The sequence below is a fragment of the Blennius ocellaris genome (assembly GCF_963422515.1).
Source record: "Blennius ocellaris genome assembly, chromosome: 3".
NCBI classification, from domain to species: domain Eukaryota; kingdom Metazoa; phylum Chordata; class Actinopteri; order Blenniiformes; family Blenniidae; genus Blennius; species Blennius ocellaris.
This window is the reverse complement of record NC_137652.1, coordinates 5,445,576-5,589,754: the sequence shown is the minus strand read 5'-3', so window position 1 is coordinate 5,589,754 and position 144,179 is coordinate 5,445,576. Positions and strand designations below refer to the sequence as shown.

Sequence of the window (144,179 nt, the reverse complement as noted above, 5' to 3'; positions counted from 1 at the left end):
TGTGTTTTTAAGCAACTAAGAAAAATATATTGGTTCCAAAACAACCTGCGGTGTATTTATTTTACAAAAGCAGGGCTGCAACCACTAAAGTATATTAAAGTCAAATTATGAACATGACTTAATAATAGGCTACAGTGTCATCAGTTTTATCCGACTTTCTATTTGATTTATTCAATAGAAAGTAATGTTGTGCGACTTAATTCTCCCAAATTTTTACTGACACGTAACAGTTCTGCTGCTAAAGAAAAACGTGCCCATTTGTAAAGTAACAGTCACCTCTGATCCAACATCGACATACACTTATTTACAAAAACAAGTCTGCACAAACACTGCCATTAATTTGTGTTGTGTTGTGTTGTGTTGTACTGTGGTGTTGTGTTGTACTGTGGTGTTGTGTTGTGTTGTGTTGTGTTGTGTTGTGTTGTGTTGTGTTGTGTTGTGTTGTGTTGTGCTGTGTTGTGTTGTGTTCTTCATATGGCAATTGTTATGTGCTGCATTATTTTTGCAAAGTAATATAAACTCCTATTCAGTTTGTGTTTCCTGGTTTTATTGCATCATCAAAAGGCTCAACCATTTGATGAATTGAGAGATCCTTTTCTGAGCTCTACGTTGTGCTTTGTTGCCTTGCCACGGTGGTGGGGCCAACATGATGACATGTCAACTTGAGGAGTGAATGGGGGTGGGGTGGGTGTTGAAGCGTTCAATCACAATCAACTCATAAAATCTCGATCGACGGCCCTGCTATGAACTGATAACTTTGGACTGTTTGACTTCAATAGACATGTGAAAGCTGAAGTATTGAGACGACACACGGCAGGACAGTCGTGAGATTAAAAACTGTGGGTCGTCACTTGCATCGTATAATTTGCTGGAAAATGCACAGACGTGTATGAACCACAAAGTGAACGGAAAACTTCACTCAAGACACCAACTGAGTTTAGCAACTAGAGAAAGAAGACTGGAGGTGTTGCAAAATGCATTTTCTTCTGATATGAGGAGCATGTTTGATACTATATGTTTCAGACTACACACACACACACACACACACACACACACACACACACACACACACACACACACACACACACACACACACACACACACACACACACTGTGAGGCCTGCAGCCCCTTGAGAAAGACCAATGGGGAGCAAGGAAAGGGGCTTTGTTGGTGGAGGGCAAGAGAAGGAGGGTCAAACAGGCTTCGGATGCATGAAGGAGCCTCAAGCGTCACATTTGGCTCCAATCAAATCAGTGATGTTTTTGGCTACAATATATAAAACAGATGGACTGAAATCGGGAGGAGTAGGACTCTTTTGTAGGGAAGCTGTTTGGAGTAGAGAAGTGGCCTTCTTTTAACTTAAGCTTTGCAGCTTTATTCTTTAATTCTCTCCCATTATTTAGACTGTACTGGGTTGTTGTTTTTTGGTGGGGGGTTTTATGTTTGGCTGCAATTTGTTCAACTCCTGCATTGATTATGTTCCAACTTCTGTGTCTTCTGTAGCTTGTGTGGCCTCCTGTTAACATTAACGTTTCTCAACCCTCTGACCTGCCCGTAACGTGAGCCCAAATAGATTCAAGCGCAGACTCGGTGTGAATGTCACATCAGGAGGAGTGTCTCTGGACATGCTAAGTCGTCTCACACCCTCAAGTGACCTCTCACCTCTTAGGAAAGCAGCAGGGGGACACTGGGTGCTCGAGGGGGTGTTGAGGAGGTTGTTTTAACCACAAGGTGAAAACTCGAGGGCAGGTGCTCACCACGGGGGCCTCTTCCAGCAGTATAAAAGGCCGCGTTCCCCCGTGATGGATGGGTCAATCTGAGATGCCAGGCCTCTTTGGGGCAGAGTCCACAGCAGGGGAGGCACCATCTGGGAAAAGAATGTCAAGGCTGGCCCGACGGTGGAGATTTACGCCTGAACCTCAGGTTCAAATGGTCGCGTCTGACACCGCGGAGACGAGGTGGCAACGGCAGCTTTCCTCCCTCCTCGTCCAAAAGGACTCCGACCATTTTTGTCTCTGGGGACATCAGGAGTGCGAAGGGGATCGAACAATGTGCGGGTCAAGTTTTTCCAACCTGACCGCCCTCTTTTTGTCCTTCGACGTCAGAAAGAAATACTTTAAATCTTACAGGTAGCAAAAAAAAAAAAACCCAAACCAAAACAAAAAAAGACATAAGCATCAGCCGTCCTGATGTTGTCCATCGTGTGCTTGTGTTGCTCAGCAGTGTGCAGAAATTAAAGACAGAAAAAAAAACTGAAAAAGCAACAACATTTTAATACCCAAGGCTAGTTTTATGATTGAGCACATCTCCCACAAGGATTTATGAGAATGATGTCAGTCTAATTGTATGACGTGTACAATGATACTTCTTTCACCTTATACTACAATAAGGGATAGAGTAACTCATACCTGGTTCAAATGTGCTTCAAGTAATCAGTAAAGTCACCAGTGTTCCATGTGCTGAAGAAGAAAGAGAAAGAAAAAAAGACCAAAAAAAAGTATTTCGTAATTAAATAAAAAAGAAAATAGGGTTGAAAGTGAAATCACATGGAAGCGAGGAACTGTAATGTCTGTCCAAAACTGTGAATATTTATTCGAAAAAAATATGGAAAAAGTTAAAATGAATTAATTAAATGTGGACTTCAAGGTGCACAAAACACTAGGTGGCATTGTGGGAAGAAATTGGATAAAGAAAGTGCCTTTCAGTTTTCTTTGTTAATATAATTTGTTTTGTTTTGGGGATTTTTCTGGACTTTTTAGAAGTGGAGAGGTGCTGAAATCAATTATGGCCACAGACACAGCCCTGGGAGACAGGAGCGTGCGTGCGTGCGTGCGTGCGTGCGTGCGTGCGTGCGTGCGTGCGACAGGAGAAAGCACAATGTACCATGTGGAGCTGATTTCATCCCCTGCTCGCTCCGTGGATAATCTGGAGAGTGTAGAAACATAATGCGTCTGTGCGTTTACTTAGAGTAGCAGCGTATACCAAGGAATGGGACTCCATCTGTGCTTTCTGATGTGTACACAACATAAATATATACAAAGACACATACACTGCAGCCCTTATATGGGAAATATATACGGAGGAACAGAAACAAAACTTGCACATAAACATGTTTTATACAACACAAGATCAGAGGCTTTACATGGAAAACAGTCATCCTTCTGATGTGACTGATTAAATTCCACTGAAAAAAATCTTTTTTTTTTTTCTTTTTACTGGTCTGTAAGCTTTTAAAACAATTTAACAAATTTATTTGTGTCAGGTTGTTGTTTTCCCGTTTGTTTTTGTGATACTAACTAAGTTTAAATTCACAATCAAATAATAAATAAATGCAACTTCAGCAATATGCCATCCTACGGTGAAATACACTAACATGTCTCGAAACCAAGTCCTTTGTCTTTTTGCATTCATTTTCATGTTCACCCTCACAATCACTGCAGATCACTCACCTCTCGGTCCAGCTCTCAGTATTGTGCTATGCCCACTCAAAAACACCAGTATTACTGAAATATTCCAGTAAATATTACCCAAAAAATCATACAATCTTATGTAAAACTGTGCCGGGAGCAACTGCTGAACACGGCCTGTGCTGACATTTAGGATTTCCTACATGCCAAAACGCAGCTAAAACTGTTGGTTTTATAAAGATATTCTAAGCTGTATAATGGAGTAAATTGACAACTTGGTGACCACGGCCAAGATCAGAAGCCACAGTGTCATCCAGAGGCTGCTGAAATACAAGACTATTATCATTACAATACAATGCAGCTGTTTGTTTTAATGTGTCCTGTGAGCGATTGGATATCTCATACGCTGTTCTCCAAGCAGAGCAACAGAAGCCAAAAAATGGAGCATATAAAACAGTCCCACCATCTTGATGCTGAGCAAGTTTGTCACTTCATGCTTGCCATTTTGGTTGTAATAGCAGCCTTTAAAAAGGCAGACATCATGCATGGAATGGATTAGAATAAATGGTAAATTCAATCTTGTATACACTTGATGTGTCACCCGATCGGGCGTACGTAACCTCTGGCAGTATGAAGCAGAGTCTGAGCATTGTTTTGTTTGGAACGCTCAGACTTTGTATTTTGCCCATCGCCGTAATTTCACCGGGCCTGTCATACCAGGATTCCGAGATTATTTGATTAGGCCGGGCAGTGAAGGAAAAGCATGGCCATGTTTACTTTCCTCCCGCTGCCATGTGGTGCAGTGAAGATAACGATGACGCTCTGGAACATAGAAAAATGTGGGCACAGCGATTACAGCAGAAGCACTTAGGAGGAGGTGGTTTAGAAAAGACGCTTGAGGTTGGAAAAGCCCTTGGCCAGTTCTTAAGTGATGTGTCTCCCCGAAGAGTTCAGGATCACTCTCTGTCTTTTTACTTCGCGTCTCAGCAGGACTCTGCAGGTTTAATGTGCAGAGCCTGAGGCCTGTTCCATCTGCCAACACACACACACACACACACACACACACACACACACACACACACACACACACACACACACACACACACACACACACACACACACACACACACACACACACACACACACACACACACACACACACACACACACACACACACACACACACACACACACACACACACAGTGGTGATGCTCAATTCGGTAGTAACACACACCTCTGGCCGGGTGCTGAGAAGTGATTTTGTCTAACTGCATACTGAGTTTCCTTCTCCGACGTCGCCACAGACAGAGAGTCAGCATGAGCAGTTTTAATGTTACGTCCTTAATGTGAAAACAGGAATGTAACAAAGACATGTTACAGGCTCTTTAGGTCCGCTGAATGTTTGCGGTTAGTATTTATACTTTTTACTTCTATAGTGGGGGGAAAAAAATCAACATACATCAGGAAATACTCTATACTATACTATAAAATAGTACTTCCAATGCCATCCCAGGTAAGCTTGGACAAATAGTCCAGTCCATTGAGGACACAAACAGACAGAAGTCTTACGTTGACATGCTGTGAGCTGGATGACATCATCAGTTAACCAGGAGAAAACGTATACAGATGCAATGCAGGAACAACATGTGGACCTTCGAGTTAATGTCGGCTGACTACACCATCTTTTTGCCACCCTGGATACATCTCTGTGTTTGCTCTTGTGCTTTTAAAAACAGGCTCAAAACCCACTTTTTTAATTTAGCATTTAATTAGTTGACTATTTTGCTTATTCTTTTTTTTCCAATCGTAGTTAATGTTTTAGCTCAATCCTTTGTCTCATTTATTAACTCGTTTTATCGCATTTAATCTTATTTACTTATTTTTATTGGTTGATTATTTTTACTTTTTATATTCTTATCTTTTATTTTCATTTATTGATCCATTTTATTTGCTCCTGTTTATTTTACTCCAGTGTCTCCTTACGGGGGCGCTCTTCATCGGGAGTTGAGTCTGGTCTGCCTGCTGGGGGGGGGGGGGGGGGTCGTCCTGGGGATGGTTCTGGCCTTGGCAGTGGAGCTCAGCCTGTTGTTCACTGACCGTGGTGTAGGCTCCTGACCGGCAGGGTGGAGGCTCCTCACCGGCTGGGTGGGGGCAGTCCCTATGACGGGGCCCCCCCATAGCTATAGGCTGTGGCTCCTCTGGGTGTGGACGGCCCCTTAGGGTGGTGTTTTCTCTCCTGGATCATCAGTGCCTTGCCATTCTTATATCATTCTTATATCAGTTTTTATATTCTGTTAGTTGGGGTTGGTGGGTGTGGATGTGTGTGTGTCTGTATGGGTAGGTGAGTGTGTGCGCGTGTTTCTATTTTATCTTTTTTTTTTGTCTTTTATGTGAAGCACTTTGTGTTGCATGTATGTATGAAAAGTGCTCTATAAATAAAGTGTGATTTGATTTGATTTGATTTGATTTGGTCTAAATTCTAACTAAAGTGAGTAGAAGGTCTTTGTTTGTTTGTTTTATTTTAGCTTTTGCGTGAAGATTCCCTCTTCTTATAAGCAAATATTCAACATTTTGATATCTAGTACATATATTCTTCCCAGGGTTTTAGGATTGTGCACAGCGTTACACAGTTTCAATTGTATACTCCAAAATCACATGTAAATATCTTTGACTTGATAAAGTAGCCTTCATGTGTAATTTTTAACGTGATTGTTTGTTGAGTCACTGTCGGGTGTTTCAACAATCACCAAGAAATAAGACCAATTAGATTTGACCAGAAAGTCCAAAGAAAGACCTTGCATTGTGTAAAAATGACAAGAAATGTATTATATGACTGACGAGCCAGCCTCGTCAAGGGAACAGTACGAAGTGATGAAGTCACTTAGACAAACGTCTTTCGAGACATTTGATTGATTTGATGACATTATATGAACTTTTGTCTGTGAGAGAAAAACTTTGTTGACGCTCTCGAAATCTGCCCATAGTTTCCATTGATATAAATTTGTGTTTTGCACAAGTTTGGTTCATTAGAGCCAGAAATGTTTGAAAGAAGCGATCCCCACTGAGCACTGCTGCATAACAAGAAGAATTCAGCCCTGATGTTAGAAACTTAATTTCCATGTTTGTTTTTGACAACAAACAATGCATTTTTACTTGGATATTATACAACTAACAGGAAAATTAAATTCTTTCAAGTAAGCTTTTAATTACTTACAGATGTAGAGAATCTTTGAGAAAGTAATGAATTCATATTGAGTTGAACACATGTGGAGTGTGCTCATCTTGCTCATCTGTTTTCTGTACTTCCTTTGCAGGAATTCCTCATGTAACACTCTAGTGCTTTGCCTCATGTTGGAAACGGCGTCCAGCAGCGACGAGTCAAATCCTGTTACCCGCTTTAAAGTTTGGACATTGAATGAGTAAGAAGAATTTGTACAGTTTGTTTTGCTCGACAAATGTCAGTTTCTTCCTGCTATACCGCCACACAAAATGTGTCCTTGTTGCAGTGTCACAACTGTGAATGAATGCCAAACCTTTATTTACACTTGAGCCCGTGTCTGGTATTCGAGAGGTCATCGTGGGTCACTTGCTAACCTGCTGCCACCATCGCTAAAATTAAGAGGGGTGGTTTTCCTTTTTTCTTTTTTTTTTCTTTTTTTTTTACTAACCCTCAGATTCCGCGGATGGAGCTTCGTGGGATTATATTTCACAACAAAAACTGCCGAAAGGGGAAATGATCCATGACTTATGCTGGAGTGGTAATTTGTTCATGTAATGGAGCGCTTTCCTTTGTAGGAAGTGAATTAATTTAAAGACTTTGGACCTAATGAGGCAAGAACACTCACAGATTTCAAAATCATTTGTCTTTTGCATCTGGATTTAAAAAAAAACAACAAAAAAAACCAGCATCAAATGCCATCAATCAAAATGCAAACCGAAGCCAAAACAGCATGGCTGTGACTGTAATAAATCCTAATTATTTTGTTTTCCAAACTAAAAATTCGTCACTACCTCACAGTTGTGAAGCCGCACAAAAGTTCAGTTCGTCCCGATGAGCCACTCCAAGCCACCACGTGATTGGTAACATGTTTTTGTTCAGAATTTCTTTGTATTTACCACTTAGAGCGGCACGAGTTTAAGAATGCATGATGTTGTAAGGCCCTTTGTGATTTTTCCCTCAGCTTACATTATTTTGAAAAAGGGGTTCAAAAATGAAAACTTTCATGTGCTACCTGTCGTATTTTGTAAAATTAAACATTACAAGTAGCAAACTCATCGAAATCCTAATTAAGAAGACACATGGAGCTTTTAGATACGACAAATCACATGAGAATATAGGTGCAGTCGTTCAGTTAGTGACGAGGAAAAGTGACTTGTTTTGCCTCGTGAGGAGTGTGTGAAGGTGGCAAGGGTTCAGATTCCGGCGGGCCCTTCTCCATATGAGGGGAAGATGAGGTGTGGGTCATTCGGAAAAGCACCTCTGTGACTGCGGAGCTGCTTGTAGTTTACTCTGAGTTGTAAAATATCCCCGGAAAGCCCTTCACGGTGTGAGTCTTCCAGCTTCAGTATCGGTCAGGGGTCAAAGAGCAAAACCCCACAGAAGGATCCGCTTGTCACTCTGATCCAAAGACATCCTGCGAACATAAAAGCCGGTCAGCGTACTGCTGTGTTTTATGGTACAATGGCACTGTTTTTGGCTCCTGTACCACAGATTTAGAAGGCTTTTCCCACCTATTTTCAACGACTGAGATGTGACTCAGTCGTGAACGGTTTATCGCTGAGAGAGAAACAGTGTCTGCAGTGGCAAAGAATCACAAATGAGCAGCTTGGATCCCATTTATTAATTCAGCTTTGAGGAATACCTGCTTGTAAAACAAAATGTGAAGTCTTCAGTAATTAAATGACATATAAAAGTGCCTATTTGGCAGCTTCTTTTTTCTTTTCTTTTATTTAGAGCGATCACCAGTTTTTTACACCATAAATCCTTCAAGTAGGATTCAAACCAGCGATCCACTCAAGGTCAAAACTTAACGCAACTAACAATTGAATTGTTGTAGGTTTATTGGGTATTAAACGCTATAAGTGGGAGACGACTGAGCTTCTTGATATGAGAAAAGAAATTTCTGTTTACATAAAATATGGAACGGTTATGCATTAAAATGGAAATTTTCAGTATCATACGAAGGTATTCATGCAACCTCTGTCGATGCGTCTACTCTTTCAAACCACGTGCATCTCGAGCATGGATCTGGTTATCCCAAAGTCTGTCTGACCATCCCACAGCTGCTCTGAAGCACCACACTGACTCAATTAGACCCATACAATGGGAACATCAATTACGCCAAGCAGGCATGATCTATATGACACTGGCGCTCTAATGAGATTAATTTCTTTTGAATGGGATAAATTCCTTCCTCAGTGTCAGTGCGGAGAGAGTGTGATTGAAGTTAACAAGCTCATTAGTGCACTTGGAGATGATGTTCAGAGCGGTATGGGCTGGCGCTCAGTTGGCGGGCGAGGGGCCCCCAAAAGATAACAAGATTCTATGCTTTAGAATAAAAAATAACTGGATGAAAAATATCAAGTTTACGTACTTAACATATGTAAATTCCTCTTTTCAATTGAATCGCATGAGTTTGATATGAAAGGTCAAGCTAGATGCAAAGTCTTCTCGAGCGGACAAAGTAGGTCACATCATTTAAGTTAAAGTAACTCTTTACAGATTTACCTGACAACGTCTCACGGCAAATGAATTCGCACAGTTGGCAGAGAAGGCAAATAAGTCTGGTCAAACTCACTTTTTTCATAGTCGCCTGCAGTGAAAAGCAGGTGACATTGGGGCATCGGACACACACACGGTATCTGGCAGAATTATTTAACTCACGTGTCACCTTTGCTTCCTCGCGACGTGTAAGATAAGAGTTTCTTTGAAATATTGTGCTCAGTAGAGACAACATTATATATCATTATACTCCGAAATTTGTGAAGCCGCAGCAGAGGGGCTGAGGAGCCCCATGCGGCTCCAGAGCAATTGGTTGCAGACCCACGTTTTAGGAATCTATAGGGAACTTTGGGGGCGACTGTGGCTCAGATGTTGGAGCGGATCCTCTTTGGCTCACAAGAATCCTTTTTTTTTTTTTTTATCTGTCATTTCGTCAAAGTGAAACCCAAATTGCTCCCAATAGATGGACTTAGTGACTTGTCACCACTGAATTTGATTAACAATGGAAAACACTTTGGGGACAGGAATAGCATTACATACGTGAAATCCATTTGTCAAAGTCAAAATGCCACACAGTGTATGGGGACTGAAGTGTCTTGCAACCAAATCCTTCTCACAGTCACCTACATCACAGCACCACAGGTGTGTATTGGGGCCTTTTGTGGTTTCTCAATTCGTTTGGGCACGTGAGCAGAAAATAAACTTCACATCTGGGATGTGCATCCATTGTCTCCATTGATGACCTTCATCTTGTTGAGGTGGGAAACCTAAATTAAACTCCCTTCAGTGTCGGTCTATTGTGTCAGAGTTGGCGTGTTCCAATGTGTGAAAAAGGCTTCAATAACTATTTCAGCCACAAAAACTATTTCAGCCACAAAAACCAAGGTCAAACCATCAGATTTAAATTGTTCAGTCATGTTCAGACACTGTGGAGATTTAACTTCAACATGCTGGTTGAGAATACCAAGTGATGGCTCAGCATAGTGACTATTGCACCTCAGGTCACTGTAATGGAAAAACATATCACCTCGCGCAACACTGTGGCTCATTCATGTGTTTTTAATTTGAAGTCATACAACAGAATTGCATTCAGTGTCTTCAGTGTCTGGGCGTGCATATAAATGTTGGATCAATTTGTTATCGGGTTATGTCATTCATGATTAGGGAAAGTTATGAAAATAAGTACCAGACGGTTGGTTTGCTCTTATCTGAAGTGTCAGGGCGCTGGAGCCTGACTGCATGAAAATGGTACCATGGGGAACCTGCTAAAATAGAGTCCGGCTTTACATTTTTAGCTTCGATAGTCGTCAAACCCATACAGAAAAAAAAACATCTCTGGACTCCTTGTGCTTTTAATTTTGATAGATTTGAAATGCATGTTTGTCCTTTAAGGGGTCAGTTCACCCAAATTACAAATGGCACTGCGGGCTGTTTTTTCTGGAATCGTCTTCAGAGCATTTTCTCTGTGCTTGCCAAAGTAGGCTTACGTTATTTGCAGCTTTTCTTTTTGTTGTTTGTCTTTATAACTGACCACTGGTGACAGAATAAAACACGATGCACTAACAAAGCAACAGGTACTCTTACAAAACAAAACAACTTTAATGTCAATGCTATGCAAACAGTTTGGAGAATGTAAGTATTGTACATGAAGGGGAATTTCTTAAACATATGTAAACAAAAATTGATTCATCATGACCTTTAATAAAATGCAGTGTCCTCTTTCCTCAGGTGTTCCTCCCTTCATTGGTTTTGTACATTGTTGATTTTCTCATTCTAGAACTCTCAAATGAAAAATAGTTTTTTTCAGATGTGTTTTAGGGTTTAGAAAGTGTCTTTCCTTGACATGTGCAATCTAATTCTGATGACCTCAGAGCAGGCAAAGTCTTGGGCCCCCTGTGATCTCTGACGAGTCCCCAACAGGTTCCAGGACCCGAGGCTGGGGACCATTGCTTCATAACATATGAATATGATCTCAAGAAGTTAACAAGAAGAATTTATTAATTAATTTTTGTCTTGTTTTTTTAAAAGAATTAGTTGTGTGGAGAACAATAACAACCCAACTAGATACAACAACCCTCTCTTGGAAGAAAATCACTTTATTTGACTGAATCTTCATTGGAAAATCCATTTAACATCCAGTTCTGCAGTGCAGCACCTAATCTGTGAAATGCTTTTTTTTAAATATACCAGGTCAAATGTTTAGAGAGGCTTTGTCATGTTTTCATACGGAAAGAAAAACATACATGATTTCTTGCTGAAATATCCTCCCTGTTCAGTCGAGTAAAAAGGGGGAAGTCGTAGACCAATAAACTTTAATGGGATGTTTAAATACGAACAAATAAATTAGAAATACATTCCCAAGTCATATACTATTTATAAATGCTGCTGATTCATGAACACGTCTGAGCTATTGAAGAAATGCTCACTGGAAATGTAAACTTTGATGGTGCAGGAATCTATGTGTTGCACTTTGCAAATGGAGGATTTTAAGGCTGATTGTTGTTCATGTCATTGTGGCTGGAAATACATGTTGCTGGTGGGTTTTCAGCCTCTCAGATGTAACTGAATTCACCTCCATCCACTGTGTTGGCAGCAGGCTTCTCTACATCAGATAGAAGGAAAACCAAAAACATCTGAATATCTACAATCCACAAGGGATAAGTGGGAAAATATGTTTGTGTAATTTGGGTGAACTGACCCCTTTTAGCAAGAAATTCCATGAGTCTTACATTCAGGTTTGGGGCACCCACTCACATCAACTGTTTCAAGGGGGAAAGAGTGAGTTTGAGTCTGAGAAGAACCACACTGCTCTCTGCAGAGCGGCCTGTGGCTCACGGGGGTCTGGGAGCGGACAGGAGCCAGAGCTGCAGTGCCGGAGGAGGCAGATTTGGTTTCACCCCTGGGTGTTCTGAGTGGAGGTCTGCTTCTCACACCAGGGCAAACCATATTTCACCATGTGGTATGAACCTGCAGACCTGCCCAAAGGATTTCGCCACTCCTAATGATGGAAAATTAACGCTCCACTGAACTGAGCTAAATGCCCCTACTGACATTTGCGGAGTATTTACAGCACGGCTCTAAAAAAAAGCAACTTAAGGGATCACTCGGGATATATTTCTGTTGATTTGAGCGTAATGAGGAAAACCTGTCAGACACGTTTTGTTATGATTTCTACGGAGTGCAGGAGACGAAATAGGGAGGAAAACTGTCAGGAAAAACGACTGGTGATAAAATACTGTGAGCCATAATTAGAAATCAAAAATACCTCTCATACCCAGAGGAGCAACAAATGAGGATTTGGGTTTTCCTTTGACTGAGAAGATAAATTTGTCCCGCAGCTTTGCCTGATATGAGGAGTCCCAGTGTGCTGAAGAAGAAGTCTTTACGCACAATGAACAGACTCCTCCCAGACATGCCTGGAAGAAAACCCCGCGTTACAGTAGGAGCTGGCCACTGACAGAGACTCTAACCTCGCGGACGGATGCACAACTAAGGCTGTATACCAGTCTACGTTCACGTTTCGCAACTTTTACGCGCGGAGAAAATGAGAGCCCTTATTTCGACCGCGACAGTGCTGTGGGTGATAACAATCCCATCGCTGGAGGCCATCCACGGACTGTACAACTTTGGCCAGCATGACCTATTCTACAAAAAGAACAACTGCAAGCCGATTCCTGCAAACCTCCTCCTCTGTCATGATATAGAGTACACAGAGATGCGCCTCCCGAACCTGCTCGGACATGAAACCATGAACGAAGTTCTGCAGCAAGCTTCGTCCTGGATCCCGCTGGTTCAGAAGCAGTGTCACCCCGACACAAGAAAGTTCCTCTGCTCTCTTTTCGCTCCCGTTTGTCTGGACGATTTGGATGAGCCGATTCAGCCTTGCAGGTCTCTGTGTGAGAGCGTCAAGCGCGGCTGCGCGCCCATCATGTCCGCGTTTGGCTTTCCGTGGCCAAACATGCTGGACTGCGACCATTTCCCACTCGATAATGACTTGTGCATACCTCCTGCCAGCATCGAGAACGTCGTGCCAGTCACCAGAGAGGGTGAGCTCCCGTTGACATTTCACAAATGCACTTTTACGCACACAGTTGTGCGTAAAAAGGTTCATGCGTAATTATTACTTCCAAATGTTCACGCATACATTTTCTATTTGTTGTAATTCTTTTTGATCTTGTACTACGGTCTCATTTGCTTATGTCCTACTTTGTTGTCCGAGTGGATATTTATATGCTGTGTAATATTTGCCTCATATCTTACTTCTAGTTCCCAGGGTGTGTGATGCTTGCAAGGAAACAGATGAAAATGACAACGAAATTGTTGACAACTTGTGCAAGAATGACTTTGGTAAGTCCGCCCATCTAATACATTAGACGCTCCGGGAGGTCATTAAGGACAGTTCCAAGAGATCTAACATTACACGCTCTTCAATTCAACTGTACTTCTCCAGGCATCATTTATTCCCGTTTCAATACCATCCCGCCCATCGCATGCATATGACCACCAAACCACAAGTAAATGGGCCAACAGCATTTCAGATGTCTTTCATAAGGACACGTCAAAAATGATTATTATTGAACACAGTGCCTTTTTTTCCCCCATTCCTCTTTCTCCCAAACGCTCGCCTGCACGCACACAAGCTCTGAAAATCAAAGTGAAGGAGATCTCTTACGTCAACGGTGACACCAAGATCGTGCCCGAGGCCAAGAGCAAGACCATCTACATGATGAACGGGGTGACGGAGCGCGACCTGAGGAAGACGGTGCTGTGGCTGAAGGACGGGCTGCAGTGCATCTGCGAGGAGATGAACGACATCAACGCCGCGTACCTGGTCATGGGCCAGAAGATGGACGGCCACCTGGTCATCACCTCGCTCAAGCGCTGGCAGAAGGGCCAGCGGGAGTTCAAGAGGATTTCACGCAGCATCCGAAAGATGCAGTGCTAGGAGACTCAAAACTGCGTAAAAGATCCCGTTTGAGTTGAGGCCTTTTCTTTGTTGTCCATTTTCACTTGACACAGACATTGCGATGCTTCTTATGTTCTGGTTTAGGGTTAGCAATGGGATTCTCTTGGCCTCAGAAGACACATACTTTAGTTTCTCTTTTACTGATTTATCATGGAATCCCAGAAAATCGAAAGAAAAAAAAAAACATGTTATATGGGGCACGTACGACTCTAAACACACACACACACACACACACACACACACACAAAACACATTCATTTCCCCGTGATTGTCATTCATGCAGTTTCACCCATTTAATTGCATAAACTGGATGGTCATCGGGTGCCACCTAGCGGCCAGTTCGGTAATAACTTGTGTTCCCCTGGGGAAAGGTCCTGCAGTCGCCTCAGTGCAGATGATTGCATTCAGATGGTGTTTAAGGTGCAGGAGAATAACAAATCACATGGCCAGTGTGAAAAGCTGCACAGCTTTGAGCCCAGGATTAAAAACGGACTTGACTCTAATAATCATTGGCAGATGTGTCCCACTCCTGGAGGTTAAATGAGAGTTCAAGCTTCTGAAGGGGCCAGTTGTCCACAAACGTCCAATATAAAGTATTTAACACAGTAGAAACTGAAGCTTTGACACTTTGGGATCAATCATATGGCCATCGCGACAAAAGATTTTAAGAACTGATTCACTCTGCATTTTGTTTATCCCCACCATTTTCTCAAGCAAAGAAAATGAGAAATAGCTGGCTATATTCTCTTCCTGTTCAAAATTGTATTATTCTTGATAAACGTTTTGTACTTGAGCCACTGCATAATTTTCTACCACCGTATGATGAAAACAAATGTTTTTTTTCTACTCTAGACTTTCAGATTCCATCTAAACACGTGTGTTGATTTGCATCTTCATTCTGGACTGTTTTTGTTTTTGTTTTGTTTTTTAGAAACAATTGAGGAATAGACGTCTGATTGGTTTGGTTGTGAGGTTTTTGATGAGCAGCCACTTGCTGAGTCCAAGCAATCATGTGGTTGTGTGTATGTTTGCAATATAAAGTATTTTAGAAAAGTATTACAGTGTAAATATCAAATACTGTCATTTATTCTTGTATGATGTTTCAGCAATTAAAAGCTGCTAACTACCAGTGTGAAACGACTCAGTTGTTGCTGTGTGTCGTGCGCGTGTACATGAAAGGAAGAAAAAAACAATATAGTTCTGAAACATTGAAACAACCGTTTTTGTTGTTGTTTGCTTTTTTACTGTTGATTCAACATCCAGTGGATAAAAAAGTTAATAAAAAATAAAAAAAACAACCCATAAAACATAAACATCAAGTGCATGTACTTTCTACAATATACCTGTGTTTTCCATCCATTTACTTAATATATATTGTATTAATCAAAGAGTGAAAAATACCTGAGCAAAGCTTGCAAAGTGTTATGAAGTATTTACAAATGTCTGTTGTTCTTTCTCATATAAATGTTTTAAGGTTATGTTTTGTTTTACAATATGGCCCCGAAAAAGCAAGACAGATGTGAAAATAATGTGGGTTGAAAGTAGATCTTTCCTTATTTTACTTTTTTTTTTAATTTGTCTTAATAAAGTCAAATGCACCTTTAATTTAATAATAAAAACAAATAAAATAAACTAATCCTGATCCCAAGTTTGCTTCTCCAAAATAACCATTTGAAATTTGATTTCGCATTATATTGAAGTAGTGCCATCTGAATAGTACATTTCACAGCTTAAACTTCCTGTTTTAGATATGTAGATAATATGTGGATCAAAAATAAGTTAATGCAATCAGTGATTCCAAACAAAAATTTTAATTTTCACAAAGATCTAATATGATTTAATGGATCCAGCTATAAGTCACATAATTGCTTGTTTCTTTGTGTCAGAACCCGGAGTTTGATCTTCAGTGTTATGATCATGTATCACAATCATGTCAGAGACCTTCTATAGCTGAGGAGCTCATATTTGAATGAAATATAATACAAAAAATTGAGGAAAAGTGAACGTTTTGTGACAAAAATCAACAATAAAAGCAATAAGCAACAATAATGTATACTAAGTTGGCGGAGGCACACTTTATATGATCATATTTCTGAATTGAAATGATTGATATTGCATCCTGTGTAAATGTATAAATCAAAACAGAGGCCCTGAAAACCATCTCGCAAGTGATGTGATTAATCCATTGTAAATTGTTGTTGATGGATATCAAAACACAGTGTAATTGAATGCAATACTTTTCTAAATGGTTTCCAAAAAATTCTCAGTTCGACTTTTCAAATTCCTCAGCTGAATTTATCCATCACGTGTTGAAATTTCATCAACCCTGGGTATTATTCAGCCCTGATTACAACCTACAAAGTTATTACACATGTTCATATAATTTAACTACATGGTCATTTTTGATTTGCTTGTTTTTAATTCCTAGTTTAAAATATAGGACCTAGAGACCTCTGGTGGCCATATTGGATAATAACGCCATGCTTCAGGAAATGGTAGTATTTGGCAAGAAAAACAATCCTGGTGTCTTCAGGCATAACTTGAAAAAGATTGATATATGAACTGCTTCACAATGCAAGTTATTGGGAAGTTCAGTGAAGGCATAATTTACTAATTACTCCATTAAAAGCCTGTACAGTCAAGTTGAAGCTCGGAGGTGCAGTATAAAAGTTTCCATGTGAAGTAGAACACTACTGATTGAGAGAGAATAGAAAATGCATGGTATCAATATGGAGATTTGTGTGAAATGCCATCTCCAAGGCGAATGAAAATTGTGTTCGATGCAGCTGAAATTTCAGAGAAGGCAAATTAAACCCCAAATAAAGCAAACAAAAAAAATAGATATCTATATCAATAGGGTACAATTTGGGAAAAATCTTTATTTAAACTCCAGTGAATTTAAACCATCTTTAACAGTATGTACATCATGTTGAAAACAACAACTAAAATATAAGTTTAAAGGTGAATAAAGGAACGATGAACATGATAAGGAGCTGCAATAACAGACGACAAATAAAAAAACAGGTAAACGGGAGAAAGGCAGAACGAGACATTTTCTACCAACACAGCCAATCTGAGCCTGGATACCCATGATGCAGTTTGTCAACATGGTTCCAAAGTTTATAAACAAGAGTCACACTTTGTTCCAACTCCAGTACATATAAACATTAAGAACATGGAACTCATAAACTCTGAAAGATGACAGGAGCTGGAGTGACTTTCTGTTAACAGAAGGTAAAACTTTAATGAAGGGTTGAAGAATATACATTGAGTGGTAATATTTCATGGTAAACATCTTGAAGATCTTTTAAAATAAAATAAAAAAAAAAAAAAAAAAGGCTTCAAACCAGACTATGATAACATTTTAAAGACTTGGCAGAGAGGAAATCCCCGTTGATGGAATACAAACTAAGACTGTGGATTTTAATGTGCAGCGGTGGATCGTTTGCTCTCCAGCAGTTTCTCTACCATGAGCTTGGCGTAGCGAAGCCGGCCGGCCAGCTCCTTGCTGCAGCCGAACTCCTCCAGCAGAGACAGCTTGTAGGTGCGGAACTCTCTCTTCTCGTCGATGTAGGTGACGGCGGCCATCAGTGGGCACAGGATCAGCTTGGTGTGATCCTACCGGGGAGGGGGGGGTAAATAAATAAAGGATTAGTGCCAAATGTATGGGCAGGTGATGAATTACGTCGGGAGGCGATGAAGAGTGTCTCACGTGGAAGAAGTTGACTTGAACGGTGCCGTTGGTGAGGTGCAGGACGATGGCGCTCTTCGTTCTGAACCACAGGGTGAGGTAAGGCAGTCGCGCCAGCTCGTCTCCTTCCCGCCGCGCCACGTTGGCGCCGGCCTTCAGCAGGTGCTCGCTCATGTAGTTACGGAAATATTTCAGCAGTGTTATCTGGACAAGGATCAGAAACACGGTGAGGCGGAAGGAGAGACCGCATGAAAAAAAGTAGAGGTGTGGCACAATTATTCTTTGCTGACATTTTACATAACTTCAATTATTGTGGCACTCTCAGAAAACAAAGAAAAAAAAAATAATCACATGAAAGATTTAATAATGCATTTCTAATCTTCATGATTAAACTCACACTACAAAAAATAAAATTTTCATTTAATAGTGATAAATCTAAAACATGTGCAAGTTTCAGTGTTAAAATTAAAGCATGTGAAAAATAAAAAAACCTGTTCTAATTTTTTTGAGCTGTATTTAAATCCAAGCCAAACGGTTGTGTTAAACACATGGCCCGTGGGTCAGAGATGCACTGCTGTATGGTGTGAAATTAGCATTTAAATATTTGGTTGGACAGTAAATGCAGTTCCTAATTACTCCACTGGGTGTCAGGTGGTCAAGTTATAGTGAACAAACCACAGCACATACAGAAACAACTGGCACGTGGAACAAAAGCTAGAGGTCATCATGGCACCATAGTAAAAGAAAAAGGGCATTTGCACCTATGGTAGCAAGAGTTTGAAGACGATCACAAGAAAAGGCTGCACAAATCCTGTGTTGTACAAAACGATCTCAAGTTTTTCCTCCATATTATAGTCTGAAGTGAAACTGCCGTACGACGGCCGTCAAATTTCATGTTTTGTTAAAGGTGTCTTATCGTGTGCCATTTTATTTCCACGCCTGAATGCGGCGAAAGTGGAGTATGTGTAGAGCTTGACGCTCTGGCTCTCCACTCTCACACACAGCAGGATTCAGCCCTGACCTTTTTGTTGAGGGCGGCGGGGAAAGAGCGCACGCTCAGGTAGGACTCGCTGGCCGCCTTGTCGATGTACTGCAGACTGTCTCCGTCGGCGTACATGATCATGCGCGTGTAGTCGTTGAACAGGACGCCCACGCTGTTGTCACAGAGCTGATAGCCTGGAAAAACATGAGCGAGACTCTTGATCAGCACATTCCTTACCAGGTTGTTTATTTAACAGAACACGGAGAGCGAGTTGGAAGAGAACGGCGGCAGAACTGCTCAAAGTCACAATTCACATTTTACTGCAGCAGACGTTAAATAATACGAGGGTCAGAATTAGGAATACGGAACCCCCACATTGTTATTAGGGTTCTTTTGGGATCTACAGGCCATAGAAAACAAAACTCTTGTGCTGATTCCTGTTAATCTGAACTCTATTAACGCAATAAACAACACACAACTGACTGTCAAGGTTTTGTGAAGGTACATATTTTGGGGGAAAAAGGAAAGATTTTAATCTCATACTAGAAAATTGCTATTTTTCCAGCTACAGTTTTCCAGATGGTAAAAGAGCTACCAATATAATTGGACTATATTGCAGTCACACGTCAAAGTGAAAATTCACTCTCCAGCTTACCCAGTCCGTATTTATCAGAGTAATCCACCCATTTGCTGATCCAGAAAATGGGGATGCATGCAGGATCCTCGGCCTCTTCTGCAAGCGGAAAAAGAGAATTTCTACATAGCACTCACACACAGGTTGGCCAAACACGTTTGTGAGGTTCCCTTGAGAGAACCGGGTGCTCACCTTGACGGACAAATTCCTTATCAGCAGGCTTGGAGGCGATGATGCTGTCAAGCTGCTGCAGCATGTCTTTCAGGTTGCATTCTGACGGGTCGGCATCCCTATGGACCAAAATAAAGAAAAACAAACTGGTTGACAAATGGTTTTGGAAGACATGACGATATCACTGGGTTTAAACAAAAACAAAAAAATTATTCCAAGCTGCATGATCTGCAACGGTCGTGCCTAAGTGTGGCAGACAGACTACAGTCAGACATGCACGGTTTTTGTAAAAGTACATAACTGAAATGGTTAAAAAGAAGATCTCACCTTTGCGCAGGTTCGTCCTTTCCCTCTGCCTTTTCTGTTCCAGCTGAAAAGAGAAAGTCAACAATCTTGTAAACATCAAAATACTCTTAGGCGCTTCTCTCAAAACTCTGCACAACTACAAGAAACTTAAGTGGACGACAGGCTTCTCTGATAGATCATAGTGACTCCGGCTTCATTACCCTTGTTGTTTATAGCTGTGAGTGGGCGTCTCGGGCCGAGCTCGCCAGCTGTGGAAGGGGCGATGGAGAACCGTGGAGGCACAGTGAGACAGGTTGTGGGCAGCCGTGAGGGGATGTAGCCCGACGTGAAAAACTCGTCTTCCAGTAGCTCGGAGATGGTGGGTCTCTGAGCGGGGTCGGCGTGCAGCATCCTCTTGATGAGCGAGGTTGCGTCTGGCCTTATGTGCTGCAACACAGCATATTAGAGGAGTGAGCGATAGACACAAACCACAATTTTCCAAAAAAAACAAACAGTTATTGTCCAGTAAACATACCCAAGGGATGGTGTAGTTGTTTTTCTTGATGCGGTTGTAGGTCTCTTTCAGACAGCTGGTCTCAAACGGAGGCTTTCCTACCAACAGTGTGTACCTAACAGGGTAAAGCGACAGGATGGAGATTGAGCCGACTGTTGAATTGTGTACAGCAGCAGTACTTCCTTGTGTGTTATTGTCTTCAAACTCACAAAATGCACCCCAGTGACCACACATCCACTTCATAGCTGTGGCCCTTCTTACAAAGCACTTCCGGCGCAATGTAGTTGGGTGTCCCACACAGTGTCTTCTTCCGCTCGCCGTCAAACGCAATCTTAGTGGCCAGACCAAAGTCACCTGTGTGAGAAACAAAGGACAGCAATAAGTGAAGTGGCAATGACCTGAACGTTATTGGATTCCTTTTAAATTCCAAGACACTTGTGACCACTGTCCCATTGATTGGTGAGATTTGTGGCCGGTATTAATCATTGGAGTGTCACACACAACGGACTGAAATCGCCTTACCTATCTTGACTTCCATATCGTCATTCAGGAAGATGTTTCCCAGCTTCAGGTCTCTGTGGATGACTCTGTTATTGTGCAAGTATTGGACACCCTTGAGCAAGTGAGACATGTAGTAGCGGGCCTCGGGCTCGGTGACAGCTTTGCGTCGCTTGTGAAGCTCCAGCAGCGACTGAATGGGGAAAATAAAAGGCTTTAATTAGAAGGCATGGCATGGAGAGAATGGCACTAAAACTTTACAGCTCTGACTCCAATAAGTGGTGTTGTTGTGGAGGCTGCAATCCAGCTGAGTCTCAAAAAAATATGCCACATCAGTATTATTAGACAAATACACCAAGATTTAGTCACGCAAACGTGTCGATGGTGTAAAATGGTTATGTTCTGATAATGATCTGGGTCAGTACAGACAACAGAAGAGGCCTGCTGATAACCGTTGGCCACCAGGACTCTTCTCAAAGGACGAAAGGGCAGACATATTGTTGGCTTTTCACTTCACACTCACCCTCCTCCTGCAGAGCTCCAGCACCACAAACACGAAGTCTTCGTTCTCAAAAAACCCGTGGAAGCCCACCACGTTCTGGTGGTCGAGGCTCTTGTGAATGGCGATCTCCGAGGTCATCTTCTCCTTCTGGTGCTGCTTCAGGATCATGGCTTTCGGGACTATTTTACCAGCAAAAATCTGCTTGGTCTCCAAATCTGTGATTTCGTAGCATTTAGCGAAGCCTCCCCTTCCAAGGAAGCGACCCCGGGCGTACCTCTTGTTGTCGCGGGAGTCCACCAGGATGTCGGGGATTTCTTTCAGAGGGACCGATTTTGGATCGGCGTGCGCCGCCGGGTTCGCCGGCCTCGCGATACCAGCACTCATTTTGGGTTCAAGAGCTCTTTGGTGGGGTAAAAACACGTCTGGGGAAAGTCCGGGAGGATCGACGTGACAACAATGACTGCAAAGCGTCCAACTGCTCTTGACCCGACGTTAGTTTAGCCCTCGAAGGTAAGCTGCACCCATACGCGTTTAAAATCGAAAGTACCGTTGGCACACGTTCGGCATACACGTTAAATACGGCAATTGAACGACATATAAACGGTACATTCAACCTGAATGTTTTTAAAAACCTGCGGAAGACGTGAAAAGTGTCGCCAGACGGTCCCTCGTTGACTGCAGCGCAACACCGTCCTGCCTTTTGACAACAGCCTCTGGTACAAGTTTAAAATGCTGCCTCGCTCCGCACGGCGCTCTCTGATTGGCCATGCCTCTGTCTGTACAGCGCTCTCTGATTGGCCCGAGCTTTCTCGGTCCGTAAGACGCTCTCTGATTGGTTCTCCCATTTTGAATTCCAAACGTTGCAGCAAGGCATCAAGGGAAATCAGTGCAAAACCAGCCAATCGCTGAGTGAATTGCAGTTTTTTCTCAGAACAAGGGACGACGGGATATGTAGTGTGAATGGCAACTAAAAACACGTTGAAATACTTGAAAGCTGATGTGTACAGTTTGTACCCAGCTAGGGGCGGATCTAGGGAAGTATTTATGGAGTGGTGAGAAGGGTTCAGGAACTTTTGAGGAGTGGCAATATATGGCAGAATATATATTGAATACAAACAAACAAATCAATGCCGCTCTCGGACTGAATGTGAAAATTAATTACATAAAATTTTATTCACATAGCAATAAATACCACATAATCTTCTCAAGACACCTTTTAAGAGGAAAAGCCAACAATTCCACACGGGCAAGCAGTGGTGGTGAAAAGGAAAAACTCCCTTTTAACAGGAACCAACCTGCAAAACCTTTCTTCTGTTCCAGTTGGGGTTAGGATGTTAGGAGAGAAAAGAGAAGAAACAGTCCACAAGCATCAACTCGATTGCAATATATGCATTTGCTGAATTTTCTGGAGGCCACAAAGGTTCAGTTCCACTGACAGAGATGCTGAGAGGGAGTAACATGCATGTCTCCCAACAATCTTGAGGCCTGAAGCAGCCCTCATGAGCTTTATTAATCAGAAAAGTCTCGAGCCTAACTTTAAAAACTGAAGCCTGTCAGCCTCTCTAAATGAAACTGAGCTTGTTCCACACGAGAGAACCTGAACCTGATAGCTGATCGCTCTACTTCCCAGCCTACTTTTAGAAAACCTAACCTCCAGTAAACCAGTACGCTGACAAGAGTGCTCTGCAGGTGTAACGTGGGGCCAACAAAGTAAAATAATAGGGCATTATAAAAATAACAAATGCAAGTTGTAATGCATGGCTTCATTCCAAGTGTCACTGAGTATGGAAAATTGTCAAGGAGTATCAATGATATGTTAGTAAATCAAAACTACAAACGAGGATTTCAAAGAAATTAAGGAAGTACCCGAAGTAACATCTTTCTTCTTTCTAGTCAAAGTTCCAAAATGTAATAAAATCCAGCCTTAAGTTTTTGAGTATATGTTCTATCATTGTAAAGCTTGAATATTAATGCCAACTTATGTCAATGACCAAAATGATTCCACAAGGTTTATGAATAAAAAAAATACATTGCACCTCTATGGTGTATGATTATTGTAAGTATTAGTCTCTTTATAGGAGGGGGGATCCAGGTGCCTCCACATTCTCAAGACGTTCACAAAGTCAACCAGAGAATTCACAAAATGTTTAATGTCAACTGTAAAACAATCTTTGGTAAGAAGTACTTTTCTATACATACAACAAATACAAAAACAACAGTCACAGCTGCAGCGGTAAAAAAAGAAAAACAACAGGTTTTTAGCATGGAGTTACCGTGATCTAAAACATGAGGCATATTTACACAAAGAGCTTCAGTGTGCAGTATATGTGCTTTAAAATGTATTTCCAAAATCTGAAGGGACACACTGCTGAGCTTTTACAGCCCATCAGTGGGGTAGCGCCGCACCAAACACCGTCCATTAATGTCTGTGTGTTTCAGCTGACAGAGTGCAGAGACAATACCGAGAATGGATTTAATCACATAGAACTGTAAGTATTGTTTTCAGTTGCAGCGGTGTAAAGTGACGTCTCCGTTGAGATGCCCGGTCACCAGCGTGTCCGTCCCTCCCCACCGAGCCAGCTGCCAGCCGTCCCTCTCCGGAGCCTCCAGCATCCGCGGAGCCCCACGACCTCCGAGCCCCCACACGCAGACGCAGCCGCTCTGACTCAGGCCCACCACGCCGGCGTGGTTGGCGTCAGCTTCGCACAGGCTGTGGAACACGGGCACAAGTGTGAGTGTGTGAACACGCTTATACGGCGACGCCTCGTCGGTCCCGTGTCTCACCTGTCGGTCCAGGCAGCGGGTGGATGCAGACGAGCGGCCGGGACAGACTTTCCACTCAGAGGGTTCACCGCGACCAAGGAGAAAAGGGCGTGTTTTGCGTCGTCCTTTAACACCTTTTCCTCTTCTTCTTTTTCGAGGGAGCTCAGAAAGTGATGCTGCAGCAGGACAAACAGCACTCCCTGCACACCCAAAACACACCGTTAACGAGTGAGGGAGTCGCACAGGCGTATTTAAAAAATAAATAAATAATTTACACAATAAGCTTACAGAGTGGGAGAATCCTCTGAGACAGGCTGTGCGTGATAAATCCTCTCCCAACGAGACGCTACAGAGCAGCTGTCCACTCTTCAAATTCCTGCCATCAACAAAAAAGAAAGAGCAAACTGCAGGAATGAGTGAAATCAGATTTTAAACTCAAACTCGCCACAATATTTAACCTCACTTGCTCTCCTTAACTCAAGTGTAAACATGATGCACTTGCATGTATCTAAAAAGAAAGACATTACAATTTGTACAGATGAACATTTACATTATTAATACAGAAATAAACATATGAATTGATTTCTCCCTCATGCATTAAATTACCTTCCCTCTGGATCAAATTTTCTTCTCTAGAGAATTTAGCCAACTATTTCTATATGTTTTTTTAATCTCAACGACATGTTAGAAAACCACTCAACCAGTTAAAAGTTGTAATGGAGAGTCGCAGAATGAAATCAACATGCATTCTGGGAGATGTAGTTTGAATTCACTTTACAATCAGTACCAGTACACACTTCTATTCTAATATAATCAAAGCCTACACAATGACATGGCAGGGTGGTTTTGGCACAAAGGTCATAAATGTGACATGTGCCCGATAGGAATCATACAGATGCCAATATATTTTCTACCACTAGGGGGCAGAAGAATACAGTCGCAAACACAACAGCACTTGTTTATTTGAGTCGTCACGGCAAATAAAAAATGAAGCTGATTCATCTTCAGACTTCAAACTGCTGCCAGCAACAGTTTCTGCTCTGTTCAGTTAAACATACTCTTGGTCTTTCTTACCACACAAAGAGGTGTCCGCTTTCATCTGTGCCAATGAGTGCGTCTGAGAGCCCATCGACCGGAGCGAGGGCCCCGACACAAACACCGGGAGACGCCAGTGAATAACTCTCTGAGCTTGGAGAGCGAGAGAGACATGGCAGAGATGTTCACACACATTTGCACAATGAGATTTGACATGATAGAGGATAAATACAAGATGTGTAACCTGCTGCTGTCTGACAACGTGAACACCTGCAAGGTGGAACCTGTTGCCGACGGCGAGGACGTGACCACCCTGGACCCAGACAGTCCGATAACCGCCTGGAGGACTCCCTCACAGGTCAGCTTCTGCGTGAGGTTGGCACTGGACAGCATCCTGCAAACATGGGCACACACATGAGAAATAACCAGTGGGAACTTCTGCAGCTTGATTCTGCAGGTGAATGAGCAAACTGGGACGTGTTTGTCGTGGAGCCGTGGGATCACTTTTCATGAGTCTGGTTCGGTGGCTCAGACTCACCTCACTTCTCTGATTTCCAGCTGACCCAGAGTCACACACATCAGACCCGCAGCGTCCGGAACAGGGAACACATTGACCACAGGCTGCACATAGTCACAAAAATACATTATACAATTTATGTAATGTCGTATACATGTCACGTGGGCTGAGGTGTCCTCAGCTGCATGTCAGACTGGAAAAACATACAGGTTTATGCACACATCACATGGAGGTGCAAGGCTGCTCGAACAACTGTGCTAAAAATAAAAAAACTGATTTGACTGCACACATATATTCTGTGTAAGATCGTCACATGGGACCTATTATAGTGTGTTTCAACTACAGGATGTCAACATAAATCAACATTTTGTGTGTTCACATGAAGTCTTTCTTCATTGTATTTTTATTTATGTTTCTTGGATTCCTGAAAACAGCCTGAACTAAGATTAACAAACAAACAAAAATGAAATCACTACTTTTAAAAACTAGCTGCAAAAAAAAATAAAAAAATAAAATCAAACAACTAGAAAATATTATATTATAGATTATATTGTGATTCATACTGTATGATCACTATATGAACATAACATATGCTATGTTATACAATATAAATCATATTAGCCTTCTCCAATGAATATTGTCGTGTGTGCAGTTTGTATGCACTCATGTATTTGGATAGACCCAGAAAAGCTCACTTTGTTCAATGTCCAGGTGTGTTTTAAACTCCAGTCTGATGCCGAAGTCTGACTCCAAAGACACACGGCCCATTTCCCTGCCGCTGCGACACACAAAGTGCCTGAGGGTCCGATAAAGCAGCAGGCGTCCACCAGAGATCCGCCTGCTGCCGCCTGGAAACATAAAAGGGTACACACACACACACAGACACAAGGACACATGGTTGGAGGTGGTGCAGCGACAGAAAGCTTCACCCAGCACACTGATCACGTCACGATGTAATGATCGTAACGTCCATTCACTCTGTGTGAGGGCAGAGCCGGTCATCACAGTCGCACACACATTCACACCAAAAGGGAGTTCACCCCAATGCACGGCTTCTGACTGCGAGAGACAAATAGAATACTGGAGGAAACCCACATATACACGGGGAGAACATGCAAACCAGACACAGAAAATCCAGAAAGTGGTAACCACGGTTCCTAATTGTTTGACAGTATGGAGAAGATGAAACGTTGAAAATAATTGTCATCAATGTTTACCATCAGAGTGAACAATTAGACATCAATTAAAGATAAATGGATTTCACTTATGTACTGCATGTTCATATTCAGCAAAGCTGGGGGAAAAAAACCCACGGAAGTTTGTTATTTTACCTTCAGTGTGTGTGAGATGTGCGTCTTGAAGCCGTCTTCTGCAGCTTCCTTGGTTGTCGGGCCTGACCGTCCTCCTGAAGCCTGCAGCTCCACACCGGACTGAGAGATAGACGGACACTGTGAGAGAGCTGGAGGAGGAGGAGGAGGCAGGGCGGAGGGTGAGGAGGTAAGGGGGAAGCTGACTGCGTCCGGCTGGGGGGTGATTCCGAGGGAGGGAAGCGCGGGGCTGGAGGTGAGACTGGACGAGGGCAGCTGTGGGGTGATGAGGTGGCAGGGTGCTGAGGCTGGAGGAGAACTGAGGAGGAGCCGAGTGTGAGCAGCAGCTTTCATCTCATCAGCCGACGCGCCTGCTGGAAGATTTACCTCCGCCTCAGATGGCCGCTTAGAAACTTCTGCAGGAGATTTCATATCCAGATGCCTCACAGGAGACTCCCCTGGAGGGCCAGTGGCTTGTAAACAAGCAGAGGTGTCAGAGGACTCCTTTGGTCTTCCCTGCAGAGGCCAAACATCGGAAAAAGCTTCTTCTGCTCGGGTGTTTACAGAACTTTGATCTTCTCCACAATAACTAGTGAGGTCAGATTCTAACGGAGCTTCTTTGTTTGTTTGTGTGCAGCTGATTGAATTACCATACAGAGCCAGTGTTCTATCCTCTTTATGTGTAAGCAGGCAGTCACCACCTGCACTCACTTGTACCCCTGAGACAGAACATAAGGTGTTGCTGTGAATCTCTTCGCGAAGGTTTTCAGTCATATCTTCATCTGTTGAAGGCTGGCTCATCAATTCATCTCCATGCTTGTGCTCTGTTGGCGGGTTTGCCGACAGTGCAGCCGCTTGGTGATCTTCATCACGTCGCGGATTGGAAGCTGTGGGAGTGGGGCTGAGGGGGAGGGGTAAAGGTGTCACCAGACCATTAACGCTGAAGCGCTGGTAACTGCTGCGCGTGTTGCGAGACGGGGACGAGAAATGTTCAATTCCTAATTCCACGGCCACGCTGCGAAGCTTTTGGAGCTTCAGGGAGGCAAACTGCTCGTCTGGGAGGTGAAAATCCTGGACGCTCAAGGTTGACAGGCCTTTGACTGGGAGGAGAGGGGGCAGATCTGTTGGAGTGGGTGAAGAAGAGGGAAGGAGGAGGGACTGCCAGCTTTCTGAGCCTGGAGGAATGAGGGAAAAAGAGACATGAGGTGATGCACAGATGCGAGACACTTATTTATTGTCAGTAGCATATGTTTTTACCTCTCTTCTTCTGTGGTGGTTGTGCAGTTTTGATGCCACTCGTCATAAATATAGGAAAGACCTTCTGCATCTGTCCAGAGCCAGGAGTGGACTGAGTTTCATTAACAGCAGGAGAAAGCTGAGAATCAGTGCAGTGGCTGGGTGCAGGCTCAGCTTCCTCTGGCACGAGAAAACTTTCCTTTTGGGAGACGCAAAGCTTTGTTCCATCAGCTGACGGACGCTGTGATATAGAGACTGGAATGCTTGAGGACCTTGGCATTTGAGGTCTACCTCTGCTTCTACCTCTCTTCCTTCTGCCCCTTGCAGGAGCTCCAGTGACTGAAGGGCACACAGCAGCTTCTGCGTTGATCTGACTATGTGAACTTAAATCAAAATCTTTACCAGACCTCTCAACACTTGCATTCAGAAAGTCACCAGATGAGGAAGCACTTTTGTGACAAGGGACATCAGTCTGGTTGTGCCAGTCTGAATGCTCAGCAATGATTTTGCTCTGTCTTCGGCCCTGACCTCGACTCCTGCGATGTTGCCGTGCATTTAACTGAGAGAGTATAACGGCCTGCATGTCAGGCTGAGTCTGTGAAGAACTCATACGCCTTGTGGTTCGAACGTAATATTCAGCTGGGAAGAGTAGTCCATCCACTATGGTACAAGATTCCTGAAGGGTTGAAGCCGCTTCATCTCCTGTGATCTGATTCAGTTCCTCTTTATTTGTCAAAACATCGTCAGGATTTTGGTCCCTTTTTATTTCCACAGCTGCTCCTTGACAGTTCACTTGATGTAGTGTCAAATCTGATGCTCCCTTCAAATTTGCATCCTCCTCTTTTCTTTCCACTTCTTCTCTGCTTCTACTTCTTGTGGCATCGCTTCTCTTTTCAGCAGGGTGGACGAGTGGGCTGCCACAGGTGAGCAATGGGGAGCACAAGTCTGATTCGTTTCTTCCATCACCTCTGAAATTAATTTCTCTTTCCTGGTGCATTGCATTCCCAACAACATTTTCTGTGTCAGTGTGTCCGTGAATGTTCCAATGTGTGAGAAGCAGCGAGGGCGGTTCAGATTCTGCACTTGAAAATAATTCTTCACTTTCATGCATTACATCAGCTCCCTCCGATTTGACTTTATCCTCCTCCTCTTCTCCAGTAGTTCCATCATGTTCCACCCTGTCACTCAGCTCCTGTCTCTTCTCAGTGTTATCTGTGCTCCTCCCGACCTCCGCACTTCTCCTTTCCAATCGGAGACGGCTGCGACGTGACCTGAGGCGCAGGGCTGAACTCTGTCTGACACCACTCTGTGTGACAGGGCTGGTATCTGGTGTTTGAGGACAAGCAGTGTCTGAGTGGAGCATAAACCTGATCGCCTGGCTCTTCTTGGCATCATCAACATCTGCTGAATCTGGTAAGACATCAGATCACCCAGTAAGCATTTATGAGGCAAAACACTTTCAACTGTATCGCGCTGCTGCGACACTGCGTGTGCACTCAGATCTGACTTACGTTCACAGTTCTCTTGATCATCTGGCACACGTTGGACACCTCCATCACTGCTCTTCAGTATCAGTGAAGCAGGTTCAGATCTAACGTCCGTATCTGTCTGGTTCTGCAGAGAGATCCTGCTCCTCACATGCTTCCGCACTGCATCCAGACGCTCGGCTCGCTGTGTGGATATCAACATGTGAGGAAAGACTTTGCCACACTTTACTCATCAGAGCACAGTAACTAAATGTCACCTGTAATCTCTGCGCTGTCCTGAGATATTCCCTCTGCAGCTGGGCCAACTTTCGACGAAGCTGAGCAGGAACAAAAGAACTGAGGGTGAATGTCGTGATGATGTTTGCGAGGCAGAAGTCTGTAAACAAAGAAATAAACAAATACCTTCTCCTTGTCGTCACAGTGCAGTGTGGTCCTCAGCTGCTCCTCACAGTGCAGGAGATCGTCAGTCTTCATCCTGCTCCCTCAGTCTACAGTAAGTGTAAAGCTGATTGTTTCCATATCGTTGCTGATGTGACGTTAGTTTAACTTGTGTGTGTGGAGCCCATCCTCACTGCGACGCTAATGCGACATTACACATAACGTCGGTTTAGTTCAATTCACTAAAACAATGCCAATAAACCAAGACAGAAGTAGAATACATCAACATACATACGATGCTCGTTTGTCGAAGTTACAGCTCACCCTTAAAAGCAGTGATTTCTGATGTGTCTGGAAGAACTTTTACAGTGTTCATAGTCTATTTACAAGTTCGATTAGACGGGGATTGATTTAGTTGAAATATTCCCGCGACCAGCAGAGACTTGAGCAATGGAGCCCAGAGTAGTCGATCAAGCAGCCTGAAGTCCCCTAAAGATACTGAACTTCTTTTTTTTTTTTACTTTTATACATAAAATACAAGAGGTAAAAAGAGAATGGATAAAGTGAAAAAACAAACAAAAAACATACGAATTAAGAACAAAGGAATAAAATAAGTTACAAAAACTAATGAAATGAACTATATATATCTATATCTATCTATCTATCTATCTATCTATCTATCTATCTATCTATCTATCTATCTAGATTCTAGATAGATAGATAGATAGAGCTTATTCAGGATGGTGCAGTGACATCCACTCATCTCTCTTTCTCCCACTTATTCTTTCGGGGTGGAATTATTAAAAGTCAGCCAATATTTAAATAATAAGTGTATGTTGTAATCACGTACAACATACACTTGGTTTTTTTTAATTCATTAAAAAAACAAAACAAAAATTAGACATCCCAGCCAGTAGACTCACTAACACTGTCACTAGTGTGACAATAAACAATCTGGAGATTGATAATGTTGATCACGATAATGATGATAATGACAAACAGAGCAAGCAGTTTGGCAGTGGCAGCAGTTGTGCAAGGACAAGGACAAGGATGTTTCTAGTTGAGCAGTTTATTAAAGCTTACAATTTCAAAAAGCCATACAGAGCCACGATTTTCTGAAATATGTCAAAAAGGAACTAATACAATTCAGAAGGTATAAATTACTAGAAGTCAACAGCGTGTAAATCTAGGTTTTATAGTCTGAAAGAGACAAATCATCTGTGATAAACTAATGAAATCAGGCTACAAACACATCTTAAAAGTGCAAATCCTACTCATTTGGCACTCTGGGTAGGATAACAAATCTGTCTTCATAAACTATGATGTAATATAAAAGTACATACAGAGAAAAGTGATTGCTAAATAGCATACTGCACATATACAGCAGGAAATATGGCAAATAGATAAAATCCTGAAAACGGTTTCCTGGTGCTTGTCATTCACAGTTTTCTTGGTTTGAGTCAAATGGGACTTTAACTACACGGCTTTGGTCTTCGTCATATTCCTGGAACACAGTTGGTCCTCTGACAACAACGTTGAGGTATTGCTGGGTCTTTGTTGTGCTGTTTCTATCCTCTCTGTTGGACAAAGCGTTGTTAGTTCGGTGAGACTGTCCGGCTCCTAAGACATCCACAGGTGAGGTACTTCATGGCGGTCATGCTGACGTGCATCAGTGGTCCCAGGTTAAAGAGCATGTGGTAGAAGGCATGGACAGACAGGCCTCCAGTTTCATCAGCGTATTTCAGCGCGACAATGGGTGTGTACAACGGGTTGGTGAGATTGCGGAAACGTGGGCTGCTGGCTTCTATCACTTTCTTGGTGCACTGTAGAAAAATAAAGAGCAGACATGCTTTACCGTCACACCTGCAGATCAGGAAAATGAGACGCAGCCACGTTGAGTGACGGACTTAGTGCAAACGTACTCTGGCGATGTCATCAGGCGTTTGCCCCAGCGTCTCAAAAATGTCCAGGGAGGACGGCAGGTAGACGTTCTTGAAGTAATTCAGAGTGTCGGGATCAGCTCCTGGAAACTCTTTCTTCTTCACATCCTCAATCATCTTAGCTTCAAATTCTGTGTGCACTGGTCCCGGCTCGATCATTGAGAGTCTGAGGAAAGAAATCGAGAAATGAAGATTTTTATCAGGACTGGTCCTCAGTAGCAAGACACAGTTATGAGCATGAAGATGACCTCATATGAAAGAATAGTACTACAGTAAACTTAATATGTATCTAATAGAAAAATAATGCCATAAACTTCATTAATAACGTTAAAGACATTATAAATCTTAAATATAAATCTTTGCCACAATAAGCAACACAAAACAAAAACATAGATTAGTTTGTTTAGAAACCGTGTACAAATAACAGTAGTGACACTGTCAAGCCAATGTGTAAAAATGGGCATTTTGTAATCAACGTTGTTGTTTGAAAGAATAATAACATTAGCTGTTGCATGGAAAGTTGCATGACACATTTTGCGTCAACGCCATGAAATCAAATTCATCAAATAAGTACTAGATGTTTCAGATCATTGGAATATGAATAAGGTGTGACAGAATGAATCTGATTTTTGTTTTTAAACTGCTTCCATTTAACTGTTTTGTTTGCTTTTGAGTTGTGTGGCTTAAGCATATAAATAAATACATGTACAACACATTAAAAAACTAACTAACAAAAATAAACTGCGCAGCATATGAATCCAACTTCAGTTCCAATCATTCCAAAGTGTCCAAGCTAATTGATTACAAATGCAAAGTGCATTTGTAATCAATTAAAAGAAATCCACCAGTGAACCGCTCCAACAGAACAAACAAGGTTTCATGAAATTAAGCTTTATAAGCAATACAAGAACAACAGTTCTGTGGTGTGTCTAGCAATGTACTCAACTCCATTTAGGTCCTTAAATTCTGCCAATTTTCATTATAGAATCGCTTGTCTGTGTTCGTCCTCAGTATGTTTTCATGAATGTTTTACTTCTGACTTTGAACGACCACTTGCATGCTCCTGCTTTGTGACAAAGTGATGGATAAAAAAAAAAAAGGTGCTCATACTCACGTGACATTAAACTTCAGTAGTTGAACAGCCAAACTCTCACAAAAGCCCTCCATCGCAAATTTGGAAGCTGCATACACGTCATTAAACACCACCCCTAGGGAAACACAAAGCATGTATTTATTTCATATTTTCAGTCACAGACAGTTTGACAGTTAGATTTTTTTTCTGGTTCATCTTGGTTTCACGCAGAAAATTCACTTCAAACTCATCAGCTCCTTCGTCCATCCACCGCGTCTTTTGTCCAACCCCCACCCACGCATTCATCTCAGTAAAGCTGACAGCCCCGTTCTTTGCCATGTGACGCCCCAGCCAGGCCTCCGTCGCTCACCTTGTAGTCCCATCACGCTGCTGACCACAATAATGTGTCCTCCTTTCCTTTTTTTCATGTCGGGCATCACCTCCTTGATCATACGGATCACCCCAAAGAAATTGGTTTCAAAGACTTTCTTCATCTCCTCAATGGGGATGCCCTCCACCGGACCCACCAGGCCGATTCCGGCATTATTTACTGGTGGGGAAATACATGAATATATTAATATTAGTGCAATGAATCATGTGAGTAACACATCACACTTGGACTTACTGAGAACATCAATATGTCGATCCTTGATGCCGTTAATACACTGTTTGACGGACTCGTCGCTGCAGACGTCCAGCACTGCCAGAGAGAGAGTTTTCCCATACGTGTCCCCTGCAGCTTCCACCAGCTTGTCTTTGCGTTTCAGGTCTCGCATTGTGGCTATTACTGCAGATGGAGGGGTGACACACAAGGCACGATTAAAGAGGGAAGACGGCTGAACAGAATTAACTCATAACTCATGCTTTCATGTCTGGATTTGCTTTGGTGTGCTGAAAAATATCCCAATGGATACCACACCACATTTAACTTGGAGCAAAATCAAGAAATGCAGGTATAAACAGCTTCCAGTCTGTATCCTCTGTAATATTAAGGAATTTCAGTGGAAGGCAGTGTTGGTGCGATAGTCATCCACGTTGATGCAGGTTTTCTGTTGACGTTCATGTTTGATGGTGTTCTGCTTATCACTGCTTGACAGCAAGAACATCACAGCCTTTCTTTGGGAAGTTTACATGTTCTTCCTGTGCAGACGTGGGTTTCCCTCCAGGTACTCTCGTTCCCACAAGACAAGTGCAGTGAATGTGAGGTCCCCTTTACATGACAACAAAACTTTCTTTGTGTGGATCCACTGTATCCGCAACGTTGTTACACCGGCTCCTAAAGTGGAACGTTTCTTTCACGGTCGCGATTGACTCCTGCAGAGACTGGCGGAGGCAACAGTGCTGTTGCTGCGCATGCGCTCAACTCTTCCCCGCTCTCCTCTTGTTGTAAATAGTTCCTTCTTGCTCGTGCGCCAGTAAATAAACATGGCGGACCGGCAGTGTTATGACTTACGGCCGTATTCTAGTTTTATTGTCCAAATCGGTAGTTTTATAGTTGAGCTCACCCCTGATAGCATCTGATTCGTCATCATTCCATATTAAAGTTGGGTTCGGTCGACGTTGTTCATGTTTACAGCGTACTGTTCTCTGCATGCATTCCTGTGTGGTTTCATTACAAAAACAAGTAACAGCGCCCTCCCGTGGTCCGGCATGCCAACTCCATCGCTGTCTGTGTCCACAGCTGCAGTGGAAACCAGAGATATTGTAAACACTCTTTTTTTTAATTGGATTTGGTGTTGTCACTTGAAATGTGGTGTAAACAGTGTGATGGTCTGACTATGGATCATCAGTGAAAACCCTGATGATCCATGGAGGGTGAATCCGTCTATCTTTTGTATCACCCTATTTCTTTTTTGCATGGCTTTCTGGAGAATGGAGAGAGATGTTATTTCTACATACTTTGCCAGTAAAAGTCACATGCTGCACAAAAGTAAGGCTGTGTTCGCCTCCATCTACTGCCCACAAAGGCCACTATGGATTTTCTGGCATTAAACATTGGGACTATATTTTAGTTATGCAGTCATCCTTGTTTGGAGATAACACATTTAACAAAGTACAAGATGTGAATGCACGATTGATTACATTTTACTTGAATTCTACCGAAATGTTCTGTTTATGTTGGATTAAGTTTTTTGGCTGGAAGATTTGACAAAGATAGAAAGTGAGTACAACAACACTTCTGCTTTCATAAAAATATGAATAGAGATTTAGGTAGTATGAATAAAATACATTGGAAAAAAAACCCCCACAAAACAAATACGTGTTATGAGAGCAGAAGCCTGGGAGATAAAGCCTGCTCGTTCATGGATCATTTACACTGAATAATCACACCAGCTCAGCAACTACTGTCAGTGCCTTTGAGCAAGACACTGAACTAACATGACCTGGGCTTTTCCAATAGAAAAGAAAGAAAATGTGCGCAACTCCTCATGAACTTCAATCTGAAGATTTATTGAGGCGTCACACAGTTTTTGCAGATGTTTCGTTTCATCCCTGCTTGTTTGCGCAATAATTATGCCTCGTCTTTTTCCATGGACCGATTCCAAGTGTGAGTCTGTTGATGGATTTCACGCCACACTGGAGTTTCAATTGTTTATAATGCTCAAATACCTTTCCAGGACTCATGTGCATACAAACACAGTATTTTGTGACCCGTTAAGGAGAGGGTGTCCACACTCATTGTGTGTCAATTCATTTTTGTTGGGCAGAAAGAAAACAGGGAACAAAACAGGAAATGAAAAAGGACATTAAACTACATAAAAAGGAACTCGCATGCATCCTTTTCCGGACTCGACCTATGGGCAGCTCCTTCCTGGTCTCACGTTGCGAATAACTGGCTCATATAAGTGGAAAAAGGTCTGCGCTAAAGAAAGCAGCGTGGTAAATATAAACCCTAAGCATAAACAATCCTGTTATAGCAGCCAGGTTATGTAGTATTAGTCTTATTGTGGAGATCGCCTCACCGGCCGACTCCAGGAATAAACCTGGACGGTCTGTCACCACATTGGGGATCTGAGAGGCAGGCGGGGATTCACCTGGACGAGGAGCTCGCCTCGGCCTTTACCTATTGTCCGCCGTCTTAACAGTGACTGAAGGTTAAGTTGGGATCAGCGGCTGTGTGTGGGGTCGCGGGGAGGCGCACTGAGCTGGGAGCTTTTCCTTATGCTGGAAACCTTTAATCTGCCCTCACTGAAAACACAGCTTGGAGTCGTGCAGTTCAGAAGAAACACCAAGTCTTTGTTTACCCCTTAGATTTAGATTTAATGTGGCACGAACACAAATGAATGGACGTGTTAATGGGTTAGGCTCAAATGGGCACTGGTGGATTTCTGGAAGAGAAGTTCAAACAGGGAAATTTCCAAAGAAGAACGGTGTCGGCTATTTCCGTACTGGTCAGCAATGACTTAACGTTTATCTCAGAGGTAACGGGCTCAGTGAAAATATATGTCAATAGTGAAAATACTGAATCTCCATCTTTCTGAATTGCAGTACCAGATCATTTCCGAGAAAACAGTAATCCATCCAGAGCTCTATTCTCATTGTAAATATAGTAAATGCACAATTAGCATTATGATATACCGGCAGTTTGGGTTAAAACAAATATTCTGTACTTTTGCACACGACTTGAAAACATAATGTGAGTTTTACATACTTAAATGACGCATGAATTCTTCTAAGGTTCTACACACACGTATATAGATGGATGTACATAGTTTTAAATAAAGTTCTCCAGATTTATCACAAAAGCCGTTTAATGCATAGCAGAGTGAGTCCAATGGCGTTTCTCTATTGTTCCATGTCATCATTAACATCACCACTAGGGGGCACAATATAGCCAACAATAGGGCTCATTTTATAAAATTCAATCGTTTCAGTGTCAAAACTCAAAGAATTCTTCCCACTGTTGTCCGTAAAGCTTCTCAGTGATGTAGTGGTTAGCTCTCGTAAGACATAGCGGGTTGGTCGCGGGTTTGATTCCCCACCAGGACCGTCTGTGTTGAGTTGGCATCTTGTATGTAGCCTAACTGTGCATTCACGAGGTTTTATAATTGTGCTCTGGTTTGTCCCTGCAGTCCACAAACATACATTTGAGGTTAATCGGTCATTCAAATAGGTGTGAATGCGACCACGTGGGACTGCTACTGACTTCACTCAATCTTCGAAGAAAACGGGAGAGAAAATATTCCTCTTAAATGACATGATGAGGTTGTCTGCTCTTCTGTTGATACATTTATACTGCATGCATATTAAAACTTAGAAAATAATAATATCTTGGTTCTGTGGACTTTCAACCCGCCCATGAGGAGGAGGACGTGGTGTTGGGAGAAACAGATGGGCTGTAGGAGGAAGACTGGATGAAGTCAAACAGCCTCAGTCTGGATTTCTGTGTGGCTCAACTTGTTTCGCTGTCGACTCTGTTCATGACCAGCTCAGCTGCCTCCAGCCTTTTCTGCACACGTGTGTTTAATGAACCTGATTTAAAAACAACAGTCTGTTTCCCAGACTGTGGACATCTGACCAGTTTCAGTCTCAGAAACTTTGTCATCTTATTGTGAATTTACAACAATTAGCTTTGGTCATGATGTGCTGACATTCCTTAAGACGGTGTGAGAAATGATTGTTCTGATTCAGATGTTTGGTTGGTCTGTTAGATGAAATATCACTTCTGTATTATTGAAAGTTTCATCTTGTTGGAGTCTCCTGCTGTGTTCTTTAATTTCACTGCCATCAGATCACATCGTAGTGAAATGGATTATATTCACATAATAGGAGAAGCAAAGTGTTTTAGATTACTTGTACTTCACAAGTTTGTGTTTTTAATCGAACTTTAAGTACGTTTTACAAATGTATTGAGTTTTGCTTCTGATAAAATCATAAACAGAGCGCAGCAGTACACAGTAATAGAATTATCATATAATGATTTTATTTAATATTCAAACCTTTTGCTCCACATTGTGCAGCCAAAGACTGTATTTCTTGACAAAAATAAATTGTGGCTTCTTATCTTTATTTGTTTATTATTATTATTATTATTATTATATAGACTACTTCATTATTTGTATATAAACTCTGTTTTTAAAGTAAATATTTCATAAAGGTATATTAAATACAATCCCTGCTAAGCACTGCAATGACTTCATCAAAAACGTAAAGTCTTTATGATGAAAAGTGTTTTGTATTTTTAGTTAAATTTTATGTACTACTAGAAATGTAGTTAAAGTACTTCATGATCAGATTCACAAATCTTTTTATTGCCAGGTTCATCATAGACTAGGAACATGTTTTGGAGCTTTTGGACAATAAGGACACTAATACTTACATATAGTCACATAGCATTTGCACGTATTTACATTTCGTCATAATAATATGTATGAGAAAAGCTCATAACGCTATGAGTGTAACTATAAATAAATATGAAGCAGGATGCTCAGTGTTCCAAATGTATAGTTGAAGAAGTGTGAGCATTAATGTAAATTGAAAAACAGTACAGAGCATGGCGTAAATGTGTTTTATTCGTAAAAACCACACACTGAATTGATAATGTGGTAATACTCCAAGTTAAATCAGAGCAATCGTAAGTGTTAATGTATCTTATGGGGTGACTTAAGAGGAGACAGTGAGAAAATACAATTGTTATTGTAGTTAAAAACAACAACAACAAACAAACAAACAAACAAACAAACAAAACACCCTTGACTCTCGTGCACACATCCAGACGTACCGTGGTATCTCTTCTGCTCATCCTTGGCCAGCATCACGGCCATCCTGAGGCCGATCCCGGAGGAGCAGCCGGTGATCAGAACCACTTTCTGTCCGGGACTCGCCATGGCTCCTCTGGTATGAGACTGACACACAACCAGCTCTGTGGGATGAGCGGCGACCAGCGGAGAGAGTCACTGTAAGAGGATAAAGTCAGAGAAAGAGAGAGAAAGAGAGAGAGAGAGAGAGATGGTCACATGGTCACATGGGCAGTCGCTGAGCCGCCAGATTGGGATTATCTAACAGGTCGATCGGTCATCAGGGCGCAGCAGTGAACAGTTCATAGACACTTCAGAAACTTTTAGATGCTGTATTTGCAGTTTGTTTCCCGTCACCGTTGTTTTTGGTCTGGTCTGAAACTGATTGGAAAAAAACTTAAAAATGACAACAACAAAAAAGAGAAAAGGATGATGTGCGTTTCAACCTCTGGAGAAGAGATTTGGCGCCATCTGGTGGTCAAAGTCATCAATGAATTCAGAGTCTAAATACACTTACACACGCACGCACGCACGCACACACACACACACACACACACACTTATGACAATGTTTATTTTAATAAACAGTGAATAATTTTACATGTATTCGGCACACACTTACCTGTTTCAACTATTTCAAAATAACTATTTAGTATGCCATGAAAAAAACAAAAAAACAAAATCCTCAAATGTTAGAATAAAATTTTTTCACTGGAACCCAATATTATATTTAAAAATTTAGATAACAATCAAAAAATTAATTTTCAATGATGTTCAAATATTTTTTAAGATTACATCTTATATCTAAAAAGGCCTCTATATAATTAATATAACTTTTTATTGAGTGACATATAAAGCACCTTGTTCTACACCAGTGTATAAAGATTTCTCTCTAAATAAAATTTGATTTGATTTCATATTCCAAAAATGTTTGAAGGTAAATAGATATGTGTAGATTAAATGCAAGGATACTTGTATTTCACGGCTGTGAGGCTGAAAAGTGATGATTATGGCATGTAGCATATACAAAGACAACACAGAAGTAGTAAATCTCTTGTTTCTCTGTCCTCACTGGCTGCCATAAATTAAAGGCAGCCTATCTGAAGCTGCAGGCAGACACTTGGCAAATATGCCTGGAATCTATGTGCTTTAAGAAAAAAAAAAGTGTTTGAGGATACAGTTGTCAACATAAGACTTTCTAATAATTATCATTCAGCAGTTTATCTTATATAGCTGAAATATGTCCGCCCGTGCAGCTCTCTTTACTTAGAAAACACGTGTCGAGACTTCCTCCATTACAACGCAGTGAAACTTTCTTCACCTCCTTTTCATAAACATTTCATTAACCATGAAAAGCAGGGCTTGGAAGAACAATTGACAAATAATTCAACTACTGTTCTTGAGTTATTACTTGTGTTTAATTGCATATATTTATCGTGGATACAATTTCACTCATACTTAAGTTTAATTGCACCATATCATCTAGTGTGCCACTTTTATAATCACAAGTTGTTTCTGAACACACCCACAATTTAAATTATTATTCAAAGGTTTTGATCCGCAATAGGAGCCAATATTTATTTCAACATAGAACTTTACTGATGTATATATAGATTTGTTCGCCAGAATATAAAATAGAATAACATTCTGTTGCTAATTTATGTTGAATTCAATCCTCTGAGTTAAAAAGTAGCATATTTTGGGTCGTTTTTATGAAGAGTGCTTTGTAGTTTTTCTTCCACAACAATACTTTACTCGTAAAGTTGGTGTTTGGTGCAGTTTAAGGGATGTAACTATAGTTGCACTTACTGTAGAGTCCATAATTCTTTCTCCTCTTATGATAGAAAGTGGTTTAAAGTGGGTCTTGATTATGCATTTAAAATGTAAGAAAAATGATTTTTTTTAAAAGTCGCACTATAGGAGAGGTCTTTCCTAAACTGTATAAATTCTGCAAAAGTAACTTATAGATTTAAATTTTTTTTGTTTTTATTTTATTTCCAATGAGCATAACGTGAACATAATTAATGGCTTGCATGTTTCCTTTCCCACTCAGATAAGGCTGAAGCAGGACACAGACCAGTGTGTGCACTGAGTTCAGATCCTGACTAACTTTTTTCACCATATTAAATTTCCAAAATATGTTCTCCAACCCCACAGTGAACCTGCCAGGGTTCGTTCAACCTCTGCATTAGAAAACAAGAATAAATCTTTGTAAACTCTGTAAAGAGAAGGTATTAAGGACGTTTTGTTGTTTTTTGGGGGGGATATCATTGTGCAGCTATGAAGAGAGACAGTGTTTGAAGAGAGTGTGCAGTGGGCAAAGACAGACAGGCACTGGAATTTGGAATCTGCAGCAGCATATTTTTATTAGTTGGGCAGCACCGCTGTCCTGTCCCAGCACGCTGTGCCTGCACGCGCACCCGTGCGCTCTTCTTCGGAGGGATAAGGAGGGAGAAGAGCGCGTGCACGCGAAAGTGGCACGAGTGAGTGTGCACGATGTGTGTTATGCATTAAGCTTCTATGGAAAGAAACTCCTGCCAGCTTCACGGAAGCGTCGCACGTGTGCATCAGCTGACGTAGAGCTCGTGCACGTGCGCAGAAAAAAAAGAGTACAAATACAAATTCCAAAATGTTTCTCTTTGATTTGATGCACATGCATAAGATGAGAAGAAATTATAGTTTGCAAATGAAGTTACATTATGTTATTGTGACAATTTTTTTTTTTTTAGTGCAAAAGACATTGGATCAAATGCAACTGTTGTGCTTTCTTTTAGATTTTTGAATAAATGCAAGAAATTACTCGACAAATCTCCAAACTCTAGACTAATTCTTCTTCAAAGCCTTTAATGCTCAAGCGACTTGGCTGCAGCGGTATTTCTGATCCCTTATGCATTATGGATCTCAACATGTCTGATAATCTAAAAAAAGAAAAGAAAAAAAAGTCTTCAAAATAGCAGTTGCTTATACAGGAAATCATAAGTTGATCTACTTTTTGCAAGGTTTTTGATGGGACATCGGGGGGGGGGGGACCGTTTTGGCCCACGGGCTGCATGTTTGACACCCCTTCTTTAAATCACTGGCAATTACGGTCGCAACAGTGACACGCGCTGTAATTATGAGGGAGGAGGTGGAGGGAGGAAGAGTCGGAAGAGGAGGATGAGAGAAAGTGAAGAAAGTTCTCCGCTGGTGAGAGAGGAAACACCTCCGCGGACTGAAGCCTCCTCTGTTCCCGCCGGTGGCGCGTCTCCATCCGTCCGTCCGTCCATCCGGAGGTGAAAGAGCGCAAAGAGGGGCGCGCGCGCGCGCGGGGGGGGGGCTGTGCGTAAAAGCCATCGGCGGTCCGCGTGTCTGCATGCGCGCTCCCGCCTGCCAGCTGTTCGGGCGCGCGCAGGTAGCCCGTTAAAGCGCTCTCGTGCAGAGCTGAAGCTCCTCTGAGCGCAGGTGTCACGCGGAGCCAAGAGGGGAAATAACCAACACCGATACATTTGTATAAATGCAATCATGACGGATCCGTGGAAACCGGTGCGCCAGACGCGGCTGCTTTTACTGCTTGTGACCTTTTTACACACCTCCAGAGCAGGTAGGACGCACTTTTGAGTTTCCATCACTATTTACCTGTTTATGCAAATGACATGTATTACAAAGTAATTTGATTAACTCGTCTCTGTGTGGTCACTTTGAGCTGTCTGCTCCTTCTTCCTTCCGTGTCACATCACTTCTCGCCCTCCTGACCTCCAGGAGCCAAGTTTCAATGTCAGGGTCATCCCGTTGGTCCAGTGGTCACAGCCAGCAAACACACGATCCAAATGTTCGTTCGTTCATTAGTTTTGCTGTGGCTCACTCTTTTTCACTCTCCCAGCCACTCCTGTTTAATTTCCAGAGGGAAAGTCTATGTATTTTTGGCTTCTGAGGGATGATTTTTTTTTTTTTTTGTCATGCCAGGTCATGCAGGCCTAAAGATAATTGAACTGAACTACCCTCCCCTGGGTCGCGCTGCACATTTGCGAGACATTGGAGAAGTATAGGCCTGCCTATATGTCTAGACTTGTTCTGCCATACCTGGTGCATCAGCCTGCTCTCTCTCTATCTCTCTCTCTCTCTCTCTCTCCCCCAGCAGCTTCTTACAGGATGTTTAACCTCTACAGCTGGGTAATGGGGAACAGACTGAGGCAAATTAAAGTGAGCTGTGCTGAACTGAACTGGGGACGCTTGGTTACATATCGCAGTCCCCCTGAGGTGCACAGCAGCCAGATGAAGAAGAGGACTTTAGTCTTCAGGGGCTCTTTAGAGCCAGGTGTCACTGATGCTTATCAGCTTCAGTTCCAGAATGCTTCACTGTATGTTTGGCTGATGGTACAATGATCCACTGGGTAGTTTGGCTACTGATATGAATAATCGTCTAACTGTTTGAAGAATTTATTTGTGATGGACTCCAGATTGAAGATGTGAGTTTCATTATTAAACATTAGATTGATTGTTTTATATATATATATATATATATATATATATATATATATATATATATATATGCTCTACTTTGCTGATTATCGATTCAAGACTTGACTTCAATACAGCACAAATTGAAAAAGACACTTCTGATTTCTCCAAAGGCATGTAAACCACCTGGCCAGGTAGCTGAAATCCACTGACTCATACAAGAACTGATTTTAAAGTGTTTTTTTAAGCTACCATGTTGAAGAAGTGGTCAGTTGTCACAAAAAAAGCTTTTTTTGTTGTTGCTTTGTCTTTGAGAAATGATGAGAAGAACAATCATATCCATTGATAAGAAGTTGAAGACTGGCAGCTGATTGCGCAACCAACCTTGCCCAGCTCTACACAAAATTAGCAAGTTCATTCTGTCAGCACCTTTAAAGGAGCTCGAAATGTCATTTGTAACCAGTATTAAATATTTTTAACAACTTTGAAAGACTTTTGTAGCTTTACAGTGATTTGCAAACTATATGAAATTCTACTGAGAAACATTTCAAAAGCAACGTCCATAAAATCTTATTTTCCCTTCAAAGCTGAACTTCAGCTATGATATTTGAGTTTGAAATCTTCACTTGATTCAATAAGGTCAAGTGAAGTTTGGATGATGTCGAATGTCCTGTGAAATAAGATACGAACAGACGCCTCCTTTTTCATTAAAGAGAAGAGAAGAAGTTACGTAATGCCTGCCTTGTTCGTCTGAACGTCAGTGGTGATCATGATTAACTTGCTGTTTTACATGGAAGTCGGCCGCCTTCATTCAGGACAACGTCGACCAATTTGGGAGCACGTGACTTCTACCTGCTTGATCTGAGAGGATGCCGGGATAACTAAAACCTATTTATGTTATTTACCACCAACCTCTCAGGTAATATTGACTAACGTCCTTTATACTGATGTTTCTCCAAAATAAAAAAAAAATAAAAAAAGCTTTCAATCAACAATGTTATGAGAAGTATGATTGATGAAGTCAAGACCAAACCAGCTCTGTCTGTGAAGGTCATTACTGAAGTGACTGATGTGACCTCTGGACCCGCCAGGTCACCTGAGGTTAACCTCGCAGCCTCCCTCAAGATGTCCTTGTAAATTTGACTTTATTAGGAAACAACCCCTCTAGTAAACCCTCACAAATAGTAAAAAAAAAAAAAAAAAAGCCCACGCGTGAGCTGTGCTTTTAAAAAGGATTTTTCACTTTAATTACCTGACAAAACGAGTGCATCAGACCCATTATTAGTCTGTCCTCTGTTATAAGTCACCCTTGATTATGTGCTCACTTTCAAATTGCAGTCACACACCTGGCTGTCAGCAGGTTGGGTTGTGGGTGAATTATTGGTCACAGATATCTGAGCAATGTGGTCAAGTTACGGTCAAGCATGTCACGATCCAGCCTGAGGGGTTTCTGACACGTACGCCCGCCTCTCACTGTAGCGGGTACCATTCCGCCTTCTCCCATTTAGTGCCTCCGAAATATTCGAAACACGTTTATGTCTGTGGCGCTTCTCAAAACTGAGAACGTCGCCAGAAAAATGAAATCTGAGGATTGGGCTCAAATGTAAGCCGCGACACTGGACAACTGTGCAAAATGCACAGTCATTTGTACCGCAATATCAAGTTTACAAAGTTGATTGACATGTGATGTTCACCCGGAGATCAACAATTAGTGGGTGCATTGGCAATACACAATTATATTTACAACTACTTGCATCAGCATTCGCATAAGCTGCATTTACATCAGTATGTGTACAGAATGAACTAAAATACACTATATTCTTCTGCCTTCTTGAACTATTTTCTTTTTTACTCAAACATTTTTTCACACAGTGGAGCTCCTCTGCACTTTACTGCTCTTTTTAGTGCCACACTTTAACAAAGATGTGCTGCATTATAATCTAAATCAAGAAGTTTTTTGTTTTTTTAAAATATGAAGCATCTTTAAAGCAGATGTTTCAATATGATGTAGTGCTTAAAGGCGGCTCTGCAGGACGACATTTTTACATTCATGGATTTGTGGGGACAGTCGAGCTTAATGAACACAAGATTCAGAACAACCAAAGTATTAGAAATGTTTCCATCCATATGCTAAGTTACATACCTCTCATGATCTACTGAGAATCACTGGTGTCACGCTCCCAACAGGAGTATTAAAAATTTGAATTTCGAAAGCATTTTCATGAGAATGATCCGATGGAAACAGTATTTCCAGTTTGTTTGCGTTTCCCATGGATTGATCGGCTGGAGCCCTGACATCGAACAACCATAAAATGAAAGATGATACCATAGAGTTGGACGCATTGGTGGAGAAAATTATCAAACATATCTGAGTGCTACACAGAATTTGACAAAAAAAAACCCAAACCAATATGGGAGATGATCAGTTACAATGAGTAGAATAAAATCATTGAAATTGTACATTAAGCTTTTCAACTTTCAGCTTTTTACGTACAATTAAGAGACATCAGTCTGACAGATATGACTTTACAGTTACAAAAAAAAATTGAGAAACCAGTTTTCAAATGGTGGAATGATGAAACACTGAACAAAATTCAAGAAGAACTCACCAAACTCATCATTCCTTGCACTGAAAAGACTTTCTAACTCGGCCCTGTGGTTCATAATTCTCCTTTTGTCCAACCAAAAATGCTACCAAATGCAATGCAAAGGTCATTACGGGGTTTAGTTTGACAAAGTTGTCATGTTCTTGTGCAGCTTCAATGCTCTTTGAGTGTGAAATGCACTGGCAGCCATCTGAACACCTGTCGGTCGTTAAAAAGAATTGTGGTCTAACGCGCTGATGCTGTGGTTGCATGTTGAGAAAACGCAACAGTGGAAAAACTCAAATCTTTATTATCATACCACCGGTGTAGTGTTTTATCATTCAAATAATAATTGTGTACAGCCTTTATTCATGGGGCTTTTGTCCCCCAAAACATTTTCACTCTTAAAATGCTTTACACTCCTCGTCACACTCCATTGAGAGCAAGTTTAAGTTCCGTGACTTGCCTATGGGCGCTTTGGCACTCGGCCAGGCCTTGTTGGGATTGAAGCGCCGACCCCAGAATTGGTGGATGACTGAAGTATTTGTCCTTTTTTTTTTCTTCCCTTTCCTATAACAACAGGATCTCGAGTGAGTGTCCGAACTTGGGTAGCTGTGCGTATTTATACAAAATAGAATCCCCAACCCTAAGAAAGAAATGCTCAGATCCTTTTTGCAATTCAAACAGGTAAGCTGTCACAGAGTCACAGTTTATTTGTTACACGGCAGCTTTCAGTGCTGAGCTGTTGTCCCGGCTCTCTGCTTGACGAGCTCCTCGAAAAATTTCTTTTCTTAGTGTTTGGCATGCCAACACTATGTGGTAGGGGGGGTGGGGGGGGACTTTGATTGGGCTATTTGATGTTACACCCAAAACATGTTTATGATTTGGAGGCTAACTGCAGCATCTTTGAAACATGTGGCATAGTTATATTATCTGCCAATAAAACGTGCAATAGTGGACTTTCACATGAATGAATGGACTTGTGCTGTAGGTTTGAAACACTGGGCTTCCTCAAGCAATCGGCTGCAATCCGCATGAATATTTTGCTCCGTTCACTTGTTATTTGTGTAAATCAGTGGTGTTTCTGCCCATATATGACGGTGTATTTGAGTAAAATGCTGAAGCATGCATGCGTCCGTGTGTGTGAATGTGTGAACGGGTAAATATCACTGACGACAGAAAGCCTTGAGCTCTTCTTTAAGACGTCGATCATTCCATAGCATCACAACAACAGTAAAGCCTGAAAGCGACAAGCAATGCTACAGAGAATAGTTTCTACTATGTCTCCCAGACATACTTTTCTGTATTGCGCCTGGTTACAATCGAAACCCGAGCTGTCCCAGTTTACTACAGTTGTGCTTTTCTCTCTTCAGTGCAGTTTCCAATTAGTGAGCCAGACTTTGTTTTGGGTGGAAAACAAGATCCTCTTGCTGTAAGTGAATCATTCAAATCTCTGCACATGGTCACATAAACGACAGTAAGAAAAGTTGTTGAATCAGAGGCGTTCTGACCACGAAGTTGTTTGAAAGCAGAGAGTCTGTAACGTTTGTGAAACAATTATTGGTCAGCAACGGTACGCACGAAGCCCAATGACAAAAGGCAGCTAATTGTGAGATGTGTAAAATCGTTACCAATGTACAAAGTGAGCAGGAGTCCAAAAGGTTCCATTGACAAGTGCTATAATGTTGGTCATGTTCAATATTTCTGTGACTATGTAAACAGTCTTTACTGCATCATCAGGGGTTAATTTAGAGATATTTTGCTTTAAAAATGCACAAGATAAAGTCAACATTGCAACCAAGTGTCGCGTTATGTCATCAGTGCAAAGTTTAGCTAATTCCATGAGTTGAACATATCGATCTTTGTGTGTATTAGATTTTGTGACTCACGCTTTGAGGTTAAAATACTGCTTATATTTATGTCAAGTAGAACTAAAACCACATGGCTTCACTGCTGATGGCCATCATTTGTGTAATCCTTCCAAGCCGCCCTGGCATAGTCCGTCTTTGTGCGGTAAGTTTTCATGTGTCAGAAAATAAGCTCGCTCTTTGTTCTCCAAGAATCAAAGAAAGTGCGAGCATGATGCAACTTCCAACAATAATAGAGCACAGAGCCACACAAGGCGGGCCTGAAGCTGTCCGAGCGGAGGGGGAGCCCGACGACTGACAAATATTGATGCAGCCTTTGATCGGCGTTCGAGAGGAAGAGTGGCTTTGCTGGAGCAAATGGGCTGTCTCAGTGTGTGTGTGTGTGGGTGTGTGGGTGTGTGTGTGTGCAAGATGGCACGTCCGTGATGTGTTGACGCTCTGATTTCACCAAAAAATTCCTCGACGGAGACGAGGAGCGCATGTCTGCCTACACACCGATTCGACGCGAGCGAACGCGCTCGCAAGCACACGTGTTCGCGTCTGACTGCAGCAGTGTGATTCTTTGATCGAACTGAGAGGAAAGAAAACACATGGTCCCTCTGTTTTCTCTCCTCTGGTTTTCATCTTCGTCTTTTCATCATCTGGCCTGTCCTCGTTTCTGAGGAGCGCCCTGTCAAGTGTGAGAGAGAGACAGAGAGAGAGAGAGAGAGAGAGAGAGAGAGAGAGAGAGAGAGAGAGAGAGAGAGAAAAGAGGTAGAAGGAGCCTCCTGTGGCGAATCCTCCTGTGGGGGGGGGGTTTGAAGCCTGGTGCGATGCCTGTTTTTGTGTGTTTTGGTGTGGCGTTTGAGTTCTGTCCTCTTGCATTCTTCGCTATTACCAAGATAATGATGGACTAATCACAAACACACATATGCAACCCAACATGCATGTAGACACACACACACACACACACACACACACACACACACACACACACACACACACACACACACACACACACACACACACAACACACATCTGGTCCACAGGAAATATTCTGAAGTCCGTACAATATGTTGCCAGTGAAGTTGCAAGTGTGTTATTTTGCATCTTGTCTGCTTCACTTTTCCCTTCATCTGTTTGTAGTTCTTGTACAAATGTGGGAATTTAACCAAAAATGAGAAACGCTTCAGTGCCTTTTACAACTGATCGTCTTAGTGTAGCACTCGCACCGGCCGTCCAACCATCCATCCAACATCCAACCATGCAACCACTCATCCACAGTTCACATCACAGGTGGCCAATATAAAGTACACGAAGCGGGATCAGCGTTTCTTTGATGAATTGCATTCCTCATATTATTATGATTCCATGGGGTTTTTTTTCAACATTGAGAGTTTCTATAATGTGCTCTATACAAAACACTACAAGGCACAGTGCAGGTGTCCTTGTTAGTTGCCGTCATTTTCTTCATCATTTTGCAATGAGCCATTCAAGTTTTTTTTACTAAGAACACAAACATTGCTGGTTAAGCGCTCTCATCCCGTATTGAGAAGATGATGTGTTTGAAGCAGGGCTAGACTTGTCTGCGTGCAGTTTGCATGTTCTCCCTGTGGGGGCATGGGTTTTCTCGACAATAAAAAAAAAACAAACATGTACATGCTGTTCATTTGTGCTTGTGTCATGATGAACTGGTGACCTGTCCAGGGATTGGATTCAACACTGTGACACTGAACAAAGTATGACGGTATAATAAATTGATGGACTTTGTGAGGTTCATTTCAATGGTGTGGCTGTTCCTCGTGTGGTTTGCTCTACAAGCTACGTTCCTGCCTACCCACGTGTCAAATGGTCCTTGGAGAATGCAATCACTTTCTTTTCAAGGCATGTGAGGTCCTCACGGTGAAGCATTTTTTAGACTTCTAAAAGTGGTGGAAACGAACCGTAAAAGTGACCTTCACCATAAACTGCCAGTCTTGTTTTTCCTCTCAGTTAAATTGGCGTTTATAACATCTACTACCAGCTGGATCGCGACATGCAGCTTGAAATAATGAGCTTTAAGTCATGCGGCACATATTGTTTATTTATATATTATTATCCCACTAGAGAGGAAAGCTTAGCTTTTATTCAAATGGTTCGGTGGGCTGTCACATTTCATAGTTTTTCTGTCACACAAGTATGATCTAATTCTGTGGCTCCATCACAGTCATTTCCTTTACTATATGTGCATAATTAGGTCTATTTACTTGGCAAATCCACCCTAATTACAGCAATGTGTAAAGAATCAAGCGCACCTGGCTCCTAAAGGAAGTGGGAGATGGCTCTCTAATTGGTTTAATTGACGTTTAGAACAAAACATGCCTGTGATTAATTTCAGGCTAAATTCCCATCTGAACCATGTGGCATACTTGGGATCTATTTGTTGTAGAAAGAGTATACTTATGCTGGTATTGGTAAGATAGGACATACAGGCAGTGGTATTTACTGTGAATCATAAGAAAAATTGAGTCCCCATCAGCAGGGAACCAGAACCGGTGCTGACTTTTAGTTTGCACGTTTCCAGATACTCTTTCTTTGAAGTGAAATGTAACACGATACTGAACATAAACCTGCATAAATCAGTCAGCATTTATCATGTAGATTACTTCGGCCAGCAAACACACGAATCCGTGTTCATTCCCCCTCGGGCCTCCAGCGCAGCGTGTTTATTTCCTCTTTCTTTTGGGAATTGTTGGCAAAATCTGATGAATTTACTTAGAATCGGGTCATCTGAGTGGCTTTGATGTCGGAGGAGAGCATTCCTCTGTTCGAATCTCTCTGTTCAAACTACAGTGGGTTTATGTCAGAGCTAACATTTGACATACTCTGCATGTGCGTGCATGTTGATCACTGTGCTGCTCGCGCCACAAAGTTTAGAGCCTCGGGATAACAGCAGCAGCTGATGGAGACCAGAACACCCCATTGTGTCGGTGTGTGTGTGTGTGTGTGTGTGTGTGTGTGTGTGTGTGTGTGTGTGTGTGTGTCCACTCCTTAAGTTTCTGAGAGTGTGTGCGTTGTGTCGATTATGTTTTCCTTTTTTCTCTTTTTTTTTTATTCGACCTTCACTTATGCAGGTCATCCAGTGAAGAGTCCACTTTTAACACAGTTGTGACTTCCAACACTCAACAACATCACACATCAGCAGCAAGAGAAAACATTAGCTGGTGTTTTTAACCACGTATAGAGTGAGAGAGAAGCTTCCATGTCCCGTCTTGTCCTCTGCTGCATTCAGATGTCAGTGCTGCCGATCATTTCTTGGTATGTATGGCTGAAACCCATCTTCATGCACGCACACACACGCACACACACACACACACACACACACACACACACACACACACACACACACACACACACACACACACACACACACACACACACACACACACACACACACACACACACACACACACACACACACACACACACTAGTGGCACTGTAGGCAATTCAGACCTTTAAGACAAGCTTGTTAAGCTTGTTAGTCATGTCAGTCACCAAATATACCATATGTATACCCAAAAAATACAACTATTTCTATTGTAATACAATCCTATGGAATTATGCAGGTAGTTCAGACATATTGATATGTTGAGATGTTTTTAGTGTTTGGTTAAAATGGCACTGAATTCCGTCTTTAAACGATCGAGTGATTGAAAAGTTAATATGAATCTCTCCATCCTTGAATGACCACACCACATGTCATTTTGTGTGGGTCATTAATGAGGTTTAAGATTTTTGTCAGCAAGGGAGGCTTGAATACAACTCAACACCTCTTCATGTAAGAAATGGATTAATGAACAAAAGACGACGCGAAGCAGCAATAAAACTGTTGAGATAAACTACCAACATGCAGACAGCAGCTGTCAGCTCTCTTAACATTTTTGTCGGGGCTGCAAATACTGTTTATACTGTCTCACAGTGACAGTAGGTACAACTGTAGGTTAACTGCAAAAAAAAAGTTGTGAGGTAAAATTGACATCTTTTTCATAACAATGCTGAAAATTATGTAAAGATGAAATATTTGGATGTTTGATATAGGCTGCATACTGTATATGATAAGCTGTTTTATTGACTAATTCGTCAAACTGATTGAAAAAGTCAGACAGTTTCTGAAACAAAGACAAATATGTTGATTTGAAACAGTTCAAACAAAGTAGAGCAGGAACTTAAGGACACACACGCACATTAATATACACAGAATTTATGCTGTCTGGTATTGTATGCTGATGCTACTCACAAGACATTTTAAACTGTCCTGCCTCCTTTGAACATCAAAACTGTTTCCATAAGATTTCATTTCCTACTGACTGAGATGCTAAACAGACCAGTTTATTTTTTTTGTTTGAAGTCATTGAAATGTTAGATTTTTAATGTTCTGCAACTCAAAGCTCCAACACAATCAAAGCTGAGTCATAAAACCGAGATGAAATCAGCCAACTAAGCTATCAGAGAAGATAACTGCTGCTAAATATTGACTGAATGGGAGCGGCCAGACAGCAACACATTTGAAATGCCTTCAGTCCGAAATGCATGAGTAGCTGTATCATTTGGCAGAGAAGTCAGTCTCTTAGTTAATGATAAACACTCGTGGTAACAGGAGTGATCCAGCTGTTGCTGAGCAGACAAATAAATTATTTGTTTTATTAGAAACGTGGTAATGGCTCTGCGGGAGTGCATGCTGACATCTCTCTGGTCAGCCTTTTTGTTTTGTGCCTGTTGTCACGAGCTTACTTTAGTGCACAAAATACAAGACAAATAAAATCAAATTGCATTTTTTTTTTTTTTTTTGCAGATGTCTCTCAGTTCACAAAGGGCCAAAAATCGTGTGGAAGTTTTAATAGTGCCCTGTAAGTCATAACCCTAACTAATACAACGCCAAATGCACGAAAAGGCAGAGCTACATAGCTGACAGGTCTCTGGCAGGTCGGCTGGCGGACAGAGACACTGTACCTGCAGACAGATGGACAGACAGACGGACAAATGGATTGTAAAATAGACAACAAATGTTTCTGGCACTCAGGCTCAGATGTGATGCCAAGCTCGTGTGTGTGTGTGTGTGTGTGTGTGTGTGTGTGTGTGTGTGTGTGTGTGTGTGTGTGTGTGTGTGTGTGTGTGTGTGTGTGTGTGGAAAGGTGCGAGGCAGATGGAGGGGTTACGTAAGCCTCAGAAATACGTGTGAGAAGGAGCCACACCAGTAGAGGCATGCCCTCCTCTCCTCTCCCCTTCCATCTATTATTTCTTCTATTTTCCCTCGTTACCACTTCTCTCTTTACTCTCAAGCTGCATGTCCGTCCTGACTTTTGTCCCACTGATCACATCTTTTCCTGCTTAGTCCATCCTCTTGGGGCTTTAGTGACCACCGTGTCCGAAGAATGCATGTGTAATGCATTTTTGCTTAAACCACAACTGTGGTCATGTCCTTCCAATTCCACTTGTTTCTCTGTGCGCGACATGGGGCTGAATCATCACAACATCAAAACACATGTATTCTTTATTGCCCTCAGGTATTGGTGTGCTTTGATGCAGTCTTTTGCTACATGAAGTCTGCCTAGACGGGTGTAAGGTGTGATTAGATCAAGCCCTTGCAGCAGGACACAATCAGAAATAATACGAATGTGATAAAATGTTTCATCGGTTTGTTTACAAGAGAGCTTGATTACAGGGTCTGGAGCGTCTGCACACTGTATCTCAGAGGAAATGACTCACAAACACAACCTACCATTGTCAACTGCAAGACGGTGCAGTGGTTGGCATGTTCTCCCTGTGTGGAGGTTTTCTCTGACAATTCTTGCTTTTACATACGGTTAAAAAAACATGCATTTTAGATGAAGTTACAACCCCCCCAAAAAACCCCTCTCTGTGTGAGTGTGGGTGTGAGTTCAGGGTGAACTTTGCCTTCAGCCATAGTCAGCTGGGGATCCACTCCAGCGCCCCGCATTATTGTCTGCAGGTTGTTATATGATAAGAACTCCTCCATGGGCCTTCAATAGATTGTTAGCCTGAATCTTCAGCTCAAATCAACACCGTGGGAAAGAAGGTTCAGTATCAAAAAACATCACAAACTCTGAAAACATGCAGCATTAAAAATGTAAGAGAGCGGCAGGCAGTCCCGCCGTTTCTCTGGTGCTGCGAGTCTTTTCTCGGTTGTTTCTATCACATTCAGCTTCTAAATTAAAGAAACGCCTGCTGTCACATCTTGTCTGCTGCAGCTTCTCTTTCCTGCTCATCTTTAATTTGATACACGCTTTGAAGACTTCAACCATTATAGTATTGTGTGAGCTTTTTTGTTTGTTTGTTTTTTTTAACTTCTGATGCAGTGGCTGCAAAATGAGAAAACAGAGCAGTATCGCAGATTTTCCCCATGTATTGCTTGAAAAAGAGTTCGATTACGTTTGTATTTTGTGATTCCAGTGAAACGTGGGTTGAGCTACGTTTTCAAGGAAGCCATTAATTAAGTTATTTTATTAGCGAATGTGCACACATCGGCGCCAGAGCAAATTCCTTATCTGTGTTTTGGCAGCTTGAGAGCAGGTTTTGGATGAGAGCTTGGTGGTGTCGTGGTAAAGCAGGACAAGAGAGAACCTGGTTGGTGGGGGGGGGTCACATATTGATTTTCTCCTCCATCAACTCACTTCTATTTGATTGACGGCTCTGATTTTCCTATAAACATGGCTACGTATAGAAGTTGGATGGAAGGATTTGATTCTTCACAATGAGAACAGATTTAAAACTGTCAAGGTTTGTGAAATCAACTGAAACCATGTGAGAGAAATACAATATGTTTTAACTCAGATGCAACTGGTGAAAAACAGAACAACAACCCGATATAATCTGGGCTAAAGAGTGACGATCAGTTTCACAAAGACCCTCCAACATTACTCTCGGTGTTGAAATGTTGACCCTCAATTTACTTTAAAAACATTGAATAAAAAGAAGAATTGACAAAAAAAGAATGTCAAAGAGCTTAACATGAAAATATGTGGTGAGGGAGAGGGCTGGAGCAAAACTCCGTAGCAGACATGACAGGCGGACTAAAAACTGACTAGACAGAGCATAGCGGCGGATGGAGAGACACGGCTACAAGCATTCAGGGAGACACAGACTCCCAGCCGCAACAGGAAACATAAAATATGTGTACATGCCATGACAAGAAGTACAAGGAAGATCAACCCAGATTAATAATATAAAAGTAATTGATCAGCGATAACTTGACATATCTTTTCTTATGATGTGTATGTTCTCTCTCGTCCACGGTGGAAGGGAACAACTCTCACTAATAACAATATTTTATCACTTAAAAATAAACAACTCAATTAGGCAACCGTTAATTGTAGGGTCGCTAAGCAATAATCGTCTGCCGCTTTCTCGTTAACCTGATATATTAAGAACGCCTCAAGAGAATTTCTTCAGATTTGCCATAAATATTTGCACAGATTCTAGTTATTTTTGGTCAATAAAGCTGAGACATAAAGGTTGTTAAGGCCTCGTATCTTCCTGTTACCGTGTATGCAACATTTCAGGAGGATTCTTTGGGTGACTTTTTGCTGAATGTGGGACAGATGCTTCAGGCTTAAGTGTTTAGACTGCAGTGGTCGGGCAGGAAAGACTCACAAACACGTTCTGACATACTTTACACAGGACAGTGTGATTCAGCTTCACCAGGCTGGTTTTGATTTAGCCTCTTGCAACAAAGTTCTCTTGTCGACTTCTAACAATAGTCTGAAAGAGGGAAAAATACATTTAGTAATATTGACTCAGCACATCAGGGCGAATTAGAACATAATGCCTGTTTTCATCCAGTAAATACATTTGATTATATTCCTCAACACGTCCTGATGAGACACTGTGTGTCTTTCGCTGGTTTGCTGAGAGATCAATGTTATTTTCATTGTTGCAGCCAATCCCATCGATGTCCTGAAGATCTTGGAGCTGTCTGAGGACATGGAGGGAGTATCGTTGGAGGCAGGCCTGTGCACTACCAGGAAGGGACGCGAGGAGACCGACCTCTCCTTTAAAATTGGCAAGAAGATTCAACTGAGCGCACCCACAAAGCAGCTCTTCCCTGGTATTGCCTTTTCTTCTTTTTTTTACCCCCCTAGTTTGCTTTGCACATTGCGTAACTATGTGTACAGGTGCTAAAACATCTTTCTCCATTTATCCGTTTCACCTCCAGATTCTCCTTTCCCTGTGGACTTCTCAGTGATGACGACAGTGCGAGCTGTGAAAGGTTCGCAGGTCTTTCTCCTCTCGCTGTACGACTCTCAGGTGAGATTGATCAAATCGACAGGCACATCTATCATCAAATTTGTCCTGAAATCTCATCCCGTCTGGTCTCTCTGCACGTCTTCAGGGCACACAGCAGTTGGGTGTGGAAGTTGGCCGATCTCCAGTTTTCTTGTACGAGGATCACGAGGGTCAGCCGCCGCCGGAGCTTTACCCCACCTTCAGAAAGATCAACCTGGCTGATGGCAAGTGGGTAACGACACGTGCACAAGTGCCGACACTACGATCCACCATAAATACATCCACAAGCAAATACACAAAGAAGTATTCCCTCATCAAAATTGTAGCTTATGGACACCTTTGACACTGGCACTGCTTTAGTTTTAAAAACCCACACTGGAAAACGAAAATAGTCGGAAATAGTTAATTTACTTTAATGAATTAGATTAAGTTCGAAGAACTTGATTCATTTCGATGTTACCAAATGAAGCAATTCTGTTAAATTGGACCAAATGTTTTCTTTTTTTCAGTGCTGACAAAACTATATTTATAGAATGTACTTTTTTTCATAAATGAAACTCCACAAACGACTTCTACCTTCATAAATAAATCAAGAGGTACACTGAGTGTTTTCCCCCCCCATTATATCTGACTCAAAACAGTCGATGAACAGTTCAAAGGTTTCAACACACCTCCTCCAAATTTGTTAGACGGAGCTATTCCTACATAACCCTAACCTTCAACCAAACCCTAACTTTAGTATACCCTAAAAAGTGTTTTATCCATTACTCCTATGTAGACCTCAATTGTTGATAAGCCCACCAGTATAAAATAATAAGACCACACATGCACATGTACACACATACCTTTGTGTTGCATCTCTTTATTATCTGACTTGTTTACCAGCTAATTATAAAACATAGCTGCAAGTGTGCCAGCGTTTTCCACAGAGGGGCTATTTTTCATCCAGACTCCCTGCACAGATTATAAAAATACAGTGATGAATGAGATAATTGAGAAGCCTGCAGGAGAATAATAAATAAGAACAGAGAGTATTAGTGTTGGCAACATCACAACACGTGTTGAAACTCAATAATCCAAGCCGCCTTTCATGTAGCTGCTGCAGGACTTGATAAAGAGATGTTACACAGCGTTCATGAAAGTGATTTCCCGTCCGTTCTGTCCTCGTTACAAGGTGGCACCGGGTGGCCTACAGTGTGGAGGGGCAGTCAGTGACCCTCTACCTGGACTGTGAGAAGCTGGACACCCTGGACCTGCTCAGAGGTCACGACCCCCACGTCAGCACGGAGGGAGTCACCGTGTTCGGGACACGTCTGCTGGACGAAGACGTGTTCGAGGTGAGAATACAGTAACTTCCAGATGTTATGTAACCTGACATGGAGTGAATTACTGGCGCAGTACAAGGTGAGCGGGGTTAAAACTCCAATGCCAGATGCATCTTTAAATAGTGATTCATCATGAAACCAGGAACATGAGCTTCCTCCGAGTGTGAAGTGCAAAAATCTCCCTAACCTACAGAGGCAGAAAACACACGATAAGCTCCTTGTGGGTTTGAGCAGCTTTGAAGGGCCTCTGCTTGTTCCTGCTCGTTTGATTTATTCATCACAATAGTGAAAAGTGAATTCACTAAAACCAGATCTCTCTTCTTTGCCCTCTAGTGGTCACAGGGATGAAGTGCAGTCCTTTAACCACCTTGAACCTGGCATGACTGAGCTCTGCAGCAACATTTTAACATCAACATTGGTGCTTCATAAACATCAAAATGTCTTTCTTATAAATTCATACAGATCATTGTAAACCCTCTTGTTTCAGTTGCATAATTTGAGACTTATTTTTAATGGTTTTCAACACAAACTCTGACCCCTGTTTTCACTCAAGTGGTCCAGCTGTTTAACTGGGGGGGGGGTTCTTGGGTAAAGTTCTGGTTACCATCCAAACTCTTTATGTGCATTCCAGATGACAGACTGCTTATTTTTTTGTTTGTTTTGTTTTTTTTAGGGAGAAATCCAGCAGCTGCTGGTTGTTGATGACCCCCGGGCAGCAGAGACGTACTGTCAAGATTACATCCCAGACTGTGAAGCGCCTTTACCTTACGACAGCGTTCTCACAGAGGCCGAAGAGGTAAGTGCGTCCCGTGACAGCCAATCAGAGAGATACGCGAGTGATCAGATAAGAGCCATTCCTCACAAAACGCCCACTGCGAGGCATCTCACATGCAATAAATCCAGCCTGTCACCCCAAGGTTACAAGCAAGAAGGGAAAAGTGTTCCCATGACGTAAAGACGAATAGTTTTAATCACGTTGGTAAAATATTTACTGCACGTTGTGTGAAGACTTACATAATCGCCGCTCAGATGACATTCTAATGTAAATATCTTATCTGACTGCAGGTTGAACACACTCAGCTCTTACTCATTGTCTACAAATTTGTGTCATGGAGGCTTAGGTTGAGCTCTCTCACACGCCGCGTCTTTCTTTCTCCCTCGGTTTTTTTTTTTTTTTTTTGCTCCCTCGAGTAAAGCACATTACATAGCTGCGCATCGCAATCATGCATTGCCAGGTCTGGTGGTGCCAAACGCCTCACACTCCTGGGAAAAGTTTCAAGCCTTCTTCCGCCGCCGCAGTTTAAATCCTGGCCGGCAGCCTGAAACACAGGAGGATTTCGGTTTTATTGTCTTCACACAGACTTGCACTTGGCTTTAAGAAACCACCAGAAAACATGGAACCCATGAGTGGATGAAGCCGTCACAGTGCAATTTGCCCTGTCTGAGGGAGATACAATACAAACACTGTGGCTTTAGCTGTGTGTGCGTGAGCGTGAGCGTAACAGCAATGTTAAATATTTTAAGATGTTCATTTTATTTTGGGGTTTATGTTTGTTTGTTTTTTCCCCCCTCAACATTGAAAACAATGGGTATATCTGGACTCACACAAACAATGAAACAATAAAATAGTTTATTGTTTTCTTTAAACTAATCAATGGCCTTAAGTACATCTAAACAAAGGTAAAAATAAAAAAATAAAAAAATAAAATCATTAGAACGAGCTTCATGAAGGGGCTGCCATCGCTGAGGTCTGGAGCCAGGACCTCGCTTCATTAAAGATCTCAAAGCCGTAACTGTGTGGTCGGTGATGTCGCTTTATTATGTCAATTATGGATGTGAATGCTCTACTTGTCATGCTTCTGGTTGATAGTCACTTGAATTATTGATGCACAAAACATCGAAATGTCATCTGGGCCAAGTGTATTTTCATATTCACAACGTATAACAGCAATAAATATAAAAATGGCCACTATTCCCTCCACATACATTATGTTCTTCTGGTGTCGGGGATTTACAAGCTCGTTCTGCTCGTGGGGCTGAATCTGTATTTCTGCAGATGTTCCATGGTTTCCTTACATATAAAGAGCTTTTAAATCGATTGATTGGTAGGAAGAATTTTTCATGATTTATTAGTTTGGATCTGAAATGAATAATTGTCAAAAATCTTTTTTTTTTTTTTTTTAGAGATTTCGTGTCTAAACAAACCAAAGACATGCGTTTTTTTTTGTCACATCAGAATTATTTTTGAATTCTCAGGTGGAGAGAGCGCCGAAGAAACACGTGGTCGAAGAGTTCGAGGAGTTCGACTACAGCGACCTCTATGATGACCTCTCCGTTTCCACGGTTACCGCAAGCCCCAACGCCACCGAGTACGAGGTGAGGCTCGGCTTTCGTCGTTAGCCTTCCCTCGCTTCCTTCTGTCCCTCATCATTCGTGTCTCTCTCTCTCTCTCTCTCTCTGTTGGACAGATTTTGGAATACGACGACTACGACAACAACACGCACTACTACCAAGTCAACGAGTACGAGTACGAGGACGAGTACGACGACCGGTACGGGCCGGCCGAGAGAGAACGCGAGCACTCTTTTAACACGCAGGTGAGTAATACACTGACACACAAGCATTTTTTTTTTTCAGCATTACACATTAAAAAAGAAAAAAAAAAGTGAAAGTCGTTAACTGTGACTCCATATCAAATTCTGTTTTTCTCTCTATTTGCGGCATCATCTTATCAGAATTTACCAGAGAAAGGAGAGAAAGGAGAGCCAGGCATTCTGGGAGCGGTGAGTAAAACACACAAGAGGCGTTGTTCTTAGATCACGTTTTAATTGACAAAACTGTCGCTGTTCAGCGGAGAATAGATTTATTGAGGTAAACATCTTGTGCTTGTATTTAGATCGGAGTGTATTGAGAACTGTAGTAGATGCTTGAAAATGATCAAGGAAAACGTTAACGACAACCATCAGAACTGTTCACTGGCAACTTTTGAGGTTGTAAATGTAGATTTGTATGTGTGAAAAGAAAACTCATTTAGGACCTGGAAACTTTTCTATGTTATTGAGAGTGAGCGTGTCTCCACCAGTATTAGTTAGATCAGAGACGGGGGTCTACGATTAAATTAACCTTTGTATTGTAACTATGTACACAATATAAATGTTATTTTTACCAGAGAATATGAAATGCTGGTAGATTTATTTTCCCATGCTCACTTGACTTTCCATACAATTAAAGTGTCGACCAGAAGCACTATGCGTGTTAAACTCACTTGTTAACAAACATGTTAAATGTTTCTGTTGCATTTCTGAAACAAAAAAAGTCAGTGGATAAGATCCTTGACTTGCCTGGTGTAATTCTTTATTTATTGTTAAAATGCTGAAATGAGTCACTTATATTTTTATTCTTTTTTTTAATTTTTTTGCTATTTGAGCCTCAAACTGTTTGCTTTAGTTCAAATATCTTGCACGTAATAGCAGGTATCACTTGTATGACGAGTTACGTCTAATCCAAAGAACTTCTAAAACATAAATTTTTATGTGAATTATCTGCAGGGCACACAGATTACAGGGCCATATGGACCTCCGGGACCTGAGGTAAGTGCTTTTTACTGCGTGACATATAACCTCAAACACATTTTTAGCATTGACGTGAAAAAAAAAAAATGCTTTTGAGAAATGGACACATAATGACAATGACAATACGATTGGACGATTATTGTCAATCAATATCTCTCCTTACTGTGTGTGGTGTGTGCGTGTGTGTGTGTGTGTGTCAGGGAGAGGCGGGGCCTCCTGGGATCACAGGACCGGTGGGACCCCGAGGAGACCCTGGAGAGCTGGTGAGAATTGACCGACAACTGAGCACTCCAGCTTTCTGCATCAGTGTGCTCATCTCTCTCTCTCTCTCTCTCTCTCTCTCTCTCTCTCTCTCTCTCGCCCCTCAGGGTCCTCCGGGGCGTCCAGGCCTCAGTGGAGCCGATGGGATTCCTGGTCCCCCAGGCAACATAATGCTCCTGCCGGTAACACCACCAAAATCCTACTGTGTTCTCTGAGGCCTGACGGAGCTGTGGTGTTGGTGCTCGCTGAGTTATTTGGTTTAGTTAACCTCTAACAAAGCCCCGAGGATAAATGGAAATGTTTGACTGCTGCTGAGAAATGAGCAGAATAGAAAGTACGACTGAAGTCGACCTTTTATTACTGTGTGAAACCTTCCAGATCAGCATCGACCAATGTGTATTTTTACTCTCACAGGTCAGCTGGAATAGGTGTTCATTTCCGTGTAGCCCTTAAATTTTAATAATTCAGAATGGGTTGGATGATTGTAATAGCCCTGAGGTAGTATTCACATTGTTTTCACAGTAATCGAAGCAGCCAGTGGCCTGCTCTGTGGAAGCAATCAGCATCTCGGATTTCTCCTCCCATTTATTTGAGCGTTCTTTCTTTAATTTACCTGCCATGTGTAATCTGTAAGAGCCGAGGAGGCAGTGTGGCGTAATGGCCACTGGGTGGGGTGATGAGTTCATTGTATGCGTCTTATGTGCAGTTCCAGTCCGGCGGCGATCCAAAGGCAGGTGGTGCCGTTGTGTCTGCACAGGAGGCGCAGGCTCAGGCCATCCTGCAGCAGACCAAGGTACGCAGCATCCTCGTGTGTTACGACTGCATCCTGAACACACACTCACACACACACACGCGGGCTCATAAACAAACACTCGTGACTTGCAGTTTGTGGTTTTGACTGTTAAGGTAAAGACTCCTCTTTACCGCTCCTCCTCTAGTTGGCCATGAAGGGACCTCCAGGGCCACTCGGTCTCCGAGGTAGACCTGGACCCCTGGTGAGTGCTGTCGTTTTTAATTTATTTATGTTTTTGGGTGTGCGTGTTTTACTGGCGCCTCAATTCTCACTGTTCACACAGTGTCAGTAGGTTGAATTCAAGAATACATATATGGTGAATGTAGGACGTGTATTGTATATACACACAAACACCTTACGATCAATGCAATTGTATTGATTTCACATTGACCGATACTGAGTATTGATCCCAGTACTGGGTGTGGTGTTAATGTGGATGTGTTCAATCTCCGCGGAGTCATGTTTTGTTTTTTTTTTGTAATCAGGTCATACTATAGAGATATAATAATAATAATAATAATTTCTTATTATTATTATTAATCTGTCGCCGTCCATAGGTAACAAGGCTAACCCCGTAGTGTGTTTGATATATTTATGGTTTTCTCAGCTTTAGTCCTTCTTTTCTATTTTAAAAGACAGCAGTATGAAGTCCAGACGGTGGAAACATGTGTCATTGTTAATGAACCAGCAACAGTAGTGAGTGTACATGGGAGTTGAACGGCGCACGCGTCCTGGGATTTGAACCGGGCTGAAATGAAACGTAGCGAATGCCGTTGCGCCACAGACTCTGACCCATTTCTAGAGTCAGCTTCACGGCGAAACGTACTTTCAACTCAGTCATAACTTCCGCTGTTATCCTTCCTCACGTCATCAACTTTTATTCACGTTGCTAATTTAGCCCTACATTTTTGTCCCTTGAGATTTGAAGGCCCCGTCGCTAAAGAAGAATAAAGCCACACATGCATGCACGCATCAATTGCTGTGTTTAGATCGATAGACACAGAGACAGAGCTGCTACTGACATTTCACACCATTTTAAATGTTTTTTTCATGTTACTTTTATACTTTTGATTTGTCTTAACTTGTATGTTTGTACGTCCTAGATATTTTTTTTTTTTTTTTTTTGCCTGGAATAAATGTTCAGCGAGTTCCTGTGACTTTGATACGAATAAATACCAAACGTGAAATGTTATTCTGAAACTTATTTTTCTCAGGGTGTACCGGGTCCATCGGGGCTAAAGGGGACCAGCGGGGAGGCTGGGCCACCGGTAAGTCGGCTGGTTGCCATAGCAACGTGGCGGCAGTGGCTTTGGCCTCCAGTGATACAGAAGAGAACCAGTTTGACTGTCTCGCTTTGGAGCATTTAATCTTTTCTTTCCCCACCCCGCTCTCTCTCTCTCTCTCTCTCTCTCTCTCTCTCTCTCTCTCTCTCTCTCTCTCTCTCTCTCTCTCCCTCCCTCCAGGGTCCTTCAGGTCTGCCGGGTATCCCAGGTCAGAATGGGCGACCCGGGAAGCGGGTGAGGTTTTACATCTGTGCTTCTCCCACACTGACAAGCCGTCATGTGTCTTATTGTGCTCTCGCTGCTGTGAAACGTGCTCACAGCCACTCAAGCACTCACAGTGCCTTGTGCCATATTTGTTTACGTGTTCTTTGTGTACATTAGGGTCGAGGGGGTGCAGACGGAGGCCGTGGCGCAATCGGAGAGTCTGGCTCAAAGGTTGGACAGACACACGGCCACATTATTCACTTCCAGTCTCTTCTCTCACCATAAAACATTCTCCTATCTCTCCGTCTGATTCCTCTTTCTTTCAATTTCTCATAGGGCGACCGAGGGTTTGATGGGCTGCCTGGTCTTCCTGGAAACAAAGGACATAAAGTAAGTTCACCAGCCTCGACGAGTGAGATGAGTACGTGATTTATAGTTTGTGACCGCCATCTTTCTTGTGTGTGCAATATCTCAGGGTGACAGGGGGAAGCCGGGCCCTGCAGGTCCTTCCGGGGAGAAAGGTGAAAAGGTGAGAGGTCGGGGCAATTGTAGATATTCATGTTTATGCAAGTGTTGGAGTATGTGGGTGTTCACTCCGCGGCTGCTACTGTCCACAGGGCTCCGAGGGGCCGTCTGGGCCGAGAGGACAGCCGGGGGATTCTGTGAGTGTCCACACACCGAGAGACGCCTCAAAATAAACACAGAGCCTCTTTAAGTTTTTATTTTTCTACTGCCGTGTTGCTGTTGTTATAACAAGTTACTGACTGACTTGTAAACGAGAGTGGCTCCAATTCCTCTTCCTCTTCCTCGATTCATTCAAGCTGATTGATTGTCTTTGCAGGAAAGTCTCGATTGGACAATATTTTCATGCTCTATCAGAAAATTAAATCAGACATTTGTTATAAAGACATCAAATATTTACTTCTCATCATTTGTTTGACATACAATCATTAGTTTATTTGTCATCGTTGGTCACGGTATTTGAACATCATCAATTGTTGCTCTTGACGTCTGATCACTGCCTCAGAAGCCCAACTAGCTTTGCATTATGGGAAATGTCAGATCCAATCCAGTTGACAATGATTTAAACCCAAGTTATGAAAATACTAACGCAATAGATGCATTAACAAAATATATTGGCTTTAACAATTTAGCTACTTTACTGTCAATCCAGATTGAGTCCAGGTATACCAGCAAGTGTCTTTAGTAATTAAACAAACAACAATATTTTATGACAAGACACATTATGTTTTTAACTCAAAAAAATAAGTCTAAATTCATGTTTTCCAGTCTCTGCTGTTCAGTTTCATCTTTTTTTTTTTTTTTAATGAAAAATTTGCTCCATTGTAGTTCAACATGTTTACAAATTCTATGTGACATTTTTAAACTTTGACCCCAACATGAACAGGGTTTATCTATACACTAATAAATATCATACTCGTTAGTTGTTCTGGATGTGGAAACCAGCCAAGTATCCAGAGATTCAAAACAATGCCCACAAATTATAGGTGCAGCAGGTTGTCTTGTTGTTGGATCCCTCATCTTGCTCCGACCATGTATTGCAACGTTCTCGAACAATAAACCCATAGTTTCTGCCAGAGGAGGCTTATTACGCTGCATGGCTGCTGACGCTACTGGTTTTGAACTGTGTGTGTGTGTGTGTGTGTGTGTGTGTGTGTGTGTGTGTGTGTGTGTGTGTGTGTGTGTGTGTGTGTGTGTGTGTGTGTGTGTGTGTGTGTGTGTGTGTGTGCGCACGTACGTGTGAATTTGAAATAATCTGTACATTAAGAATAGTGAAGTGAAAGTGAAAATGCACTCTAGAAGTCTATAAGTGCAGTAAGTAAACAGAATGTTTTGATTTTTTTTAATGAAATGTTACTGTGATTTGCCCCTCAGGGTTCCAGAGGACTGAACGGCCCCAGAGGTCGCGCTGGTCCTCCAGGCCAGCCTGTGAGTGTGAACGTTGCGCCCTCTTTCATACACACCGCCTTTATACACACATTAACCTCTGCCCTCTCACCGTAACGCTCTAATCATCACCTTGCTGTGCTGCCTGTGTGTTCATGTAGTGAAAATGAGGCTCTTTTCCTCAGCGACACAAATCCAACAGCAGGGTAACAATTATATAATTTCATGCTATTACCTCATTTCCCCATTACAGTGACTCCCTCATTTGTTAACAGGATGTTATGGGATTCTAATCTCACCTTCTTGTCAGATGTAGCATCACGTTTTTAAACACCTGAAGCAGTTGTTTCTTTTCTTTCTTTCTTTCCTTCTTTTTTTTATTATTTAGTGTAAAATGTGGGTTTAGCACCTGTAGCACCAACACATTAGCACTTGTTTGCATCTGATAACACTTTCTTTTTCTTGAAATCACATATTCATGCTCGATGTCGGTCCATTAAACATTTAAAGCCTCCAGCCAGGGGGTGGGTTATCTCAACCAGTGGTGTATCTTGAGTTTCCTTTTGGTTGTTGGTCCCAGGAGGCTCGTATAACAAGCCTGGGAATTTCCAGCTAAGAATACTGTGCTCTATTTGAAGTCGTTTTTTCTTTAGCTAGACAGGGAAGCGTTTTAGAAAGAGAGAGTTATAGGACATAAAAATTCAAAGACAGGAAGAAAAAAAAAACCTCATGCAAGGGAATCAATACATGTTTTAGAGAGTCGGCAGCTCACCGACTGTCTATAAACACACATATCCACCTCCAGTGTCCTATTATTTTGAAATAAAAGCTCCTGTGCTGTCTTAGCTGTTGTGAGCTGGAGGCCTAATGTGGCAGGGTGCGTTTAAGGCCTGTTCATTGCTCTCCTCGCAGGGCATTCGAGGAATTGATGGGGTTCAAGGTTCAAAGGGAAACATTGTGAGTATTGAAATGAAAGGACTTGATACTGAACCGACATCGGTTACACATCTATTCTTATCACACGATTTGTTCTCCTTGTTTAGGGGACGCCAGGAGAACCCGGAGCGTCCGGACAGCAAGGCAACCCAGGAATCACTGTATGAGCAGAAAATACACAAAAATACCCTCAAATGCATGCACTCATCCACACACACAAAGAGAAGATCTAGCGCCTTCATCTCTCCCACAGGGGTTTCCCGGTCCTCAGGGCTTAGTGGGTCTGCCGGGAGAGAAGGTAAGAGAGCGTTAGTCAGATTTTCCCCTCTGGGATTTGAAGGAGTCAGGAGTGATTGACTGATTTTTGTCTCGCAGGGACCTCAGGGGAAAAAAGGGATGCGGGGCCTACCTGGAAACGACGGGCCCCTTGTAAGCACAAGTGCTCTCGCTCTCCTATACTTCCGAGGACTCTTATTGACATAATGCATTCCCCAGAGTCTAATCCCAGCAGTAACGTCTCCACGACTTGCCCGGCTGCAGACACTAACATGTCTTGTTGTCACAACAGGGTCACCCTGGAAGAGAAGGCACTCCGGGTGAAAAAGGGCTGCCAGTAAGTGTGTTTCTGCACAGCGCGCGCTGCGTGCTGCGTTGACGTTGTGGCACGTTGATGAGAGCGTGTCAGTCATGGGTGTCACTGTGTTCAGGGTCCTCCAGGAGTTCAGGGGCCTGTCGGATACCCAGGACAACGAGGAGTTAAGGTAAAGAACAAAGAAAAGCAAAACATTAGCCAGGTTTTAAACATTTGATAAAAAAATTCTGGGGGGGGGGGATTATATTAAATAATATAAAAAAGGCTTTGGAGTAGTAGGAGTAATCTTTTAAAAAGAAATGTATGCATTGACATCACAAAAAAGAAGAGAAGAAAAGTTCTTCTCATGCCAATATGAAAAAAGTCAAGCGCTCATTTGTTGTATCACTTTGTGGGTTTTCCTGCTGGTTGTAATTCTTCCCGTTTGACAGGGAGCAGATGGAATCAGGGGATTGAAGGGAAGCAAAGGCGAGAAGGTAAAAACAAACGACAACAAAAAGTACGGTCTGTCCACATTCAGGATATTTCACCATCTGACGATGTCATATAAACCCCCGCAGATAAGCTACAGCACCATCTGTGGCTTCATGTCGGTGGAGGAATTTTCTGGAGTTTGATTCTGCTTTCTTACCGTCTCCCCGTCTTTGCTCTGTCTGCAGGGCGAGGATGGTTTTCCAGGGGCCAAGGGGGAAATGGGAGCTAAGGGGGACCTTGGGGACAATGGCGTTTTAGGGGCCCGAGGCGAAGATGGACCCGAGGGGCCCAAAGGCCAGCTGGGTCCACAAGGCGAGGCTGGCCCGTCTGGTACTTCTGGAGAGAAGGTACAAACTGAGTGAAAACTGATGAATCGATTGCGTTAAGATGCATTATGAGTCAAACTGAACTGTCTCTGGTCTTTAGGGGAAGCTGGGAGTTCCAGGGCTGCCGGGATATCCAGGCAGGCAGGGGCCGAAGGTCAGATCATCGAGAAAATAAATGACTGTTATTAAAGTAAACAGATGTTACTCATGCAGATTGTGCATGTTCTTCTCTCCCCAGGGTTCAGATGGTTTCCCTGGTACTCTGGGAGCTGCAGGAGAGAAGGGGAAGAAAGTGAGCCGAGGCGTTTGAATTCACGATGATATTATGTCACAAAGTCATACTTTTCCTATTTATATTCTTCTTTCTGTGTTGCTACACAGGGTCCTGCTGGGCAAGCAGGCACTGCAGGCCAGAGGGGTCCAAATGTGAGTGCAATCCTTAAAAATATATTTCTTTTTCAGTAAAGAAGTCTCTGTTTGATCACAACTCCTGTTGCTATGTGGAAGCTGCTATGCTCCATTAATTCTCCACTCGTGTGTGTCCATCGTGGAGTCATTTGAACAGTGTACAACTTGTATTAACAGAAATAAAAAAGTTATTTTACAAGTATTCAGCTACATCTCCCACACGTTTTTTTTTTTAAAACTTGACACTTGTCTCTTTTGTGCCGGGATGAGTCTTAGGTAGGCGTATAATAAAATCATACACTGTGTCAGTCTCTGTTCCTTTTACTTCCACCAAAAACCGGTTCCTGCTTTCAAATTTAGAGCCCTAAAGATACAGAAAACATGCAAACTCCACACAGAACTGATAGAAATGAAACAATATCTGTTGAAAGCTCAATGTCCCATGTAATGTCATTCACCTTTTATATTTTCCTTCTTTTAAATAAACAAAGAAAAATACAACCAAATGAATTTATTCTAAAATGGCCTGATCTGACATGGATTTGCTAAATAGAAGCGATGAATGGTTCATTGACCTATAACAAACAAATAGTAACATTGTCTCTTTTTTATTGAACGTATTCGGCGCTGCAGCAGCACCTCACGCTGTCACGTTCACCTCTTCCTGCACACACTCAGCTCAGTCGATTTCCTTTGGCAGCAAATTGCCCAGGGGCCATGTATAAACAGGAGAGATGGAGAATTGAACCAACAACCGTTAAACTGGAAGACAAACCACTCTAGCAGCAGTGGTTGTGATGGGAGATATTACTATATTGCTTTTGCTCAGTACAAGTTTACGTTTCTTCCTTTTGCAGGGTGCACGAGGTGCCAGAGGGGCAAGAGGGCCCACCGGGAAATCAGGGGAAAAGGTCAGCTGAATCTGCTCTCAGTCAATATCGAGGCATCCTCACAGTTGGATTATCTGTCTGTCAACTTTTCTCTTGACCACTTTTCTTAGGGTGCCTCTGGACATGATGGACCCCCAGGATCTCCCGGAGAGAGGGTAAGACAAACACTGTCTATAGAACATTATCTACAAACTGAGTAGCGCATTAATTCATGATTATGTTTTTGTTTGACTCTTTGATTATTGATTATTTTTCAGGGGCCTCAAGGGCCACAGGGAATGAACGGCGAGTCAGGACCTAAAGGTTTACTTGTGAGTGAGAAAATACTCAAATATATTTAGGGAATGTGCATGCATGCATTTTGACCTCATTATCCTATATAAGATTTACAGTTGTTGTCTCAGGAGATGATTTTTTCACCCCAGTTTTTCCGTCTTTTCATGAAAATATTAACATTTTTCTGCATCCACAGTACAGAAACCAAAGCCAAGAAGGACCTTTAGTCTAAAAATAGAATAATGTAGTACCTGCAAACTGTCCAGATGTGAATCAGTGCCGATTGGTTGAAGACATGTAATGCAGTACCAGTGCACCTCCTTGTTCATAGTGTGATGTGGAACTATAGCCAACACATTGATCAACAGTGATTCCCAGGAAATACATTGTCTGCATTATCATGTACAGTATACTGATGATGTGCAGCACATTTTTTTTTTTTTAGAAACCTTCATTAAAAGGCTTTCTTGGATTTAAGAAATCATAACATGCTGTTTGGAATAATCTGACAAAAACAGGTCACTGTGGCATCTCAACACCGAAATAGACATCACATATCACAAATATGGTATATATCATCAGATAACCTCATTAGCGGCTGTATGGACGATCAGATAAAAACACTTATGTAGTCTAATTCGTCTAGTGACCGTCACATGTAAATCTGGTTTACTGGGTTTATGTTTCACTGAGGATTTTTTTAAAACAAAATCCGTCAACCATCGATGAGCTAACGTCTCATCAGAATTACCGTCATTGTTGGTTGGAGTCTCGGTGTGATCACTTCCCTCAGATGGGCGGTATGATGTTTCTCTGAACATTATGTGTTAAAGTGGTCTATATCACAAGTTAACATTTAACAATTATTCATCAGAAAATATATAAACTATACAACATTGCAAAAAATACAAACGTGATCAAAGAGATAAGTGTGACCTTCAAATGATTTTGTCATAATAAGAGTTCCCAGAATCAGCCACTAAAAGGGTTACAGACATTAACAATCTGTAAGAATGTGGATATCTTAGAGAAATTTCCATGTGCTTTGCGCCGCCTGCAATAGTTAGAAACACTTCTCAGACTCATACTTAAATATTGGACAGCTCCTTGAATAAAACACTGACAGTGTGAAATGTGTTCGACTTCTCTTCACCCCATTCAAGGTTTAAGTTCCTCAGCCCGTGTTCATGTTCTCACTTCTATATTGTCCGTGTGTGTGTAGGGTCCGGGCGGAAAAGACGGACTTCCAGGTCATCCGGGTCAAAGAGGAGAGCCGGTGAGTGAGTTCCCGAGAGGTCATCGATTAATAAACGTTCCTCTGGGGGCATCGCCACCACACCCACACCCTGACCATTGTGCTGAAAGCAGCAAGTCTGAAAACAAATCTTTACCATTAAATAAGTGTAAGCGGTGGCTGCGACAGGCTTTTTGTACTGGATTACCCCAACACCGTGTGCTCACTGTATCCAGGCCACACAATGAGAATAATACAAGCGTTCACTCACACACCTTGTGTTTTGATACTTTTTAGATGACGTTGCATCTTAGTGGATATTGTCACATTTTTACAACTAACCATTATAGGTTCAGAACAACTACAGAACCTTTTGGAATAACACACTTTTTTTGTGTGTGTGTCGTTTATGAAGACATCCAGTAAGAGTTACAGCACTTTTAGTGATTAAAACAAAAAATAAAACAACCTATAAGTTGTGAAATAAAAGGTCCTTTTGGGATAGTTTAGTTTTATTACATTAAATGAAATATTTAGGTCATTGAGTGTTCTTTAACAACACCCCAGTGTTGAAATTGTGTGTTAAAACATTTCAATGAGTTGTCCTATAGGGACATTTTCTGCAAACTGTCTCTAAATAAACCACAATTTGCCCTCAAATATACCTGATATAACAGGATCTCACACAGTAAACTCACAGCGTTTGTGGTGTTTGTATTGAAGTATTGCATCATATTATAGGTGCTTACCTCCTCAACCATGATCTAATCCCAAACTTTAACATGATTATCCTTTGACCTCAAAACACCTGTTAAACCTCAAGTACATATGATCCAATCCACAATGTAGGTCTGACCCTGAAGGTAGAGTACTTTAGTTTCTGGAAATGTGCGACCACACATCCTGAAATGCCACACAAGTTTAATAGTTTTGGGGGTTTTTTTCTCGTGATTCCAGGGATTCCAAGGAAAGACGGGACCACCTGGACCCTCTGGTGTGGTGGGACCGCAGGTATGTGCGACCATGTGAATTACTGTGATTTACTTAGCCGTTTGAGTTTTACACTCATGTTTTAAATCGACGCTCTTATTTTGTGTTCCAGGGTAAATCAGGGGAGTCCGGCCCAACAGGAGATCGAGGTCATCCCGGAGCGCCCGGCGTGCCAGGAGAACACGGTTTACCCGGCACCGCTGGGAAGGAAGGCGGAAAGGTCAGCTAATGCACACAAGTCATGCGTGTTGAGTCCCGTGGAATCGAATTATGTGCCTTGATTGAGCTTCATGTTTTCTGCCACTCAGGGCGATCCAGGTCTACCAGGAACGTCTGGGAAGAACGGTCCTACTGGCCTGAAGGGCTTCAGAGGGAGCAGAGGAGCTCCCGGCGTCATGGTAACACACACGACAGAGAAACCAAGTTTAAAAAAAATACATGATGTGTTTCACATATTAGAAATGTGTGGAGAAGTAAATGGGGCGATGTGACAGTAGATCTGTGTGATGCGTTCAGGGACCGCCTGGCCTGAAAGGAGGATCAGGACCTAACGGATCTCCAGGAGCCATCGTGAGTCTGAAAACATCTGTTTCTGTGACTGAGTGTCTCATATGAACGCTTTGTTTTTGAGTAGCATAATCAATAAAACTAAAATACAAAAGAACAGGAATACAAGGGAGATACTCACAATGAGTAGGCAGAGGTTCACCGAACTTCTGTAAGTCCTACCCCTCCCCATTCACTATACAGCGTAGTTTTAAATATGCACATACAATAAGATTGATGATATCTAATTTACACCACTCATTGTGATCCTAAGTTGAAAGCTTAAATCTGAATTATTCGCACTACACAACGTCGTACAAAGAACTCTGGCTTTGTTTGCTGGAGAGTTCGATGACGAAAACTCGTGACACTTTCTAATCGAAGCAGGTTCCAACACCATCAGCTCTTATTCAAACGGCACTTTTAGTAAATTCAGACATTGAAAGGACCAAGCACTTGCTGTCTTCAGGGGCCGACAGGTGAGAGGGGCCCTCCGGGAGTTGCCGGTGCCATTGGACAACCAGGCCGTTCGGGAGCGATTGGAGGACCAGGCCCAATGGGAGAGAAGGGGGAGCCTGTAAATATATATATATATATATATATACATAAATATACCTTCTGCCTCTTTATGGTTATTCTGACACATCATTTGGCACAAATGTGATCCAAAGGTTTGACTTTGATTGTCGAGTGATATTTGTGCCGCAGGGAGAGAAAGGTCCAATCGGACCGGCTGGCCAAGATGGTGATCAGGGACTGGGAGGGATGCCCGGAGCTATTGGCCCTGCAGGACCTCCAGGGGATGATGGAGATAAGGTAAACTACACACATCAAGAAGTGGTTGTGTGTGTGCTTGTGCCGTGGTGACAATGTGTGTGTTCTGTGTGTGTGTGTGTGTGTCTCCACAGGGAGAGCAGGGAGGACCAGGACAGAAAGGAAGCAAAGGAGACAAGGGGGAAGCAGTGAGTGCGGAGCTGAAGACGAACATTGATGTGGACTTTCTCTATGAGCCTGACGTCGCTCATCTTTGTTCACATCACTCTCTCTCCCCTTCCCTCCTCTCAGGGGCCTTCAGGGCCTCACGGCACTCAGGGGCCAGTCGGCCAGCCAGGACTTCCAGTAAGTTTTATTTTTCTTTACGCTCTGTTTGTCTTTGTTCAGTATTTGGAAACCAGAAAACTCAAACAGCAGCGTAGCGCAGACGTGATGAAAGCTCCGCGTTTCCCAGAAGATCCCGGGTTCAAACACTGTTTTTTTTTGTTCACTCACACACTGTTGTTCAGAGACATGAGACATGGATTGATCCGTTCTTCTATTAAAAATAAAACCACCGCCAGGAGGTGGTCGGCTTAGATTTTACATTTAGGTTTTTGGACGTTTTTCAAAAGCGGGACTCTCATACAACTCTTGGCAAGAAAGCCAATACGTGTATTTTCCACTGCTACAGAACCCCCGGCTAATAAAGGCTGAATATTTCTAGCATTAAAATATTAATTGACATCCTCAAATTCATTACATGTCGGCGATACATTGCTTCTTCACCGAATCACAGTTTGGCTCGAGAAAGAAAATCGAAAACAACCCTAAAAACAAATTAACTAAAACATCACGCATATGAAAGTGTCAAATAAATTTTTCTGTAATGAAATAGAAAAACAATTATACAAAATACAATGATGGCTTTTAATAGATTCTGCGAAATGGACCGATTAGTCCAGGCTTAAAAAGTAACATGAATTTGGAAGGAAAATGAATAAAACAATAGTAAATTACTTTCAATACAGCAATAAAAACCCTTGGACAAAACTGTTCTATGGAGTCACTTTATGTAAGAATCGTTTTTGGCAATAGCTCAATCGAATCACAATTATTTCAAACTGATCCACTCTCAATGAAAGTGTTGCCTGATGAATTGGATCCTGATGCAGGCGTTTGCACGTTGATCATCCTACATTGACAATAAGACATATCCGACTCTCCTCCATACACCAGGGTGTGGACGGACTGCTGGGGCCCCGGGGCCAGCAGGGCATGTACGGTCCAAAGGGAGATGAGGGATTCCGTGGCTTCAAGGGCTCTCGAGGCCCGATAGGGTTACAGGTGAGTTTGTGTCCGGTCACCATGCAAACATTGTGAGGAAACGGAGGCGAGGCTTCACACCGTGACGTCGTCTCCTCTCAGGGTATGCCAGGCCTCCCGGGAGAGAAGGGCGAGAGCGGCCACGTGGGACTCATGGTGAGCTCCTGTTGTCTTCAACACTCTCTCCTCGACAATCAGCTGGTGTTAATTCTCCCGTGTTCGCCCGGTTGCAGGGTCCTCCCGGGCAACAAGGCCCCACCGGTCCTCAAGGACCCATTGGGGGACAGGTGAGCCTCACAGGCTTGATTATGTTCAAGGGTCTGATTTATTGAAGTGCTCATTTCCACGTTTCTTCTTGGCAGGGTCCGGCCGGTCGACCGGGGATGGTGGGACAGCCAGGGGTCGTTGGTGAGAAGGTAAAAGAAGCTTCCTTTGGCGACACTACCCTCAGGTCTTCTCTTTCTTACACTCATTTTGGTCGCATGCTAGGGCGAGGACGGCGAGGCCGGTGACCCCGGAGCAGTCGGTACATCAGGAAGACTCGTGAGTTTCTCGGTTTCAAAATGATTGCTGCCAATATCTGGTATTTTTTTAAAAATCACCTGTGCGCCGTCTATAATAATCGCCCACTGTGCGCTTTCAATGCGGCAGGGAGGAAAAGGAGACCATGGAGAGAAGGGAGATACGGGCCTACCAGGGGCCGCCGGCCCCCCCGGAGCCAGGGGCCCCCCTGGGGACGACGGATCGAAGGGCAACGCTGTGAGAAGCCAAAATCTAAAATCGTATTTATTGTTTTGGTATTTCGAGTATACTGAACAGACGACAGCAGGACGTTATCGCTATTTCCTCTCTCGTTATATTAAGCACATTTAAATCACAGTGAGTTGGCCTTTACACTCCCGTGACTGCAACAAACATGTAGCATCAGATGCTTTTTCGCTGCCATTTTACACATTTTATTCAACTTTTTTGACTCGTGATTGAATAAACCAGTTTTAACTCACTCATTTGGACCAGCAGTTAATGTTACTGACACACTAACAGCTGTTGTGCATCAGGTAATAACCGGAGCTTTATTTGGTCTCAGCTAATGCTAAATTGTGATGACTGTGGTCTTGCTGTTGCTTAAAAATGTTTTATTTAATGTACCTCATGATGTATCGTTCTCTTTATCTTTCACAACAGCAGATAGCAAAAAACCAAAATTCATACGTAAATCTCTAAGCTGTTTCATACTTTGTAAGCTTCATTAATGTGGCACGTTGTGGTAAAATAATCCACCTCAAACACTCGTGACATACTTTCTGGGGCGGCAGTGTCAGCTTCTCTGTCACTGTAGTAATAATTTCATGCTCACCTCTCTCTCTTCCCAGGGTCCCATCGGTCTGACTGGTGATCTCGGCCAGCAGGGAGAAGCTGGACCCAATGTGAGTGTCTCACTTTTGCGTTTTATCTTCAGTCAAGCCTTACACTTGAGTTTAGGGGGCCTGGGTGTGAAAACTAGCCGAGCGTATGGTACAAGCTGATGTTACTTACCGTGGTGAAGACTGCAAGCGAGAACAGCTGAATTCCACTACCATCTATAATTTATCTCCTGAGCTTGACTCTTTCAGACATCTCAGAGATGAAAATTATTATAATTGTGTGATAAAGTTTGGAAATGCATTTTGACTATGCTAGATATCAGATATTTTGCCGAAGCGAGAAAAACTCCTTGCTCGTCTCTATTTCCTGGTTATTTTCATCTAAAACTCAAGACGGCCGCCTTCATACCTGTAATTTAGTTTTCAGATGTCAACACCTATCTTCTCTGTATCAGGGAGTCGATGGCATCCCCGGATCTAAAGGAGACACAGGAGAGCCTGGAAAATCAGTGAGCTCCCCTCTTCCACGTTTCACACTCGACACCTTCCACTTCACTATTTCAAATACATAAGCACTAAAGATTATGGCATCAGTCGACTTATTGACCTTTTCTCATAACATTTTAGGGACCACCAGGAGCAGCGGGGGAACCGGGACCATCTGGGCCTCCAGGGCGGAGGGTGTGTGTGCTTTTATGTTTTCACGTGTCAGTGCCTGAACGCATCACCAACAGTCTGATTAAGTAAAAGAAGACACTTGCTTCTTCTTTCTAGGTTGAGGCCGACAGTGGTTCTCGAAAATGCATTTTCCGTGTGTGTGTGTGTGTGTGTGTGTGTGTGTGTGTGTGTGTGTGTGTGTGTGTGTGTGTGTGTGTGTGTGTGTGTGTCTGTATGACAGATTCAGGTTAAAATGTTGGAAATAAAATCTTGTTCTTCAGGGCCACTTAGGGAAACCAGGGAAGGAAGGAAAAGCAGGCCTGAAAGGAACGAAGGTGAGTCTGAGAAAAGAGCTCTCTGAATAATAACTTGTGACAGCGTCTGAGGCTTGACCTGTTTTCTGCCTCTCCAGGGGGCTCCTGGACTGGAGGGTCCTGTTGGGAAGAGAGGGCCCGTTGGTGGCCAGGGGCATCCAGGCAAGCCTGGCCCCCAGGGTCTAAGAGGGATCCCCGGTCCTGCGGTAAGTTCATGTGGAAAAAGCACCGAAGCAGAGAGTGAAGCCGGCGGTCGAGACTGTACGCAATCATTTGTGTTTCTGGTTCTTAGGGTGAACAAGGTTTAAATGGACCTCCAGGCCAGACCGGACCACCGGGCCCAATGGTGAGATGAGCCAGTGGATTTAGTTGTTCTCTCATAACTTAACAGATCCAATCACAACTACGACCTAGCACCTTTTAGGCATGCAAGTTAATTGTTTTGGGACAATATCCATGCAAAAAGTTCACCACTGCTTAGCAAACAAAAGCAAAAACCAGCCGTCGGTTACCCCGACTCAGCATAAATCCTCTAAACTTTGTGAGAAAGCTGGACTCGACCCATCCAGGGGTAACAATAAAAATCTGCACTCCAGCATTTTGTAAGCCAATTAATACATTTTATGTGTTTTCTTTAATCTGTTGCAGAAACAAAGGCATAAAAACAACCAGCTGTTGCTTTAAGTAGTGAGATTTTTGTATTTTTTTTTGTATTTCTTGGCTGAGAGCAGTGCTAATTAGATTAAGATGCACCCACAGGCAGACTCCGTTACCATTAATTTAGCCACATTATTGCTTTATCCCTTTTTTGGTCTTTATGCAAAATATGCTAAGATAAGCTAAACTGTTATGAACAGACTTGATGCTCAGCCAAAAACTTAAATATTCCTTTGATAAAACAAAGAAACTCAATTTTTCCAGGTGTGAATCTTCCCGTCTTATTGATTGTTGCTCCGTGTGATCTCATCATATCTTCTGCATACCTTCACCTCTGCAGGGTCCACCGGGTTTGCCGGGACTGAAGGGAGACCCCGGCAGGAAAGGAGACAAGGCAGATGCAATTTTAATGCTCAAAGATTCCCGTCGCCCTCAACTGTGATGTCGTCTTTGACCTCATTCATTGCGTGTGTGCAGGGTCACGGCGGGCTAATAGGGTTGATCGGACCTCCAGGAGACATCGGAGAGAAGGGCGACAGAGGGCTGCCGGGAAATCAAGGGCTGCTCGGCACAAAAGGAGACGAGGTGCTGAGAACGCTGCAAACATACTCACACATAACTCCCACGGGCAGAAAAATGTACACAGATCAGCTGTGAGTTCATCTGAAGCACCCTTCAAACATAATAAGAGATACCTCACACAACACGGTTATACTAACATGCATTTCAAAGTATATTTAGAATTTCTATGTAGAGGAACAAACAGTGAGTCCAACTCAAGAATGTCAAACTCATTTCACTTCAGGACATAAAGAATATATTGGGCGGATTTTCAAAAAGGTAGCAATATTACCTTTAAATAGAATTTTTTTTATTTAAAAATAATTTTTACCTTTGTATTTATGAACAGGGGGAGGAGTTTCACAACATAAAGCTCTTGTTTTAATATATTCCCTTTATTTCCTTTTGTCTAAATTGTGCTAAATAAATAAACTGGCCTGGCCTTATAATACAATATTGTGAAATGTCTACAAAAAACAAAAACTAAATGTCCTCCAATTGTGGCGTTATGGAGCCTTCTTGGTGCTTGTTTTTACAATTTCACCCTCATAATTGAACTTCTCTGGCAGTAAGGCAGCGTTCAGTGCTGCTCCCTCTGAGATCTTGTGTTATGTCCTCTGCACTTATTACGGCGGATCGATTCCCTATGAATATATTGGAAGCAGCAGTTACTTTTATTGAAAAATATCGTCCCACAGTCTGGAAAAGAAGGACATTCTGCCTGGCCAGACATTCTGCCTGGCCCCACAGGTTATATTTATTGAAGTATTGTAAAAGTATCGCAGAACGACACAGTTTTTAAGACATTTGTAAAAAATCTGTGGACAAAATAGCCCATGCAAGGCTCCTTCAAGCTTTAAATCTTGTACTTCTCTGCTCTTAAATTAAATGGTTTTCTTTTAACTGCTATGATATTTTACATTTTCTTGGGTTTGTTTGTCTTTCCTTGCTTTTAATCCACCTTGCTTATTGCCAATTGTACATGTTTATTAATGTAAAACCCACTGAATGTAATTTTAGCTGAAATGTGCTGAAGGAACAAAGCTGCCTTGCCTTGATAACAACATGAAAACTGACCATGCCAGGTTTTGAAAGAAATAGTAGGCATAGCAACAAAAAACACCTATCAATTGTATAAGACATTAGCCTTTGCTTCAAAGTCATACTGTGAGGGTGGTTTTGTGAAAATATGCATGCCAAAGGCTGTAGAAATGTTGCGCCTTAAGAAGTGTTCTGTCAACCTAAGCATGGAGGAAAAACACTGCGGCAGGAAAGATTTCCACATCTTTCTGTTGATTTGCTAATTGAAGCCATTAGCGAGTTGAGGAGGACATTTTTACTTTATTTTGTACCAATCAACTGTAATTTTAAGATTGGACTCATTTCTCTTCAAAATGATTCAATTTCCTCGGCTTTGAGAAATAAGTTTTTGAGAAATTCTGCATCGAGTCATTTCAGGACATTTTCCCAGGGCTCAAGTCCAGCTGCTGCCAAAAGAGCAGCAACACAAAGCAGCAGAGAGAGATCACATGCGTCCGCATGTTAAATAGCACGCATGCTGAGAGGGAGGCGGGGAAAGAATATCGCACATGTCAGATGTCAGCAGACCTTTGCGAAAATGTAATTATACTATCATAATTGATTTGTGATGTAAGAGACTTTTTCATCGTGAACCCATTCATCTCCGTATTAAATCAGAGGAGAACATTTGGGGTTGTGTTTGCTTAAGGAGTAATTATGCTCTCATTTTACTGATCTTGCCCAGTCAACGTCAGATTGGACTGCATCTGGCCCCTGAACTAATTTGACTTTGACATTCTCTGGATTTAATATCACTGCGACCACACAAAAGCTCATTATCAGGCAAAAACATTGGAAGGCGCACTTGTTAAAATACAATTGAACACAAATGTCAAAAGTATAGCTTTGGGTTTCAGCACTCGCGATTGAACTCGTCGTTCTGAAAGTGTCTCTCATTGTGCTGGACACTTTATTCCTCAACAATGTTTCTGCATGAACATATAAACAGAGCAAAGAAAGCACCATGTCAACACGATCTACACACAGCCAGAACAGTACAGCAAAGCTGCTTAGCAGCTCTCCACAAACCGCACAGCCCACAGTTTCTGAGCCACCTGTCAGGCTGTCTGTGCTGGCACCTTTAAAAAAAAAAAAAAAAGTGCTACCAACCAGGATGGCACACACGACAAGAACAGATTTTGTTTTGTTGGCATCGTAAACTCTTAAAGAGCAAAAAAAAACAAAAAAAAACAACAACAACTTGTACTTCTGCTGGTAAACAAACTGGCTATATTCTCTGATGACTGGCAATAACAAAACCGTTTTTTGAGTTCACGTCCCAGAGATGTATGTAGTCACCATTAATTCAATATCAACTTTAGGCGGAATACTGTGAGAGACTGACACAGGACAAGTGCTGCCTTTCTACACCACAGCTTTTGTTCTGAGTGTGTGTCAGTGAAGGTTTATTATTATCCGGCCCACAGTTTCGCCATTGCCAAAATATGTCCCGTCTCTCGATGCATTCTGGGTAAAAACAGCACCCGCTTGCAGCGATTTGGTTCGTCTGCACCTCCTCCTGCTCGCTTTGAGTTGTTCCACTCGCGGTACCATGCAACAATAAATAAATGTGCTCCTGCCTCAGAGGAGGACATTCAGGTCAAATCCTGGCTTCATGACCAACGTGCAGGGCGACACGTAAATCAAGAGCTTCGCTAACATAGTTTGATCTTCTTCTCAAACTGTTCGCTGAAATTAAAGAGCGTCGGGTGCACGTCACACGCACACTCATAGTCACAGCAATGCAGTCTCGAGTCAACGGTTCGTCTCAAATGCATGTTTTTTGGCTGTGAAGAAAATCCACATACACAAAGCGAGGACAAGCAAAATAAAGAACTCTAACCAGACGTGAACTGGAGACGTCCTTGCCGAGAGGCTGGAGTGCTGCCCACTACAACACTGTGCATATTTAATGCTTGTGTCTAATTTCTCACATTGGTGGGTGATAACGTCGCCTGTCTTGTGGAGGAATTTAGCAGGTGAATCCTACAAGGTCAGGTAGTTTAAGGTGAAAAGAATTTCATGTCGTTACTTGGTTAAAATTCCGTTCGTTTTTTTTTTTATTGGTGCAATTTTACTCTTTTGCTATTTACATTTTTATTGATTCATTAATTTAAGTCCATAACATTAAAAAAAAAAACTAAAATATATTAAAACTACATTATATTACTATCATAAGGTACCGGTACAGAGAATTAACAAAAATACCACCAAAATGCCAGGAATAGTATTGATATTCTGTTTAAAAATTTTTTTGGGGATTTATTAGAGCAATTGAACAAAACAAAAGTCAGTGAAACCAAGATGAATAATCTGTAGGGAAACTTTTTTTATTAAACTCCCACTGAGATCGTACCCTGTAGCTGGTCATCCCCCTAATCTAAATTTTTTTTTTTTTTTTCCTGTGTCACACATCAGGGTCCTGTGGGCCCACCAGGTTCCCCCGGACCCCCCGGCCCCACTGGTCTGTCTGTGAGTATATAAGATCATTACAACTCTGTATCATTGACAAATACACGTCATATCTACTAAAAAATAACTTTAACATCATTCATGTTGTGTCTCTTCTCCTATCAACCCCCGCCTCTTGCCACAGGGGGCTATCGGAGTGAAGGGATCGAAAGGAAACCAGGTAACCACAAAGCTCGGTGATGCAGCAGCTTTTCTGCAACACGTTTACTATTCGTAAACATGACTTTCACATGCAGCTCTACACATACTATTCAATTTATTTTATTGTATTTCTTTAAATGTAATATTTACAGTAACTATCTATGCTGAGTCAACTGCTTTTAGTTTTGTGCATGTCAGGATAGGAATGATAACAATGACATTCAATCTGAAATGGTAGTTTATTATGACGTCCTTGTCTGAAAGACCAATCATGAATCAACCAGATATATGTTAGGATGTATTAATGCGACCGTGATGAAAGAGCAATTGACAACATGTTAGGATTGGTTAAACTTCACCTGCTTTACTCGCCAACCGTCAGAACAATTATTCATCAATATATCGTTTGTGTTTTGGGAGAAAATAATCACACAGTGCTATTGGAAAGCATATTAAATTCTTAGACTGCTTCTCAAAGCTGGTACTCAAGATAATTTTGTCTTTATTTAGGGTCCAATTGGTGCCAGAGGAGACAATGGACCTGCAGGACTTCCAGGACCCCCGGTAGGTTCTCCTCTCAGGCATATCGGGTGTTTGCTTTGTTCCGTCGCCACTGACAGGACTGGCATGCATAAATCTCATGACCATAACTTCTTGCTTAGTTACAATACATGGAAAAGTCAAACGCTACCGGAAAGCAGAGAAACGGTGGTTACAGCCGTGTGTCAGTCATTACGGTGGTCCCCGGAACGTGTGCATTAGGATTTCATTCATAAGTCTTCGATGCTGCTTTATACAGTTCAGGGTTGGCACTATAAGACCACCTGTGTTGTTGAAACCTACGCACAGGCAGAACATGGAAACTCCACGCTGAATAGTTTGAGAGTGCTAAGTCCTCCACCATGTGCAGCTCCCTCTGGCTTTCCCGACACAAACACACATATTAAATGTTAAATGAAACAGGGTTTCCCTCTTCTTTTTGTTTTATGCCTGCTCTGATGGGTTTTCCTCTCCTCCTCTCGCCACAGGGACCAGCAGCTGCTGGGATGTCGCCTCTGCCAGAGCGAGGGAGGAGAAGGAGAACTCACACCTCGGTGGACGGCGCTGCACTTGAAGACGAGGAGGAGGAGGAGGAGGAGGAATGGATGCAGGCGGACCAGGCGGAGCAGAGCTGGGCGAAGGAGAGTGAAGGTCAAGGCATGGAGGAGGTGTTCGCGTCTCTGTCCTCCATGAAAGTGGAGGTGGAGGGCCTGCGGAACCCAAAAGGGACGTACCACAGCCCCGCCCGCACCTGCAAAGAGCTCTGGCTGCTCCACCCAGAGCTCCCCAACGGTACTCCATCAGTCCGTGCTCCTGGCCATCTGCTTGTGGCAGCTGTCTGCCGGCGTCTGCACACTCAGTTTCTCCCACTGTCTGCCTAACAAGCTCTCTGCCCGTTTGCTTCTCCGTCTAATATCACCTGCGTCTGCGTGGTGTTTCCGCGTTGGCGGCTGACTTTTGCTTTCCAGCCCCTGTGTGCTCACCTCTCTCGCTCTCTCCCGTCACCCACCCAGGCGAGTACTGGATCGATCCGAACCAGGGCTGCCACCGAGACGCCTTCAAGGTGTTCTGTAACTTCACCGCGCAGGGAGAGACGTGTCTGCACCCCGACAAGAAGTTCCAGTCGGTTCGTACACAAACGCTCATGTTTTTTTTTTTTTCTCTTTCATTTTTTTAAGTTATTACTTGTATTAAGTGTTGTCTTCATTAAGGGATTTCGTTATCTGTCTGCAGGTGAAGTTAGCAGCCTGGAAAGGGGAACAGCCTGGCACCTGGTACAGTAAATTCAGGAAAGGAAAAAAGGTATCGTCTGATTAATGGGATTTAAAATTCTATTTCTTTTTTTTTTTTTTTTAATACAGCTTTTCAGGGAAATAGACCTTACGTGCAAAATAATGGAATCACAATTTGGCATGTGGGACACATTTTGGCTGAATGCCAGTGACAAGTATTTGTCAGCTTTGAAACAAAAAATAAAAACCAACAAAAAAAGGCACTCTTGGTTTTAATAATACGTACCCGGAGCAGCGTTTTCAGCTGCTGGCAGACTCTGAGTGTCTTTCACAAAAAGCTACTCGAATTTTCAGAGTTAATGCAAAAACCATCAGACCATCTGAAGTCAGACTCCGGGAGCAGTTGAGGTTTCAGCAGCTCAGTTTTTCAGATTGTCAGTTGATTTCTGCCACATCTTTCCGAGAGCACATCTTCAGTGTGGTTATGCACAGCAGAGAGGTGCAGCAGTCTCGTCCCTTTCTATCGCAGCTGAGATGGTGGTTTCCATGGAAAACATTTGATAGGGGGGCTTGAATACATTGGAGTCCTTGTTGCTCTTTATTTTGCAGTAAAAAAGCATTTTTTATTTATTTATTTTTTGGTCAAGCGCCAACTAGGTGAGGAGTGTGAATTACCTCAACACTACTCGCGATTGATGATAGCCTGTAAAACAAAGCGAAGGGACAGGCAGTTCCCAGCCAAACAGACAACATGTTATTCAAAATGTGTGAAGATGAAAGTGCCATTCTGCACACCAGATCACTTTCAGGGGATTGAAAGGCTGTTGAGAGGCAGCTGTTTGTGTGGGTAAATCCAAAAGTGAAGTGTTCCACAGCTTTTTACTGTTTTAGCACAAGATGTGCTGCTCAACTCAAAAGTTGACTTATTCTGCAACTACATTTTGAATATATTAAATGCCTAAGCAAAATGGGGGGGGGGGGGGGGGGGGGGGCATTGTACCTAATATTTTTGCAAAATGCAGCGTGTGTTTCATCAGGGAAAACCTGCCACTTCTCAATTAAACTCTTCTGACTGGCCATCTGTTGTCCATTTAATGAATGAGGTCCAGTTTACTACTCTGGATTCTGGTGTTATGCAGCATCATTGTAGTTCGTGGTGGAGTCTGGATGTTCTCCTTGTGCATGTGTCGGGCTTTCTGCAGGGACTTCCAAAAAACATGCATTTGAGCATAAAATAATGACTCTGAATTGACTGTAGGTGTGAATGTGAGTGTGTGTGGCTTCAGAAGAGGACTGTGATGGACATGATGGTTTGTTGGACCGGCTGTTGCTGCAGGCTGGAGTAAAACATTAAAGGGTTATTAGCCCTTTAGACCTTAAATAACTTTTAATGTAGTCAACTGCCTGTAAGATATGTTCTTTTTTTTTTTATATGTTCTGGACAAAACAAGTAAAAAAATGCTGTTTAACCTTGCTGAGTTTAACTTGTAGATTATCATACAAGTTGGAATAAAAAAGCACATCCTGCTGCACAAGGAGGGGCCAAACGGGCAACAAATATCAAAATACTAGCTGGGTACTTTCAAATGCCTTTGTATTTACAGTCACAGGCGGCCACACGCAGTCTGTGCATTGCATTGTCTGACAGATGCTGCTATTCTTTTTCACCTCCTTTATCCTGTGTCCAAACCAGATCACATCAGCGTCTCGTCGCTGCGTTTCTGTGTTTAGGTATGGGCATTTGATGGTCATTTAATTGAGACGTTGCGTTTATTTTTCACAGCATGTCGGCATGAGCAGCCACGTATGAGGAACAGTATTCCCGTTTCCCCAGTGGGGGAATGTAACACACTCTTTGTGCTTCGTCCAACACATTTGCTGTTATTTGCATTCTGAATGGATTTCGACTGGATGTTGCAAAATCGAACACCAGAAAAGTCTTCTCAAACGTTTTAACTGCAGTCGTCGTGTAACGTCGTGAAGACGTCCGCTGGGTTAGATACTCGCCTGAACAATAATTGATGACGCTCTGCTTCCATTTATCCCAACATCCATCTTCCATTCCTGCTTCATCCAGACTCAATCCACAGGGGGCCGGAGCTAATTCAAACAATCACAGTCGGGAAAGCAGCATATTTCCTTGGCAACGTTGCCGGTCTATTTGGTCACTATTTTTTTTTTAGAATTTAACATTATGGTGTGTGGTGCTGCCGTTTTACATAAATAGAGACAGTTGGTTGTCCGTTAAAGTGACTATTAGGTTTATCTCTAAAACACGGTTCTGACTCAGCAGTCGGAATTAATTGAATAAATTATGGTCTCGATGCAGTTATTATAAAATTACATTTCCATCTTTATTTGTGCAAGTGATGCAGGCTGTTTGAGTTTATCAATGAGGCAGAGCGAGAGAGAGAGAGAGAGAGAGAGAGAGAGAGAGAGAGAGAGAGAGAGAGAGAGATTTCTTCCACATTGGGATGGAAGGTGGTGTGTTCATTTAAGCTCGCAGTTCCACCTCTCCTTGATCGACCAAGTGTGTCAATAGATAAATCTGCATCTGACATCCGAGGGTCTCACAAGGACTCCTCTCCTCCTCCTCAGGATTGATGTACACCTGCTTAACAGTTATGACTGCACTATTAAAGTAATCCCTGTGCAATGCGTTGCTGGCGTACGGTGAACACGCAGTGTTTGACACAAAATAGCCTGTATGTGTAAGAAACGTCTTTAATGACTGTGGGATGGACTTATACGTACGTTTTGTACCGCATGGTACAGCCTTTCTATGAGTGGTGTATAATGTGTTTATTACTTTGGGGAAAAAATTAATTAGATCGTGACATGCTAATTTAACTATCTAATTTAACCATTTAGCAACAATCAGGCCAATTAAAAAAGCAACATCGAAATAGATGAGTCGACGTGAGGAGGTTTTAAAATGTACTTAACAGGGTGGGTTTTTTTTATGTATCCAAAAATCCTCCACCTGGTATCAGTCTTAGTTTTTTAGCTTCACTCTTCTTTCTCTATTTGTGATTATGTTGGCTACATGTTCCTGTCACGCTCACTTTATGGAATGTTTTTAGTGAGAACGTCCAGATGTTTTCTTTGGGTTTGTTTTAATGGTGGCTGACGTTGGCGTGCGGCTCTGGTGTCGTCCTCGCAGCTCTCCTACTCCGGATTGGACAGCGCTCCAGTCCACGTTGTCCAGTTGAACTTCCTGAAGCTGCTGAGCGCCACGGCCAAGCAGACCTTCACGTACCACTGCCTCAACTCGGCCGCCTGGCTCCACACTGCCACCTACAGCCACGAGCACGCACTGCGCTTCAGGGGCAGCAACGGCGAGGAGCTGACGCATGAGAACACGCATTACATCAGCGCGCTGTACGACGGGTGTCAGGTGGGTACAGGCCCGCCCCTCCCAACACGCAGAACACGCGCTGTGCGTAGGGCCCCGCGATCCATGGGGGGGGCATTTTGCGCAAGTGAATTGAATTTCCCTCGGGATCAATAAAGTATCATCATTCTCTGCAAATGCGCAAAGGATGCGCGTGCATTTTGCCGAGAGGCGTGCGTAGAGCACCGCCACCAAGTCAGCCCGAGGCCGGAGAGAGAGAGAGAAAAAAAAGGGCGCGAAGCATCACCATCTGACCAATCAGAGGTCAGATGGGCCGGCAGGCAGTTGTTTACAGGTAGAGAGGAGAGAGAGAGAGAGAGAGAGAGAGAGAGAGAGAGAGAGATGGCTTCCAAACGTCAATACGATTCGGGAGCGAGCAAAAGAAAGAAAAAGTCCAAACAAGAAGAGGCTCGTGCTTCACTTTGTGGCATAAACTGTTTATGCCACAAAGTTTTTTCAGACGTGTGCATCTGTAATGTTATTGTTCCACTGTTGATAGAAGCCATTCATTTGATTCGTTAGTAATCGTAATTTATTATTATTATTATTATTATTATTATTATTATTATTATTATTATTATTATTATTATTATTATTATTATTATTATTATTATTATGTTATTGGAAGGGGGGCCCCAAAATAAAATCCTGCTTAGGGCCCCCACTTGGCCAGGGTGGGTAACCTAGCTGAAAGTAAACACACGCACACACACACACACACACACACACACACACACACACACACACACACACACACACACACACACACACACACACACACACACACACACACACCTGACCCGATCGTCTCCGTTTTCATTACAGACGCGCTCAGGACAGGAAAGGACAGTGTTGGAATTTGACGCCCCGCTGTCCAACACGCTTCCCATCATGGATGTGGCCGTGTCCGATTTTGGAAATGGGAACCAGAAATTTGGTTTCCAAGTTGGTCCCGTCTGCTTCAACGGTTAACCAGGTCAAGGAAGGGAAGACCACAATACAGGGAGTATTTTGATGAGAAAAAGAGCCATGGACACGTTTTATTATGCAGGGCGAAAACTACGTTCACAACCATATATTTATGAGTCGGTGCACCAGCAACAGTGTTTTTTTTTTTCATTGTTTCATTCACACATTCATGTCACACGTTCTCTCAGCGGACTCACTCGGTGTGGCATCAAGAGAAGTGCATACATGTCTTGACTGTTAACACACACTCAGTGACACTCCGCTCTCTCTCTCTCTCTCTCTCTCTCTCTCTCTCTCTCTCTCTCTCTCTCTCTCTCTCTCTCTCTCTCTCTCTCTCCCTCTCTCGCTCTCACTCTGTCTCTCTCTCTCTGTCTATTGTTTCCTCTTTGAAGGAGTAAGTAGTATTTTAACAGTTTTCATCTGTGTTCATACAATTCTTGATTTATGCACTCAATTCCTACCTGTCTGTAATCACAAAAACGTCCTTCACAGTGAATCATCCTCTACAAACACTGTATTTTAGCAGCGTTCCTTCACCATCAAGTTCCACGACTTCATCAAACCTCAATATGTTGTGTTATTTTTGTTTATTGTTGTAATTTTGTTGTTATAATTATCTGATATGTGATGTATATTGGAGTGTAATTCATTCGGTGCTAATATGACGCTCCTTACAGAGTGCATTTCTTGTAAAGGGAACTGGGGCAGTGCATTTTTTATATATATATATATATATATATATATATATATATATATATATATATATATATATATATATATATATATATATATATATATATATATATATATATATTGTGAAGCCATGTTTTATATTTTCAACTTAACAAGCCCAACTGTGGTACGTGATTGCCTCAAGGTCTTTGTATGCATATTTGTGAGGGGAAGTGACTGATTAACATATTTTAATAAAAGTACATAATGTACATTTAAGTTAATATGACGACACTTTGTTTTATTGAAAGCATTTGTTGAACACAGAGGAGAGGATGCGCCCATCTGCTGTCACTTCCAAACCTGAATGAAACCCTCTTAGTTATGCTCTATTTAAGTCTGCACTTTCATAATGCATGTCAATTCGAAACTATTTTTAGGGACGCTACTGTTGGTGCATCTGTCGGTCAAACCACCGAATTGGGGACATTTGGAACATTGTCACTAAAAGCCATTGAGAGGTTCAACACTATCAAAAATAATGAGGATCGGGGATTTCTCCAGACAAAAACTTTGCACAAACAAATAATGGCTTCTTATCCAAGCAGCTTAGAATAATAAGTTCTGGGTTTTGCTCAAGGGTCAACTGTGGTGACTTTTCTCCACCTAATTGTCTCGCAGGGAAGGTTTGAAACCTTGATGATTGGTTGTGGAGACACACAATCTGTTCTTCTGCTCGACGTTCGTTCCTGCGCGAGCTGAGAGGAGTCCCTCAAACTGTAAATCATTTGATTTGAAGGTCATTTTAAATTCTCTACCAGACGTGTAAAGATTTACAGTCTCCTGCAGACCTATTGAGAATTACGTTTTAAAAAACAAATAAAAGACAGAGACGTTAAAACTTGTAATGCCCGAGGTTGAAAAAAGGTTCCACTCGTCACTTCCATAGGGCTCCATCTTTCATCTGAACTGATCAAATGAAGATGTGATTAATTGACATGCAGTCGGCTTTCTTCTTGTGACTGATTCCTTGTTACGTCCACCTGTCTGTATGTCTGTTAGCGGGATTGTGTCAAAACTACTGATTTTGTTGAAACGTTCACCACGGATAGATATTTGGCCATGAAAGAGTCCATTAAAGTTTGGAGGTGATCCGGATCTGGAGTCACTTTGGGTTCCTTTTGAGAGTCACACAGTTCCAATGTCGAGGAAAATGTGCCCCCCCCCCCCCCCCCCCCCCCCAAAAAAAAAGTCGATTAGATGAGCGTGTGTCATCTCCTGTCTTTTTCTGAAACATCTGGTACGTTTTTATCCAGCTTCTATACAACTGTTGTAACTGTTAACGTCATGCATTGAAGACTACTTTGAAATTTGAACTTTCTTCTATTACTTTTATAATAAAATCAGTTCTAAAAATGTTTATTTTCGGGACAAGGCATTCTCCTGACCCCCATATTCTTGCTACAGTTTTAAATCTCCTACATTTTCTATCATCAATCTGTCCTTTTGCCATTCATCCATTCATCTATATATTCTCTTTGTCAAACATGTTTTTGGAGTGTGGGAAGACACCAACGTGCCCCATGCATAAAGAAAGCGAACCACCTCACCACTGTAGTACCTTTCAGATGCTCATAGGCTCAATTATGGAATCACTTTGAAGGAGCTGGAACTGCTGGGCCACACATAAGACTACTATTGCACCATCAAGATTTAAGTGATTGATTCTACTAAAATTTGAGGTAGTTGTGAAGTTGTCGATGACCAGTAGTCGCCAGGTCAAAGTCATACATAATGCATGAAATCATGAGGTCACAATTTAGGTTGGATGCAAAGTAGTTAATGTCTCATAATTGATCAGTAAAACCATAATGTGTGTTCCTAAAGTGACTGGAAGCCAACGGAGCTGATCAAATTTATGTAAAGTGGTCTGAGTTCCAGGTAAAAAGCCAGCTGCATGTTGATCCATTTCCAAAGAGCAGAGAGTGGAAGTAAAGCGTGTCTGAAAGGATGAACGGAGACACACACACACGCACGCACGCACGCACACACACACACACACACACACACACACACAGTGCACGCGCACCGAACTTACCTGACTTTGAGAAATACTTCAAACTGAAAGCAAATTATCATTATTTGCAGTTTAACCTTTAAAAGTGAGTCAAAGTTGATTTCTCCACTTCTGCCGGGACCTCGGTATTTAGTTGGCCCAAATCCCGGCTTTTCATTAATTTTCATTATTGAGTGAAATTGGGTTAAAGTGTGTGAATTCTGCCAGTATTTTGTATTCAGTGTGCATTCCAGCACCAAGTATTCACCATTCATATTTCTCTCTTTGCCTGCCCAAGACTTCCTTCCTTCACCCTTTTCCATGACCTTCCTCTGTGCACTCTGGTTTTGGTTTTTTATTTATTTATTTGTTTGTTTTTTTTGTTTGACCCTGCCTCGGTCTGCCCCGACATGGTTGCGGTACACCCAACAGGAACATTTGCAGCGGTGCTGAAACTTTAATGAGAAGAAGCAGAGGAACAAAGCCAGCTCATCCACCAGCGTTTAGCTGCTTAATTTACAGCTATGAAATATGAATGAAGTGACATTAAAGTCAGTCACATTGTGTTGTAGCTGCATGCTCTGAGCGTCAGTTCAACATGTTATGGGGTGGAGAGAAAAAAAAAGGAAAATTCCTGAGCAGTTTTAATATTTTATTCCTGTTCGGCTTGTGTACTGAAGGTTGTTTTCAGTGTCCACAGGGAAAAAGTGAAAGCTGCGGAAAAGGTTAAGAAACATGCTTTTGTGTGTGTATTTTGCAATTCAAGTAGCGTGTAACAGAAGCATTTCGCTGTTTAAAATTATGCTAAATAAAAACTTTTTGATGCCCAACCACAAAGAGAAATGTGGTGAGCTTAGATGTTCCTGTTTTTGGAGCCAAAACTCACATAACAAAACAATATAACTCATTTAATTTACCTTATCATTTTCCTATGTGTAAAGTCAATGGACAATTCCTAGGTTTTGCACTAAAATTCCACGCAGTAATTCAAATGTGGAAATATTTTCAAACAACATAGAATATGTGGTGCTTTGTTGTTTCAGGTAAGTATTTTGCTGAAATACTGTACTTCTGAATATTTTGGTTTGAATGTGTTTAAGGTGAGTTTTGCGGTAGATCTTGTGGTCAATCATTACAACCAGAAACCTAATTCCTTTCACTGTCTCCCCTATCATAACTTTTAACTTGCTATTTGCCTTATGATGATCAAATATGAATATTAGGATAAAGCAAGGCTAAACGTGTGTTACTTTTTCTTCACATGTAAAAGTAATTCTATAATGTCTTAGACTTCACCATATATAGCAGAAGATGCTGTGTCAATGATTGAAAACATAATTTTAGTTATGCTTTTAACACTCATGTGATATTTGTTATAATTGACATCTTCTTTTGAAAAGCCCTCAAAATGTCGACGTACTGAAACAAATCTTGATGTGTTGTCAGATTAATATCTTCATGGCAGAAGATTTTGCAGAGCTCAACAAATGGAAAAAATCCTGTCAAAACAATTGTGTGATTTCTCTCACCAGTTTGACAAGACAAACACAAATAAAACAAATAACTATATTTTTGAGTGCAGTCCCTTGTCATAACTGTCTGTTGTCAGTTATTCAGTTCATTGCTAACTGGCAATAAGAAGAAGAAGAAAAAATCCAATTGAAGTTTGAAAATGTAGACAATCATTCAAATGAAAAGACAGAAATCAGTAGGTATTTGGGAAGTTTTGGAAGTGTTTTATGTTTTGACGATGATGTTGTTTAGTTTTTGCTCCCATTTTTCATGAGCTGAATTCAAAGATCTAGGACTTTTTCTCTTGTATGCAAAAGGCCTATTTCTCTCAAATATTGTTGACAGATTTGTCTAAATGTGTGTTAGTGAGCACTTCTCCTTTTGCCGAGATGATCCATCCCAGCTCACAGGTGTGGCCTATCAAGGTGCTGATTAGACAGCATGATTATTGTACAGGTGTGTCTTAGGGTGGCCACAATAACAGGCCACTGTCAACATTCCACAGGCCAACACTTGAGAGAAATAAGTCTTTTGCATGGCTAGAAAAAGTCTTAGATCTTTGCGTTCATCTCATGAAAAATTGGAGCAAAAATAAAAGCGTTGCGTTTATATTTTTGTTCGGTGTATATACATGGATAGATGGATGGATGGACGGATGGATGGATGGATGGATGGATGGGTGGATCAATTTCAAGCTTTGCACCGCTCCACGGAGCACCTCAGAGTGTCGTGAGGCCAGAACAGTGTAATCTCTTATGTGCCCCATGCACCCACGCACTCTCTACATCTCCTGTGTTGATATAACAAGCTGACATCGTCTTCTCCAACTCCTCCTTCCCCACGCCTCCTCTTTAACCTTCTTGGAGACAGTTGCCATCTCCAGTCAGCGTCTGCGTGGCTCTCCTCGACATGCAGCCGACACCACAGGCATTGTTCCTCCTCCGCAACCGGAGGGGATTCAGTCACTCCATCACCAGCCAACACAACAGCCCCAGACCTTGAGGCCGAGCCAGGAAAGGTGTACGACCCTTGCCTGCACCGCCGCCACCGCCACCGCCACCGCCACCGCCACCGCCGCCCCCCCCCCAGATGCACCTGAGGTACTTCTTGCTCTTTGCCTGCTGCGAGTCAACGCCGGGTCAAGTCAGGAGAGACCTGGGTGAGAGAGGAGGGCAGTGATGGGTCCTCCCGAAGCCCTCCGGGTGCTGCAGCTGCTGCTGGCTGTCAGCTCAAGTACGGTAAGAAAAGCAAACTTTTCATTACTGTGTCCAACTTTGCATCAGATAGTCTGACAGAAAACAAATGGACTCTCATTTATAATGTTGTCTTGTGGTAAGATAGTTATGTTTCTCCCAACACACCGTTTCATGTTTCCAACTCTGAACTTTTAAACGAGCTAAAACACTTTGACAGATGTGATAAAGAGCTTTGCTTTTGGATCGCCGACAGTGAAAAAAGTATCTTCTTGCATTGAACCCATTTTTTTTTAATTGTCTGCCAAGAACATGAATTGTTGAAAACCTTTATTGCCTTCTCAAGAAACAGGCTACACAAAAACACAACCAGTGGCGACATCATCACAATTTTAACAATTTATAAGGCAACTCATTTAAAAACCAGGAAATGAAACATGAGGAATGTTGTTCGACTATTTTTGGACAGGTGAACCATATTTGCTAACTACCTCATTTCTTCCTGTTTTCCCCTATAGAATGATGACTTGATAACAGCCATAACAGTGAAAATGAATGAAAGTAATGAAAATGATTGTGTGACACTTTGAAATCAACAATGCTTAGTATAAGTTAAAAAAAAAAGTAAATTTTCATATATCAACATCAATACTGATTTATTTTGGCCCCTTTGGATTTATGCTGAAAATACTGAAATCACAATATTTAACTACAGTATCCTCAAAATAAATTACACATTCATGATATGTCTAATAAATATTTGATGTAAAATAACACACGGACACTATTTTCCATTTAGACACATGTTCACACAGTTTTACTGTTTATCCATAGTTGTTTTTTATTTTTATTTTTATAAATTGCAAGTAGTTATGTTAATTAGTGGTTTTTGTGAATTTAAAAACTGTGGAATTGAATGTTTCCCTTGAAAAACATTCAAAAATGTTTTTAGCGAGTGCTCTATAAAGGGTTAAAGATAGTTTAATTGAGACATTTTTGACAGCTCACAAATTCTGGAACACTCAAAACTTAAAAAAAAAAAAAAAATTGTAGAACTATTAAAATTCAAGAGCTCTCAAAGCTCCCATGTCACAACATGTCGCTCTCCTCTTGTATTTTAACACCAGTTAAGAAAAAAATGTGTGAGCCACCAAATATGGGCCATTTGCCTGATAAAAGGCTTGATTTCATTGACTTCTGAAGTCAGTTGTTGATTCAATTTACTGACGTTTGTGCAGAGAGGAAAATTACACACTACTTTCTGTGTGTGTGCCTCACTCTTGCATAAGACTAGATGTCCCTAACAAATGCAGAAAGCATGAATCTACCTGCATCAGTGACCATAAACCCCCCCCCCCCCCGCAGGTGTTTCATGTCGCTCAGTTGTCATTCAGGCTTTGTTTGCGGCTCTTCATCTCCCGACGACTATGTTCCCCCTAAGTGCTGCTGATTGAAATATTCATGCTCAGTTCAGTGTTTTTGCTGAGGGGTATTTCATGTACAGTGTATCCTGCCGGCTCTTTATCGGGGACAAGAAAGGGCGAGCGTGTTGCAGCCGACGAGAACAAAGCCATGATGAAATATTTAGCCTCGGTTAGTTACGATGTCAACGCATAATTGCTCGGGGCGTGAAACCAGGAGCCCATTCACAGAAATGTTCATCTTGTCAAACCACACACATCAGTTGCTCTGTGATGTTTTGTTGTTTTTTGTTGGGGTTTTTTTTTTTTTATTGTTAATTTTTTCTTAACAGCTCCTTTGCATTGTGTCCGTTTCCGTTGGATCTGATAGACATGCTTTTAACTGATTTAAAGAACAATAGACATTTGCATGTTTAGTGTTTGGGTTGCTGCACACTTCTGCCTTCCATGTCCATCCACTCAGCAGTGTCTTTATTAGCCTTTAAACCCACAGGGCCGATGGGAAGGCGCCGATCCCATGCAATCATAACTTAAATAAATAAAGCAGCTGTCGACGATTGTTGGCTAACTGGATGGACAAATTTGCCATCCTCTTGTACACACAGTATATCGTCGTAGTCTCCTTCCTCCAAGCAATCACCTGCGTGTCCTCCTTCATGAAAGAACCAGGGGTGAGTCCGGAGCCAGGGCCAGACTTGGCACCAGTTCCTTGTCTTTCCAAACAGGGGCTAAACTGGTGCTGAGCTGGCCCCACGCCGTTGCTGGGCTCCTCGGTGGTTTTCCCCTTTTCTTCTCTTGCCTAGCAACTGCCTCCTCATGTGTCTCCACAACAAACCCTCTCATCCTGTCCTCTCGCTTTCCACCTCATGTTCTCACTCTCATCCATTGTGGTCATCCTCAGTGAAAACGTCTACATCTTCAGCTCGATCTTTCCTCTGCCATTGTCTCTTAACCCAGCAACACATCTGATCTCACTCGTCTCTTTCCCGTCTGTAATCCTGAAACTCGTCTCAGTCTAGTCCTTGACTGCACTCACTTCTTAACTCCTCTGTCACTGACCCCAAAAACCACCTTTCTGCCGAGGCTGGAATCGAGCAGGGTAGCCAGTATCAAGATGCACAGAAACTAATTTATTTCCCATTGACAACATATTTCAACGTCCACACTTGGACTGTGTCATTCCTCCATGTTGTATTGGACGTGGTTACACTTGAGTCTTGCACCAAACTCACCAGCTGGCACTAATCTGCAGTCTCCGGGCTCACAGACACAAACACTGGCTCTTGTTTCATTGTGGGGGGGGTTGGTTAGTTGGTTGGTTGGTTGGTTGGTTGATTGGTTGGTTGGTTGCTTCCATGGAAACACTGCTGCCACAGAGGGAATAAAACATCTCCTTTACAACCAGCATGTCCTCTGAAGTTCTTGATCAAATCAAGCAACGAGCTTGGATCCGGAGTTCGGTGTTTCCCCTGACCACATGGTGGCAGTGTTGCATCGGTGTGCGCAGCTCATAAAACACCCAGACCGAATAAAGGACAGGTCAATCCAGAACACTTGAGAATTCACACTCCCTCTTCCCCCCCCCCCCCCCCCCCCCCCCCCCCCCCCCCCCCCCCCCCAACACAAAGGGAAGGAGTTAATAGACGCATGAAGGAAATAGAGGCGCTCACTGTACTAAAGATGGAACTCTGCGTCAAGGGAATGAGTTTGTATGTGACAAACCCGTGATGAAATGGGCTCTATATTAAATTCTCAGCTCGGGCGCTGCATGTGTGATATTGCCAGCTGGTTTACTTGAAGGGGATGCACTCAGGAGTGTATTTTTCAGCTTGGATGAAGTAGTTGGGAGAATGTGAGCGAGTGATGCAGGAGCGCGTCTCGGGGAGGGAGGAGGGAGGAGGGAGGGAGGGAGAGGCAGCGAGTTAGTGGATAAATGAGAGAGCAGTGCTGGCTCAGCCACAACGCCTCACTGCCAGGCGGAGGAAGCAGTCCAGAAGACACACACACACACTCAAACACACACACACACGAATACAGTTCAAAGCAGCTGTTTCCAGGAGCGTCTCCCCTGCAGCCTCAGCTGCGCGCTGGATGTTTGGACTTGATGCATCTTCACATGGAGACATCTGGAGTGGCTTGTTTGCCAGGATTTATTCTCTAACCTGTGACAGTGTCTTCAGCTGTGGGAAAGGAAAAAAAAAAAAAAAACCTGTTATTTTTTTTTTTTGAAGGGAGGGGTGTTTGTTTTTTCTTCTTCCAAGAAACAGACACGGAGAAGCGGTGCGCACAGCGCTGCGCATCATGTGCGCCTGCTGGTTTTTTTTTTATGTATTTTTTTTAGAATGACTGTTATCAACAGTTTGGAGTGTGTGTGTGAGGGCCAGTCAGAGTTTTTCCCTGTGTGTGTGAGTGTGTGAGTGAGTGTGTGAATGTTTGTGTGCCAGGATGAGTGTTCCCATGTTGAAGATTGGCGCGGTGCTCAGCACCATGGCCATGGTAACTAACTGGATGTCCCAGACTCTGCCTTCGCTGGTCGGACTCAATGGAACCGTCATCTCTGAAGGAACACACGAGAGGATCGTCAGTGTATGTATGCATGCACCTTCACCATGCACACGCAGTGTTTTGGAGATGTCCTCCCTACAGAAGTTTCATTTTGGGCAACATATCAGTTAATCAGTAATTAATACTTATCAAATCTGCTCCTTGGCCGTTTTCCATCGCATCCGTCTCCAGTGTACCTTTACACTTTCTTCTCTCCTGTCTCCTGCACATCAACACCCACTCACTGAACATATTATTATGTAAGCGCTTTAATTTGCTCTAATGTGACATGCTCCACGTTTGACAAGATAGCACGTTATCTGATTTTGCTGTGAACGTGAAAAAACAATACACAGAAACACATATGTTTGCATTTTTTTTTTTAATCAACACGTTCTATATGCACAGATTCGACATGGTTTGTTCACTGGTGCAGAAATTAGATCAAGGAAGACAAGGTTGAGAACAAGATCGAACAATAACACACACACACACACACACACACAGACACACACACACACACACACACACACACACACACACACACACACACACACACACACACACACACACACACACACACACACACACACACACAACAATTTCCATATAAAAAAATAAATAGCACTAATAAATAAGTGATTGTCCCTATTAATGAGCCATAAAGAACACATGTACAGTATGCAGCCACTGTGACACACACACGCACACGCACACGCACACACACACTGTGGTAATAGGATATAGGATTGCTCCACTCAGACTTATCGGGGTGATATTTCTCCTGGGGAAGGCTGACTCACCCGTGGGACAACCAGCGATTTGTTGCCCTAGCAACACCCTGGCAACCCCAGACATGAGGATACTGGACCACTGCACACATGGGTGTCTTAACCCCTCGTATATATCGGTCTATGTATGGGTATGTGCAGCCATTTCTGTGTGTACTTTGACTGTGTGTGTGTGTGTGTGTGTGTGTGTGTGTGTGTGTGTGTGTGTGTGTGTGTGTGTGTGTGTGTGTGTGTGTGTGTGTGTGTGTGTGCACTTTGCTGAACTTGCAAAGTACCACCACAGAGCAGATGTGAAGTGCCTTTTGAGCTAGAAAGGTAAATCATGCAAAACCTAAGCACACATAAGTGTACATGTTCTCTCTCTCTCTCTCACTCACTCACTCACTCACACACACACACACACACACACACACACACACACACACACACACACACACACACACACACACACACACACACACACACACACACACACACAGAAGTGACTGGGAACAGACTGAGATGTTAGAGGGGAGGTGTTGCAGCTCGGGATGACGGCAGACTGTTGTTTTAAATCTTGGCCTCTCCTGTCGCTGCAAAACCAGCTTGATGGCGTGTGGCTATAAACGTGTGCGAGGCGAGATCACTTGTTGGCAGCTGTGTCCTCACGGCGCAGTTGTTTGAACTCCTCCATGACCTCCACCATTCACGCATGAAATGTGTTCAAAGGAGCTCAGCTGACATTAAAGTGGAGATTATTGGAGTAAGTTATTCTGACTTTTCCTCTGAGGGAACAGAGGCTTGAATTTCCACTTCATTATTATATCATAACATTTCAACATGAAAGAATATATGTGTCCTGCACACTAGTTGTTCTTTGCTATGAACTTATTGATCGATGTGTTTCTTTTAGGGAGGAGATCTTAACATGTTAAGTTTGATTGATTACTTAATTTACACTCTAACACAGAAAGGTTTTGAGTTCACCTGTTATTTAATTTACTGGTCATGCTAATACACCAGCAGCATCATTATAGAACGCCATCAGGACCATTACCGCACTCATGGATGACAGTGAGCTTTGCTCAGCCTGTTGAATGGAAAGTTTCAGGGATGAACGCGTTGATACATGTGTAAACGTTTAACCTGTGATGTGTGATTTTGATGCTGCCAAGAAAAATGCCATTGTTTTTATATATAATGACAGTAAAGCTTCTTACTGATTCAGGCAGGGCTGTGTGCTAAAATGTGCCACAAAGAATGTATGCATCACTGAAGCAATTCAACTCAATGCTAAAGGTGTTGCTGTGAGAGAAAACCCTGAAGCTGAACCTAAATTCCTGTTAGTGCCCTATGGAAATCAAATTTACTCATAGTATCAAATACCGTTATCCTCTTAACAAATTTTCGTAAAATGAACTATAAAAAGGACATTTGAGTTGTAGTTCAAGGTAGATTATTGCTTTGGTAACTTATATGATCTGTTCCTTTTTCCACCATCGTGATTTTTCCTAAAGGCTCGGATGAGCGGGTTCCTTTAAATGTTGTTGCCTCAAGGAATTGTGGAGCAGCATGAGCTGGTCTCCTTTGATAAAGGAAGCGTCAGTGTTTCCTAGGCTAAAGGAGGCTCTAAAGGAAGCAACGAACCTCCTTTCCTTTGCTCATTGAGAATTCAGACAGTCCTTATCATGGCCACGACACAAAACACTTCCAGGGTTCAGTGAAAGTCGATAGATGAGGAGTTAGGAGGGACATTTTGGAAGTACCCTAAGTCTTTTTCTAGTGGTGCTTTATTTTGGTGGTTTTAGGACATAAAGTGTTGTGAGTTGTGACACATCTCAGTTAAAAGACTTGCTTCTTGTACAGCCCTACAATCCTTTTTCTTATACTAAGAAAAAAGCAGAAAAAAGCATCATTTCCACGAATGCCTTGTTAAATCACAAGCATGTTTATTTAGATTTTTTTTTTAATTCACATTGTTGTGATTCTACGCAATAGAATATTTTAGTAATTTTTTTTTGCTTTTTTGTGATTGTAACATCTACTGTACATCTCACCATCTCACAACGTACATTTAGTACATTAAGGTTGTGTCAGAAATCTGTCCCGTACAGATTGTCAACACAAAATAATTCACCAGCACAAGGTTTAGTTTAGTTTTTATACACTGGAAGAACAAAAAAAAAAAAAAAACCCTGCATGAAATCATTTATGCCCTTGTTTAATAGTTTCCAGTGGCGTACAAAATAATCATTTCTCAAATTGGCGGTGATTTTAATGTACCAAAAGACTGCAGCATCTACTGGGATCCATGCCCGCTCTTTGGGAGTCTCTAAACTTGACACCACCATTAGGGACTCTTGTATGAAACTGTTGTACATTTCCTTCCTATCTCTGCTGCCGCCGACAACAATTTAACTGTGGCTCTGTTTGCTCTACACTCTCTCCCTGTTTGTACTGATCACAATCAGTTGAGCCGCCTGTGTAGATTTTTATCATTTTTCCCTCGTGCGAAATGAGCCCTTAGGTGCCATATGTCCTCCTCTGTTTAATTACATCGAGCAGCCGGCACCGCTGCCACTTATATACCCATCCCGTCCACGTCTTCTTCTTCTTCTTCTTCTTCTTCTTCTTCTTCTGAACCACTTCTTTTCTCAGTCGGACTCATTGTAAACGCGACTTCAAGGTTACCACGGAGCACCCAGCTGATTGATTTATCAGACGTTTCCCTACAGGCCTCCGCCACCAACACCGCCCCTCCTCTCTCCTTGTTCCCTCGCATGCCTCCATCCTCAAGCTTCCCGCTGTGTCATTACTCTTGTTCGGGGCTTGCAGGACAGCTTCTCGTCCAGATCATGGCGTCGGCGCATCAGACATGAGCCCCCGCCGTTCCTTTACGTGTTGCCCTGAACCGCTAACATGTTAATGTGAAGTGGGTCAAATCTCATCGCGCTGTCATGATCTGATGTTTTCCCCACACGCTCTCAGTTTGATGTCAAGGACATCAGCTCTATCCAGTCACATCTTAACTACTGCTACTACAAAAAACTAAACATGTAGGCAAACCTCTTATATAAATATGTAGATGGTTGTTTTAGAAGCATTAATAAAGGCCTGTCTCTTATGGCTCAGCCTTGAAGAATTACCTCAGTGCAGCCTGTTTCTGGGCTTCTCCTTTTGGTGTGAAAGATTAAAAACAGGATTTTGTTCCCTGTGGAAGCCAATAATGACTTTTTTTTCCCAGCTTTAATCTTAGAGTCTGAATACTTAATACTGATTTGTATAATACAGCAGGGTTCACATTCTTTCTGTTCAAAGCTTTTAAAAACTGGATTTTGAATCTGCTGTTATATATTTTTCAGCCACGAGTATACAATAGCCTCATTAGTAGTCAATAATCAAGCAAATGTTCTCCCAAAAAGAGACAGAGCAGCAATATATACAAACTTGCAGCAATTTGATCATATTTACTCTTTTTGGATGTAGTTTTTTTGGAATCCAACATGTCTTCTGGGACAAAACAGTATCTAGAGCTGCCAAGGGCTTTATTTTATGTTGACTAGTGTTGGCAAATAAGCATACAGCTAAGCTTTACTGACCTTTTTCTGTTGCTAGAAGCATTTATCGGTTAAAACAAAACAAAAAACTTCAGTAAAAGTGAAGTAAAATCGTGAAGTTATTGCAGAAAGCCTAATATATTGAGAAACTATTAAAATGTTTCTAAATAACAGTCCATCCAGCCATCTTAACTGCATTTTATTCAGCTGATAGCCAATCTCAGCGGACTGAAGGCAGGTTACATTCTGACAGTCATACATACTGATACAGACAGACTTTTATTTTGTCATCCAATACATATTTTGAGACTACGGGAGAAAACTGGAGTTTTCATTATGGCTCAACCAAGGTTAAATGTTAAATATTAAGGAAAGTTCCTGTCAAGATAAAAAAAAAACCAAGTGTTTTATTTATTCAGTTTAAATATTTTACTGTTTGTGTTTTTATTCTATATTTATGCCCATCTTAACAAGTAAAATTCTTCATTTGTGAAAACCTGCTGAGCTACGATATTGACCCACTCCCATTAGTCAAAACACCAATACTGTTTGTGTTTTGATGACTTCACTACAGGGTTAAAACTACATTTTACAACAAAACAACACATTTGCATCCTTAAAGAAACACCGCTGCGATTTGCTACAGTGTCGTTTTATGTTTCATCTTCAAAGCAGCAGACAGAATATGTTGCATTCAGTCGCGTCTTTGCAAAACAGTTTGAAAGCATCAGATGACATCATGTGGCTGACATGGTCACAAGAAGAGTAGAATCACACTTGTGCGTTTGTGAGGACTTTGCGAAGGGTAGGAATAATCTTCAGCACAGGCTTGTGGGAGCTCTGGGGAGTCGGTGACTTTCTGCCAGAGAGAACAGCCGTTCCTGTTGTGGAAGCTCTCCAGTGATGCTGCTAGCTTCCCTGCACATGTGGGGGATGTCACAGCTGGTTTTATCAACTAATGACAAACACACACTTTATACGTGAACATCTTCGCTGCACTCACGAACCATGAAACACAAAGAGAGAGCGAAAATCAAATCACTGAGGTGATTGTACAATGAATTGCCTGCAGAGGAGAAAGAGAGAATCAGTATTGTGCCGGGGAAAATGTTCCCTCCCAGCTCTCACCAAAGCCTGACCTGAATATCATGCAGAGGGGCTGAGAGCAGGTGCGCTGCATGAAAAATTGCATCACGCAAAAGAATTTAACTTCTGGATTTAATACAGTTTCTTTGAAACTAATTATTTCTAGAGATTACGGTTATAGAATATGTGATTACACTGTCCTGCCACTTCTGGCTTCAATTTTTTTTGAAAATATATATTTCTTCTTCAATTGATTGATGCTTTTAATGCTTAAAATGTGAATAAAATAATTGAAAATTAGTGCTTCAGTAGAGTGCTATACTCATAAATTGAGTACAATAGACATTTTGTCTACTTTTAAACGGATGCTTTTAGTGAGACATTGTTTGGTTACGATTTTTATACAAGCAATAAATCAAGTGGTTGGACTGAGGCACTCAATAGTATGCAGCCAATCTTTCAAAATAAAATCTAATAATTGTAGAGATTATTTCAGCTTGAAATGTGTGTGGATTTTGGTCTGCATGATTAAAACAAATGTTTTATATATGTGTAAATGCCACATCAAGGTGTTAATTCACACCATTGATCGTGGCGTGTGCTTTAAAAGGTCAAAGGCTAACTAACATGGATTTTTGTAGTGGCAGTTTCCTCCAGTAGGTGCAAGATGCTTGACTTCCTGTCGCCTGTTGAATTGGACATTTGCTATTTCCACTACTGACAACTTTTTCATTTCAGAAATGCCCCCTGCCTCACCACTGTACTTATAATGTATGTCTTCTTTAGTGACACGTCACATGAGGAGGGTATTTGCTCACAGCTTGAGGTGAAGCAGAACCTGAAGGAAGCACGGCAAAGCAAAATAATTCATAACACCTCTGTCTGCGTGCAGGAGCTGGAGGTGTTTGCATGACAAGGGTGCATATTGTGAAATTATGATGGAGTTGCCGAGTTGGATTCACATCTCTCACTTACTTATTTTTGGACATTTATATTAAATTACAATGTTTAATAGTTGATATTTTGTATCTGGCAGCTATTTATGATACTTTCTGTTTATTAAATATGTTTGGGTTTTTAAAATGTCGACGCAAGTCATGATGCTTGAAAGATTAACCTTTGAAGTGATATTTGTATTTATTGACAATTATGACTGAGAAGGTGTCGTATGATTCACAGCTGATAGAATATGTTTCTCAGGCTCCGAAGTGACACTAATAGGACGTCTCAAAGGAGAAAAAGGAAAGACTCAAAATCAAACCATGTCTTGTGTTTCACCCCGCTGACCCTCTGCTCTCCTCAATGCGAGTCATTTCATTAACGGCGGGCCCTTTTGTGCGCAGGGTTTGTACCCCGGCTCGGAGGAAGGCTGGCAGGTGTACAGCACGGCCTCCGATCCTGACGGCAGGTGCGTGTGCACCGTGGTCGCTCCGGCCCGAAACCTCTGCAAACGAGACCCTCGGAGTCGACAACTTCGCCTGCTGACGGAACAGGCGAGTGCACAGTGTGTGTGTGTGTGTGTGTGTGTGTGTGTGTGTGTGTGTGTGTGTGTGTGTGTGTGTGTGTGTGTGCGTGTCCCACTTTTGAGCATGTCCCTGCATGTTTCAGTGGTCAGTATTGTGATGCAGCGAGGGAGGGAGAGAGGGAGGAGGAAGCGAGGCAGCGTATTGGAATGAAATATTCACCGGACTGTCTCTTTGTTTTGACACTTGCAGAAATGCACATGAACAGACACACAGGCTCTCAGGTTTCACTGACAGATGTATCCCTAATACATCAGTAGCTGTATCCTCTGCAGACTAACAGTCAATCAACATGCCAGGAGAGATTAAACTCAAAGGAAGTACTTCGCGGACAACGCAGGAATAAAGTACTTTTCTCTTCTATTTCAGGCGAAACCCTCCGTGTTGTGTGCCTCCCCCGTGCTCATACATGTGTGCATATGGTGATATTTATGGAAAGGGTTTGCATTTCACTGCGTAAGCACATTCCTCCCAATGCGTATGTGCATCTTGGGGGAGGAATGAAAATGATTTGTGGCAGAAATTGATAAATTATTGAGCACCGTCAGGCCAGCAAACATTGCTCAAAGTGTGCACTACTGTAAGCCTCACACATCATGATCGGCACCAAAGTGAACCGCAGCGCGCCGCCGATAACATCACGAGGATTATAACTCTTTTTGTTGTTCACCGCCGGTGTTACATCCTGTCCTCTTCACACAGGATGAGAGAGAAGAGAGAAAAGGAGGATGAGTGCCATCAGAAATAACGTTCTATCTGCTCTTGTAGGCGCATTCCTTTTCTCTTTTCTTTTTTTTATTACTTTATGAATCTTAATTACGCCGGCACATCTCAGGAAGTGACACCTATATCCTGTTGTGAGCGTGAATGTGTGTGTGTGTGTGCGTGTGTGTGTGTGTGTGTGTGTGTGTGTGTGTGTGTTTGTGCGTGGATCACTGCTGATTCTCCAGCTTATCTCTGTCCTCGGCAGCATGTGTTACAGCAGGAGATGTGTGGGTGGCTTTGCTTGCTTATTTGTTTGTTTGTTTGTTTGTCTGCATATCACTTCTGGATATCTGGGTCATTTCATAATACTTTTTTTTTTTTTCACACTTGTTTTTTTTATTTTTTTATTTTTACCCTGTATCAAAAGAGATTTGAAGTGCCTGGTAGCTTGGCGGGATGGTTAATAAAGAGGAGGCGTGGGAGTGTTTGTTTCTTTGCAGCAGAACATATTCTAGGTGAAAAATTCATGTTTAAATAGATCTAATGAGGTACGTCTTCAAAGGGAAAACGTGATTTGTGCGCCTTTGCATCATATTTTTTTTCCACACACGTGACTAAACGGTTTGTTACATGAAAGCACATTTCCTCACGTTCTTTGTATTCGTCCATTTTCGTAGTCAATAGTTGGAGGCACTTCTTCTGCTTCCCGTTTAAAAAGTGAGGAGAAAAGGATTTTTTTTTCCTCCCCTGTGATGCGCACAGCTGTATAAAATTGTGTTTGAAATATTCACTTGCAATATAACTTCACCACTCTGGATTATCCGAAATCCTCACGCTCAATTACAGGAAGTGGAACATGCCGTTCAGAATCCATCCATACATACATTATATGATTATGAACTTCAGGTCATAACGTCTGTATTTCCAGCCCTCTTGTGAAGGTTTTCCTTCACAAGAGGCTGTCTGTGTATCTCAGCTGATTTGTTGCTGCTGCTTCTTCCTGTCCTGTCTTGTCATTTCATTCATTGACAGGTGCTTTGCTGAGTTCTGCATCACTGCTTACGTTTTGTGTCCCCCTGGCTGGAGTGCGTTCGGCAGGGTACTTGCCGTTCCAAATAGACTTTGATGAGCGCTGATTAACTCAGACAGACCAAATTAAGACGTGTGCGCCGGCGGTTCACTGATGCAACTTCAGCTTTACCGCGAAGCTAATGTGTTGACAAACAGCAACACAACCACCTGCACACTCTTAAGACAATAAAAAAAAATGGGTTGTTTTATGACCAGTAAGTGAAGTAATTTGGTCACTTTTCAAAGATGTAACTAGTAAATATCTTCACACACAATATGATGCTGATTAAAGATGACTTTTGTTTCTAAAGGTTGGGCACCTTGCAATGCACCCTTCACTGATTTTAAGTAAAGTACTTTGGGACTGCTGAAGCAGTGAAAAATAGCACTATATAGATGAAAACCCTTGAGCTAATACATTTCTGTGTATGTATCTTACCCCAGTCCAACACCAACAAACAGGATTAGCCGGTCAACACACAATCCAAAATTGCCGTGTTGCATAAACTCGAAAAAAAACCCACCACAAATATGGGTATTCAGTGTTCAATGCAGTGATAAAATTCTGTTGGTAAAATATTGTGGCACGATGCCGACAATGATTTATCCCCAGTTATTCTTTTCCAAATACCTGAAGGCTGCAGCTCTGAAGCCCCGTGAGGCCTTTCAGCTGCTCCGCAGAACTTAGAAATAACGTGTGACAAACTAATTCATTTTATTTGTTTTTCTGTCGCACAGCAAAAGATTTTTGAAAAGCGTTTGCAGTAAATGACGCATTTCAATATTTCTTCAGACGAAATGTGTGTCATATTTACTCTGATGGCCCCTTTTCACTGCAGATTATTGATGTTGGGTTTCTGAAATATAATAGTGTCTTCGTTCACCAAAACAGCTAACTTTTTTATTTCATGAGGTTTAATGTTGTGCAGCTTTTCTGCGTTTTTTTGGAGGGTAAACATGTGATTTGTGACTTTGCACTGATCCTGGATGTTGGTGGGTTTTAGATGTCTCCTTATTCAGACACACCAGATTCTACTAGATGAGTCAATATCAGGCTTTTTTGTGGGATTAAAGGTAATCCATTCATTCCACGTATGAGTCTACATACACAGAAGATGAACCCTTAAAAAGGAAACTTCCCACTTCTTTACTCAAAGGGCTGCAACTGCAGTTTTTCAGAAACATAATATTGAAATTATTTGAATCATGCTGTAAAATTGGACAGATATATTAATAAACTACATAGAGGCAATATACATGTAATCTCTTTAAAGAATGCACTACAGAACGGACCAGAAAATTGTTTAATTGTTATTTTTAAATGTACATTTTCTGTTTTTGGGAGGATTTATCATATTTACTTCTTTATTGTCAAGGCTTAACATGTATTTACTCTATTCTTAAATACTTTTAATCTATACTCTGTAAATGACTACTATGTCTGGAGCAGTGCTATTAAGAATCCCCCCTTATAAAATATTTATAAACTATAATTTTTAATGTTTCTTCCTTTACTTTTCGTGAACTTGCAGTGATCACACGAAGTCGATCCTCATCACGCCTCCTATTTAGATTAATATTGCCACAAAAGCTTCCCATGCACACGAATGACAAGTGTGATGAGAATTATTGCGTAACAAATTCCAGGGAGACGCAAAGTTTCTAAATGTAATCTGTCAATGCTGTGAGCTGCACAAATTGAAATCCCTTTTTATCAGTACATTCCGGGGTGGAAGCAAAGGTTTCACAGATGCATATCTCCTGGACAGATAGTAACAAACCTATGGGCATCTCCAAAAACCACTAGATGCTGCGAATCCAGTGAGGTGGCTGATAAAAAAAAAAAAATATATATATATATATATATATAAAAAAAATGCAGCATTTCACCACACAGTCATACTTGTGGGCAAACAACAGGTGTTCAGGGAGAGATAACAGTTGCCAGTAAAAGTGGACCAGAGCCCAAATCAGTCATAAGCATTTCCAGCATAGGGGGACACCACAAATGATCCCTCATAATAAAAACAACGGTGTGTGTTTATGTGTCAGGTTCAGAATGTGAGTCAGTCCATGGAGGTCGTGGACCTGCGGACGTCCAGAGACCTGCAGTACGTCCGAGACTCCGAGCCGCTGGTGAGAGGAGTGGACGGACGTTTACACACTTACGTGGCCAATCCACGCACTCTGACAGCAAAGGGCCTGCAGGTACAGTCGCACACGCGCACACACACACACACGCACGCATGCATGCACGCACACACGCACGTCGCTGAAGACAGTCGCTGAAGGGAACACATAACCTTTGGTGTGAAAACATTGATTTCACGCATGCCAAGCCAACGTTTCCTGCCTGCACTCAGACACGCGAGCGTCTTTCATTGCGGGGATGAAATTTGTCTTGAAGCTGTCAATTTGCTGGCTTCATGTCCGCCATGGGAAAGTGTCACAGAGCCTCGGTCTGAAGGTGCCAGAAAAAAAAAAAAAAAGGACTGCAAGCTGTTGGGGACAAGAACCCGTCTGAAAAGAGGCTGATATTTCTCTATTTGATGACATTTACATGATATTTAATCACATAAACACAAAATGTAGGGAAATTGATCAGATAATATGCTATCAGGTTTTGTTGATGTGTTGACTTCAGGTCTGTGATCAAGGTTTTTTTCTGTTTTTTTTTTTTTTTTACAAATCTTCTACATAGCTCAGGAGGCCTCATCTTCTCAGTGTTTGTGTTTTCTGCCGCTGATGACCAATAACCAAACAGAGCAGGTCACTGAAACATTGCTCAGGAAACGACAAAGACGTATATGCTCCTCCTTTCCGAGCATTAACTTTGGAATGACGGCGACACTGAACTAATTCCCTGTGCATTTTGCACTTGGTTTGATGTTTTCAGACTTTTGAATTCCATGTTACAAAGGACGGCTTTGAAGATGCTTCACACTAAAACCATTTCTGGAGCTCCATCAGTCAAATATAGAAAACACAGAGATGTTTTTTATTTGCTCTTTTATTTCTTGTTTCAAATAAAGAGCAATGAGGATACTGTCCTTCGTCAGTCACTGCCTGCATACATATCTATCCAGTTCCTGTTCAAAACATTTTTCATACATCATATAAGACACTATTTTCCTTTAGCAAAGTTTTTAACCTTTTTTAAACAGTCAAGGCACAAGTTGATAAGCTCCATGAATCATATGGTGTTTGTGTTATGTTATTGTTTACTATTGTATCGTTGTCAGTATAAAGATAAATGTTGATCACTGAAGGTGAAATATCAAGTTCTGGATTGGATGGGCCATTAATTTGCCAGGTCTTTGAATTCATATGATAAAATAAACAAACTTCATTGTTTAACCATTTGAGGGAATGGATTTATATTTCCCTGTAGTGTGATGTAAATAAACTGAGGTTCCCCACAAGGCTAGAAATACCAGCACACGCACACGCACGTGCACGTGCACGTGCACGCGCACACACACACACACACACACACACACACACACACACACACACACACACACACACACGCTCATGCACATATACATTTAAACTTGAAATTTGTTAATGTATGCAGAGACGATAAAACGTTCACTTTGGTTTGTGTGTGTGTGTGTGTGTGTGTGTGTGGTTGGCTGGTCCTTGGGGCTTTTCACAGTCATAAGCTTTTGCCTTTTGCACTGAGAGGCAGAACTCCTGAATATTTATGTGCAGCTACATTAAGTTTATCAATAACTAAACAGTATTTTTATCCCATGGAAGAAGGAAGAAGGGAGAAGGGAGAAGGGAAGGTCAAACGGAGAGCTTCATAAACGGAAAGGGCATAAAAGAGGAGGCTATACATAAAAAAGGAAAAGGAGCATGTCTTTCTGCACATATGTAGGTTTGTTTTCTTTCTCTCAGTGGGGACACAGATGAGAGGAATGAGCTAAGCGAAGTAAAAAAGAGAGGTAAAGGTTAGGCAGAGAGGGCGAAACATGAAAGCAGGAAACAGGAGGGAGCAGATTAAAGTATTGGAGATAAAGATGGAGACGTGGCGGGGGTGGGATTAGGCAGGTAAAGTGGTTCAATATGTAACAAACCGTGACATTTTTGGCATTTTGTCAAGGCTGATTTTAATGAATACCTAATGACCCGGCAATTATGTGCAAATAATTCTGCCAATACCAGTCAGTAATGACTACGCAGCCGATTCTGAGGTCAAATGCGAGGAAATTGTTCAGTTTGCTGGTAGGAACATGCACAAATTTGTGTTTAAGGTGCCTTTTTTTAAATGTTTGAACGGGATGTTGGCGATGCATTGGGGCTGTGATTTTTAGATAGCAGAGGAAGGAGGAGACACACTAAGTGTTTGACTGACTGCCAAGCCGGTTTCCTGGTTATGTTGCTGTGTTTGTATGCGGGGGTGTGAGATGTTCTGAGGAGATGATAATGTTTTTGTCTTCACTTTTTGACACTTCTTTTAATCCCTCATCTTTTCACATATCAAATCCAGTTGCTTTCGCTATACAGGAAACTCCTTTGCGGGGATTTGAGAACGAAGATACATCTAAGAAACTGAAACAGACATAGAGAAAAGGGGGGGGGGGTATAAAGAGCTGGTTATTTTCTTTCCTGCCAGATGCAAGGCACAGTTGTTTCTTCTCTCACAACTCTTTTGGTCTGCATTTACGCCGATCAAGGCGAGAGGAAATAAATCTGTCTTGTTCTCTCCATCCGCACTGGTTCAGAATAATCTGATGTGAGATGTAAATACAAAAAGAAAAAAGAGAGAGACTCATCCAACCATCCATTTTGTGCTGCTTATCTGGGTCACAGTGCCGGCAAATTATGCAGACAAGCCCAGACGTCCTCTCTTCCAGCACATCTTCAATCTCCTCCTGTGGGACTACAGAGCGTTGCCAGGCCAGATGGGATGTGTAGTCCCTCTAGCATGTTCCGGGGCGCTTTCAAACTTAGTTAACGTGCTTCTTTGCTTCATTCACTCAAAGTATTTTCGTCTTGTATTAGCTTCTCCCAGCTGGGAGCCAAGAGATGCAACGATGGAGGCAGCAATTAATCATGTGGCTCTACCGAATGTGTATAAATAATTAATAATAAAAAAAAAAAAAAAGAAAAAGAAAAGAAAAGACATTGTCCTCAACCAAAAACTAAATTTGCGATGAGAGAGCTCATGGGCTGCTAATTCTTAAATGAAATGCAGTGGTTGAAGCAGTGAGCCCTGAGGGACACCAACTGGTGTCATGCGGGTCACTTAAACTAATTATTTACTTAGTTACTTCACAAATATAAAATGTGTAATTATCAAACATATGCAGTCCAATTATTGAAGTATCTAAATATTCAAGCAATAAATATATGAGAATGATATAATATATGTTTTACCTAAAATTTTAATCCAATGCTAGCAAATGCTACTTAAAATATTATATATACTGTAAATAGCTGACAGATATTAAGTCTCGGTGTGTCCGACCTCATATGGAACCAATCAGAGATAGATTGTTGAGTAAAAAAAAAAAAACTTACAAACATGTTGTATGAGTGAAGGCCGGGGTTTTCAAAGTATTGGAGGCATTACTGTTCAATATTTTCATCATTTCAACTATTTGGCAGCTCTTTATATTCCACATTGTCGACAAATGTTGCACTTCTGGGTTTGCACTGAAGCCCATTTCATTTGACATTTGATTAATTTGTGTTTTGCTTACGATGCATCGTGTTAAAGAATGTGTAGTAGTAGTTTCACCTTTAGCTTGTGTCTTTAGATGACTGTTTTTTCTCGAACAATAAAAGGGAAAAGAAAAGATTAGCCAGGAAAAAAGACTTCCCCCTGACCTCCAGATTTGTCCTGCTGCTCCACAATGCCCAAAGCTCTCTCACAACATCAATTGCTCACATACGACGGTGAAAACATATTTTTCAAGCGATAAACATGATAAAAATTGATTATATATAATAATGACTGTGGCTAATGCTCCAATACGGAGTGTAGTCCTGTTGTATTTACAGGGCCTGGCAGCATAAGGGCAAGGTATAAAACACAAAACACCAACAGAAGCGTTGCAATTATGCAGTAGTGATTTGTTCTACAGATACAGCAGAGTGTGCATTATGATAATGGCTATGAACAATGGCGAATGGCGGTGCTGCTTCTCTTCCACTGTCGGTTTTGGCTCATCACAGTGATGCCCGCGTGGAGCAGAGCTGTTCTCCCGCCCCATCCGCCCTCACGCATGTCATTTTTGGGGGCACAGGCTGCAGGAGGGAGGAGGGAGGACGACAGGGAAGCATAATTAACCAAATAAGAGCAACTCTGCATTTGCTCTCCGGGCTTTTTCCCTCTGAGCCCGACAAGCTGGGTGGCGTTCGCAGGGCGCCTCGAACACATTCATAAACCGCCTCAAATTAAACGGGAAGGAGCAGCAACTGCACTCCGAGCAAGGAGTGGCTAAACGAGAGAAACAAACTGCAGCTGGTCGGACTGGTTCAAACACATTAGTGCAAAACTTTCCCTCCGATTCGTTTTCCTTCCCTCTCTGTTCGACACTCGCAGGAGCTGAAGGGCCAGATGTCCCAGCTCAGGCCCCTCCTGTCGGTGGTGGAGCAGTACAGATTGGACCTGCAGACGCTGGCCACCTTGCGACTGGAGCTGCTCAACCTGTCCATCCTCCTGGCGGGCGTTCAGGAGGAGATCGGAGCGTACGACTACGAGGAGCTTCAGCAGAGGGTGCTGCTGCTGGAGACCAGGCTGCACAGCTGCATGAACAAACTGGGTATGCTGGGGAGGGGAACGCCGCCACAACGGCTGGTCCTCAAGCAAGAAAGTGACAACACCGGTCAATTAAATGATTTTAAAACAGCCCATTAAGGGGGGGAGGGGGGGTGACCTCCCGTGGGAGGAGTAATTATCCTTTTCAAATTGTATCGCACTTTTCCTGACGATGTTACAAAGTACTGAGTCAAAACAAATTGTCAAGAGAAAAGTTCCACAGTCTGCCGGGTATGATAATCAGAATCATTACATTCCTGGAAAATTAGAATCTGCTACTTTAATTTGAATAAATTAAAAATTTGGACAACTGTCATCGCGGAGGTTCCACTCAAACAGATAATTTATTCATAAATGCAACTTCTATTCAGTGTGGGGGAGGAAACCCACAGAGAACATATAAACGGCAAACTGGAAAGACGTCAAGAACCAACAGGACTCAAACCGGGAAACTTTCTTGCTATGTGTGCTGACCATTACGTAACAATGCAGCTTTTTGATCATTTATTGACAATTAAAGTAACCATTTTTCATGAATTATGCAGGAAACTTTTTATTTTTTTATTGTATAATTCTAGTTCCCTACATTTGGACATATGCTTAAATTGATCAGCATTTCCTCTTGGTAATCCTTTAAATGATAAATATCATCAGGGGTCACCCCAGAGAGTTGTAACTTACACCATAGACTTTCCTCGTCATCACGCAGAATGTCCTTTCTGCGATCAGGATTCAAACCTGGGTCCCCCGCACGAGTCAATGTCACGGCTTAATCCAATGTGCCACAAGAGGGAATTAAAAATAATGAAATAATAAAAATAGAAACATAGAATAATTAAAAATTCCCAAAAGCAGGGTGACTCATAATAACCAACCCCCTTAAAATCCTTTAATCAAAACATCTCCATCTGTTCTAAATGCCTTCTGAAAAAGACAAGTCCTCAGAGGCAACTTAATGGACATCAGCAACCTGCTAAGTTGATCTCAAACTTCAGGGAGCTCCGGAATTTCCAAGTTTATTGACAGGAGCCGTGCAGAAAGCAGGTGACAGGTGGTGGATGTGGCGACAAAGTCAGACGAAAGAGGAAATCAATGATTCTTGAAGGGATCCCACACAGGCCTGCTGTCTGCGTCCTGAGTTTGTTTTGCCCTATTTTTTAAAGGACACAATGTCCATCTTGGACGCTGCTTCATTCCCACTGATATGGGCAGCTAGAACCCATCCTGGCAGACGCTTACATTCACTTCTACAGGCAATTTCATAGTCAATTATGAACCAACTAATGCTTTTGGACTTTGGGAGAAAATGTCGGCGCATGTAGAAAACTCAACACAGGAAGGTCCCAAAACCCAGATTCAAACCAGGGACATTGCCAGTCAAAGTAAGTCTGTTCATTCTTGTTCTCTTCACGTGTCGTGTTGGAAAATGACAATTTCTGTTATTGCCGCATGAGGACATGATGCTGTTGTGGCATCGGTGTCAAGTCTCATCATGGCGTCGTCTCATAATGACGATGTGTTGATGATTGAGTATCACATTTGCTGCTTTCGAAAGTAACTCGGATATTTCGACACATTAAGTCGAGCATGTGAAATGTTCTCCCTCAGGTGATTTAAAGGGGGGCACTCAACAGATTTACCCACATGGAGATTAATTTAATCATAACAAGGACCTCTCAGTCATGCCGGATTGTCCTTTAAGCTCTTGTGTGTCGATGAAAGAGAAAATACGTCACTGGATTTAGCCCAAATATAAAAACTGAATTGTTTAACAGAAGAAAAAAAAAAGTGATTTCATTTGGAAAGCTTAGACATCAAGTCGTTATGGGAATTATGGACAAAATATTTTGCCTCAAATCTAAGTTGAAGTGTATTTTTCTTTCGCCAATGCTTTTGATTTTTTATATTCCAATTTTACATCATGGAATATTATAATTTCTTAAAAACAAGAAAACAAAAGGTGCCTGCTCTTGCGAACCTGATGAAAAGCCTCCTGATACGTAAAATGCATCTTTCGCTGCAGCGATAAACAAAACCGTTGCCTCAGGTCTTCACAGTTTAAATCACTGCCACACTGCACGAGATTCTGTGGAGCTTTTGGAAGTAAAATTGAATAATTGAAATATTATGAGTAAACAGACACAAATACACCAAATATATTGTGGAGTGGTGTGAAGTCACAGCTCATCTGTGCGAACAATTGATTATCCTCACTGTAAAAAAAAATCTGTTTGTCTGTAATAGTCCTAATCTGCGTCAACCTCATCCGATGACCTTGGTTTCAACATGCCCCGCTGTGACACAGCTAATTGTAACGAGTGGCTCACCATTACACTTTCTCCAGAGTTTCATGATGACACTAGATCTAGTTGTGTAGGAGCACAAACACGACGGAAACACGCAGCACTGTGCGCCTCCGTCACCAGGAACACCCACCTCTCATACGGAGAGATTTTTCTTCACATGAATTTCTCCACAGCAGGCGAGAATGTCTCTTTTTTAACAAAGTTGATAACTCCACACCAGCACTGTGTGCTGTTCAAAAACCGAGCACAATATCAAAGGTTCAGGGTTGTCGGTACGACCAGTCTCGCCTCAGAGATGGATACAGACTCGGCGAAAGCAGAAAAGTTGGTCTTTTTTTTTTTCTTTCTTCAAACTGTCTAGAATAAAGTGAGTTCTCACCAGTACATTTCATACCTGATGAGAAATTTAAGCAAATGTCTCCTGGGAAAAGAGGAATGAAAAAGAGTGAACATTCTGTTCTCGCCAGGAACCTCACTCACTACAGGTTTCTGACCAATCACACAGTTGTCGGACATCACACAAGAATGACTCCATTCTCTTCTGACAGCTCTGACAGAGAAAGTACATTTTTCCATTCTTGCAGATAGACCTTTACTTAAAGAGGTCTTTTGAAATGATGTTTATAACCTCCGGCACATCAGCTACTGAATGGCGACCTGCCTTTAACATGCATTCGAATTCTTTACATTAGATCAGGATTGTCAGACCTTTCATTATTGTGGCAGCGAAGGAGGCATTTCGTTTAGGGCATGTATAGCTCAGTGACGTGCGGTTAGGGTTGTGCAGCACACATTTAATTTTGACGCTCAGTAAAAATGTCTCTTATTTTTCAAACTTTAATCCATTTTAATAAAGGTTGTCTATCAAAATGATAAGAAAAAAGATATTTTCGGCCAAAAGTTTAGTTATCACATACACTTACTCCTACCTGATTTAAAAAAAAAAAAAACAATGCAAAAAACCCCGAAAAAACTCGAAAAATGGAGATTATGACCAAAAATCGGTTCACCTACACCCCCTTGAGGTGAGGCAGAGTACTGCGTGCCTCACTGGCTTGACTTTTCTCTGCGCTTCATTGTACGATCAGCAGGAAGGATTGTCTCACACATACATTAAAGACATGACACAGACTGTAGAGATCCTGCTGTAGAACAAATAGTAGTGTAAAGTTCACATTGTTGATAAGCTGAGGAACAGTTTGTATTGGATCCCAGTCAGACACGAGGCTCAGCTCTCCACTGCCTCACCCGGGATTTCTGCCTGGATTTCATCCACTAAGACTCAAACTCTATGATTTATAGTCAATAAAATGTCAAAAAAAAATTGTGTAGAGTCATACTGAAAATGCATCTTTAACACAAATCAATGGATAATATTAATATTTATTTTATGTACATTTTTTCTTTTTTTCATGATGACAGGCGTACTCAGGTGAGCTTTGACCAAATGCCAATCATTACTGTGTCTCGCTCAAGGATACTTTGATGTGTGAACAGATGATTGCACGTGCGACTTAGAGAGAGACGGCCTGCTGGACCGACTGGACACCCTGCACTCATAAGCATCATCCTCTGTGGCAAGTGGTTTTGCTTACATCACTTGATGTGACGCTTTAATTCCACTTTCAGCGTGAAGCAATCCATACCTGATTGCAAACTTTGGTCGCACCACAGGTGTGAGTCCTGCCTTAAAGGCACGGTCAATAGGCCCTGCACTCACCAGCCCTCCTGCTATCAGGAGGCAGTGCGGTGGAGTGAAGCTGGGATTCTGGCAACATCGTATTCCACCACATCCTCGTGTGCTCCCACTTCACCCGATCTGATGGAATCAGACACGGTGTTTTGTTTGGTTTGTTTTTTCTCTTTCGTTTTGTTTTTTTTTACTTCAAAACACACAAAATGTCAAATGACAGTAAAAATGCCAAACAGATTTAATGTGGGCTTATGTTTAAGTTTGTGAGGAATATTGAGAGTAAGACACGGAACTTAAAGTTCCTCTACCGGAATCTACACGAGAAAAATGAAAATATTATAATGTAATACAAGCCTAATATAGTCAATCCTCTTTCTGAAGGAAATTTGTCATTACACTCATAAAAACACATATTTCCAGTATCTGAATTTCGCAGAACATATGTTGATTGACATCTAAGCGTCGATTTCGCAGAACCGAAGATTCCCAAGGCAAGATCACTCGGATCTTGATTCGCACTGGAAATATGATCATTTTCACAACATTTAAGATGATTCTCATGGCTTAAAGACTCTTTTCTTTGAGAAAATCTGGCTTTTCCCTCCGTCTGAATGGATCAAATGTCGATATTTTGGCTTGATCTGCTTGCGACGCCATCTTTGATATCCCGGGAAAAACTATAGCTAACTAACTATATCCCAGGAAAGTGCGGGTTGAACATTTGTAGAAGCGAGTGGTGACGGTCTTGTTTATTCTCTGTTCAGGAGTGATACCTGTTATGGGAAGCCTATTTTAGAGATTTCTTTAGTTTTTTTCTGTCAGAGTAACTTTAATGTCGGCAGCACGTCGGCACACTGAACATGAAGCTCCACGTTGAAGCCAGGCATCATAACACAAACACTCTGGAGAGAGCTGGGAATGGTTCTAAAGGCCGGCCACGGCTTCCTTGATGTGTTCCTCCAAGCTGCTGATGATAGCGTCATATTTACTGGACCGACATGAGAGCGGTATTGATTTTCCTCTTTCCAACTGTCTGCCGCACAGCCAAGAAACATTTTCCACAAAATGTCAAACTATTACTTTAAGAGCAGTCAGCACTGCAGCAACAATTAAGTCTGACAAGGTCACACATGAGGAGAGAAACCACAGCAGGGTCGTTTAGTTTATATGGATGAAGTGCTAAAGCTGGGACATCCTGAGCTTATGAAGAGAAAACATTGCAGCAGAAGTGCTTTTAGAGACATTTATGTGGATGTTTTGCCGTTGGATTTCCTGTGGAGAAAAGAAGAAGAAAAAAAAACCCCTCTTTATGGAACTACATTATTAATGATGAAAATCTGAGCTGTTAAAAAGTCTATTTAAATTCCTGGTGAAATAAACATTTTACATGAACCTTTCAAACAAGGTGACTTTTAGTTGAGTAAACACAGCTTTAAGGTTATACAAATAAACCAACGTGGTTTCAAAAGATACAAGAGATAGATAAATACAGTACATCTATAAAAAAAAAAAAAGTAAAAATGATTCATAGGTTTTTTTGTGTTTGGCAACAAGGTGCCAAAATATTTCTCTTAAGCCTGCACTTTCTTCTTCATACTTGGAGCGCAGACATTTACAAGAGTTGATGAAATGTTAAACGGAGATGACAGATCACAGCTGTTGCTAAATTCTCCGTCCAAGAAACCCAGACTGCGCAAATAACTCACTCTGAACCAGAAAAATATGAACACACACAAAGACCTTATCTTCCATCATCCTTTACTTGCCGCCTGTCTGAATTACTGTCGGGGCTCTTTATTCCAGATTTACCATAATATGTTCATTGTTTATTTACAGGCTGTGGCCGACTGACTGCAGTCAGCAACCCAATCACCGTGAGAGCCTCGGGGTCCCGCTTTGGTTCCTGGATGACTGATGCCATGATTCCCAGCTCCGACAGCAGGGTGGGTGTAGCGTGTAGTCTGCCCGTGTGTCTGTGGGTACCGTGGACTTTCACTCTTTGAGGACGAGCTTCAGTCGTCGGCAGTTCATTCCGGCGGTGCAGCCTCCGGCTGGAGAGCAGAGCAGGGTACAAGTAGCAGAGATTACGTGTTGGTTCAGTTTGTGTTCCCACGGGCATTATGACAACATTATATGACAACTTACGCTGCCACTTTTTATTGTTTTTTTGGGTTGTTTTTTTTTTTTTATGAAGCCTATTATGCGCCAGTGTATCTTGCATACTCATTTGTGTGCTGGGCTTCATGCATTCGTGGGACAACCAAGCATTTTACGAGCGGAGACATTACGGTGGCTTGTAAAATGCAGGAAGGACTTTCAAAACAGAAGCGTGGGCCCGTTCCACACCAAGCAGGAAAGACCAGCGAAAGCGGCGCGGCAGCTCTGATAGTGTTTAAATCCTGTGAGTGACTTGTTTTGGGATAATTTGTTCTCTGTCGCGTTCAAAGTGCTGCAGAGTTCGATTTCAATCCAATTCAATTCAACTTTATTTCACAGCAGCGAATACAACAGAGTCACTTCTCGGTGCAACCGGAAGAGAAGATAAAGAGACTCTTCTTTAAAGTCTCTGTGCATTTAGTTCACGCAAAAGGCTTTACATGGAAGGTCAGAAGGTGAGAATTGTTTTCACGGTTTTCAATTGGATGATAAATTATGTCAGAGAAAGTCCTTAGAGGCACAAAGTACTGCTCCAAATGCATGCGTGTATATGTGCTTTACGACTCGTGTTGTGAGAACATAAATCTGCCTCAAGCTGTTTTCCTGGACGACCCACTGCTATTCATGTTCGTGTCTCCCCGCTCCGACGCGCCTGATTTAAATAAATGGATCCGTGTCAAGTTTCTGCAGTGAGATCTCATTTGAATCAGGTGTTGGAGGAGAGAGGAGAAAATTCCAAAGCATGCAGGGTAATGTATATTTGAGATCAGGATGGTGAAGCATCTGGTTTGATTTACATTGCAACTCTCTATAAACCATCAAACTGGGGGAAGTTGCCCCAAAAAAACTTTCAGAAAACAGCGAAATGAACTTTAAAGAAATGACAGCGGATATCAAATTCGTTAACGTCACATACAGTTGAAAGAGAATCTAATGAGGAGTTTGAAATGAGCAGAAAACAGAGTAAATGAAAATATAAATCAACTGAAATGCAGATTTTCATTGACATGCTGTGCTGCTGTGCTGCTGTGCTGCTGTGCTGCCGCTCTGCGGGAGGTTTGAGGAGAATGCCAACTCGTTGCTTTTTTGACACAGATGTAAAGATAAGGAAGTCTGACGAAGAGAAAGTCAGACTTCCAGCCTCAAACAATGGAAAGACAACTGAAGTACTGCATCTCGTGGCCTGAAGCATTGCCCTACAATATTGAGCGATGCGTGGAGCTCACCGTCCGACACTTTCCTGCCGATAGGCGAGAAAATTGAAACAAGCCATAGTTTGCGTTTACGACTGAAGCAGGTGTTGTGAAGTCAAGCCCAATGACACTGCAGTGTGGACTTTGTCTGCACTCATTACAAGTTACACACACACACACACACACATGCACGCACATGCACACACATGCACGCACACGCGCGCACACACGGGTCAGTTCAGGGAGCGCATATTAAGCTTGTTGTCAAGGCGACTGTCTCCCAGTTGCCAGGTGTGATTTATATCGCCATGGTGACCCCTGCCTGTTCCCTATTAGTGCGTCTCCGCGGTGATGAGAAGGAGCAACACACAGCCGCAGCGTCCCAGTTATTACCCCGTGCTTCCCAGTTACCAGCTTGACTGGTGGAGTTGACGGGTGACGAGCGAGGACTCCCTCACATTCCTCAGATGCGTTTCCCTCTGTTTCGACAATCCAACGCTTTATGTTTCTATCTCTTTTATTGCTACTTGCTCGATGCGTGTGCGACTGTTAACGATCGCAGAGCAAATCGATCTCATGGAAATGCATCGTAAAGTAGCATAGCCATGAAGAGGCGCGGAGATGAGCTCCCTCGTGAACAAACATTAATGTTTACCTTCAGTGTCTTTCTGTGTGACCTTGAGGACTCGCAAACATGCAATCTAATGTACATCCCTGGCATATAAAGCAATTGTAGGTTGACGTTTTTTTTAACAAGACAAGTCTCTTTGGGATGTTTGTAATGCTTGAAACAAAAAATGGATTCTGCGTCACATCTGCACTGGTCGAAATAAAAGCATTTTTTCCATTGACAGCGTTTGAAAAAGATGCGTTGCTTCACAATACATCCATGTCATTAGGGTGAAGCAAATACTGGACGTAACTATAGTCGCTGCTCACTTATTCTAAAGATAGCAGTGTCCTGCAAGCCATTTGTCTGAGGTGTCTCTTGTAATGGTTGTATATGGGAAAAAAAGCTTTTAAGTCTGCGGAAGAACTTTCTTTCCCTCTTGTACAATTGCATGATCAACTACTGGGACTGCTATATGCTGTTCTTCTGCTAGATCCAGGCTGTGCACCCCTTGGAAGCACATTTCACTAGAATAGAAGAAATGCCATGTTTGAGTGCGTGATTTCGCTCTGTTAATGTACTTGTGGTGAAAAATGTATTTTCTAGCTTGTGGTAATCTTCCTTCCTGGTTGCTACAATTACTCAATTATCCAGCTTTTCTCTGCAGGAAAATCTTCTTTCTTTCCTTTCTGAAGCATTTACAGCCACTAAGGATATGACTATTTTGTTTCCAATTATACTTTAACAAAACTTAAGACTTGTCAAAAAAAAAACAACAAATTGTTCTATGAAAGACATCCGTGTTTACAGGGTTGTAGTCTGAGTCTGAAGTATTTCCTCTACCATCCCAACAGGACTCAATATGAAAATACATTGTTGAATCTGATGGCGTGAATCCGAAAATTTCAAACATGAAATATGATGATAGACAAAAACAATCCGTTGTCACTTTTCCATAAAGGCGTCATGCCTCATGGTCAGACCACTGATGTATACAGAGGAAAGACACATTGACCCGCTTTGGACTCGTACAGTCTGAAGGCTGTCAACTCCATCCCTGACAACACGTTCATCAAGTTCCGAATGTTCATGCACGTTATCTGAATTCCCCCTTTATGTTTTGCTTTGCTTCTCTTTCTGGAAATGAAGGTCGGCTCCTCAGGATTACAATAGCAAGTCCTCTGTGTAGAACTACCTTCTCTAAATTCTCCAAGATCTTCATCTGCAACAAACTCTCTGCATCATCTTCGAGTTCCTGGGAGCGGAAACTCCTTTCAGCTCCTCTCCAGAAATTCCTCAACACAGCACAGTCTCAAAATCTGAGAGCAGAAGAATGATCGAGGCACCATGGTCTACAAAACAACAGACACAGATTCTGGAATTAGATTGACAAAGATGAGAATTTGCATGCAAACTTGGATTACATCAGCCAGGATGCAAACATATACAAAAGTCTTGGACTCAAAATCCAAACACATTGATTATTAATCCAAAACCATAGATTAGGAATACGCTAACCTGACATAATAATCCAAGGGCACAGGTCATGGATCTTAAGGCACAGATTAGGAATCCGCAGTATTAAATAATGAGCAAAAAATACTTGAACGATCCAAGAGCATGGATAAGGAAGCCACATGCACAGAATAGTAATACACTCGCGTGGATTAATAATCCAACAGCACAGATTAGGATAAATTATCACTATATAATAATCAAAAGGCAACTGACAGGAGTACATTATAATAACTAATTCAGCAGCACAGATTCTCCAAAAGCACATATAAGGAAACCACCAGATGAGAAATTAATAATTAATCATCAAAGGGCCACATTGTGATCCCCCAGCATTGATTAGCAGTTCAGGAGCATGGATTAGGAAACCAAGAGGATTAAAACTGCCCATTCAGAAGCACATATCATGAACTGACAGCCTAAATCCACTGATAGCTCTTTTCATGCCCGAAGAGGGCTCCAAATTACAAGATAAATAAAACATAATGATGTCATTGCATAGATATCGGGACTTCTGCTCTGAGCACGATGTTCATGTCGGGGATGTTGTCAGCTTTTGGGATTTCATGCGGTCATTATTTATACAGCCACTAAAAACTTCAAAAAAAGTGAAACCTCATAAACTTTACATACCAACTGCATAAAATAAGTGTGTGTGCATGTGTGTGTGTGTGTGTGTGTGTCTGTTTAATTTTTTTTTTTTATTATTCATAAAATGATAACGTCTTATAAATCATGACAGCCTGTTTGTTGTCCTCCCAAACTAAACTAAGGAAATGCCACAAACACGCACGCACAGGCCTGCACGTGCATGCAATCACGCACGCACACACACACACACACACACACACACACATGCGCTGATGAGCTAATGAAGAATTCATAAATGCCAGCCTGGAACCCTTGTGCAGACACTGTTGTCATGGATACCAAAGGATGTATCACAATGACTTCACTCATTAAACTTCACTGTGTGTGTGTGTGTGTGTGTGTGTGTGTGTGTGTGTGTGTGTGTGTGTGTGTGTGTGTGTGTGTGTGTGTGTGTGTGTGTGCGTGTGTGTGTGTGTGTGTGTGTGTGTGTTGTACTCCTCATGCACGCCCACGTGCACGCACGTGCACCTGTCGCTGTATTTGAGAACAGCTGCTGAGGTGTGGATATCCCCTGATCTGTCAAGATGTCTCTGCCGACAGTGTGAGAAGGAGAGGGAGGATGAGAGACGCAGCAAACAAGAGGGAGAGAAGGAGAACTCTGGGTGAAGAAGTGTTAAACAGGGAAAAGAGATGAAGAGATAAAAGGGCTGAGGAAGCTTTGGGGAAGGTGGAGATGGAGGGAGACAGGAAAAAAAGGGGTAAAACTACAAAAGGAGAAAGAGGTAAGAAAGAGGTCAAGACGGCTTGAATTCTTAACGGCTCCTTATTTGTAGTAATTATTACTCCTCTTCAGCCTGCCTGTGAAGTGATTCCTCCCCTCGGAGGCTGTAAAGAAATAAGAGACAATATTCCTAACCTTTTTTCTTACTCGCAGTTCGGTTGAAGACGAGAAATGAGGCTGCAGCCGTTACACAATTGAAAAGCATCTATTCAAACTGAATTTATGAATTGATTTCCGCTGATTAGAGTTTTTCCACCGAGGCGTCGGTCTCCTGCCCCATGAATCTGGCTGGTATAGTTGCCCATTGTGGTCAAGTTAAATCACCCCGTGATGAGTTGCCGTGCACTCAAGTGATCCGTGTTGCGCTGTGTCCAAAATCAAAACAGCTCCATCCAAGGATGGAGGCTATTTTTGGCGAGTCGGTGTTATTTTTGGGCACAACTGAAGACACGTGATTCATTTGGTGTTTGAAAGGTGCTCAAGCCCAGCTCGTTTCGTCACAATGCAACCAAGAATTTGCAAGTCCGGTAATCAGGTAATCTGGCAGCGTCGGACTCAAACGTGCCTCTCTGGCAGGTTTGCATCAAATACAGACGTTTGATCAGTGGCTTTTTGTTTTGGCGCTGACTGTCATTGTCATTTCACTAATTCTCTTCAGCTTCTCTGAAGATGTAGCGGTCAAGTGGAGGCCTGAGGTCAAAGCTATTATATTTGTGAGCATTACTGAGAAAGCTTCAAGTTCCTTCAACTTTAGTCGTCCCTCCTCAAATTCTTCCCACCCTTTTTTTTTTTTTTTTTTTTTGTGAATGAAGCTTCAGACAACAAAAATATCCACCAGGCTCGGCTGTTATGTCAAATATTCAAGCGTTACTTCACTAGCCATAGCCGTGGGACTTTTGCTGTGTCAGAGCTGCACTACTGAAGTGCAGCAGAAGTTGCCGATTGTTTTTAAGCAACGCTGTTGGCAGAGTTGTTGTTTATGTGACTTGGCTGGGATTTAATGGGGCAGCTTCTCAAGTGTGCTCACGTGTATTACCTGTTGAGGGTTAGCTGTGAAGTGCACAACTCGCTGGTTCGCATGGTCCGCAGTATGTCAGGAGGAATTCTGCTTCAGGAATTTCTGTTCTCCAAATATAAAGTTGTGTGTAAAAAACCATGAGGATAATGAAACTGCTGCTCAGCATCCTTGAAGTCGAGTTACAAAATGTTTTACTGGAGTAACCTTGTGCCGCTCGGCTCCTGCTTCCCTTATCATTGCCACGTCAACGTGCCAGCGGTACCAGCGATCAGCGGAGGACAGATCGATTGACAGGTTAAAGTTGTAACTGTGAAATTAACACACAGCCCCTGTTGACTTCAACCAGACGGCTTTTGGATAATCAGGCTTTGAGTGAGTGAAACATGATGTGTTGACAATGAGATTATAATTTTATCTGTTGTCAATGCCAAAAGTGACAATTAGGACGCATTGATCCTTGTGGAAGATCTGTACGTGTATGCCACACATGCTTTTGTCTCACGTCAAGTTATGATATATTATATATTGTAAATTGTTACGTCAGTAAAGACAGCTCTTGTCAATTTTTGCTGTAAATTTTTGCTTTAAACATCCTTTTATATGCGGCTTTTAGTTCTACCTCTTTCACTATATGGCTTTGTACGATATCTTAGAATTTGAGTTAGTCTCAAATTTTAACATTCAAAGAATTATGCCTTTAAATAAATTGTTTAAAATTTTCATCCTCTGCTTATTTGATTGTGATCGCTTTGCAAAAACTAGAGCTACACTCGGCAGAGCGCAGTCGTATTTGTTTGCGGAACTAATTTAGCATCGCGAGCATGATAGCCGTTAGCTTATATCGATGCTAACTCGGTAGGTCATGTAGCAACGTCACTGTGTGAAACACTGAGCTGAAAGCGTTTCCATGGCAACAGACACTGATCTCCTTTGACCTCTTCCATGAGGCGCCGCTATCAACCACTTTTTGTGGGAAATTTGTTGCCATTCTGCGGGGGATTTATTTGGAAACCGTTAACCGTTAACATCCCAAAATCAAATCGATTGGTCCTTTGAAGATGAAAAATCATCCCTGAAGATTTCATGCAATTCGGTTGAGTAGTTTTTGCGAAAGGTTGGTAAAATATATACACATAGATACTTCGTTGGTCACCCAACTTTCTTTGGCAAAGGTAACAATGTCAAAGATAGTGTGGCGGGAAAAGCTCCATTATAATCCTCCTGATCTCGAGGTTGGTTTTCTCGATCTCAGACGCTTCGTGTTGAAGTGTCATAAAGGAAAAACAGTGGACCCCACCTTGCTCCCAGGACTCTCAGCGCCACTGCTTCGTTTTAAAAGAACGTGCGACTGCAGGCTTGAAGATATCCACTTGAAATGTCAAGCACAAACTCAATATTTGCAAAGACCTGTGGATTTTATTCCCTTCAGTGTAGACACGCTGAGAAGGGATCGCTTCTTGTGTATTCTCGTGGGAGGCAGCTGAGGAAATATGGGGGTTGGCCGTGTGGGAACAAACCAAAACAGAACAGAACAGCGTAACGATCTGTTAAAACTTAGGTGCGAGTTCAAAAACGGCGAAAAACAAAAGAAAACCCTCCTTGCTTGCACTCACTGTATAATCAGCGTCTGGAGCTTGTTTATGTAAAGTAAATGGTGCATTCAAATGTGAGAAGATTACAGCTGCCGGCAAACAAAGGAATCCCTGCTCCTTTGCAATTCTGTTTAAAGGGGATTTAAAGCGTAGAAAGCGTCATCAGTGTTTCGAGGAAAGGAGACAGGAAGAAAACAGTCGAGAGGGCAATCACTCTGTTTCATTGTGTTTTGTTTTTTTTTTAAACCACAAGCTGAGTCTCAATTAAGCTCTGTGTTATCGAAGGCCCTCGAAATAACTGCAATCAGTTACCTTTGTCTGAAAGCTCATAACTCAATGTGGATTTTAAATGTTGCCACTACAAATTAAGTATAATTTTTTTTTTTTTTGAAATGTCACTACCACAGCAGGAGAGAGAAACCCTTTTCATCTGCTCTGTACTTTCTGCCCTCAGTACGTCTTCTATCCTTGCAGGGGGAATAACGAGCGTCTTCCTCACCAACAATGCTTTCTCTCCTCAGTGCTCTCTGCTCTTTTCTTTCATCTGTTTCACCTCTCGTCCCTCTATGGGTAATTAATCCTCCATGCTGTCGTCGCTCGATTTTCCTCCCTTCTTTTCCCTCATCTTCCCCTGCTCACTTCTCCTCCGAGCTCCCGCCTTCCTCCCCGGTCTTGTATATTTACACCTTCTCTCATTACCCTCAGATTATCTGGTTTCACTTTTCATCAGGCACTTATTTAAATTCAGGTCAGCCTGACAAAGGGGGTGGGGGAAGGTGGACATCAATCTTCCATACTTGGGAGAGATGAATCAGAATTTATTGCCTTTAATTATCTCAAGGAAATTTATAAACTGCAGAAATTAAAGGGCAAAAACTCTCCCAACATCACCAGCACCTTTTAAATCAATAAAAAAAAAAGAGAAAAACATGATTTTGAAGCCCTGTCTCAGGCTCTACTTAATCTTCAAATGCCATCAGGCAAAAGCAAAATATTTACCAGGTTTCATCCAGGCAGAGGTAAGTGAAAGAGAACATGATAATGAGCGTCGGCAACGCTCAGTTCAATACAAACATCTTTGAGGATTGCAGCGTCCTGAATTCAGCCGTTGATTCTGAAGGGTTACGTCAGAAGTGGGGAGCTTGGGACGTGGCTATCGCTGATGTGAAGGTATTATGTGTAGAATTAATAGGAATCTATCAACAGGGGCAGTTGGCATGGTGGTTTAGTGGTTTCGGGCAGCGGCTCTCAACTCTTCTTGCTTTGGGAACCCCTTCGGGACTAACCGCGACCCAGAAAAATATTTTCTTCAGCTTTTGTTTGAAGCTCGAATATAAAGTGAGCTTATGGCGTCACTTTTATCACTTTTATCCTGCATGTCATGGAGTTCCAGGTGAAACGATATTACCGGAAGAAAATTCATCTCCTTTACTTCCTTGCTGGGAAACATTCCCCTTATCTCTATGCAGTACCTGAAATGACTGATGACACCAGGTGGTGTTCAGAAAAGGTTAGATTTTAATAACGGTGAGTGATTGGAGGGAATACAGAGAACATCTGATAATGCACTTTTTTCTTTTGAAACCTACCCGGTATACACTCTTCTTCTTGATAAGATGAACGCACTCAGCCAAACACACACGCAATCATGTTAAATGACGACAAGCTCTCAGTCCAACATAGTGGTCTTTTGATCAGTACGAAATAAACCTGATAGTTGAATTGGCTTTTTTAAGAGTTACCGATCAATCTATGGCTGTAACCCAGTTTTACCCATCTGCTTTTGATTCATTAAGAAAAATCTTCAAAATGTTTGAGTTTGTTGAATCTTTTGCAACACGCAACGCCTCCCTTTCCAAAGGTTCACAGAAATGAGCCTTCACATGAGCGCGATAGCAAATGGTTGCATCACTGCTGCTGCTGTTTTCCCTTAATGTGATTTATTTAAATTGGGCAGTGGCCAGCAGGCACAGTATCTCAGAAGACCACGGTGAAATCGAATCAGGTTGCTGGTGAGCGGAGTTGACCATGATGGATCGCTCAGCAAAATCTAAGGAATTTATTGGCCAGTGGGAGATAATTTTTACAGGCAGGATAAAGAGTTAAGAACAGAGATAAGCCACGTGCGTACCTCTTTCCTCCCTCTGTCAGGTGTGGTCGATGGACGGCTACTATAAGGGCCGGCGTGTGTTGGAGTACAGGACGATGGGCGACTTCACCAAGGGCCAGAACTTTGTGCAGCACCTGTTACCCCACCCCTGGGCGGGGACCGGCCACGTGGTCTACAATGGCTCTCTCTACTACAACAAGCACCAGAGCAACATCCTGGTGAGAGAGAGAGAGAGCGTCCGAGGACCGTCATTTATTGGCAAAATATCCAAAGTGAAGGATAATTCCCACGTGTGTGTGTGTGTGTGTGTGTGTGTGTGTGTGTGTGTGTGTGTGTGTGTGTGTGTGTTTTCAGATCCAGTACCATTTCCGCTCTCGCAGCGTGTTGCTGCAGCGCAGCCTGAGTGGAGCAGGATACAACAATACCTTCCCCTACAGCTGGGGGGGCTCCTCTGACATTGACCTCATGGCCGATGAGACCGGGCTGTGGGCCGTCTACACCTCCATCCCAAATGCTGGAAACATAATGGTACGCTCTCCTTTTTTCTCCTGATTGTATTTGAATGCAGCACTCCTCATTTAAATATTGGGAAAATATGATTTGGCCATCAGACGCTTTCTTTACCTTCCAGGAGTCATTAACACTCACACACTAAAACTCCATTTAGAAACATGACAGAGACAAATTGCTGCACGGTGTAATGTAATATACTGTGACGTGCAGCGTGTGTATTGCGTGAGTATCATGGCTGGATTTTGATATAAATTAGCTTACAGCTAACTTTCTCTGATGGCATAAGCCTCCATCCCCATATGCAAAGCTTCATTGGTCAGAATCAGCAATGTACAGGTGGAAAAGAAGGTGAAAATGCAATTCTAGCATTTCAAAAACTCAGTCGTGGAACATAATTAGACAGTTAAGAAATTACAGGGGTTTTGTAGTTGATTGCAATGAATCGCTTTGGAACTCTAATCTCTGTATTTAATGCAAGAAGCCACTTCTTTTCACTTTCAGCTAATTTTGGTCGATGAATTAATCAATAAACTTACATAACAGTTTTGCTTTGAAATGCAAATAATTTTTTTGCATATTTTACACATAGGTATGTTCATATCCATGCATCCATCCCGAAGTTTGTGTGTGTTTTTTTTCTAACTAAAACTTTCCATCCAAATGGACAAGAAACGTCTGTCCCATCTATGAACCTGCTACTATTCTTGTTTTACACACTGAGCTTTATTGTCCCATGTGTCTTGAACACTGATACTGTAGATTTTTCCTGGGTTTGCCAGAAAGAAGGGTGGGAAATTGGCTTGCAAACAGCTCACCTCTTCCCACACTCCAGCTCCCTCGAACACACAGCCTTTGGGCCGGCCCCTCTACTAAATCAATGTCTTTGCCCAGCGCAGGCAATGTAAACAACAATCAACCTCTCATTTCACCTAATAACAATCTATTACACTGAAGGCTCTGTACAACATAGGGTTGCTACAGTATAGTCAGTATACAGTATACTTTGTTTGACGCACTGAGAAACATTCTACAGGTTGGAGTTTAAAGGGGTCATATTATGCAAAATTGACTTTCTAATGGTTTTCCAACAGTACTAATCGTCCCCACAGCTGGAACGAAGCCCCAGAAGTGAAGAAAGTGTGTCCTCTCTCCCTGGCTTGTTTCAGGTTTTAAAAAGTGTGTTGCTCCAAGCAGCCAATCAGAAATCAAACCCTATATAGTGTCATCTGGGGTTTAGCCAATCACAATCAAGGTAGGCTCCTCCCCCTTTGACTCCTCCCACAATTAGACAGCTCTGCTCTGGCACATGGCACCACGAGAGGAAGTACTTCCTCCTCTTCCCAAGATGGGCATGTGTGGGCGGAGCCAGTCCAGCTCACACAGACACAGCAGATTCTGGAAAGGAAACGCAATCAACTTCAAATACAACATTTTGGAACCAAAGAAACCATGTGCAAGTGTTGAAAAACTGGATAATATGACCCTTTTAAAGATAAATTTGTCAAGAAGTCGTCTATTGCTTAATTAATCAGAATTAACGTGTCCTGGGAAAAGAAAAGAAAACTATGTTGAACTGAAAAGAAGAGGAAAAAAACTGGTTGAGGTCAGAGTGCCGTCCATTACTGCTGCTCTCACGCTCAGTAGGCTGACTTAAAGCTCAGTGAATTTTCTCCTCTCCCTCTCTCTCTCTCTCTCTCTCTCTCTCTCTCTCTCTCTCTCTCTCTCTCTCTGTAGGTGAGCCGCATGGACCCCCGTTCTCTGGACGTCCTGCAGAGCTGGGACACGGGGTTCCCCAAGCGAAGCGCAGGTGAAGCGTTCATGATCTGCGGCACGCTGTACGTCACAAACTCCCACCTGGCCGGGGCCAAGGTTCACTTCGCCTACCACACCAACTCCTCCACGTACGAGTACACCGACATCCCCTTCCACAACCAGTACTCCCACATCAGCATGATGGACTACAACCCCAGAGAGAGAGCGCTGTACACCTGGAACAACGGGCACCAGGTCCTCTACAACGTCACGCTGTTTCATGTCATTCGGAGTGACGGATAGAGCAGACTTGATGGAGAGAAAAAAATAGAGCTGAAAGAGATGGACAATACACACACACACACACACACACACACACACACACACACACACACACACACACACACACACACACACATACACAATGGCCATTTACGTCAACAAGAAAATGAGTACTTTCTGTGGAGGCATTTGAAAGACTTCAGGCCTGCGAGAGCTCACTGAGCTAATAACTAGACACAATACACGGTTGTCGAACACCAGTCTAAAGGTCACAAGCAAGAGTATTCATCACGGCGGAGATGAAAATTAACTGCCTTGGCTGTGCGAACGCTGAGAGGAAGAAAATAAATAAATAAAAAAAGGGGGAAATCAGACATTTTGTGCTCATCCATATTCCGTTCCGTTCCATTCCACTTGTGTATCAAGAAATGACTTTGGAAGTTGAGGTCGAGTCATCGAGGGAGAAAAAAAAACACTCAGCTCGTGAACTGAATTTCACCTCGCTTCAGAACTCGAGCTGTGACGACGACAACGCCGACGGAGGTAATTCCGGGGGTTTGTGATGTGATCGTGGACGTGTTCAGTCAGCATGGTTGTTCATTCAATAAAATTTGCTGTCAAACTTTGCTGGAACTTTTCTGACTCCTTTGTTCCGGAGCGGGATGAATGAAGACGGTGAGTGTTTGTCGACTTGTACGCTGACGGTGTCTCCCTCAATAAAGCTCAGCGATGCGCTCACTCAGAGGACGTATCAAAGCTAAAAGTTTGCACGTCGACAAAAGAAAGGAATCTTGAAGTTGATTCACTAACTGAGCACACTGAGGATTTCATCCGACTGACGTACAACACAGCAGGCAATATCCTTTTACCAGGTTTTATCTTAATGAATCTGCAGGGGAGGAAATGTCTGCCACACATTCATACTGATAGAAATTTGACCACACATGATGTGAAATCTACAACACAATTTACGACTGCATCTGAAAGTGTGAATCCGCTCAGCTTCCAGCAGAGACGACTGCCGTTATTGTGTTGGGAGGACTTTTCCGGTTTGAGCTTGATATGTAACAACGACCCAAAATGGTCATTTGTGGTTTGGAACTGCTTCGATTGAATAACACTGAAGGAATGAGAGAAGCTTGGAATATTTGTTTTGGGTTTGTTTTTTGTACACATATCTATATACAGTTTGTTATGTATGAAGCATGACTGCTATAGCCCAAGTCTTCTGTTCTCTATAATCTGTAATCTATTTCTCTAATCATCAGTGCAGTATAATGTATAAGCACTAAACATATTAAGATCACATTTAAATTCTTGTTAAAACTTTTTCCATTATTGGCCATTTGGGGTTTTATGGAGGAAAAAAAATATTTCGGACTCAGCACTTTTGTTACAATATCGAGAGGTTATTACATTTGTGGTTTTGTTTATTACATTTTATATCGATTTGTTGATACCTATCAGGCATGTCACAAACATGTATTATTTTCAAAGGTTTTATGCTACATTTTTGTGGCTCAGTCTTGCTATTTGTTTTCTAATTTATTTTGTTGTTGTCATTCTTTTTTGCACATTGCCATTACAGATTACCCATAGTGTGTTTTGTTTTGTTTTTAGTCAAATTGAAATCGTTTTTTTTTGCATATCTATTGTTTAACCTCCTCCACCATCCCATGAAACTCCATTTGTAAATCTGCTTTCCCTCCAATTCAATTGCAAATGCATAGAGTAATACATGCAAAACCTTAATTTTTGTATTTATGTTTTAAGTATTGCTGTCTTATTTGATCACCTGTAAAATGCAAGTCAAAGGAACAAATGGCATAAAACACCCATCCATCTTCTACACTGCTTGAAACGTTGAGACCAGGAAAGAGATGAAAATTATCTAAAAAATGATCATTAAAAATTACAAACACCTGATTGAAATATAAGTAGGCACCTGCTGTTCTTGTGGATTTATTCTGGTAAAACTCAAAAAGGGCTTCAGAAGAATCACGACGGAGCTGTCTCAAGTTCTGCAAGTGTCTCCACACGACTCAATGAATTCTAATGTGTGAAGAATTATCTTTCATTTTTGTCCAGTACTGCTCACCACAGTAAATCTTTCCACGGGTGTTTGATGTTAAAAAAAAAAAAAAAAAAAAGTCTCCATAAACATCCAAATTTAAACACAGGATCTGCAACCGGTGGTGTCAAAGTGCTTCTGCCAATTAAAAAATGCGTTGCAGAAATTTCAGTGCAAAGACAGCGTTTGCAGTGATGTTGCTGCAGGCACAGATGAATCCGTTGATGCAAGATGATGATGAATGATGTTGAGCGCGCTAACGAATCCATGAGGAATGAATCAACGAGAAGACATGGAAGAAGGCTATGGAAGTAAAGAAAAAAAGAAGAAGAAGAAAAATGGAAAAAGGATGAGACATAAGGAGAAAAACCATCGCACGTCTCAACAGAGGTAATGTCAATGGTCAAGAGATCAAGGGAAAATTATTTGAAACATCAACAGTAGAATTTTCACGCCGTAGAAAGAAATGAGGCCAATGGTGCACCTACTTCCTCTGCAAAGAATGTGTTGGTATTTTTTTTTTAGGTGCAATGATTATTTATAGATCTCTGCTCACCTTCAACTGTGTTCAGTCGTTCAAAAAGGATTAACTGTGTGGTTTTGCACATGCAGCGTGGAATGAAATAACACATTCTAGACGTGCTTGAAATGAAGACTTCCAGCTTTAATTTGAGGATATTTCCATTTAAGTCGTAGCTGTTGAATTAAAACTCCTTGTCTGTTGCTTCCACCTTCTTAAAAGCACACCTTGTGAAAACATTTTACCAGCCAAAACGATTCCAGAAATCTGCTGTGTCGACACAAATCTAGCTGGTCCTGTAACTCCTCTACCGCCACCGCTCTCACCTCGCTGGGAAAACACACGCCTCACCACGTCGCCCCTTCGCCGCAACAACAACAACAACAACATGGCTGTGTATGTGGCTGAATGTAGTAGACAGCCACTTTGCATATATTGTGTGCGTTATCTCATCCCCTTCGAGGGATGAGATAAGCTTAAGTGTGCAACTTTTGCTAGTATCACATCATCGCGGCTTCATAAAAGTCTGTTTGCCTGATCTTCATGCTTTTATGTCGGGTCATAACCAGTAAAACATGGTAACAGCCCTATTGGCTAGCAAAACCGCCGCAGTATTACAAATTAATGTCGCGCTAAAAGTTAGAAAACTATAACTTGATGCACAACAACTTGCGAAGCTGTTGTTTTGGGAAAATGCTCTATCTAAATGTGTTTTGAAACGCAGACTCTCTTCTTGTGCTGCTTCTGGAACGGCCGTGAGGTTCGTCTTCTCCCTTTCTTGTCTGGAGCCATTTTTCATCTCGAGGTCCAGGAGCACTATTACGACGTCTCCGTGCAGAAATAGGCTTTATTATTGTTTCCTACACAACACAAGCCACACATGGTTCCTACACGTTAGATTCATTGATGATTTATTGAAAACTGTGTGAATTGGACCTTCCAAAAAAAAAAAAAAAAAACAGAAAGTAATTGAACAAACTACATATAGTTGTGAATAAAGGCTACATTTTAAGAGTTTCTAATCCATTTAACATCATTTAACATCCATGCACATCACCAGAAGCTGGGCCTGGAACCCTGCCCATGCTTCGCCAGGCCTCTGCAGGCCATTTTTATTTTTCTCTTATTTTTCAGCAAATAGATTTAGTCAAACAATTGACTTGTTGTGCTTTTGGTCCGTTGAGGCCAAAATGCTGAAACGTCTGTCCAACTAGTTGTTTTTTTTTAGACCTGACAACATCTCTCTCACAAAATAAAAAAAACCTGGAGTAAATATTGTGTTTCTTTGTTGTTCATTCTGAAATAAACTGGAAGAAGAGCAGCTCCAGAATGACATGATGAAACAGTCACTTGCAGTAATGTTTCTATGGATCCAGATCAGATTATATTACAGAGTGATTGTGTGTCCAACAATTTTCGATGCACAATTTATCGGCTGAACAAAACATTGACAATACAGTCTAATAGACATGCTGACATTTGAAAAACAGAACAATTGTTGAGAGTGTGAATAATCAGAGGGCTATTTAAGCAGCGAATTCTGATCAAATTTAATCACACTTCTCGGCCACCCGATCAGGAAAATCTGCACTTTGTGTCAACTGGTTTGCCGAAATACTGTAAATCAAACCACAACACTGTAGGTTCATATCTTGTCCTTGAGCCTACAGTCACAGTCACTGGTTTGCTATTATCTCCACATTTTTCTAATGTTTTCCATTTGTCTCTAATTGAGCTCAGCTGAATTTGCACAAAAGCCCCGTCGAAGGATGCTTGGATGTGGGGTCAAGTTCAGGCGCAAAGGTCAACCTGCTCATTATCATTTAAGTGGCAATTACCATGTGAAAATGAAGGAAGTGCAAGGTTCTTGATTAGCAGGGTCTTGTACTATGTGAAGGGTCTCAGACACGCACAGCTCGCAGCACCTCGCCTCACGCCGTCCACAGCCGGCGGCTCGAGTCCCAGACGACGAGGCGGGTGGAACGACAGAGATCTCCTGCATGATGAGACGAACATAGCGCCGGATCAATAAGAAACGACAGAGCATGATAAAGAAGCACTGCTATATGCGGCTCTAATTGTAGAAACATCACTAATGGCTACTCCGTTGCCATGGTGACTGTGACGATATGCATTGTTTCTCTCTGCCTGCGGGTCACTGCTTGGAAAACCGACACGCATCCTCCACTTCTCTGTGATTTGAGCCAAACTTTAGCGTTTAAGAAAGAATTGGAGGAACCTGAAAGCGGGACAAAACTTCAATAGAGACAATAAAACCTGGACACCTGAGAAAAACACCAACTAGCTGTTGCTGTGAACATTTCACGGTGTTTTGTAGGCTTCCCTGAGTTTTCCACCGGCTCCGTCTTTACTCGGGTTTTCTAACAGAAACCGCCTCCAGAGAAAACTGTTGTGATCCTGCTGCAGCGCTTCACTGCCTCGGCGAGAACACTAATCTGATGATTAGAACCTGAACTAAACTGCAGTTTCACAACTATAAATGTGAAATGATGCCAATCAAAGTGAATGGCTGTAAAGGCCCTATTGTGTTTTACATAATTATTCCTAAAAACATGAAGAATCAGCCACTTTAACCAGACAGGGCGTCGTGAACATGGACATCCACCGGTTTAACTCACACATGATTATTCTACATGGTAACTCATTCAGATTCATGAAGTGCACGGCACTTCGGAATGGACTGGCTTGAATAATTTTAAAGATATAGAAACATGAATGTCTTTAAATTATAATTTATATTGAAACAATCTTTATGTCACAGAGGTTTAACCCGAGGGTCATTTTCTAATCATCATAGCAGTTTTACAAACCCGATGAACAAGCAACTCAACCAACGTTTTAATGGTTTCCGCAATCATTTTCTCAACATTTTCTCTGATAAGTTATTGGAAACACAATTAGAAAACTGTGCAAATGTGTCATAGGCACAAACTACATTCTCAGCTTTCAGCCCATCTCACAAACCATTTAAAAGGGGGGAAAAAATGTGTTTTGTCACGATAAATTATGAATTCACAACAATTTCATCCTTAGAAATGTAACAATATGTGTTTATTTAGATGCATTTTTGTTTATATGTGATGAAGAACTGCTGTTGAACTCAGCCGACCTGCTGTCCGATGTCGCTGAAGCTATCTTTTCAAATAGATTTAGTTTTTGTGCTTCATTTCAGAGCGGTTAGACTTATTCTGAGCAGCAAGTGCTTGTTCTTAGACCTTTTCATGAGAAAATATTGAAAAGAAATGAGTGGAGCGTAAAAACCTATTTTAGTTTTATTATTCAAAGATAAAAGCATAAGCAGCAATGCCAATTGTAGACTAAAGACTAAAGACCACAACAGATTAATCCCAATATCTTCTTTAAATCTGATGCTGACCATGGATTTGTGATTGCAAGCAGTACATACTGATTAACTCTTAATGTTAATGTTAGAGGTTAGGGAAGCAGATGTTTGCTGGTTTGAAACCCCCTGCTCTTAAGGTCAGGTCAGATTGAAACAGGAAGGGACAAAACTACACTGAACAAAACATTCTACTTGATCTACTTTACACAGAAATGAATAATAAAAACTTCATTGTATCATTTATTTATCAAGCAAGATTGTTCTTTCTTCGATAAATACTTTTTTTTTCTTTACATGAAAAATAAAAGTAAAGCGAACTTAGTTTTATTTCCCTGTCTCAGAATGTTTGATTGTAAGTTTATCTTCCACTAATACAGCAATATCCCCCGTCTCTTTTCATATTTTCATTCTATCATTTATTTATTTGTTTATTTATTTATTTATTTATATTCATTCGTTCATTCATTCTTGGGCATGTACCCCCCAAAAAACCCAAAAAAGAAACAAACTGAAGAAGAAAAAAAAAAAAAAGACAATCATCCAAATGAGTAATCCAGATTTCACAGGTGACACATTCCAGTTTTACAATATGTGTGTCATATTTCCTAAAAAGGGGCGTCCCTTGACCCCTGATGGCTTGTGAGTATTGAAGTATTTGGTGTTTTGAAATACAGAATGAAACACAGTAAAGACAACAAGATCACATTTTGTTGTGTGGGTGAGTTTTAAAAGATTGGCTCACGAGGAAAATTGTGCCGAATCGACCAAACTGATCATGTGTTCCAAAGAGACGACTGGAAAGGAGCAGCCAAAACTAAAAAAAACATGAGTTTCAGCAAAGCAGTGACTTTGTTTTCCACATTTTGTCAACTTACAATAGAAAACTTAATTCCATTTACAGTTCATGTGATGAATTCATGATGGCAGGTTGTATAATATGTAAAAAAAAGAAACAAAGTTATTTAATAAAATTTTTATGATAGTTTGACTGAAAAGCAGATTTCTGAGGGCAAATGAAAACTAATGTTAAAACTGTGGTGATATTTAAACAGGGTGAGATCGAGAAATATAATAGTGGAACAGGCGAGGACCGAGTGGAGCCGCAGGAAATCTGGGCTCACCGTGAGCAAACCGACATCACTCACTGAACAAACAGCTTCAAAAACATCCATCCATCTTATCAAATGGCTTAATGTTTGTTCTGTAAGAGGAACCTGCTGAATATAGAAAAACCTCAGCTGAAACCAGTAACCCAGCCTCCACATCGACCACTTCTCAGCTTCCTCCTCGATAAAATCTCTCTGGTTTCGCCTCTGGTGGAGTACAGTGTACTACAGAGAACCTATTTAATGTGAACATTTTTATTTTCAAGCAAATGGTCTTTGTTAACATTTCCTCAAAAAAAAAAAAGAAAACATCCAGGGAGGATGGTTTTTTATTGTAGCTGCTTCAGAGAATCTATCCAACAATTTGCTTTATTGCTTTGTGAGCCAAAAGACTGATTGTCTCTTGTCTGATTTAGCCATCTGTCTGATAATTATTTGACAATTAGCTTTGCTGTTACAGCCTGTAACATTATATGGTCCAACTTCAATGTCAATTAGCATCTTTAAATGGGTGTGTTTGTTTCAATCTAGTCCAATAAACCGATTTCCGTTTGTTCTTTAATCTTATTAATGATGAATTACTTATATGGGCTATGACATTGTGTTTATTTCTTTGCCTTAAAAGGGTAATCTGGAGTCCATTCGGATTGGTGGGGGTTTGATTTAACACCATCCATCGGACAATATATATAAATATATATATACAGCATGTATTTTACCCCAGACTTTTGAATTTGTTATTTGCTGGCCTGTATCTTCACTCTCAAGTCGCTCTCAGCTTAGCTGCCTTTTTTGTCTTTTGTGTCGTTCTTGACCATTCAGAACATAGGAGCCATTTACAACTAATACCCCTGCTTGTTTTCTCAGCATCATGATGATTATGGTCGTCAGCCACATTTGTTCTGTGATGGGCAAAAGTAGCATTATGTCTTTCATTTGCTCAGAAAAATGGCTGCAAAGGTGGGAGTGGTGCGTTTTGTGGGCTGGAAAATCAAGAACAATGAGCTGAATAAGCTGCTATAAAGCTCCTTGGAGCAGCGAGGGCCTGCAGAGCGGTTTCAACAACAATACGCGATCCCTTTTACATGCACGCAGTCATTTGGTCTATTGTTGTGATAAAAACATTGATTATAGCAGCTTTACCTCTTGCATTTTATTTTATTCCTTTCAGAGAACCTGAGTACCTGGTGGTCCATTTACTTGAGGTTTAACAATTGTGGCCATTTATTCTGACAAGAAAAGCTGCGAGCGGTGTCTTTTACCCTTGTACACCGAGCTCCTCTTTCCCTGTATGTAATTTGTCCATGATAAAGGGGGGGGGGGGGGGGGGGACGTTTTTATTCATCCAGTAAAATTAGATCAGCAACTAATTGTACCAATTGGGCACCACTTGCATTCTCCCTATAATTAGCACCAAATTACACAGCTCTATCCTGGAAAACCTCACAGGATCTCACCAAGCAGTGATTTTGTGTCATCTGCAAGTCCAGCCACAACAACAACAACAACAACAACACTTCCAACGTTCCAAACTGGAGCTCCCATCTGCCGCTATTCACACGGCGATTAAACCAGCATGTGCGGCGACGGGTCTCCTGGAAACCCTCACACAAGAAGTTGCCCGTATGAGTATGAATGTTATCCTCGCAGACGCGTTACATAACACGGTGGCACACATCTTCACTCTGCTTTCCGACGCGCATTGTTGAATTGAGGCTGCAGTGACAGACCGCAGACAGACTCCCTGAGAATTCACCTCCATTGCTCTCCATTCTCTTTGTGCCTCACCATCTTTTGTCACTCTCCCTCTATTGCTTTCTCTCGCTCCGTCTCTCCCTCCCTCCTCTTTATTTGGTCCACCTCCCGACTGTTTTTTGGCAAGGCCCCCCCCCCATGTTCAGTTTGGCACGCTCCCTGCTGCAGAGTTCCCTTTTCCACCGATTCCCCGCGTCGTGGAAGCGCTTCTCCGGAAGACCTGCCGGAATCCCACACAGGGATGCACAGTCACTCACACACGACCCCGGACAAAACGCCGCTGCGTGTGGCGGAGACACGCGGACAGATCATCTTTTACCTTTTTATTTATTCATCTCGATCTGTCCAACTATCTGCCGGCTTCTGTCTCCTGGGCGGAAATCAGCCTGGTGAATAATTTAGCGGCGTTAAAGGAGACCACCTGAGGGGGCCGGGAGGAGGGAGGGAGGGGAAGGAAACAGAGTGTGGAGGGGTAAGTGGGGAGGGAGAGAAATAAAACAGAAGGAGGGTAAGACCTTTAGATGAGAAATAAAACCAAGATATGATGTGGCAGGGAGAGGGGCTCTGCTACAGACGCGCGGCCTGTGATCATGTTTAATTAATAATGGGGAGATCAGGCCATTAAACAAGGACGCACACTGAAAAACTGGCCTGGGAGGGGGGGAACCAGGGTGGGGGGGGGGGGGGGGGGTCAAGGAGGTGGCGGACAGTTTCCTTGGTCGGGTGTGAAGGAGCAACAGAGACGACGCTGGGGTCTGAGAGAGAAAGACGAGGCATCAGGTTCCACCCGGGCTCTGCTGTTCTATTAATAGAAGTCTGAGCACATTGGGGAGGAGACGCCAGCCAATTAGAATCAAGCTCTGCTACTGACGGTAAACCCCTCACACACACACACGCACACACACACACACACACACACACACACACACACACACACACAGAGCGTGTGGTCTTTGTCACTTACGCTGATCGCCTCTTTGGGCCTCCACGAGGAGCCGTGGGAAGCTTCCCCGTCCAGAACCACTGACGACACCCCTCGCTGGTGTTCGGCTGGCTGCTTACCGCAGAAGTCGAGTTTTCACAGGTCTGAGCCTGAGGGGCTGCGGTACACTTGGGAATTTTGCAGCGGGGTTGATGTAAATCAGGGTTGCTGCCGCTGTTAAGTAAGAAATTGGTACACAAGATCTAAATCTGGAGGAAAGTGTTTCCCGCCTAAGTGCTGTTGCAGTGCAGAGGCGATATATTTATAGTTGTCAGGTGGAGAGCGCACGGCGCTGAATGGCAGATTATGCTCCAGACGTTACAGGTACACATGATCGATATTCAATCAGGAAGGCTAATTAGAAGAAGATTTATTAATTTTATTTGGCAGATGAGGTCGTCCACTGTTGCCAGAATATTGATGGCTTCTTGGCCTCCCGTCGTCAAAGTGTTTGCTGCGCGAGACAATAATACAGATTTCACTATTCTTATGCTGATTCGCCAAACTCTCTTCCACCCCTAAAACGTGTCACGGTGTCTTTGCTTCAGCCTGATTAATGGCACCTGTTCACGGGGATGTGCATGTTTGTGCCGTGCTGATAAAGTCGCAATGAAAGCGTAGAAAACACTGTCGTTGAGCCGAATTGTCAAATTGTGTTGCTGGAGGTCAACTGTCTGTGTGTTTTCAATCAGGCAAACTGAAAACAGACATCATAGTGAATGATTGAGTAAAACAGTATTGAACTGTGTTATTGATTTTTGAAATCTGACAGTTGACAGTTGAAATCTGAAAGTTGTTCAAGCGTACAGTCGTCACAATATCAAGGGCAAATGATTTGGCTGATTTGTTTAAAAAAAAAAAAAAGGTTCAGTCCACCTTCCCTGACCCTAAAATCATAGATTTCATGAATTTTTTTTTTTTATTGATTGTTTGTTCTTGTATTTTATGTCCCGGGAATCACCAGATGTGTTGGTTTGGCTCTCGAGCAGAGAAAGTTTGCGAACCACATTATTACTGTTCCACATGGGCTGAGCTGTCTGCAGCGTTTTTAGATTGACAGGACAAAAGTAAAGTGACAGAAGCTTCATTGATTCTGACTGTATTACATGTTACAGTAATGAGACTAGTGTATAACGCGTTAGCCCCAGGACTGTCTGTGACTCGTATATTTACTTAATAAGAGAATATTGTAACCCCTCGGTGGGTTTTGTTTAGCTGCTGAATACAACGTGCTGCACAGAAAAATACATAAACAAGGCAAGTGAGAGCACAGATGCTGTTTTGGAATAAACTGATAAAATCACAAAGGAAATTTTCAATATATTATTGTGGTTACTTTCCCTGTTGTACATATTCATACAGATGAAGGGCGACTTTAAGACAATAATGACACCACTTTATGACATTGTCATGGTAGACCTCGGCTGACTGGCAACATTAATACTAAATTCTTGGTTCTTGTCATTAATTTTTTTCCCCAGAGTTGTAAATTAAATCATGTACTCCTGTGCCTGAAGCATGGCATGATTAGTGACACTCACACATCTATTAAAAAATAAAAATAAATCTAATAAAATAAAATAAAAAAAACAACTAACAAAAATCAAAATGATTTTTCTGAATAGAAATTTTGTAAACAGGGTTCCTGCTGTTTAAAATTAATGCAGCTCTTCAAGGCCAATTCAGCGTTTTCATGGTGCAGAAATTTTGTCCTGACACCAGAGAAACAGTGTACACTTTCAACAGAAGCATTTGTGAGATTAAATACAGGGGGGGGGGATCCTTTCACCATGGTAACCTTGGTAATGCCATAGGGTCATATAGTTACTTAGGAACTCAGTTGTAATATAATGTTCATTGCATCAGTGATACATTGAGAAAGGAGCTTATAGTGTTAAACGTATTTGGCATGAATCTTGAGAAATTCAGTCAGCCAGAGATCACATTATACAATGGATGAATGATAGTTTGTCAAATTGTAACTAATGGCTCATTAATTATGTTCTGCTGAATAGACGCGTTGTCTTTCGACTCTGCACATTTTCATAAAGAGTGTTTAAATGCGTCTGATTTGTCCGATTTTCTACTTGTATGATCGAGAGCACAGCGGCGCGACATTGCAAAGCCGTCAAGGAAGCGAGTATTGTCAGTAGTGCCATGGAGCTACCTGTTTTTGCGACTTATTGGCATCATTGAACTTCAAAGAAAAATGTTATCGCTCACTTCTAACAGCCTCTGGCCGTGAGCCGCTGGCTCTTTTCCACACTTTAAGTCTCTTTTTTTGAAATGTATTCAGTCAAGAGAGGTAGACTGCCACTTTGCAGTAATGTTACACCTCTAAAAAAAATATTTAAAAAAAATACTACGGTTCAGCTCCTTAACTGTTGCTTGCGAATTATTGACATGCAAAGCTGGAGACGACTCAAGTGGACATTAATCTCACAAGTTTTGACTTCTCATTACCTCCAAAGTTAAAGTGCAAAACCAATATTGTTTGGTCGACATTCAATGAAATAAGTGAGTTTGACTTGGAGCCAGGCCCCTCCCCTTTTACCCCATCGACCAATCAACGCACCGCTGGTGATTTTTCAGATCCCTTCAAATTCTGCCTCAGCTCTTTGTGGATTTCTAATCATTGTCCTGCGTTTTCTTGTTGCTTTTTCAGCTTGCTGAATCAAAATGGTTTGTGTAGTTGTAGTTCGAATTGTAGGTTTGTTTTGTTTGATTAGAGACAATTTCTATTAAAAAAAATGTTTCATCTTGAACTTTGTGTCGTCTGAATTTGAGCAGGCTCATGAAGAATTTTTTGCTCATCATTAATCAGTTCAGCTTTTTCACCTTAAGTTGTTAAACAAGCAATTTTGTTCATGTATTTATTTATTTATTACGTGTATTTATATACATTATGTTGTGTTAGTAAATCATGTTTACAAGCAGTTCTTCCAGGATCACCACGATGCTGATGTGGCCTCTAAACCCTTGTTTTAAACCAATCTGTTTCCTAACATGGTTGTAGTTGAATCGAAGCTTCCAACACTCCTATTGTTAAATTAAAGCACAGTATTTGATTCATCCTTTTAAAAGCGACAAAAAAAAGTTGAGGTTCGAGGTCACACGTATTCCAAAGCTCCCGAACATAAAACTTCTCCAGCTCAAATGAAATACCCCAATAAGCATAAAAGCCCCACTCTGAGTTTGTCAAGGTCTTGTTTGTGTCTTTATCATCCAAATGAGCCTCGTGAGTCACGTCGCATTCGGGACATCTCAGCTGTGGTGAAAGTCAAAGCCGACCACGGGTGTTGTATCAGAGCGGTGAGAATTTTTGAAAGCCATAAAAAGCACTAAATGACAATATAAACGGTGTGCACGCATAAAATGAACTGCGTGCACACCGCACTGCAGAGCCACCGAGGAGACATAAACTTAACACCGACAGCAGCAGCCCCCCCCCCCCCATGAGTAATGATCACGTTTTCACCACAGCTCCCTGCATACAGAAGTGACCCGGCTGCATGGGGCCTAAAAGGCAAAACAAATGAATGCATTCATGCTATTAAAGATCCACAAACACGGCAATCACGTTTACCAGTGCACATACAGTGTAACGATCCGTCAACTGCCGCTGCTGTTGTGAAGATGGAAGTTCAGTCCTAATGTGCAGACGTCTCCACTGCTCGACTCAGAGGGAATTTGCTGGACTCGGCTCCAGGACAGCTCTGCAGCAGGGAAGCCAGGCGGCCGCCTGCAGAGGCCATAAATCCTGCAAACTCCCAGGTTCCTTCTTCACGATGGAACTTGAGCCACACTGGAGTTTCTGTTGTGCTTTATGGGACTTTGCTGAAGTTTTTTTTTTTTTTTTTTTGTGCGTGTGTGTTTTTTTGGGGGGGGAACAGTTCATTTCCATCAAAT

The 144,179-nt window shown here is 42.1% G+C and overlaps 6 protein-coding genes across 6 annotated transcripts; 3 read left to right on the top strand and 3 right to left on the bottom strand.

The window, feature by feature from the left end:
- Nucleotides 1–12,598: 12,598 nt before the first annotated feature.
- Nucleotides 12,599–15,226, top strand: sfrp2 (secreted frizzled-related protein 2). The gene is made up of 3 exons (XM_080520703.1): nucleotides 12,599–13,177; nucleotides 13,398–13,478; nucleotides 13,772–15,226. The coding sequence occupies exons 1-3, from the start codon at nucleotides 12,676–12,678 to the stop codon at nucleotides 14,074–14,076; spliced, it is 888 nt and encodes a 295-aa protein (XP_080376829.1). The 5' UTR covers nucleotides 12,599–12,675; the 3' UTR covers nucleotides 14,077–15,226.
- A 2,294-nt stretch (nucleotides 15,227–17,520) lies between these two features.
- On the bottom strand, nucleotides 17,521–21,758 carry plk1 (polo-like kinase 1; the record flags this gene model as incomplete). Its single annotated transcript, XM_080520963.1, has 11 exons — nucleotides 17,521–17,715; nucleotides 17,810–17,992; nucleotides 18,810–18,964; nucleotides 19,426–19,503; nucleotides 19,597–19,694; nucleotides 19,903–19,945; nucleotides 20,082–20,307; nucleotides 20,396–20,489; nucleotides 20,584–20,728; nucleotides 20,897–21,065; nucleotides 21,396–21,758. 11 exons carry the CDS (start codon nucleotides 21,756–21,758, stop codon nucleotides 17,521–17,523), a joined length of 1,749 nt encoding a protein of 582 aa, XP_080377089.1.
- A 1,855-nt stretch (nucleotides 21,759–23,613) lies between these two features.
- Nucleotides 23,614–30,425, bottom strand: palb2 (partner and localizer of BRCA2). Its single transcript, XM_080520992.1, has 12 exons — nucleotides 30,122–30,425; nucleotides 29,977–30,036; nucleotides 29,744–29,903; nucleotides 28,635–29,642; nucleotides 27,021–28,171; nucleotides 26,385–26,537; nucleotides 25,711–25,793; nucleotides 25,417–25,566; nucleotides 25,212–25,325; nucleotides 24,426–24,513; nucleotides 24,159–24,337; nucleotides 23,614–24,084 (listed from the first exon to the last, which is right to left on the bottom strand). Exons 1-12 carry the CDS (start codon nucleotides 30,191–30,193, stop codon nucleotides 23,877–23,879), a joined length of 3,426 nt encoding a protein of 1,141 aa, XP_080377118.1. The 5' UTR covers nucleotides 30,194–30,425; the 3' UTR covers nucleotides 23,614–23,876.
- Nucleotides 30,426–31,692: 1,267 nt separating this feature from the next.
- On the bottom strand, nucleotides 31,693–38,937 carry LOC308149445 (retinol dehydrogenase 8-like; the record flags this gene model as incomplete). Its single annotated transcript, XM_080521179.1, has 6 exons — nucleotides 31,693–31,920; nucleotides 32,020–32,203; nucleotides 33,152–33,245; nucleotides 33,480–33,659; nucleotides 33,735–33,896; nucleotides 38,832–38,937. 6 exons carry the CDS (start codon nucleotides 38,935–38,937, stop codon nucleotides 31,693–31,695), a joined length of 954 nt encoding a protein of 317 aa, XP_080377305.1.
- Nucleotides 38,938–42,347: 3,410 nt separating this feature from the next.
- LOC308149295 (uncharacterized protein) lies at nucleotides 42,348–87,480 on the top strand (the record flags this gene model as incomplete). Its single annotated transcript, XM_080520986.1, has 63 exons — nucleotides 42,348–42,426; nucleotides 55,653–55,820; nucleotides 55,929–56,020; nucleotides 56,106–56,227; nucleotides 57,174–57,336; nucleotides 57,998–58,120; nucleotides 59,581–59,700; nucleotides 59,793–59,921; nucleotides 60,060–60,107; nucleotides 60,873–60,914; nucleotides 61,864–61,950; nucleotides 62,096–62,152; nucleotides 63,165–63,218; nucleotides 63,414–63,467; nucleotides 63,615–63,668; nucleotides 63,774–63,827; nucleotides 63,913–63,966; nucleotides 64,055–64,099; nucleotides 65,334–65,387; nucleotides 66,389–66,442; nucleotides 66,535–66,579; nucleotides 66,657–66,710; nucleotides 66,850–66,894; nucleotides 66,989–67,042; nucleotides 67,305–67,349; nucleotides 67,533–67,694; nucleotides 67,774–67,827; nucleotides 67,912–67,965; nucleotides 68,055–68,099; nucleotides 68,939–68,992; nucleotides 69,082–69,126; nucleotides 69,229–69,282; nucleotides 70,470–70,523; nucleotides 71,439–71,492; nucleotides 71,584–71,691; nucleotides 71,780–71,869; nucleotides 71,988–72,041; nucleotides 72,487–72,594; nucleotides 72,726–72,833; nucleotides 72,926–72,979; nucleotides 73,083–73,136; nucleotides 74,010–74,117; nucleotides 74,199–74,252; nucleotides 74,330–74,383; nucleotides 74,459–74,512; nucleotides 74,586–74,639; nucleotides 74,748–74,855; nucleotides 75,470–75,523; nucleotides 75,916–75,969; nucleotides 76,088–76,141; nucleotides 76,399–76,452; nucleotides 76,530–76,637; nucleotides 76,724–76,777; nucleotides 77,429–77,482; nucleotides 77,566–77,673; nucleotides 81,148–81,201; nucleotides 81,326–81,361; nucleotides 81,853–81,906; nucleotides 82,371–82,674; nucleotides 82,896–83,008; nucleotides 83,116–83,184; nucleotides 86,278–86,511; nucleotides 87,334–87,480. 63 exons carry the CDS (start codon nucleotides 42,348–42,350, stop codon nucleotides 87,478–87,480), a joined length of 5,031 nt encoding a protein of 1,676 aa, XP_080377112.1.
- A 9,296-nt stretch (nucleotides 87,481–96,776) lies between these two features.
- Nucleotides 96,777–130,868, top strand: LOC308149093 (noelin-2-like; the record flags this gene model as incomplete). The annotated part of the gene is made up of 8 exons (XM_080520737.1): nucleotides 96,777–96,917; nucleotides 103,632–103,781; nucleotides 107,640–107,795; nucleotides 112,144–112,363; nucleotides 118,195–118,301; nucleotides 127,967–128,143; nucleotides 128,280–128,453; nucleotides 130,173–130,868. The coding sequence occupies 8 exons, from the start codon at nucleotides 96,777–96,779 to the stop codon at nucleotides 130,491–130,493; spliced, it is 1,446 nt and encodes a 481-aa protein (XP_080376863.1). The 3' UTR covers nucleotides 130,494–130,868.
- Between the last annotated feature and the right edge of the window lie 13,311 nt (nucleotides 130,869–144,179).

Coding starts and splice junctions, on each gene's coding strand:
- palb2 (XM_080520992.1), bottom strand. CDS start 30,193: ATGAAGACTGACGATCTCCTGCACTGTGAGGAGCAGCTGAGGACCACA. Junction 28,172..28,634: donor TGCAAGTGTTGAGAGGTCTG/GTAAAGATTTTG, acceptor TCATTCCTCCAG/GCTCAGAAAGCTGGCAGTCC. Junction 25,794..26,384: donor ACACCTGGACATTGAACAAA/GTGAGCTTTTCT, acceptor GACTATGTGCAG/CCTGTGGTCAATGTGTTCCC.
- sfrp2 (XM_080520703.1), top strand. CDS start 12,676: ATGAGAGCCCTTATTTCGACCGCGACAGTGCTGTGGGTGATAACAATC. Junction 13,178..13,397: donor CGTGCCAGTCACCAGAGAGG/GTGAGCTCCCGT, acceptor TCTTACTTCTAG/TTCCCAGGGTGTGTGATGCT. Junction 13,479..13,771: donor CTTGTGCAAGAATGACTTTG/GTAAGTCCGCCC, acceptor CACGCACACAAG/CTCTGAAAATCAAAGTGAAG.